Source organism: Oncorhynchus keta, chromosome 32 (assembly GCF_023373465.1).
Source record: "Oncorhynchus keta strain PuntledgeMale-10-30-2019 chromosome 32, Oket_V2, whole genome shotgun sequence".
Taxonomy (NCBI): domain Eukaryota; kingdom Metazoa; phylum Chordata; class Actinopteri; order Salmoniformes; family Salmonidae; genus Oncorhynchus; species Oncorhynchus keta.
Genome location: NC_068452.1, coordinates 2,529,770 through 2,642,269, shown reverse-complemented (window position 1 = coordinate 2,642,269; position 112,500 = coordinate 2,529,770). Strand labels below are relative to the sequence as shown.

The 112,500-nt window shown below is 42.6% G+C and overlaps 4 protein-coding genes across 10 annotated transcripts in view; 3 read left to right on the top strand and 1 right to left on the bottom strand.

Annotated features, from left to right (window-relative positions):
• The window catches only part of LOC118371627 (netrin-1), a 107,312-nt gene extending 102,966 nt beyond the window's left edge, over positions 1–4,346 (bottom strand). For both annotated transcript variants that reach the window (XM_052490324.1, XM_052490325.1), the window contains exons 1-2: positions 4,083–4,346; positions 2,745–3,799 (exon numbers count right to left, since the gene is read on the bottom strand). In XM_052490324.1, the coding sequence (XP_052346284.1) occupies positions 2,745–3,759 (1,015 nt within the window). In that variant the 5' untranslated portion in view covers positions 3,760–3,799; positions 4,083–4,346. The remainder of the gene's footprint in view (positions 1–2,744; positions 3,800–4,082) is intronic.
• A 5,489-nt stretch (positions 4,347–9,835) lies between these two features.
• On the top strand, positions 9,836–36,044 carry LOC118371628 (phosphoinositide 3-kinase regulatory subunit 5-like). Of its 2 annotated transcripts, XM_052490322.1 has the most exons (20): positions 9,836–10,071; positions 18,386–18,538; positions 18,878–18,947; positions 20,703–20,815; positions 21,745–21,860; positions 22,114–22,182; positions 22,278–22,416; positions 27,514–27,583; positions 27,933–28,107; positions 28,309–28,477; positions 28,590–28,658; positions 28,833–29,722; positions 30,237–30,362; positions 30,462–30,593; positions 30,864–30,957; positions 31,332–31,408; positions 31,545–31,638; positions 31,819–31,904; positions 33,194–33,309; positions 33,820–36,044. In XM_052490322.1, exons 3-20 carry the CDS (start codon positions 18,922–18,924, stop codon positions 33,965–33,967), a joined length of 2,709 nt encoding a protein of 902 aa, XP_052346282.1. In that variant the 5' UTR covers positions 9,836–10,071; positions 18,386–18,538; positions 18,878–18,921; the 3' UTR covers positions 33,968–36,044. The 2 variants fall into 2 exon arrangements, with proteins under 2 accessions (XP_052346282.1, XP_052346283.1); XM_052490323.1 differs by lacking the exons at positions 18,386–18,538; positions 18,878–18,947.
• A 251-nt stretch (positions 36,045–36,295) lies between these two features.
• LOC118389312 (phosphoinositide 3-kinase regulatory subunit 6-like) lies at positions 36,296–69,367 on the top strand. Of its 3 annotated transcripts, none has more exons than XM_052490315.1 (20): positions 36,296–36,414; positions 48,301–48,395; positions 48,521–48,622; positions 49,380–49,471; positions 49,989–50,057; positions 50,533–50,665; positions 52,609–52,678; positions 52,879–53,071; positions 54,228–54,378; positions 56,967–57,062; positions 57,589–58,069; positions 58,449–58,548; positions 60,563–60,685; positions 62,095–62,202; positions 62,662–62,764; positions 62,902–62,972; positions 63,363–63,453; positions 63,746–63,798; positions 64,022–64,128; positions 66,492–69,367. In XM_052490315.1, the coding sequence occupies exons 2-20, from the start codon at positions 48,335–48,337 to the stop codon at positions 66,649–66,651; spliced, it is 2,364 nt and encodes a 787-aa protein (XP_052346275.1). In that variant the 5' UTR covers positions 36,296–36,414; positions 48,301–48,334; the 3' UTR covers positions 66,652–69,367. The 3 variants fall into 3 exon arrangements, with proteins under 3 accessions (XP_052346275.1, XP_052346273.1, XP_052346274.1); XM_052490313.1 differs by having other exon boundaries at positions 62,092–62,202; XM_052490314.1 differs by lacking the exon at positions 36,296–36,414 and adding an exon at positions 46,124–46,279 and having other exon boundaries at positions 62,092–62,202.
• Positions 69,368–111,867: 42,500 nt separating this feature from the next.
• The window catches only part of LOC127914429 (uncharacterized), a 9,497-nt gene continuing 8,864 nt past the window's right edge, over positions 111,868–112,500 (top strand). For all 3 annotated transcript variants that reach the window (XM_052490319.1, XM_052490318.1, XM_052490317.1), the window contains exon 1: positions 111,868–111,940. The gene's annotated coding sequence lies outside the window, so the exon portion shown is untranslated. The remainder of the gene's footprint in view (positions 111,941–112,500) is intronic.

Genomic DNA, 112,500 nt, shown 5'->3' with positions numbered 1-112,500 from the left:
AGCTCTCTTAATTGAGGTAACATCTCACAGTTTTATACACAACTGGGGTGACCTTCTCCAAAGTGTATTCGTAGCCAGTCAGCATAGTAAAAGCGTAGATATTTCCACAAGGCTCAAGCCTGTTTATCTGCCGCAGAGAACCACTCTGTGGGAATGGAAACAAACAGCAAACAAAACCCTTTTAAACACCTGCTATGTGTCAAAACAGTCGACATGTGCCATGGATGACTGTCAAACAACACCGCACCACTTTCCCCCAACCACTGTGAAATAGAACTACCGAGACAAAAGGGAGTTTGAGTCCGTTCATTTGACTGTAGGGGCTCTCTGATGCAAACAATATGGGGTGGAATGAGGAGCCTCCTCTCACCATTCACTGTAGGGCGATATTTAAAAATCGCAAATCCAATCTAGAGTGGGTTACAGTGAGAAGTGGAGGTTCATCCACCTTCATCATCGTGGACATCTTTTCCATCAGCATTGTCTCTTGAGACACACAGGCCTATTTGTATCCACAGTGCATGCCCTACGAGATGCCTTTGCATGCTCTGAGTCTTGAACTACTAGATGTTGGGTATACAATGCCAATGAAATACTGCAAATTTGCAGAGTTGACATAGAGTACTGACACATACATTATGCAGCAACGCGGTTGATGGGTACTACGGTTAGAGAACCACCCCCCACTAGGCCTACCTCTCATGTTAACCTTGAAAGCAAGCATGCATCGGGCAGTTACTTGGCTTATAAGGGGTGAGATATTTCACAAGGAATCAATTCTCTTCGCTTACATCAACAATGCATAATCGCAACTTTTAACCACGCTCCTCATGATAAAATCGTATGCAATATTTGCTAGACAGTCAACACACAGCCAAGTCAATATCAGACTACACTTGTCCAAGAATTCATTCTCCTTTATCTAAACCAGTAGCACTCACATTCTCACCAAGCTCATGCGTGCCGTCTCTCTCCTACTCTAAGCATGAATACATATTATCTTTAAGTGGGTCTTAGGTATGTCTGACAATAAAAAGCAACTACCACATCTTTGATCCTGCTGCGGCATTGTCCCTATCTCTATAGCAGCCGATGTAGCCTCGCTGTTGGAAATAGCGTGTGGAATGAGTTCAATGAAAGCCACGATGTGATAACTTCCTCTATGTGCTTTATTAGTCTTCATGGGGGCAGACGGGGAAGCATAAATCTAAATGGGCCGGTTCATTGAGGATATGATTCCATATCTACTCCGATTACTTTTCTTCTTTGTAGGCCGAAAGTGTTCACACGAATAAACTATGTCCGATGATATAGTTGAAGACCAGCACATAATACAAAGCGGATCATATGGATACTAATAAGTAGCCTCTTAATCATATTTAGAATGATTACAATAGTAATGATAACGGGTTATGGGTGTAATTAATAATGAGTGCCTAATATTATCACATATATTTGAGTATTAGGCTTAATAGGTGGATGAACATTTTGCAGATTGTTTCCAAGGTAGGCAAATTCATATTGTAATGTTTTAAAAAATGGCAATTTAATTTGATATAATAACAACAACAATAATAATAATCACAATCATAATAGTTTCGGGATGAAATAATGCTTATTTTTTTAAATATACTTTTTTTTTACAACAGTTTTAGGATGCATAAATTAACGTAATTTAGACCTATATTTAACTTTGATTCAGACGATAATTAAATGGGCAGAGAAGTCTGTGTTCAAGTACTGTGGTGGTGCAGTTTAAATGCTCTTTAAATAAATTACGGTGCGTCGCTTTATTGCAGCCATAAAGTTGGAACTGTACATCAATTTTCCCCATGAGAAACATTTCAACGCGGTGAATGATTAGACTTTGTGATGCGGCGGTCTTTCTGAAGTGGGTGGTTGTTGTAAACCTCCATTTGAGCTATGGCGGTAATGGGCTTTTAGGTTTTCAAATTGAGAAGGCATTTGCATGTGCATTTTTATGTGCATGGACGCGCGGCATAATTTCATTTAAAAAGGTGCATTTTGTGGTGGGCCGAACGGTGGTTTAGATTTATACTTAATTCAGACTTCTTTAACAACCGTACAGACTTGTTTTTTTATAGCCTACATTTTCAAATCACATCAGTATCGTGTTTTAATGAAGGCATGTACTATTAATACAGCGTGGGCTGATCAGACTAAAATTGACATAGTGTAATAAAATGCTTACAACTATAAAAATTCATTTCGAGACTAAATAATAATAATTATTATTATTATATTATTATAATAACATTTTAATACTAATAAGGATTTTAAATTGTTTTACATAACTATATAAACTACAACAAAGGATAGGCAATTTTTCCTCGAGCCTTTGGAGTTGGAAACCTTTTGTAAAAGGTTTTGAAAAACTTGTGTGTGTGTACTTGTTGGTGCGTAATATGATGTGCTATAATCCCATTTTTAATTTTTAATAGTATTTCGACAACTTTCATCCAGAGAGAATAAAAGGCATGTCTGAATCTTTGTTTTTCATCAGAACTGACTTTAGCAATTAACTCAACCAACCAATACCAACATTACCAAATTTAAAAACAGACAAATCTCTCATGACTGTACAAACAAGAGTCACTCAATAATAACATTTATGCCAAATGTATTTTTGCTTGTGATACAGGCATTGTGTGGAGAAGAAACTTCTGCAGTCCTTAAAGATCATGTGGATGGTTTTTGGAGACAATTATAAAGTTTTGACTTACCGACACATTCGTTGGCTTCTCTCGCTGTTGCGCGTTGCCACGGCCGATCATAATGGAAAGGCTTGCACCTGTCGCACTCCGGTCCCGCGGTATGATGTTTGCACTCACAAACAAGGTTTCCATCCCTGTCTTTTACGCACCGCGAAGCGTGGCCATTGCATTTGCATCGACCGCCAACCTGCAGATCGGACACCGCATAGAAATAAGAGTCCCGGGCTAGCTCCGAGTCATCCTCGTTCTCATCACCGAAAGTGTGCAATCGGCTGAACGTCACCTTGATATCGGTGGCGGTGACCCAGTCCTGGAGCACCGGCGAGTTGTCGAAGTCGTGCGCCGACGGTCTGCCGTCCAGAGTGCTGAAGGCAATGAGACCGCCGGATAGAGGGTGCATGTCCGTGTGGGAGTCTGTGCATATCGCCTCTTGTTCGTTTTGTTTGGTAATGGTGGCCTTGCTCGGTTTGGTGTACATTTTTCTGCATTGGGTCGAATAGTATTGGAAAGGTACCCAAGATTTGCCATAGTCCATAGACTTGAAGATAGCCATAGATTCGGGTCGAGGTGAGCAGAACTGCAGGCTTACGTAGGTGACTTCGAATTTCTTGCCCAGTGACAGTGTTATGGTGACGTTTTGAGGGTATTGGATGTAATTTTCCGATTGCCAACATGTGAGATTATGGGGGTTGTTGAGATCCGTTAGATATGCCGGTGGGTGATACTTTTTGGGGTCCGAGGCATCGCACGTATGGCAGTTCCTATTTCTCTCATCGCCCTTCTCTGTTACCAAGCAGTACCTACCCGGGGTTTTACCACAGGTGCTGGAAGTGCGGACTTCCTTTCCGAAAGCAGAGTTCACAAAATCGGGGATGCATCTCCTCGGGTTACCGTTCTCGTCGTAGCAAGGGTCCGGGGGGGATGTTTGCGCGGCGAACATGCTCATCCCGTAGCCACCGAGCACCCCCTCGACCACAAAGGAAATGGTCACGACAGTGACCACGGGATCCAAAATCCTTAGCATCGTATTCCTTGTTCGTGCGCTGAAAAACGCCAGCCGTTCCCTGAAAAGAGAGATAATAAATAAGACACTTTTGCAAGATGTCCAAAAGAGCACGGCAGATGTAAAGCTATGAATTAAAATAGAAAAGCAACACCTCAATAGATAATTGAATTTACCATGCACATAGATCGAATAATATTTTCATATAGATTACATCACATGATAAGCCTACAGAAAATATCATTTGAACCGTTATTAATGTGAACACACTGTCAGGAGAAATGTATCGATTTATAACATTAGCCTTTCATAATGCACCTATTAAGTGAAATAAATGGGCTTACGAGGTTAAGAAATCTCCACATATGACACTATTCCTCGGAATAATAATTCAGCTAGGCAGAAAAGTCATACAAATATCTCTGTCGGGTGCCTTTCCTGTCACAAGCGCGATCTGTTGTGTTCTTGTTTGTTTTATTTGGAATCTCCGGGAGCAAAATATCTACACGCGTCTAGATGTAAGAGCCGCAACTCTCGCTCTGTCTGTTTCACTCCCTGTGTGCCCGTCTTTCTCATTCACTCACTCCCTTCCTCTATCCCTCTATCTCTGTCTGCCGCACTGACTGTGGAGAAAGTGAAGGACGATTGGAGCGTCTGCAGAGCTTGAGGTCATCTTGAGGAGTGACACTCCCGCGTAAAAAAGAGTGAACAACGACATCCACTGGTAGTTTATCGATAACAAGATAGATACGGCTAATTAAGTGCCAAACGAAGGAACAACAAACTAATGATCAAGTTAATCTGATTATCACGTAGATAACATAATCCAAGGCTTCCATATAATCGTAGTTTTCATATTGCTAATCGAAACGGCAGTTTATATTTCATCATGAATATTGACTTTGTCACATTAGCCTTTTATTAGCTTAATATATATATATATTGTATGTATTTATTATTATTATTACTACTACTATTGTTATTGTTACTTCCGGGGTATTATGGTGCATTTGTATTTCATGATTTAGATTGTGACCCAGTTAATTAAGAGTTATTAATCATATTTTACGCATGACTCATGTTTTTTTCCCCCATTCAGTAGACCTAACTGCACTATATAATATGCCTTTTTTGATATTTCTGACTTGACCATTTTTTAAGAAAAAATGAAGTGAATACCATGCATATTGTATCTCTGGTAATGCTTCCATATCCCATTCATTGGCTATAACATGGAGCCAAAACGCCTATAATATATGTGAAAAAAGTATGTGGACACCCCTTGTAATGAGTGGATTCGGATATTTCAGCCACACCCCTTGCTGACAGGTGTATACAATCGAGCACACCGCCATGCAATCTCCATAGACAAACATTGGCAGTAGAATGGTCTTACTGAAGAGCTCAGTGACTTTCAATGTGGCACAGTCATATGATGCCACCTTTCCTACAAGTCAGTTTCTCAAATGTCTGCCCTGTTAGAGCTGCCCAGGTCAACTGTAAGTACTGTTATTGTGAAGTAGAAACCTCTAGGAGCAACAACGGCTCAGCCGTGAAGTGGTAGGACACACAAACTCACAGAATGGGACCGCAGAGTGCTAAAACGCATAGCACGTAAAATTTTTCTTTCCTGCGTTGTAACACTCACTACCGAGTTCCAAACAGCCTCTGAAGGCAACGTCAGCATAATAACTCTTTGTGTAAGGACAGACGCTGCAGACGAGAAGCAAGTACAGGGAGTGAACATTTAATGGAAAATGGACATCAATCAAAACCAGACCAGTGTGACATTACGACAATAATGCTGACACGGGGTACAAAACTGACGAACAGACAGATATAGAGGGGGCAATCAACATCGTGAAGGAGTCCAGGTGAGTCCAATGAGCGCTGCTGCGCGTAATAATGGTGACAGGTGTGCGTAATGAAGGGCAGCCTGGTGCCCTTGAGCACCAGAGAGTGGCAGTAGGAGCAGGCATGACACATCTGGTGCTTCAAGAAATCAGTTTCCATGGCCAAGCAGCTTCACACAAGCCTAAGATAACCAAGCGTCGACTGGAGTGGTGTAAAGCTTGCTTCCTTTGGACTCTGGAGCAGTGGAAACTCGTTCTCTGGAGTGATGAATCACGCTTCACCATCTGGCAGTCTGACAGACAAATCTGGGTTTGGCAGATGCCAGGAGAATGCTATCTGCCCAAATATATCATGCCAACTGTAACGTTTGGTGGAGGAGGAACAATGGTCTGGGGCTGTTTTCATGGTTCGGGCTAGGCCCCTTAATACAAGTTTACATTTTTTTAACTAGGCAAGTCATTTAAGAACAAATTCTTATTTACAATGACAGCCTAGGAACAGTGGGTTTAACTGCCTTGTTCAACGGCATATGTTTACCTTGTCAGCTCAAGGATTCGATCTAGCAACCTTTCAGTTACTGGCCCAACGCTCTAACCACTACAGCTACAGCATACAATGACATTCTAGACGATTTTGTGCTTCCAACTTTGTGGCTTTGTCGAGATCGGTGGGGAAGGACTTCAAATAGGTCCTGCAGTGTAAGTCTGCTCTATTGCCAGAAGAGTGTGTTAAAATCAACAAAAATGATCTTTTTGTGTTGTCTATCTTTGTATATATTTTACAGATTTTTATACACTAGGCTCTAAGATGGTGGATAAATTAAGATATCCATAAAGCCTGTTAACCATTGGAAAATAATGTCCCATTTCCGGTATACTTAAAGATGCAGTCAGGGATCTTAAACAGTAACCAATTCGTAACAAATTATACAAATTGGAATTCGCAAAATATCATATGAAATGGATGACGTAGTACATATTTTCCGGGACACGTTTTGGCTGCTGAGCACTACTTTCAAAACTACTGGCTAAAATTATGCAAAATCTTTGGAGCATCTGGGTGGCTCTCCCATAAGCACTAATGCGATAACTGTGACTGTATATGAACCAGAAAAAAGGAACCTATGAAATGTTTCTCTTTCTCTTCCATCTCTGACTTGGCCATAGAGATAAATAGTGGACTTTAGGGCCCAAAATCCTGTTTTAGCAGGGGCAGCACCATTAAGAACATTCACCATTTTGGAGTAGTCATATTGGTGGGTCTTCCTATGGGTTAAGGAAGGATCACATTATTCCATCCTGGTCATCGGGAGGGATCAGCCAATGAATTATACTTGTGAGCAAACATTCCACAACTGCAGGTGGAAGTAACCTTGGTTTTATACCAGTTCAAACCACTCTTTTCCACCATTCATTTTTCCCATAGGGGAATTTAGAAACACTTAAAATAAGGGCGGTCTTTCGTGGAGGCTTACCCTGACATGACGTTTTGATAACAGTGTAAATCTCTCTACGACAAGGTGACTTTTATCAATATATTCGCCTGTATTTACCCACAAAATGAAATGCCAATTAGCTGCTAATGTGGCTATCTTAAAGAACTACAAATGCCATATTGATCTGGAAAAGACTGCCGAATCGAGGCAAAGGTAAGAATCTCTGGATTAACTGTCTAATGTTAGCTAAATTTATGAATGAATACATTGGCTACATTTCTTTAAATTGACAATTTTGGGAAGTGTCTTGTGTAAGTTTTACATTTACACACTACCTGTTAGCAAAGGTGTCAGGTAGCAGCCTGGTCTCATAGACGAGATGTAACATAGTAAATGTAGGTCTGGGATACTGAAATTAGTATGATATGTTACGTTTGCTGTGGTTACATAAGACAGATGGTTACTTAAGGCAAAACGAACGTAGGGTGGTTGGTCGGGGTGGATGGGTGGGTGTATAAATGGAGTGTCTCGGATTTACATACAGAATAATACAAATGCAATAAGATGAGGTTGTAGCGAGAGATGATGTGCAGGAGCTTCCAGGGATTTGTAGTCTACTTTGATGCTAAATAATATTTTTAAATCTGAGAGTAAATAGAGCCGAATATATTGATAAAAGTTACCTTGTCCAAGAGACATTTACATGGCAATCAAAACGTCATAATAATATATGACATTTAGCAGACACTTTTATCCAAAGCGACTTACAGTCATGTGTGCATACATTCTACGTATGGGTGGTCCCGGGGATCGAACCCACTACCCTGGCGTTACAAGCGCCATGCTCTACCAACTGAGCTACAGAAGGACCATGCCATGATTAGCCTACACGAAACCCAGCCCTTATTTTAAGTTTTTCTAAAATTCCCTACGGGAAAAAGGAATAGTGGAAAAACGATTGGAACCATTTCCCTGTTTGACTGCTAGGTTTATTGGGTATTATGACACCTTCACTGTGGTGCTCTATATCTTGGGTCATGGGTCACATGTGTGTAGGCACGCAGGTGTCCAGGAAGTGGAAATGAACAGGTATGGAGAGCATACATGTCACTGTTTACACCTTGGAACTATGATTTTGCCTATGGTAATGGGCCTTCATGTGATTATTTCAGTGTTTTTATCTTTGCTTTGCTGCTAACAAATGGGCAAAAGATTCAACCAAAGATGGTGTCTGGAAAGTGGTTTGTTTGGTACGCGTTGGATATTTGCTAAAACCTATAGTGGCTGTCAGGAACGTATAACTAGGTTGCCAGTACAATAATGTCAGCAGCATTTTATTTTAAATGGTTTATTCCATTTCTTTCTTCAGATGGCTGTGGAGTGGGAAGTTGATGTTCTGCATCGCTGGTCAAGCACCTGTACACATTGATATCCCGAGGCTGTGGAAAGAGCGCCATCTTTTGGGAACAGGATTGAACTTGGTAACAAAAAATTCCCAAATCATCAACAACAAAAATGCACCCACTGTGACCTGCAAAACAAGTCCGTCTTAAAACGTTGAGACAATGAAGTACTGTGTATCCAACATAGACCAATATTAACCTGGCACCTTTTGATGTTCTGTGCGATAGTCAAAGAACTACGGAAGTTTCGTGATAACCCACATCTATGTCCTCACCACTGCTGTAGTCTAATGACTTCATAACAGGAGGTGGCAGTGTTTCACCACTCTTGTTGAAGGTTGGCTGACTGGCCTGGCTACTGTACTTTGTGGGATCTAGTCAATCTCATTGGCATGATGGCATCTGTGCAATAGTGGCCTTCACTGGTTGAACCGCAAATAGAAGAACCATCTTTATTATTAGACTGAGCCTCTTCTCCCAATAACTCAAATGCACATTTAAAGTCAGTTTAAATGATCTAATTTTCACCTTTGACCTTTCTAGAGCTATTATAGTAATCATAGACTTCAGACTTCCAGAGTAGGGTAATATTTAAAAAAAATGATAGGAATAAAGTAATCCATCGCAAGCCCAGAGCAAAACAGGAAACACTCACGTTCCCATTCATTGTGAACCTCATGAATTGACTGTTAATTTACTGCCATTGTTTTTAGCTAATGCTTTGGGTCCTGTTCCCTCTCAGAGAGAGGGGGAGAGAGAGGGGGGATTTACCGTAACACATGTAATGCAAATCACAGTCAAAGTGGCTTCAGGGGAAGTAGGGAGACTAATAGTGCTGCCCTGAGCGAGTAGAAAACAGTGGGCAGAGAAAATTACAGAACTGCTGAATTTTAACTGGAACAGTGGCTGTCCCAATGAGCCCAGATACATTTTGAATTTCAATATCGGCCTGTTGCTATTTAGATATGAACCTTTAGGAAGTCCGTGTAAAACTACAAGTACTTGTTTTTTTAGATGAGTATCCTTTTATTATTAATCACACAATTCAGATTTCAGTTGTCATGTTAATTAACTTGAATTTGGACAAACTCTCAAGTGTATCAGGTAGAAGAGATATGTGAAAACTACCTTTGCAAAGACGGGGCAAAATACTATTGGGATTAGTAATAAATAATGGTCAATCCTATAAAAATCAATGACCCAGCCAGTCAAAACTATAGATTGAAAGATCAAAGCCCAACATTCAAAACAATGAAACACATCTTTATTCATGAAAATAGCAGGGAAACAAACAAATGATACAAATTACTTCCTTTATGGAGGCCAACAGACACCCACACTCTGCCTTCCTCATTGTGCTTACATGCACCGCTCTCATTCACTTCCTGTTTGACACATACCCTCTGCGTGTGCAGGGTCTATATCTCCACTACTACTACTGCGGCTACTGTGACTGGTGGTAATCTACAGCTGTTGTTCCTCTGGAGCCATACACAGCACTAGTGAAGGATGTGGCTCATCTGTGTTCCCCCTCTTCTCTCTTTTGAATGAATGGCAGTGGGATTGGAGTCATTGGACCTGAGGGGCTTTCACACAAACTAACACCAAAAGGCTATGGATGTTACTGAACGATAACAGCAGGTAAGCCGTGTGGAGGACTAGTGGGCTTGTCTCCTAAAGGGGATCTGGTGTGGAGGACTAGTGGGCTTGTCTCCTAAAGGGGATCTGGTGTGGAGGACTAGTGGGCTGTCTGTGGTTGTAAGCCTACCAGGCTATTGTCTTTTCACAATGGATGAGCATGCTTTTGTGGCACAGTCGATGGTGCACTGGGCTTCGGGCCAGAAGGTTGAGGGTTAAGGGGGAATTTGGTAGAGGGGATAGCCCCGACTTGGACTTAAACCCGAGTCGAGCAACTGCCAAGAGGTCCAAACTCACCCACGCTAAATTACTGGAGCCTAAATCTAGTATAATAGACAATAGAGCCGTTTCAGAAATATAACATCTGGACAATTTGTGAAGTACTCATCAAGTGTCTATGACTCCAGACATTTAAAATTATATTATATTCAAATTAAGGATATGAGTATGAGTTAGTATTGTCAATTGTCTTCATCTGTGGATGATGCCTTATTGTTGAAAATCTCTAGTTGCCATTGCGCCCACAACTGCAAACTGAGAAAATACTGGTTCCATACATCTGAGAAGGGAACATTTGTGCACTAATCCTGGGACTAGACTAGACAATCGAATAAAGATAGTCAATGCCCAAGCGTCATAGCATTGCTTCAATGCTTGTGTTTCTGAGTTTGTGCCTGGCGGGTTGGTCCAGGGGTGTAAGAAAAGGGTATTGAGGCAATATTATAGGGCTCCCGAGTGGCGCAGCGGTCGAAGGCACTGCATCTCAGTGCTAGAGGCATCCCTACAGACCCTGGTTTGATTCCAGGCTGTATCACAACAGGCCATGATTGGGAGTCCTATAAGGCGGTGCACAATTGGCCCCGTGTCGTCCGGGTTAGAGTTTGGCCGTGGTAGGCCGTCATTGTAAATAAGAATTTGTTCTTAACTGACTTGCCCAGTTAAATAAAGTTTAAATAAAATAAATAAATTGTAATAAGGATAGTTAATAAAGTTCTGGTGATGGGGTATTCTGGTTAGTTGAGGTAGTTATCCATTAAACTGATAGTAATTTTCCTTACAAATTCCACAAATGGATCAATTAAAATGTGGTGACTATCAGAAACAACACCTGCAAACCCAACTGGGCTTATGAAACTGTTTATGAGTTTGTGGTAGATGCTGTTACACTGATGGGAAAGGCTGTCAAAATGATGTCACTGACACACAAGGAAGGTAACTTGCAGACCCCCACCAAGCAGCATTTTGGGAACTTATTTTTAGACAGCCTGTGATTGTACTGTAACTTCTAATACACAATAGGTAGTATGTGTTGGTTGCATGGATACAGTATGCATGCAAACAGTTATTGTATATACACCATTTAGCAGATGCTTTTATCCAAATCGACTTAGTCGAGCACGCATACATTCTTCATGCAAATTTTTACGGTAATCGAACCTTCAATCCTGGCATTGCAAACGCCGTGATCTACCAACCAAGCCACAGAGGACAACAGTTATAATACTCTAATACCCCACCTGTCACTTACAGTAGAACTGTGTGTTGATTGACGCACCACTTACAGTAATCTGAAGGTATAGAGTGCATTCGCAAAGTATTCAGACCCCTTGACTTTTTCCATATTTTGTTACGTTACAGCCTTATTCTAAAGTTGTTTTTCCCCTCATCAATCTCCACACCAATACCCCATAATGACAAAGCAAAAACAGGTTTATATATTTTTGTGCAAATTTATGAAAATAAAAAACTGATATTACATTTCTATAAGTATTCAGACCTTTTACTCAGTACTTTGTTGAAGCACCTTTGGCAGTGATTACAGCCTTGAGTCTTCTTGGGTATGATGCTGCAAGCTTGGCACACCTGTATTTTTGGAGTTTCTCACAGTCTCCTCTGCAGATCCTCTCAAGCTCTGTCGGGTTGGATGGGGAGAGTTGCTGCACAGTAATTTTCAGGTCTCTCCAGAGATGTTCGATCGGATTCAAGTCTGGGCTCTGGCTGGGACACTCAACGACATTGAGACTTGTCCCGAAGCTACTCCTGCGTTGTCTTGGCTGTGTGCTTAGGGTCGTTGTCCTGTTGGAAGGTGAAACTTCGCCCCAGTGTGATGTCTCGAGCGCTCTGGAGCAGGTTTTCATAAAGGATCTCTGTACCTTGCTTCGTTAATTTTTTCCTCAACCCTGACTAGTCTCCCAGTCCCTGCAGCTGAAAAACATCCCCACAGCATGATGCTGCCACCACCATGCTTCACTGTATGGATGGTGCCAGGTTTCCTCCAGACGTGAAGCTTGGCATTCAGGCCAAAGAGTTTAATCTTGGTTTCGTCAGACCAGAGAATCTTGTTTCTCAAGGTCTGAGAGTCCTTTCGGTGCCTTTTGGCAAACTTCAAGCGGGCTGTAATGTGCCTTTTACTGAGGAGTGGCTTCTATCTGGTCACTCTACAATAACACCTGATTGGTGGAGGGTTGCAGAGATGGTTGTCCTTTTAGAAAGTTCTCCCGTCTCCACAGAGGAACTCTGGAGTTCGGTCGGAGTGACCGTCGGGGTCTTGGTCCCCTCTCTGACAAATTGCTGAATTTGGCCGGGAGGCCAGCTCTAGGAAGAGTCCTGGTGGTTCCAAACTTCTTCCATTTAAGAATGATGGAGGCCACCATGTTCTTGGGGACCTTCAATGCATTCTGTTTTTTATTTTTAATACATTTGCAAAATTAGAAAAACAATTTTCGCTTTGTCAATATGGGTTTTTTGTGTGTAGATTGATGAGAAAAATATGCATTTAATCAATTTTAGATTAAGGCTGTAATGTAACGGTCTGAATACTTTCCGAGTGCACTCGGTGGGTAAGTGGAATTCTGTCACAGTCAAGCATATTTCTACTCAGTGTTTTCTTCAAAGATGAGTAAAATTTTGAGAAATGGCCTCTGCAGCTGGGTGTTGCAGTTTTTCAAAGAATTATTATAATATCACACAAGGAACTACTTAATCCATATCGCAATCATCAGTGTGGATTCACAGTTTTTTTGGCAAAGGCAGAATGAAACAGAATCATTTATTTCATATCTCCAAATGCACTTTCTAATAATCTGCTCTTGATGTGCGAGTGTGTTTCCGGTTTAGGTTTCAGTCTTATTGTGAGCACTGAGGATATTTCTAACACTAGCAAACTGTTAACCAAAGTCATTTAGCAGACGCTATTACTCAGAGAACCTACAGGAGCAATTATGGTTAAGTGCCATGCTCAAGGGCACATCAACCAATTTTTTTCCCCCACCTAGTCAGTTCGGGGATTTGAACCACAAACCTTTTGGTTACTGCCTCAACACTCTTAACCGCTAGGCTACCTGGCGCTCTTCAGCATGCGATTGGAAGTCGCCTACATCCCTATATCTATCTCCAAGCACAAGTGAAAGTGGCAACACCCATTTTTAGCAGACAAGATCGTTTGGTTAGCACTCACATCAAAACGCCATGCAGTACGGTCTGCACAACCTCTCTTCCTGTTTACCTCCTTACCAGTCCTATCTATCTCCAAAATCTACGTTTTTCTACACACACTTTCTACACACAACTTTCCACAAGATGTACACCTCACTCACCCAGGGTTACGTTCAGTAGGCAAACGTGGAACGTTGCAGATAGAAATGTAGTGAATCGAGCTGACATGATTCCTTATTCTATATGTCAGAGAGGCGTGTTCGTTTGACATATTTTGTTCAACATATTTCTATCGGAATGTCACCTGAACACGCCCCCAGGTCTTCCACATTGCATATACTATATCTACATTGCACATTATACAGTAAAGCATGGATTAGAGCAGTCACATATTATACACCTGACTGATTTGCCTTATTTACATATAATGTGCTCATGATATTTTAACTGCCAGTTTAGTTATAAATGTGAATATATATATACAGTATACAACACAGTGTGGAGGTTTGGTAGTCATGTCTTATATCAAACCTGGCTCGTAGTTCATAATGCATTTCAGACCATATTTGCATAATTGTCCACTCCCTCATATAATATCTTTACTGGGGACGTGAGGATCAAAGTCTGTGTATAATGACACTGTTGTTCTAACTCTCATTCACCTTGTGGATCTGTTATCACTTGTCTAAATGTGTGCTGAATCAAATCATAAAATATGTTTAGGGTGTACACTAAGGACCTCACAGCAGACTGTAATGCGTAAAAAATATTTTTCGTCAGATTCAGTTGAAGTCGGAAGTTTACATACACCTTAACCAAATACATTTAAACTCAGTTTTTCCACAATTCCTGACATTTAATCCCAGTAAAAATTCCCTGTCTTAGGTCATTTAGAATCACCACTTTATTTTAAGAATGTGAAATGTCAGAATAATAGTAGAGAGAATGATTTATTTCAGATTGTATTTTTTTCATCACATTCCCAGTGGGTCAGAAGTTTACATACACTCAATTAGTATTTGGTAGCATTGCCTTTAAATGGTTTAACTTGGGTCAAATGTTTCAGTAGCCTCTCACAAGCTTCCCACAATAAGTTGGGTGAATTTTGGCCCATTCCTCCTGACAGAGCTGTGTAACAGTCAGGTTTGTAGGCCTCCTTGCTCTCATACACTTTTTCAGTTCTGCCCACAAATTTTTGTTAGGATTGAGGTCAGGACATTGTGATGACCACTTCAATACCTTGACTTTGTTGTCCTTAAGCCATTTTGCCACAACTTTGGAAGTATGCTTGGGATCATTGTCCATTTGAAAGACCCATTTACAATCAAGCTTTAACTTCCTGACTAATGTTGCTTCAATATATCCACATAATTTTCCTCCCTCATGAAGCCATCTATTTTGTGAAATACACAAGTCCCTCCTGCAGTAAAGCACCCCCACAACATGATGCTGCCACCCACGTGCTTCACGGTTAGGATGGTGTTCTTCGGCTTGCAAGCCTCCCCCTTTTTCTTCCAAACATAACGATGGTTATTACGGCCAAACAGTTCTATTTTTGTTTCATCAGACCAGAGGACATTTCTCCAAAAAGTACGATCTTTGTCCCCATGTGCAGTTGCAACCCGTAGTCTGGCTTTTTTATGGCGGTTTTGCAGCAGTGGCTTCTTCCTTGCTGAGCGGCCTTTCAGGTTACGTCTATATAGGACTCGTTTTACTGTGGATATAGATACTTTTTTACCTGTTTCCTCCAGCATCTTCACAAGGTCCTTTGCTGTTGTTCTCAGATTGTTTAGCACTTTTCGCACCAAAAGACGTTCATCTCCCAGAGACAGAGCGTGACTCCTTCCTGAGCGGTAGGATGGCTGCGTGTGTTTACACTTGCGTACTATTGTTTGCACAGATGAACATGGTACCTTCAGGCATTTGGAAATTGCTCCCAAGGATGAACCAGACTTGTGGAGGTCTACAATTATTTTGTAGACCTCCACATATTATTCTGAGGTCTTGGCTGATTTCTTTTGATTTTCCCATGATGTCAAGCAAAGAGGCACTGAGTTTGAAGGTTGGCCTTGAAATGCATCCACAGGTACCCCTCCAATTGACTCAAATTATGTCAATTAGCCTATCAGAAGCTTCTAAAGCCATGACATAATTTTATGGAATTTTCCAAGCTGTTTAAAGGCAGTCAACTTAGTGTATGTAAACTTCTGAGTCACTGGAATTGTGATGCAGTGAAATAATCTGGCTGTAAACAATTGTTGGAAAAATGACTTGTGTCATGCACAAAGTAGATGTCCTAACCGACTTGCCAAAACTATAGTTTGTTAACAAGAAATGTGTTGAGTGGTTGAAAAACGAGTTTAATGACTCCAACCTTTGTGTATGTAAACTTCCGACTTCAACTGTAAGTGTTCAGTAACTGCAGATGTGGCCGCTTCTATACTTCCACCATAAAGCCTAATGGACTTTACCATCATTGATACCCCGCCACTGCATCCCACTGTACCTGGTTGGGCCTGTACGTGCGAAAGACACCCGCTGGCCGGTAGTTGCATTGAACAAAAGAGGAAACAATTTACAGCAGAGCATTATCGTGTTATTGTTCAACTTTTGTTTTCGAGGCTGGTGCTCATGCAGTGGTCCGGTTGAGAGAAACAACGGAGGGTAAGGTGATACGAGGAGAGGAGGGGGCCATCAGTGTTTTAAACCCAACAGAGGAAGATTGGATGGGGATATGGGACTATCAATTAAAGTACAATGAGACCCCCATCCACCACCTCCTACCTTGTCTGTGGGAGTCTATCTGAGAGGCTGATCACACCACAACAATGGACAGGCACCTGCTTCCCTTCCAGAGCTGGGGAGCTATTTTCCTGTTTGGAAGCTGTTGGAAATGTGATCAGCCTGGGCAAAAGGAAGAGGAAAGGAAAGATGTGAAGAAGAAAGAGTCTCACACTGTGTCTCAGGGTAGAGCATTGTAGAGGCAGAGAAGAAAGCGGGCTAACCTGGTTGGCAGATCTGTTGCTCGTTGTCATGGCTATTACACTGTTTTTGAAAGGAGGGTACCATAGAATTACACATAGTCATTTAATAAGATCTCTATGGAGGGTACAGGCAGAGTGGAAGGCTACCCTGGTTGCCAGATCTGCTTGGCTAAAGCATACACAGATCTGGCAACCCGGCGAGCGGCAAGCTGAAGATCTTGTTGCTGTTGACTTGAGATTACTTGAGGGCCTTCGTCATGCCACATCTGCAGCTGTGTGCAAGGGTGCCCCACCAGGATTGAGTCCCATTCAGGCTTGACCTATACATCTGCTGACAATAAGAATAAATAGTCAGGTTATGTTCGGTCAGGCGCAGTATGACTTAGTTGTTGGCTTGATCGTGGCACTCCAATCCACAAAGTATTTTGGTTTAAACTGGGAGCCAGTTGTTCGTATTGATCAGTTGATCTAACTGATCCTAATTGATTAATTGGATGAGATTGGATGTGTCATGCCAGCACCTTGGGCTGAAATCAGGGATTAGTGGAAAACCTGCAGATGCTACACTCTTAGGAAAAAAAGGGTTCCCAAAGGCTTCTCCGGCTGTCCCCATAGGAGAACCCTTTTTGGAACCAGATAGAACCCTTTTTGGTTACATGTATGTAGGGCTCTAGATGGAACCCAAAAGGATTCTACCAGGAACCCAAAAGGGTTCTTCAAAGGGCTCTCCCATGGGGACAGCCGAAGAAACATTTTTAGGTTCTATATAGCACCTTTTATTCTAAGAGTGTATGGTACTCCAAAATGATATGTGATGTGAAGGAGAAAGGAGAGACTGGGGACATGGCACCTAGAGACAGACATGTGACTTTTAGTCAGCTTTCCTTGTTAACCTCTGTTGCAACAGCTGAAAATGAGGAAGTGACCTTGTTGACGTTTAAGGACATTCATACATCCTCTTATGAAAACCCACAGTTTCATATATGGTCAATAGTTGCCATGTAAACAGAATGATTCAATACCCGAATATAATTTTTCTAGAACAGCCTGTTAATCTATGCTATTGTTACATTGACAGTCACTGACAGTCACTGATGTTTAGAAAATGTTGGTATTACTTTGTTTGACTTAATTACACATTCATGAGCCATACTTAATGCATTCATACCACTACATAATCAGTTAAATAAATTCATAACCTACAGTCAGCCATTATATGGCAGTGGATGACTCACTCTGAATGTCCTACTGTAAATGAGATCATAAGAGTTGCTTTATTACACCCAGAGTCAACATCTGACCCGAGACTGGATACAACCATCAGAACTTATATGACTTATTAGTTCCTTCCCATTCCACCTGGCCGGTGTCCAACACAGTATAGTTCCACAATGACCGGTGGGTAATTTACCGGTTAGTATCAAACAGTAACTTTCCTACACCTGCTGACCGTGCCGCTCGTAACACGTCTTGCCTGATCTCAGACCTGTTTGTGTTGTTCTGTCAAATCCTATGGTCATTGTCAAGCCAAACAATGGCAAGACAGACCAAACAGATCTCAGACCAGGCTATAACACTTCTGGGGATACAATACACCTTTTAGCGTGGGCGACGGGGGCTGAGAACAAGGCTGTATGGGAGTGTCGTTTATGTGGCTTCTATTGTTATTGTCAGGGTTCACCATATTGTTGTTAACAGTAGTGGTGCTGGAAAATAATGGTTGAATTACTCTGACCCCCCTGGCCTTTGTTCACATGCTCTTCCTCTCGTGGTTCCTTAGGGGCCTTAAATGGCGGGGGCGCCCCGCCGGTTAGCTTCTGGAGCCGGGGGTAACCCTAGATTTCCCCATCCGTCTGACTCTCTGCTCTCTGGCCCCGCTGTGTTTGTGTGTGTCACAGGAGGCTGCTGAGGGAAGGACAGCTCATATTAATCGCCAGGATGGAGCGAATGGAATGGCATGGAAACCATGGAAACCATGTGTTTGGTGTATTTGATGCCGTGCCACTGATTCTGCTCCAGCCATTACCACGAGCCCGTCCTCCCTCACTAAGGTGCCACCAACCTCCTGTGGTATTTGTCTGTTTCTTTGTGTATGTGTGGCCACCCAGGCTCATATCTGTACACAATGACCGTTTCCTGTCCTTTGGTCAATACTGTGAAAAGTCCCCCACAAGACCTAAAAATATGGAGACTTCTCGTTGTGACCATTTATATCATTGCCTCGCTCAACAGCAGCTGAATGAGAAAGTTTGGCTTCGTCTAACCCGTGGCCCCTGTAACGTGACTTTAAAAAAGTCGGTTCCCAGGACCCAAATGAAACCTGCTCCTGGTTATAAAATGCTTTGAATGAGGTAGTGCTTGTTTTGACTTAGTCTATTTTTATGTTTCAGCTTTATCTCTGTATCAACATAAGGCCAGTGAGGAACACTCATAGATGAGCCTTGGTTGGTCAGAATCAGGGTAAGTTCCCTCAGAGCAGGTGTCTGGTGGGTTTTTCATTCACCGTACGTTGGTGAGATATTACCGCTAATCACCATGGCGATCACTCCTCTGACCTTTTGTGCATTTGTGTGAGCCACTCATAGGCACAGATTCATATGCAGCGCGGTGCTATCTGGCACACATTATCAGTCACATGTGGGATTTATAGGGGATTTCTCTGTCTCGATGGGGAGTTTTTGAGCCTGTTATTGGATACAAACACTAGTTGGTGGGAGGGATTGAAGTGTCTTGTCTTATGAAAAACGTTTGTTTCCACTCAACAAAGGAAGCTGCACTGTCCACGTCGGAAACCCCAACCCTGGGCTCTATAACCCATGGTAAAGTTCCCCAGTGGGGCAAGGGAGGACAATACGTGGTGCGGCTGCTGCCTAATTCAGTACCTTTTGGATATGTCCCTATATTGGAATCTTAGAATGTGTACAGTCAATTCATACACTAGAAGCCTGGTCCCAGATCTGTTTGTGCTCTTGCCAACTTCTGCCGCTCTCACCGTCAGGACAAAGGTATGGCAATGAGTGATACGAAGTTGGCAGGATAGCGTTAATAGATTGGCACGCGGGCTAATACAATAGCTGATTCTATTGTGAATGTCCAGTATCCTACATTACTGTAGCTGGTCAACAACACTTCAATGTCTTTGGCAGTCATTTTTACAGGACTTTCTTGAGACATCTGCAGCTTGTATCATTAAGTCTTGACCAAAAACAAAAAACGTCTGGCTGTTGATCAAATCAAATCAAATCAAATTTATTTATATAGCCCTTCGTACATCAGCTGATATCTCAAAGTGCTGTACAGAAACCCAGCCTAAAACCCCAAACAGCAAACAATGCAGGTGTAAAAGCACGGTGGCTAGGAAAAACTCCCTAGAAAGGCATTTCTGATCAATCTGCAGTCAAGATTGTTGTGAAAAGCAATTAGACATTTTAGTCAAATTACACAATTATTAACAAATTATTGCCAGTTATTATAGTATTAAACAGCAAATTCATCAGCCTGCAGTAGTTTTGAGGAGATAATGTACATTTATTAACGTGACTGTTATTGGACCTTATTACGTTGATGCAGAGACTGGATTACAGAAACATGAAACTCCTGTGATTGTGAGTGAAAGCAATGAAATTGCTTGTTATAAAACAACACCCTCACCCTGTCATGAATAACAGGAGATACAACACAATTATAACACGACTGAAACAAGGCCCAACCATAGAGCCTAACACCTGGGTCGAAACAGGCGTGAAACAGAAACATTTTGAAGCCGAAAAATGTGATGTTATTTTATAATATACCCGTTCATGTTCTCTGTTTCAAAACATGTTCAAATCGTTTGGTTTCTACTGAACATGCCCCTGTTGTGTGTCCTAATATCAGGAAGTCCCGTATCCTATTGTCTCTATGTGATTCCCAGTAACACAGATGAGGGCGATGCCTATGAAGGGCCATAGAAATATAACAAACTATAAGAAGGGAAGGAAGAGAGAATAACAGTTTGTTTTTCTTATCTCTCCATCCCCCTGAAATCTGTCTTGTGGCTTTTACACGGAACTCATGAGGGCATTCTCAAATGTCCCCTGCGAAGTATACCTAGACGCAAAACTGGACCTGTGTTTACTTCCTTGATCCGATAAGTCTAATATGCGTTTACGGAAAGAGAGGGATGAATGGAGAGAGGTGTGATGTTTATCTTCTTATCCCTCTCTTCTACTCCAGGCCGGGAGAAGACATGCAGCACACGTCGTGTACTGAGGACCGGATCCAGCATGCTCTGGACCGATGTCTGGATGGGCTCAGACCCAGCCCCACGGCGCCACAACCCTGGAACGGTAAGCCTCATCTGAGCTGAGCAGGGTCGGACATGGGCGGGTGTATTTCATCTCTTCGTTGGTGACTTAGTTTTCGTTCTCAGGGAATTTGATTCCCAGTGTATTTCATTTGAGACATACAGTCCTTTATTTCTTTAAGAAAGGCATAATATGGTTGTTCATGTGGAATGGAAATCAGGCCAGTTCACAGGCAGGCCTGTCACTGTTGCATGTAGCTCATGTCACAGTATTGATCCAAACTGCAGGAACATTTTCTAAGTGTGGTGTTACAGAAAGTCGACATGATATCAAATAGCATGAGACGTTTCAAGTGTCCAGCAACATGTTAAAACCCCTCCACAAGAAAATCATCAGTCATCAGTCAGACCACACTGGCAGTAAGTTGTTGTTCTTTCTCAACTTCTGAGCACCAGAACTGTTCGTTGTGACAGGTATATCTGAAGCCCAGTAGGTCTAGTGAGTCTGTTGTTGTTGAAAACTGTCAGAGAAGTGTTATTACGTGCTAGAGGAAGTATCAACGTTGACACTGGCTGTGGAGGAAGTTGTGCACACACACACACACACACACACACACACACACACACACACACACACACACACACACACACACACACACACAGAGACGTGGTGGCATAGACCGCAGTGCGCCTGGAAGCATGATGAGGTAGTGTGAGGGGGTAGGATCGGTTAGTATAGTAAAGCGTAGCAGCACCAACTGAGTCAGATATCATACACCTACACACTGTGGTTTTCTATATCACATTTTCAGGAGGTACCTTGTTGCCACATACTGTGTTGAAATGATGTTATTATTTTGTTTGAAGTACACTGTGTACCCTTCAGGGAAGCTATATGTTTTAGTTTCATAAACATGTTACTCAATGTGGCATGCTCCCTCTGATGTGATGTGACATGTGTGTGTGTTTCAGTCCTGATGTGCACGGCGGGCCAGTCGTTGAACCGCTGGAGTCTGGAGGAATTGGTGAAGAGAGACCCAGAGAACTTCCTCATCCTCCTGCAGCAGATCCTCAGGAAGACCCGAGAGGTGAGGGGTCACAGGTCATTACTGAAAGGGCAGAGGCTATCATAACTGCTCTACTTAGGATGCTGCTATGACCTAGATTCTTATGGTCACATGTCATGATGACCCCAAGCCTCTACAGGATGTAGGTGGGATTTTAGTCTGATCTACAGTATGTGATTAGGAGCAGTATGCCGTCTTGTGGTGGGAATTGAGAACTGAAACTGTAAAGTGTGGATACGTGAATTAACTTTTGGTTCTGGATATGTGTGTGCAGGTCCAGGATCAGTGTCAGTATGAGCTAGTGGCTCCCCTCGCTATCATGTTCTCCTCCACTCTGTTACAGGTAACGGTAATCAATCAATCAATCAATGAATTAATAAATCAAACATGAAAACCCCAACCTTAGTTACCTCTAACTAGGTGTTTTTCTGGTTGCAGACCCCCTTCTGTCCCCCTGCCACGGAGCTGCTGGAGGAGGCCTGTGAGGTGTTTGGCTGTTTCCTGACTTGGCCAGAGCCTTACTGCAGCGTGTGTAAAGGACTGCTCTCCACCTTACACCAGGAACTCAAGGCCCCAGGTAAACATGGAAAGACGTGTTGGTAGAGCTCAGTTGGTAGAGCATGGCGCTTGTAGCGCCAGGGTAGTGGGTTTGATTCCCGGGACCACCCATACGTAGAATGTATGCACACATGACTGTAAGTTGCTTTGGATAAAAGCATCTGCTAAATGGCATATATTATTATTACGTGGGCTACTCTAGGTTTTATATCTACCCCATACTTCTATGGGGGTTTTGAACTATTAATTTACTTCATTAGGTTGGCAGGGTAGCCTAGTGGTTAGAGTGTTGGACTAGTAAATGGAAGGTTGCAAGTTCAAACCCCTGAGCTGAAATCTGTCGTTCTGCCCCTGAACAGGCAGTTAACCCTCTGTTCCTAGGCTGTCATTGAAAATAAGGATTTGTTCTTAACTGACTTGCCTCGTTAAATAAATTGATGAGCATGATGTAGACTGTGAATTAATATGAGGTCAAAAATGGATATGTGTAAGACAGCCTTCCTTTTTCTGTGAGGCAACAAGTGCCTACGTCGACTTCTCTCCCAATGGTTCCACCCATAGTTGCTGAGGGCTGTAATCATTACGCCGATTCTGTTGCAAAACATTTTGCAATAAACTGTTTACTCCAAACACAGAAAACGCAAACAAGAGTTTCTATTGGACAAATTCAGATGGGTCCCTCCCCGTTTCATTTAGTTTGCTCTGATTGATTCCACTTGATTCTTAAACGTTAAACAGTTTCCATAATGAACACACCCCATGTCATGTACTGTGGCTCTGTCAACCATGATCAGTGACTGACCCCTAGTGACTCAAACAGATAATGCAGTGTAGATAAAACACAAATACAGTGAGTATCAGAAAGTATTCACACCCATTGAGTTGTCCCACATTTTTTGTATTTTTTATGAATGACACTTTGGATGGTGTATCAATACAGCCAGTCACTACAAAGATACAGGGATCCTTCCTAACACACTTTCCAGAGAGCAAGAAAACCGCTCAGGGATTTAACCACGAGGCCATTGGTGACTTTAAATCAGCTTAATGGCTGTGATAAGAGAAAACTGAGGATGGATCAACAGCATTATAGTTACTCCACCGAATTGACCGAGTGAAAAAAGGAAGCCTGTACAGAATATAAATCATACATCCTGTTTCCAGCAAGGCACTAAAGTAATACTGCAAAAATGTGGCAAAGCAATTCACTTTTTGCCCTGAATACAAAGTGTTATGTTTGGGGCAAATCCAATACAGCACATTACCAGGGTTGGGAGTAACGGATTATATATAGGTACTTGTAATCTGTTACATGTAAGGGATTACAAAAAACGGTAACTATAATCCGTGACGTTACTAGCAAAAATGTTGTAATCAGATTACAGATACTTTTAAAAAACTAGATGGTTACTTCGAGGATTACTTTTAAAATCAGAATGGATGTTTGCGGAAGAAAATATTTGACACTTCTCTGTTTGTTCAATGACATTCAAGTCAGCATTGAAAAAAGGGGCAAATTTAAGTTTGTTCAACCTGAGAAAGTCTGACCACAAGTCAGAGACACTATGATGACACACCAAATGTGTTTGATGGATCATAGGAAAAGAGCAGGAATAGGCTTTTGTAGGCTACAGTCCAACCAAACTGCTGTCGGCATCCAAAGATTATCCAACTTGAATAAAAGCTTGGAGGTCAGGATGCCAGCAGTGGTGGAGTCTACGGCGAAACGGGATATAATTCATTATTGATATCTACATAGCGCATTGATGTGAATCATGCTGCTGCTCTCATTTAGCTATTTGCGTCATACAGATTGTGGTTGTTGTGGATGGCTGTTCACAAATCTAAATGTGTATTTGAACCCAATAATGGTTGAATACAAGAAGTTTAAACTTCCTATCAATCATAGTTTTTGAAACCAGTGGACAGCCAGTGAAAAATGTGCTCTTGCAACAGCTGCATAGTGCGGATCCAAGCCTATGGAATCAAAGTGGGGATTTTATTGCTCAATCTAATTCATGCTGATAAAATAATTCCATAGGCCTAATGGACACATGCTCAAATTTGCAAAATGTTGATAGACATAGAGGCAATCTGAAGTTGCTACATCCATTTTTGGACTTAAATATAAACGTTTGGACACACCTACTCATTCAAGGGTTTTTCTTTATTTGTACTATTTTCTACTTTGTAGAATAATGGTGAAGACAGCAAAACTATGAAATAACACACAAGGAATCATGTACTAACCAAAAAAGTGATAAACCAATCAAAATATATTTTAGATTCTTCAAAGTAGCCACCCTTTGCCTTGATGACAGCTTTGCACACTCTTGGCAAAGCATGCCATTCCATGAGCGCAGCATTTATTTTTCAACTTGAATCAATGATCCCAATCAGTCCTCCATGACAACAAAATCATAAACAACAGGCTAATAAGTCTTTAGTTTTGGGGTCATAAAACTATTTGGCTAATCTGTACTTCCATATTTCTAAGTCCTATTCTTGAAGATCAAGGGGTATAACATTTATTGGAATGACTGGAATTCTGACAGGCTTTGTTTTTTAATGTAAAGATATAATTGAATCGTATTATATGTTGTAGAAAGCGATGGGGTAGAAGAAGAATCAACCCATAAAGTAACATTTAACATCCATATATTGCCAGCTATGTAAACTTTTTATTTTATTTATTTTTACCCCCTTTTTCATGGTATCCAATTGGTAGTTACAGTTTTGTCTCATCGCTGCAACTCCCGTGCGAACTCGGGAGTGGCGAAGGTCGAGAGCCATGCCTTCCTCCGAAACACAACCCAGCCAAGCCGCACTGCTTCTTGACACAGTGCCCGCTTAACCCGGAAGCCAGCCGCACCAATGTGTCGGAGGAAACACCATACACCTGGTGACCGTGTGAGCGTTGTCGTGGAAATTTCCTCTATTTACCAAATCATGGGAGCAAACCACACACACACGTCAGAGTTAGTTATAAAAGTCCATCTTTAATTATATGAACTCTATCACAATCCTGTGACTCTCAGATAAATTGTGTCTCTCAGTGAATTCTCTGACAATGCAACTTAGTTCCTTTAATAGCAAAGACACACATAGTCAGACAGCATAGACATAATTCATCGTTCAGCTTTGTCTCCTTTCCCAAACCCCAGAACCATAAACCAAATCCTCCATATCAACAGGCATATATCAAATTGTCATTTAGATACAACCCACTCTAAAAACAAACTCCTGGACAAACTCACAGAGAGGAGAATGAGGCTATAGGTTAAGATAAAAGCAACATTAGAGGGAGCATAGAATGATTCCAGACACTGCAACCCTCCTTTCCCCACTGGGAAAGGTAGGGAGTAAAAGATATGTTTACACATGATGACACTTTGACCTCTCCCCTCTCTGTGGCCCATGCAACTTAGTCCTGACATAGAACAGATAACTGCCAACCTCGCCACAGTATTATACAAAAATACCATTCTGATGAGAAGTAACTTACACACATTTGATGAATATTAAACATCTTACAAATGTTACCAACAAATTCTTATCCTTCCACGACAGCGTGCATTGCGCCTGGCCCACCACAGGAGTGGAGTGCGATGGTACAAGAACATTCTGGCCGGCCAAGCCCTCCCCTAACCCAGTCGACTCTGGGCCAATTGTGCCATGGGTCTCCCGGTCACGGCCAGCTGTGACAGAGCCTGGACCTCTAGTGGCACAGCTAGCACTGCGATGCAGTGCCTTAGACCTCTGTGCCACTTGGAAAGCCTAGCTATGTAAACTTTAACATTGACTTATCCTGTAATAGATGTTGTTCAATTGGTAACATAAATTTTTGTCTTCTTCTAATGTCTCTTAAGGGGAAAGTAATCTAAAAGTAATGGAATGTAATCAGATTACGTTACAGAGTTTGGGTAATACCAAAGTTACGTTACTGATTACAATTTTGGACGGGTAACTTGTAACGGAGTACATTTAGAAAGTAACCTACTCAACCCTGCACATTACTGAGTACTAGTCTCCATATTTTCAAGCATAGTGGTGGCTGCGTCTTGTTACGGGTATGCTTGTAATCGTTAAGGACTGGGGAGTTTTTCAGGATAAAAAGGAAACGGAATGGAGCTAAGAACAGGCAAAATCCTAGAGGAAAACCTGGTTGTCTGCTTTCCACCAGTCACTGGGAGATTAATTCACCTTTCAATAACCTAAAACACAAGGCCAAATCTACACTGGAGTTGTTTACCAAGAAGATAGTGAATGTTCCTGAGTGGCCGAGTTACAGTTATGACTTAAATCTACTTGAAAATATATGGCAAGACCTGAAAATGGTTTTCAAGCAATGATCAACAACCAATTTGACAGAGCTTGAAGAATTTTGTAAAGAATAATGGGCAAATGTTGCACAATCCAGGTGTGGAAAGTTCTTAGAGATTTACCCAGAAAGACTCACAGCTGTAACTGCTGCCAAAGGTGCTTCTACAAGTATTGACTCAGGGGTGTGAATACTTATGTAAATGAGATATTTCTGTATTTCAATTTCAATACATTAGCCAAAATAATCTGTTTTTAACTTTATCATTATGAGGTATTGTGTGTTGATGGGTAAGATTTTATTTTACAATTCAATTCCATTTTGAATTCGGCTGTAACGCCACTATATGTGGAATAAGTGAAGGCACTGTAGATATAACATAATCGGATTAACTTGATCACCTCAAATTGATCAAATTAGGTAAATTAATAATCAGGTTTAGGTAAACGTGTCTGCTCAAACATGTGCCATTGATAATGGAGAAGTGCTTGACGGTTCTGTGGTAGCCTGTGTGATACTTCAATTCACAAAAGAAAAAAAGCAGAACTATAACATCCTGTCAACTACCTGGAAGAGGATAATGACAGATCGAATAAAAAATAAGACTGAAATCTGAGAAAGTCACGTCAGGTACAGGCCAATGAATGAATGAATGAATGAATGAGCTTGCAGTGGTGTGAATGGGCATCACTATTTTGTGATGTTGTGAGATCAAATGATGATGTAATTGTGTGCAATACAATACTTTAGTGTGCAAAGAAAAATCAACTTATTCAGCATGTGTTCACTTCACAGGCATATCCTATCACAGACTGGTGAGAGAAGAGCAAGGCCTGGCCACCTCAAAACATCGCTCAAAAACAATGTAGGTTGTCAACAGTTTAACTGCTACGTTTTACGACACGCACGTCTGGAACTCCACTTCAGTTATTCGTTCTCCACACCCCTTCCCTGCCCAATATATCACTACTTCCTTTTCACTCTGTGGGGTTTTCTTCTGTTAGCGTTCCCCTTGTTCTGTTTCCCTGTAACTGGGTGTGTGTTTATATACACGACTTTGCATGTGTGCCGAGAGACAAAGGCATTTCTATCTTCCTGTTCTAGAATTCATGCAACAACGAAAAATAATAATCACTTTTTTTTTTTAGAGCGCAGACCTCCTATCACCCCTGTGTTTTCCACCATGTCAACCCTATGTCATCTCATCCCCATAGGACGGTTCTGTTGATGAACCCTAGTGAGGTGCCTCCTGAGTTCCTGTCTGTAGCAGACCAACTGAGTAGTATCCAACGGTCCCAGAGAGAGACGTATATCACCCTGATCAAACATGCCTACCAGGCTACCCTGGGCACCAAGTACACCCTGGCCAGCATCCACAAAGCCCTGCAGGTACTGGACGACGCAATATACCACTGGAGCGCTATAGAGATACCGATAGAAATTGTGATTTTAGCTAAGATTTTGTTAGTCTTGATGGATGTGTAATCTGTTAGTTTTTACCCATCATGGTCAAAATCAACGGTTAGTAGTTTGATAGTTTGTTAGTACCGATCTTCTGTACAGAAACACAACGTGACTTTCTCGCCACAGGTCAAGAGTCTAGAAGTGCTGGTGGAGATCTTCTCCGTGGTAACGGACGTCCTGGAGATGGCCGCTGCCATGGACGACCCGGCGAAAGGCCGTGATCATGTGACGCAGGGCCTGGAGGGGCTGAGGGAGAGGATGGGCGTCCCAGCGTCCGATGTCAGGAAGTCTGAGGGTGAGAGGGTGGAGCCTAACCAGTGTATTGATTTGTCATAATGAGGCAACTGGGAGAAAATGTCCATACAATGTGTGTAAATGTTGTTTCGTTGTATTTACTCTGTTTTTAGGAATGCTGCAAACGCTACCACTGCCCACAGCCAAGTGCTACATGTTTCACTGGGACAAGGACAACTTTGGTAAAGGACTTTGTTCTTCAGTCTCTCATGAAATGGCTTGTCATGGGATCCCCCTTGAGTCTGGTTCCTCTTTCCTTTCTGTTTGATGGTTTCAACTTGGATTGTGACAAATTAATTTGTTGACGGTCCTTTACAGTACATGCAACTGATAGACTGTGTCCTTGTGATTTTCAGACATCCTCAACACCATTCTGGAGAACGAGCATGACCTAACCGGCTTCCAGACCTCCAGTGGTCAGGGTGATGGTGAGGAGGGGGAGGAAGATGCAGAGTTCGACCTGGAGGAGGAAGAGGGAGAGAAGGAAGAGGGAGAGAAGGAGTTTGTGCGTAGACATGTCGGAGACAACGGCTGGAGCGTGGACCACCGAGCCTCCACCTTCTCCACCGTCTCCTCCCTCTCCACTGCCTCTAAAGACTCCATGTACTCCAACTTGTCCGAATCCTACACCCCCTCCATTCTCTCAGTCACTTCCGGCATCGACAGCGACTTCTACGAAGACCCAGAGGACGCCACCTCCAGCCCCTCCCCTTTGGAAAGGAGCCCATCATCCGGCAAGTCAACCAAAGCTTCGGCTCGTCGGAGCCAGCACTTCTCCCGTTTCTTCAAGACAAAGACACAGTCCCTGACCAGAGCCAAGAGCCTCGGCAGCCCAGATGCTACGGACTTTGTCCCTGTTCGTTCAAAGCGCTCCAACTCCCTCCCGCAGCAGGTGCACCTACGCAGCCCAGACTCTTTGTTCCAGACCCCCTGTACCCCCCAGGCCCTCAAGCATGTGTGCTTCCGCCGGAGGCCCATCCTGAGCAGTGACGAGGAGGGTAATAGTAATGCCACCACCCTGAGGGTGGTAGTGTTCGGGGCCGACCATGTGGCGGGCAAGGTGGCGAGGGCCTATAGTAATCTACGCCAGAGAGAGAACGTTTGCCCGAGCCTCAGCAGAGCCTTCCGGCTGCAGTTCTTCTTTGTGCCTGTGAAGAGGGACGGTGTTGTGAGGTGCCCCAGTCCCAGGTGCCCTAGCCCCGGAGGCCAGTCAGCTAGCCCACGGAGAGGAAGTACATCCTGTACAGTGAGTACAACTCTTATAGTATAGTGGCTCTTTTTAAGTGGCCCTATCAGGTTTATAGTATAGTGGATCTTTTTAAGTGGCCCTATCAGGTTTATAGTATAGTGGCTCTTTTTAAGTGGCCCTATCAGGTTTATAGTATAGTGGATCTTTTTAAGTGGCCCTATCAGGTTTATAGTATAGTGGATCTTTTTAAGTGGCCCTATCAGGTTTATAGCATAGTGGCTCTTTTTAAGTGGCCATATCAGGTTTATAGTATAGTGGCTCTTTTTAAGTGTCCCTATCAGGGTTGGGGTTAATTATATTTCAATTCAAGTCAATTGGGGAGATAATTGACATTTTATTTATAATATTAAGTTTTTTCAATTTATAAATTTAACTTCAATTCACTTCCTGATGAGATGGACCCAAACCATGTTAGTTTTTGGTGCACCATAAGAAACATCAGCTCTAAAGCATAACCTCAATTCTAGATAATGGGTTGATAGCTGTTTAGGCTGACATATTGTTCTTCTAGGAGCTCAACATTCTTGGCACAGAAGACAGCACTAACGACATAGCCCATTTCATTGGTATGCTGGACCCCTGGTACGAACGCAACACCTTGAGCCTGCTCAGTCTACCGGCCAACGTGGTGTGTCAAGTAAGACCACATTTTGTGTGACATATCAAATGATAAATATGATGAAAAAAATCATGTGTTGTCTCACCCACAGTCAATGGTGTTCACTGTGTCTTGCAGCAAACCTCGAAGATGGAGTCCGAGTTGTATGATAGTTCCTATGAGGATCGTCTGCCCATCCTGGCTGACCTGGTGTTGTACTACTGTCGCCATGCCACCAGGCCTGCACTGATGCAGCTCTACCAAGCTGAGGTGAGGCCTGGATTCTCTTTCTGTCTCTTTTTCTCTCTCTCTCTGTCTCTGTCTCTCTCTGTCTCTCTCTCTCTCTCTCTCTCTCTCTCTCTCTCTCTCTCTCTCTCTCTCTCTCTCTCTCTCTCTCTCTCTCTCTCTCTCTCTCTCTCTCTCTCTCTCTCTCTCTCTCTCTCTCTCTCTCACACACACACACACACCACACATCTCCTGCACTCAACCTTCCATGTTATAAATGTGTGTGTTGACTGCTTGATGTCCTTGGGGTTGTAGATGACGTTAGCTGGAGGCGAGAGGAGGACAGAGGTTTTCCTTCACTCCCTAGAGCTGGGCCACACCGCAGGGACACGAGCCATCAAGGCTATGGGTACGGACATCTGCCTCAGTCTCCTAGCAAACGGCCCATAATAAACAACAGGCAGTTCAGATGTTCCAATTAGAAAATATGCAGCCGGGAGTCCGAAGTCTGGGTGGATTATGGCTATGGGAACATCTGTTGTTTCAATCTATGATTCAGAGACTCAATTTGTCTCATTTGTTCCCCCATGTCGTTTCTTCAATGCTACATGACTGAATCTCTTCCATCGATTTTTTCTTTTTTAAAAACAAAGTGATACTAAATGTATAAATCATCATTCTTCGTATTCATCATCATCAATGATTGGTTATTCATCTTCAGCATCATGTTCAGCTCTATGGCTGTATCCTAATAGGAATGCTCTGTGTTTGTCCTTTTTGTAGGTGCCGCGAGCAAGAGGTTTGGGATCGATGGCGACCGGGAGGCAGTCCCTCTGATGTTAGAGGTGGTTTACAACAGGGTAAGATGGTGTTCAGCAGCTCTTCATCCTTCTAGAAACATACTGACCGTGTCAACTGCATAATGAATCATTATTATCTTTGCCTGATGCATCTCTGATGTATTTCTCTCTCTCTCTCCTTCTTTTTCTCTCTCAGGTGGTCATCAGTGGGAGAAGTCAATGGACGAAGAAAGACAAAGTGTGCACCTCCATCAACCTGACCAAAGCCTGCAAGAATCCAGAGGAACTAGGTGATATAACGACAGCAATAAAATAAACTACAGTAAAATAAAGTTCTGGGTTCATTCATGAATTGGACATTTTTTGGGCTCACGCTTTTTAGAAAGCAGCCAAATCAGTTGTAGGTTTGAAAGTTTGTTTCGTCAACGCAGACATCCTGTTTTGATCCCTTCCTTCCCCCACGGTTTCAGATTCAAAGATGGAGTGCTTGCAGTTGACAATGACAGAAGTACTGAAAAGGCAGAACTCAAACAAATCTAAGAAAGGCTACAATCAGGTGAGCAGGATGTTGTCAGATCGAGTCGGTGCGACTTGCGTACATCAACAACTTCACATAAACCGCCGTGCTCTTTAAAGACTCCATAAAGAGGTCTGTAGCAACATCTCTCGTACCCCGAGAACGAGATTCTTTCTAGATCAACCTGATAGGAAACCCGATGTACACTTTCACAGACACGTCGCAGTTTCTACTTTAACAGAACACGACTTTCACTTGAGGTCTTTTTGTTGTTGTTATTGTCCAACCCTTTTCCTGTTCACTGGATCTTACATTAATGTGACACACTGCATCCTGTTCACTGGATCTTACATTAATGTGACACACTGCATCCTGTTCACTGGATCTTACATTAATGTGACATACTGCATCCTGTTCACTGGATCTTACATTAATGTGACACACTGCATCCTGTTCACTGGATCTTACATTAATGTGACACACTGCATCCTGTTCACTGGATCTTACATTAATGTGACATACTGCATCCTGTTCACTGGATCTTACATTAATGTGACACACTGCATCCTGTTCACTGGATCTTACATTAATGTGACACACTGCATCCTGTTCACTGGATCTTACATTAATGTGACACACTGCATCCTGTTCACTGGATCTTACATTAATGTGACACACTGCATCCTGTTCACTGGATCTTACATTAATGTGACACACTGCATCCTGTTCACTGGATCTTACATTAATGTGACACACTGCATCCTGTTCACTGGATCTTACATTAATGTGACACACTGCATCCTGTTCACTGGATCTTACATTAATGTGACACACTGCATCCTGTTCACTGGATCTTACATTAATGTGACACACTGCATCCTGTTCACTGGATCTTACATTAATGTGACATACTGCATCCTGTTCACTGGATCTTACATTAATGTGACACACTGCATCCTGTTCACTGGATCTTACATTAATGTGACACACTGCATCCTGTTCACTGGATCTTACATTAATGTGACACACTGCATCCTGTTCACTGGATCTTACATTAATGTGACACACTGCATCCTGTTGCTCAGGCAAATACAACATTAATGTGACACACTGCATCCTGTTGCTCAGGCAAATACAGCATTAATGCCACTAATGAATGCTTTTCTACATGTCGTTAGGGCTGGTCTCACAAACACAGATTAAGCCTAGTCCTGAACGCTTTCACTGGAGATTATCCTTTGATCGTGTTTTTGATCCAGGACTGTGCTTAGTCTTGGAGTCCCATAATATACTTGTATTGCTTCTAATGGCCAGTTTCTACTTGACAGCAACTGAGTGTTACTGAGGTGAAGGTGGACAAGGTGCAGGTCAGTGGGACTGGTAACACCACCTTCGCTGTGTGTCTGGACCAGGATGAGAAGAAGATCTTCCAGGGTGTCACCAGGTACAGGAATACACACACACACACACACACACACACACACACACACACACACACACACACACACACGCACAGTCACAGTCACAGTCTTATACAACTAACCTTGTGGTCCCATTCAAAATCTATTTTCCCTAACCCCTAAACCTAACCTGTACCCTAAACCTAACCCTAGCTCCTAATCCTAAAACTAACCCTAGCTCCTAACCCTAAACCCCCTAGAAACTAGAAATAGCATTTGACCATTTTGGGGACCAACAAAATGTCCCCAGTTGGTCACATTTTTGTTTTACAATTCTTAGTTAAACACATCCACACAGTCTCCACAAGTAAAGTTAAACACACACACACACACACACACACACACACACACACACACACACACACACACACACACACACACACACACACACACACACACACACACACACACACACACACACACACACACACACACACACACACACACACACACTCTGACCACAGTGTCTCTTTCCCTCCCTCCTTCTCTCCCAGGTGTGAGGTGTCTGTATGCTACAAGCCTGACAGTTCTACAGACTGGAGGTTAGACCAGGGTCTGTCCGCCCAGATCCAGCCTCTCCACCCCACCTTCTGCTCCCTCCTCTGCCTGCCCATAGCCACCTTCAGCGGGGCACAGCCCTGAGAGGGGAAGACCAGCCTGCCCATAGCCACCTTCAGCGGGGCACAGCCCTGAGAGGGGAAGACCAGCCTGCCCATAGCCACCTTCAGCGGGGCACAGCCCTGAGAGGGGAAGACCAGCCTTAAAAATATATATATACTTTATGTATTTATGACACTTTTTTTTTACCAGACAGCTGGTAACAGAGGGGGAGTAAGTGGAGATGAAAAGCCTTGAGTCTGTGGACCAGACTAAAATTAATGGAAGTGACTATTTTTGGAGCCAAGGGATATTATGGCTGCTGGATGGTTCAGCGAACCATCCTCCTGTGATGACTAACATTGCCTGAGGCCTACAGACCTCCGTTGGGCTAACACAGTCTTGTGACATTCAGGAGACTGGGGTTCAATACCCAGTTGCTAAAATGGACACTATAGATTATGTAAATGATGTACATTTGTATACTATCTATTTCTTCCCTCAAAATAACTTCAACATTACACTGTAGCTACCCTGGTATTGGTGCAAGGTATTTGGAAGCACTGAAGTCCTCTCTTCCTGCACTGTAATGAGCAACGGTTTCCTGAAGTGGGACATTTCTGAAATATCACAGTGACTTCTTTAGACCAGCAGGGGAGTCCATTGTGTTCACTTTCCCACACGAGAGCAACGTATGTCAGGATAATGAGGTAGAAAAGGTAGCCTTTCTCAGGACTCCACAGACTCACCCAAAAGCAATTATGTTCAATGTTGTTTTTACATTTGAATGTATACATTTGACATTGTATTAAATAATCCCATTTTTGACATTCCATTGTACATAATATAAGATGTATCATACTAGTAGTAGCACACTGTAATGTTTATTTGACACTGTATTTGACAAAACATAAGATATATTTGGTTTATTTAGCTGATACCGATGACCGCAGGAAAGGACATAGATATTCCAGGATAGATTGACCTGGTGTCATAGACCAGTCTATGGTGCTACAGAATATACTCATCCAGTCCTTTTGTTAATCAGTTGTCTAATTTATTGCTGTCTACAGCTTTGCACTGGCGGAAATGGATACGGTCACAGTAATCAATCATACAGCAGAATAGAATGCACAGTAAAAATGCTTTAAAAAAAGGGTGAGGTTGGTATGTTAGACATCTTTGTGTTTAAATGGGTAGGACTCTGGGTTTATCCTGACTGTGACCTAACCAGTTTCCCTATGATGTCAGGAAAACACAGCAGACTAGTAATTACACATGCATACCGAGTGTACAAAACATTAAGAACACATTCCTGATATTGAGTTACACCCTCTTTTGCCCTCGCAACAGCCTCAGTCCATCAGGACATGGACTCTACAAGGTGTCGAAAGCCCTTCCACAGGGATGCTGGCCCACGTTGACTCCAATGCTTCCCACAGTTGTCAAGTTGGCTGGATGTCCTTGGGTGGTGGACCATTCTTGATACACACGGGAAACTGTTGAGTGTGAAAACCCCATCAGCGTTGCAGTTCTTGACACATGCAAACCGGCACCTTCTATCCTACCCTGTTCAAAGGCACTTAAATATTTTGTCTTGCCCATCGCCTGAATGGCACACAAACAAATAAAATCATTTAACCTGTCGTCTCCCCTTCCTCTACACTGATTTTGAAGTGGATTTAACAAGTGACATCAATAAGTGATCATGGCTTTCACCTGGATTCAAATCAAGTCAAACTTTATTTCTCACATGTGCCGAATACAACAAGTGTAGCCCTTACTGTGAAATGCTTACTTACAAGCCCTTAACCAACAGTGCAGTCTACAGTATGTCATGGAAAAAGCAGGTATTCCTAAAGTTTTGTACATTCAGTGTATAATTGCTATAAGGTTAACTTCAACAGACAGATGTAAAATCAACAGAAATGAAAGGTACTGTACATGTAACAAGATAAAACAAAATGGTGTTGTCTGGCACTTCTGTTCTCTCCATATGGTACCAATTTTGATGTTAGTCTTTATTTTGTGTCTTATCAATGTCAAATCAGTGTTCTATGAATTGTTTGTGTAGTATGACAAATCCTACAAGAAATAAATAATGATGATGAAATAAGATAAATTGGTAGGCTACATTTTTTTAAACTTGTGTCTCTGGGTATCTTTGAACATACAGTGAGTAACAGTAGGCTGAATGTTAAACAGAGTATCAACTGTGTTAAAGAAATCTATTCAAAGATGAGAAACCTCAACCAGCACAAAATACAGGTATATATTGTAGGCCTATTTGATTGGCTAACTCCTATCTAGATCGCCAGGGAAACAATTGAGACATTGTATTGGTTGAATAAATCCTCGGTGGGCGTTGTCATACTGTACTACCCGGCGTGCTGCTGTCACAGCTGCAACTGTAGCAGCGTGTGAAGTTGTATTTTCCCGAGCAATCGCCTTCATAGAGATCTTATGGATTTCTTTGCTGAACCTAACGGCAGGTAAATAGTGATCTTGTCAACAGAAAGAAGCTCTCTTAAATGTATGGCGTTTTCGTTTTGTTCATTTTGAATGGTTTTATAGTAAGATAATTACTCTTGGACCATTGCGTGACTCATGTTTTATGTTCAAGTTGCACGGTATTGTAACCTAAATGCTGCAATAATGTTGCGCTGTTGAACTCACTACTGAGATAATGTTGGGTGCCAGCGGAACCAGGCTTTGATGCATATTTCAAAGCTGTAGTCATCCATGCACAATCGATTGCTCTCAGAGTGTGCCTTTGCATTTTGGGGTTGAGAATTACAAAAACCCATTACAAGATTACTGCATATTTTGTTTGGTTCCACTCGTTTACTGTTGCTGTTTAAAAGTACGTTTTCCATTGAATGAGAATCAGGTTCATTCTTTTGTCGGTGTGGCAGTGTGGTACTACACTTAGATAAGGTAACTGAGAGTTCAGAATCTGCCCCACTGTAACCTAACCAGTTTGATAGTGACTCATACAGATATCCCACTCACAAACGATGCATTCAGTATTTCATTGTTTATTGATAGACAGTCGTGAATGAAAAGAATATGGATACATACAGAGTAGACATGGGAAGAGGTTGTTATATTTCGATATTTTTGTTCCATTTTTAGTCTTTATAAAAACAACTCCTTGCCACCATGCCTGTTCAAACACATGACGCCCCAACTGGAATACACAAAGGACAACAACAGTTTTTTCTCTCTCCTGAGATAACAACAGTATGATAACACAATGCCTGATTGAAGCTCTGGCTCTGTGGGCCATGTGTGTTTTGTATTGGTGAGTCTAAAGCACAGCTGTCCAGGGTGCATTTCCTCAAGTTTCCTTGTTTTAGATTCAGGTTTCCTGGTCGTTCTGGGTAGTTCTGGGATGAATGGTGGCCTGGTCCCAGATCGGTTTATGCTGTCTTGCCAACTCATATGATCAACAGTCAACAAGACAGCACAAACAGATCTGGAACCAGGCTAGATGTGTGATTGGTTGTTGGTGATGTTGTTTGGGCAGGGTTCGAATTACTCATAGATTGTTGGTGCCCATTTCCAGCTAATTTAATTACATTGTTACTAAACCGGTATATGAACAAATGAAAGATGCACTATGCAGAAATCACTCCACCATTTCCTTGTTGCTAAAATTCTGTGGGTGGGATGCATGAAACATGGATTCATTTTAATAGTTCGCCTAATTTCAGTTTATGTGACAAAACAAGCAAGTATAGTGTAGAGAATCATTGTACCATCTAAACCACTGTGAAATATATTTTCCATATAAAAAAATAATGTATTTTCAGCTGTTTGAAGCTGGTGTACAAAACCTAAAGTAAGAGATGCAAAAATTACATTTAAGAACAGGAAGCATAGAAATAGCGCACGTAGAACAGATCTACCCCTTCTTAGACTTGCTTTCAATGCGAATGACAAATCTATAACTCACATTCCTCTGTTCATTTTATCAGGTCGCCCAAAAAGTTACATATTACAGCTTAAATGTATGGGTAAAGTGTTAATTGCTGGATGTTGTATGTCAATGTTTATATTCCGTGAACTTATGTGGTATCCCAAGTTTATATTTTCAATTATTTATCGTGGTGCTCTGATTTGTCATGGGAATGCCCATAAACCCTGGCCACCCCTGAAAATGGACCCTCAATGGTATTGGCTTGGGTCTTCTGTATGGGATGCTGGTAGTGTACATAGCTGAGGAGAGCTTAGGCAGTGTCATTATAGGTAAAGCCCTCTGTCTCAATGGGTTTACAAAGTAGCAACCCAGGAGTCACTGGGTCCAAACACTCTAAGTTTATGGCATGCCTATGTTGATATAAATCAAGAGTGGCCCCAGTGGGAATATGGTAGCCTTGGTGCCAGTCTGTTCCACTGTGCCTGGTTTCCTTATGGAGAGCAGTAACACACTGGCACCCAGGCTAAGAGTCTGGAATTAGAAATTAATATTTTGCCTCCTAGTTTAACTGAAGAATTGTAAATTGAAATGCTACCTTACTCACGGTCTAAGCCTGACGCAATGAGCACACTGAGGTGACAGGCAAACCGCAGACACACTTCAGCTCAGACGCACTTCAGTTTTATTTAAACAACACACCACCCTTTTGTTTTCCTAAAGAATAATATATAAACAAAGGGCCACACCTTTGGCATCGTCGTGTGCAAAGCCTCCTGGGAGGTTGTCTCCACAATGGCTCGACATGCTCCCTGCCAAGTGTGTGTGTGTGTGTGTGTGTTGCGACCACGTCTAGTCTGATGCCCTGCGACATCCTGCCCCAGTGGCGGATAGATTGCATTACACCAAACAACCTCCCTCGATAAATGTTTACGTGGTCATTATAACATGTCTTATAATGACCACGTACAGCAGCAGTGTATGTCAAAATCTACAAAACCATTCCTTAGGCATTTAATGGAAAAATGCAATTTATGCTTACGCAATGTACAACACTACTAGCCTGGAATCCACAAGCACCCTTGTTACTGAGTTGTCACAAGGCTGTAGTTGTAGCTATGGTAACAACCTTGATTTCAAGCCTGGATTTTTGCCTGGGAAGAACAGGTTAAGCATTATATTTCCCGTTAAGGAATGACTGGGAAACCGTTAAGTGCAACGTTCTTATCACTTTGATAAGCGGGAGGCCATACACTTTCGATATCGTGCAAATGGTATCATTTCAAAACCTTGTTGTAAATGGTTGTAAAAAAGCATAGTCACGATGAACCAGCATCAAAAGTAGGTTCTGTACTGTAGGTCTTTGTGGAAGTTGAATAGTTGCCATGGCTATAAAGTGTCATATTTATTTTTGGTTCGGTTTACAGTAGTTTTTGTGCTTGTGTGCATTCATGCGTTCACATGCATGTGTGTGTACAGTACTGTACCGTACATTTGGCCCGAGCGACATCCTCAGGTGACCCTCTGTACAGCGGCTGACCCATTTCACACCTATAGACCCCCATGGGGATCCCCCTGAGGACCCCCTATACCCACCCTCTTCCTCCATCCAACCTGATGGTTTTAGCACATGGGGTATAAATGACTCCCTCCTGAATGTGTGTGTGTGTGTGTGTGTGTCTGTGTGTGTGTGTGTGTGTGCGTGCATGCGTGCGTGTGTGTGCGTGTGTGTGAGTGCGTGCGTGTGCATGCTCATGCGTGGGTCTGACGCAATGTGATAGGGGATGGAAGCTTAGCCCGGGTAGAGGGCCAGAGGGTTGCAAGAGTCCAGTAACCCTAACCCTAACCCTAACCCTTCCTCACATTGTTCCTGCTGTGAATGCAGGAAATATCCTTGATTGATATCCCCCCTCACACCAGCAGCATAGAGGGTGCATCTGAAATGCCACCCTATTCCCTGTATGTAGAATGCACTACTTTTAGGACATAGCCTATGTTTATTTTCTTACAGGCACTTCTACCACTGGTGGAGGAGAATCATTGACCAGTTTATCTTGTATGGGTTATGGTTACGTAAGGTGTTTCTGGGTCAGAGGGGTTGGATTTAGATTATTGCTTAGTTTGATGGAGAGAAATACTGTTGGTTTTCAATGGTGTCACTTTTAGATTTTTTTCTGTACATGGTGCCTTGTTTTTTATGGAAATGATCGAAGAACAACATTTGCACTATTTGTTACTGGACTGGTTTCCAACAAAAAAAACCTTTGTAGTGTTAGTTTGTGACGTGCGGTTTTCGCATTTTTCGTCATGAATCTTGTTGTGGAGGCAGCTCTGTAGAGTGGTCACAAGCTGGCACAGCCACAAGGTCATAAAATCTGTTTTTAAACTTAACCCTAACCTTAACCACACTGCTAACCCTAACCTTAACCACACTGCTAACCTTAACCTTATCCACACTGCTAACCTTAACCTTAACCACACTGCTAACCTTAACCTTATCCACACTGCTAACCCTAACCTTAACCACACTGCTAACCTTAACCTTAACCACACTGCTAACCTTAACCTTATCCACACTGCTAACCCTAACCTTAACCACACTGCTAACCCTAACCTTAACCACACTGCTAACCTTAACCTTATCCACACTGCTAACCCTAACCTTAACCACACTGCTAACCCTAACCTTAACCACACTGCTAACCTTAACCTTATCCACACTGCTAACCCTAACCTTAACCACACTGCTAACCCTAACCTTAACCACACTGCTAACCTTAACCTTATCCACACTGCTAACCTTAACCTTAACCACACTGCTAACCCTAACCTTAACCACACTGCTAACCCTAACCTTAACCACACTGCTAACCCTAACCTTAACCACACTGCTAACCCTAACCTTAACCACACTGCTAACCCTAACCTTAACCACACTGCTAACCCTAACCTTAACCACACTGCTAACCCTAACCTTAAAGCACATTTTTGTTTTCATTCATTTTTACCATGTAGCGAAGTTTGACTTTGCAGCTGGCCTGTCTAAGGGGAAATCACTCAGTTCTGCCTCCAGGACAAGGCTAATGACAATAAGCATCAACTTGCTTGTGACGTGAGGCATTGCTCAACAACATATTGTAGCAACACAATTTAAGAGTTACTTTAGTTGGGACATTTCTTGGCTTATCTCATGAAAGGAATGTTCTACCGGACTATTTTGACACTGTGCTTGCCTGGTTTTTCAACTGTGACATAATAACGACTCTACACGAGACTAGGTACTTCCCTGGGTTTTGTATAGAGGGACATGTGAGCCTACAGAATTTACATTGTTGTGATGCTCAATGTCCTTACGTGGGGATTTCAAGGCTCAAGCCACACGCCACACATTAGCTCGCTAATGAGATAACCATTTGTTTAGGCTACACCTTGTCATGTTAACGGTCTGGTCCGCAAGTAGCCGAGTTTTAGAATGGCCAGCGATATGCTTTATGAGTGTAAAATGCAGCCCGCCAATGCACCATAGAAATAAAAAAAATGTAGCACCGGTATTATGGGTCATACAGTATCTTTTGAACGGTAATCTCTCAAGTCATTTTCTCTGAGGAAAAGAGGGAGACTTGGCTCCACTGGTTACAGAAGCTGGCTTTGAAACGCATTTGTAGGGTTGATTGAGACTACAAATTCAAAGACAGCCTCCTTTTCTATACGCAAAGGAGAGAAAATCATCACGAGACATCGATCATTTCGTAAATCATAACGTTTGCCCGTAAACGGATTACAAGGACGAAGCCCAGGTCATACATTACATCTCAGCCATGGACTCTACACCTTTATAGTCCTGCACAGTACTCTTTATAGAGTGCGTGTGCGCTCGTGCGTTCATGAGTGTGTGTGTGTTTATGAAACCTTAATCATACACCTGAGTAACCCTGCACGTACTGTAGGGCGTTTATTGGTATGTGATTGTGTGAAAGGGGCGTGGCTAGCTGGGTAAACGCAGGTGTGACTGAAGTAACGGGAAAGGGTTGTAACCGGGCAGAGAGATTATCAAACTGGATGGGTCGGATTTCTGAGCCCTGAGTGACTCCACTCCTGCAGTATCTGTCAGATTTATACAACTTGCTTTGCTTTTGTCTTTGTTATGGGAAGTCATTGTGAGTGCAGTGCCCTTAAAGAGTGAATTACTGCATACAAATATTTCTGGTCTTCAAACTCTTTTCCTCCTTGAGGATCACATCTGTTTTTAGCCCTGTACCATGTACAATTATACAGTCTGATAAGGGTATGTTTGATTGTATTGTAGCACATTGTTTGTGAGTGTTCATGTCCACTTGAGGCCTGGGGTTTTGGGGTGGTAGAGCACTCCCCTCTGCAAACTTGGACTTCAGTCTTGTACTTATTTCTTGAAGTACACGCTTTTACCATTGGTTTTGGCTACTCTTATCAAAAGCTCCAAATCTCATCCACAGGCAGAGATCTAGTTGTGTGCCACTTGCAACACCCATTTCAAATCTACACGATACACAGGCCTAGAATTTTCTGCAGATCACTCATTGTTGCGACGTGTACACTTCCTCTCTCAGTCTGCGAGGACATGAATAATTAGTGCAGAAACTGACATTTTTGAATTTACCTACTTATTTTAGGCTCTTCATTTGGCACGCTTGAATGAAACCTCTTGGGCACACACACACACACACACACACACACACACACACACACACACACACACACACACACACACACACACTCCAACCTAAATATAGCCTGTCGAGTGTGGTGGAACCCTACGCATTCACACAGAGAGGAAATGTCTCAGGTCCTGTCCTCCCTCCGCACGTTAAGTGTTAAAAAAAAACATTATGTTAGTGTGTCTGTGAGAGACGGAGTGTATGGAAGAGAGAGAGTGAGGGAGGATGGAGAGAGAGAAATGGCGAGGGAGTGAAGGACAGTGGTTATGGTTACATAAGGTGTTTCTGGGTCAGAGGGGTTGGATTTAGATTATTGCTTAGTTTGATGGAGAGAAATACTGTTGGTTTTCAATGGTGTCACTTTTAGATTTTTTTCTGTACATGGTGCCTTGTTTTTTATGGAAATGATCGAAGAACAACATTTGCACTATTTGTTACTGGACTGGTTTCCAACAAAAAAAACCTTTGTAGTGTTAGTTTGTGACGTGCGGTTTTCGCATTTTTCGTCATGAATCTTGTTGTGGAGGCAGCTCTGTAGAGTGGTCACAAGCTGGCACAGCCACAAGGTCATAAAATCTGTTTTTAAACTTAACCCTAACCTTAACCACACTGCTAACCCTAACCTTAACCACACTGCTAACCTTAACCTTATCCACACTGCTAACCCTAACCTTAACCACACTGCTAACCTTAACCTTAAAGCACATTTTTGTTTTCATTCATTTTTACCATGTAGCGAAGTTTAACTTTGCAGCTGGCCTGTCTAAGGGGAAATCACTCAGTTCTGCCTCCAGGACAAGGCTAATGACAATAAGCATCAACTTGCTTGTGACGTGAGGCATTGCTCAACAACATATTGTAGCAACACAATTTAAGAGTTACTTTAGCTGGGACATTTCTTGGCTTATCTCATGAAAGGAATGTTCTACCGGACTATTTTGACACTGTGCTTGCCTGGTTTTTCAACTGTGACATAATAACGACTCTACACGAGACTAGGTACTTCCCTGGGTTTTGTATAGAGGGACATGTGAGCCTACAGTATTTACATTGTTGTGATGCTCAATGTCCTTACGTGGGATTTTCAAGGCTCAAGCCACACGCCCGCCGCCCCCCAATTACTATATTCTCTCTCTCTCTCTCTCTCTCTCTCTCTCTCTCTCTCTCTCTCTCTCTCTCTCTCTCTCTCTCTCTCTCTCTCTCTCTCTCTCTCTCTCTCTCTCTCTCGCTGGCCCTTCCTGTTTTCAGAGGAATTACCGTTGCAAACTAATTAATATGACCCAGTTCTACAGACTGAGGCACTACAGGCAGATGTTAACAGGATTCCTCCTACCTGCAGTGGAAACAGAGAGCAGGAACTGAGCTCTGTCCTGTAAATAATAGTCAGGGCTGGAAGAAGGTAGTTTACTTTACACCGCCAGGCTGTGGTATGTCTGTGTCCTTGTTGTCATCCGCAGGAGCATACCAGCCAACCCTGTTCATCCCTTTACTGGGTACTGCCACTCTACATATTTCTATCTGAGTGTTCCAAAACGTTGCATCCAGGTTGTTAGCTATAGCTCGCTAATGAGATAACCATTTGTTTAGGCTACACCTTGTCATGTTAACGGTCTGGTCCGCAAGTAGCCGAGTTTTAGAATGGCCAGCGATATGCTTTATGAGTGTAAAATGCAGCCCGCCAATGCACCATAGAAATAAAAAAAATGTAGCACCGGTATTATGGGTCATACAGTATCTTTTGAACGGTAATCTCTCAAGTCATTTTCTCTGAGGAAAAGAGGGAGACTTGGCTCCACTGGTTACAGAAGCTGGCTTTGAAACGCAGTGGGAGGGTTGATTGAGACTACAAATTCAAAGACAGCCTCCTTTTCTATACTCAAAGGAGAGAAAATCATCACGAGACATCGCTCATTTCGTAAATCATAACGTTTGCCCGTAAACGGATTACAAGGACGAAGCCCAGGTCATACATTACATCTCAGCCATGGACTCTACACCTTTATAGTCCTGCACAGTACTCTTTATAGAGTGCGTGTGCGCTCGTGCGTTCATGAGTGTGTGTGTGTTTATGAAACCTTAATCATACACCTGAGTAACCCTGCACGTACTGTAGGGCGTTTATTGGTATGTGATTGTGTGAAAGGGGCGTGGCTAGCTGGGTAAACGCAGGTGTGACTGAAGTAACGGGAAAGGGCTGTAACCGGGCAGAGAGATTATCAAACTGGATGGGTCGGATTTCTGAGCCCTGAGTGACTCCACTCCTGCAGTATCTGTCAGATTTATACAACTTGCTTTGCTTTTGTCTTTGTTATGGGAAGTCATTGTGAGTGCAGTGCCCTTAAAGAGTGAATTACTGCATACAAATATTTCTGGTCTTCAAACTCTTTTCCTCCTTGAGGATCACATCTGTTTTTAGCCCTGTACCATGTACAATTATACAGTCTGATAAGGGTATGTTTGATTGTATTGTAGCACATTGTTTGTGAGTGTTCATGTCCACTTGAGGCCTGGAGTTTTGGGGTGGTAGAGCACTCCCCTCTGCAAACTTGGACTTCAGTCTTGTACTTCTTTCTTGAAGTACACGCTTTTACCATTGGTTTTGGCTACTCTTATCAAAAGCTTCAAATCTCATCCACAGGCAGAGATCTAGTTGTGTGCCACTTGCAACACCCATTTCAAATCTATACGATATACAGGCCTAGAATTTTCTGCAGATCACTCATTGTTGCGACGTGTACACTTCCTCTCTCAGTCTGCAAGGACATGAATAATTAGTGCAGAAACTGACATTTTTGAATTTACCTACTTATTTTATGCTCTTCATTTGGCACGCTTGAATGAAACCTCTTGGGCACACACACACACGCATGCACGCACGCACGCACGCACGCACGCACGCACGCACGCACGCACGCACACACACACACACACACACACACACACACACACACACACACACACACACACACACACACACACACTCCAACCTAAATATAGCCTGTCGAGTGTGGTGGAACCCTACGCATTCACACAGAGAGGAAATGTCTCAGGTCCTGTCCTCCATCCGCACGTTAAGTGTTAAAAAAAAAACATTATGTTAGTGTGTCTGTGAGAGACGGAGGGTATGGAAGAGAGAGTGAGGGAGGATGGAGAGAGAGAAATGACGAGAGAGAGTGAGTGAGTGAGTGAGTGAGTGAGTGAGTGAGTGAGTGAGTGAGTGAGTGAGTGAGTGAGGGGTGCATCAGGAACAGGAAACGTGTGGTCACTCAGGCAGTTGCTGAGTTGCTGAGGCAGCGCTGTTGTCCCTGTTGCTGTCATTCTCTGTGTCGTGCTTTATTCCAGGTATCAAGGTTAAATCCCCTCCAACTAAACCTCCATGTTCTACTGTAGCCTCAGGAACAACCTCAGGGCAGCCTGAGGGAGAGGGAGAAAGAGAGGGGAAAAATGCAACATTAAACAGGTTGCTGCTGTTACCTTGCCCCCAAACGTCCTCCTCCCCCTCTACCTCACCCCCCCCTCTACCTCTCTCTCTCCCCCTCTCTCAGAACACTGCCACTCTCTCTGTCACCAACCCCACCAGCTCGTCACCACCTCCCAGTTTGAGGAAGTTCACTCCACTTCACTATTCTCTCTGTCAGATCCTGCAGCATCACGTTGAACACTGAGCCAGTGTGTCGGAAATTAAACGCCTCAGGGAACCTTTCGGGTATTGCTGGAAAGAGGAACTTTTCTGGCAGGGAAAAGGTAGGGAGATTTGTTTTTGGCGGTTCACCTGTTTCGGGTGCTTTGGTCGGTAGGTACTGGATGATGGATGTGTCTGGGATAGAACTGGAAGTTGCAAACTAACTGTGAACTTTCAGAGAGAGAGAGAGAGAGAGAGAGACAGACAGAGACAGAGACAGAGACAGAGAGAGAGAGAGAGAGAGAGAGAGAGACAAGGAGAGAGCGAGAGCAAGAAAGAGACATTCTGGCATGCTCTCTGCCTTCCGGCTTAGGGAACCGCGACATGGTTTGTCAGATAGTCGTTTCTTTCCAAGCTTTAACTGGATCGGAAATGTCTCAACAGAACATTTGGGTCCACTTTATAGAGTGGTATGGGGACAATACAATTCAGCTGTGTTATTTTGGGTCAGTTGATTCAAAACTCAGGAAGTAATACAGTTATTTATTTTTCACTTTTTCTAAACATCTAGGTATGCTGTTAGCTGAGGCATGTTGTGAAAGTCAAGTTGTTGGTATAGTTGTTGCAGAATCAATGCAGTATATTCTATTTGTCAATTTAATTCAAATGGAAAATGACTTGTATTTTACTCCCATATCCTCTGTCTCTAAGGCAACATACAGTAATACACCTTTTTATGCTCAATAATGTTTATACCTCCACAGCAGTTTCACTAGTTCACTGTTAGTCTACCTCAATTAACCAGTTCCCCCGCACATTGACTCTGTACCAGTACCCCCTGTATATAGCCTCGTTATTGTTATTCTATTTTTTACTTTTTATTTAATTTGTTACTGTAATTGTTGGTTAAGGGCTTAAAAGCATTTAAGTAAGTAAGCATTTCACGGCGCATGTGACAAATAACATTTGATTTGATTCTATCTTGTCTTGTGATGATGCGTCCTGCATGTATACTGTAAGTGAACTCATCACAGATCTGAATATCAAGAAGTCATCGTCTCTCAGTGTTGGGAACTTTCATTTTGACATGGTTGGTCGTTTTATACTTGACGTGTGAAGCTGTCCCATAGACCTCCATACATCCCCAGGTCATTTTAGTCTTTGTTATGGGGGATGGTGTGAAACAGGTGGGTAATATATAATAATAATAATATATAATAATATATGCCATTTAGCAGACGCTTTTATCCAAAGCGACTTACAGTCATGTGTACATACATTCTACGTATGGGTGGTCGCGGGAATCGAACCCACTACCCTGGCGTTACAAGCACCATGCTCTACCAACTGAGCTACAGAAGGACAGGGGTAGATGACTGATCTCTAACTAAAGCCAAAAAATGAAACATTTGGCGTGGGGTATAATTCTATTCGTGCGGCGATAAACTAGACTGTGAGAAAGAGAAGCTGAGAAAGAGGTTGTTTATGAGGCAATGAGAACGATCAGCCTTGTTCTATTGGAACAGTAGTGTGACTGTGACTTCGGCACCTGCTGCTGAAACTCATTATGTCCAGTGTTATAGCGCAGGGTTGTGTGTGTGTGTGTGTACGTGTGTGTGTGTGTGTGTGTGTGTGTGTGTGTGTGTGTGTGTGTGTGTGTGTGTGTGTGTGTGTGTGTGTGTGTGTGTGTGTGTGTGTGTGTGTGTGTGTGTGTGTGTGTGTGTGTGTGTGTGTGTGTGTGTGTGTGTGTGTGTGTGTGTGTGTGTGTGTGTGTGTGTGTGTGTGTGTGTGTGTGTGTGTGTGTGTGTGTGTGTGTGTGTGTGTGTACGTGTGTGTGTGTGTGTACGTGTGTGTGTGTGTGTGTGCGTGCGTGCGTGCGTGCGTGCGTGTGTGTGTGTGTGTGTGTGTGTGTGTGTGTGTGTGTGTGTGTGTGTGTGTGATGTCCGTGCTCAATTCACTGGCTCTACTCTTGTGGACTCACAAGTCCTAACACCTCTGTGCCACAAGAATGTCCAGTACATTTTTTAAGCCTATATTTTCCTGGTTAAATAAAGGATAACAGCCCTCAAGAGCCCATGTCATGCCTCCGGTGGGTACCGCTAACAGCTTAGACTTTCTCCCTCTCCCTGTCCCGTCCCTATAGACACCAGGCCGTGGCCCCACCATGCATGTGAGACATGACCAACAAGGCAGCCTGGGATAGCTCGAGCAGCCCCCCGAGCAGCATGGAGCCTATAGGTAATATATGGGGAATAGGGTGTCATTTGAACAGCGGCATGCATGTACATTTGATCCAAAATGGAACATTTGCTGTACGACTTGTATTAACATGAACTCTTATCCTCTGACCCCTGACTCTCCAGGCAGCTGCGCCCCCTTGGCCTCAGAGTCAGACATCTACCGCAGTGTCCAGGCCGTGCTCAGGGAGCTGGAGAGCCAACACCCCTCCTCTGTGCTCAATAAAGGTAAGGAGTTTCCACTAGACTCTTTATGGGGTTTACACACTGTTGAGTTGAGCAGAGCTGAGAGGTAGTGAACCGGCTTGCTTTCCAGTGAGCTTGGCTCCGTTTCAGGTCAGGCTGCTTTTGTTGCACATTTCCAGTCTGGTTTGTTCAGAGGTGTCGCTAACTGGCTATCTTCAACTGGTAGTGCTAGCTAGATGCATATAGCAAGCTTCATCAAGTAACCCCCACATTACTGACCCTAAGTTCGATAACGATAAATATGAGCTCATAAAAATGGCTGGAAGGAAGTGAATGGAATGGTATCAAGCACATGGAAATGGTGTGTTTGATACTGTTCCATTTATTCCATTACTTTGAGCCTGTCCTCCCCAATTAAAGTGCCACCAGCCACCTATCCCTTACATACAAAGCATCTAGGTTTAAAATGGACTAAAGGTCCCTGACTTGCCTCTCTGCTCCACCGTCCAGAAGGAGTTGATCCTCTTTAATGTTCCGACCAGGCCATATTAATCTGCCCAAACCACATGAGGATGACACATAACCTCTGCCTGCCAATAATCGGAAAATTGCATTGAGTCAGCTATTAGTTTTATCCACGGTTTGGGTTCGTTGTGCAATGGAACGAAGCATTCGCACTGAGTCACACCAGCTGTTTGTGTAGAGCTTTGTCAATGGAAATAACAGAGAGTGTGAGTGCTGTTTAGTGCCATGTCTGTGGAAATGTTTGCAAGTGCTGAGTGTGTGTTTCTACTCGAAGGGATGCTAAGATGGACACTGCACAAGAAGGTTCGGAACAATCCTGCCAACAGTCTCATTCTGGTGAGAGTCATCATCAAGGAGCTGGAAAGGGTATGTCATCAGTGTGCGCTATATTCCATTCCGGGGCCTTATATGGAGAAATATAAGTCTCTGGGGCCATTCATTATTAGTCTTCACTGTAGTGTCAAGAGACATAATAAGACGATCAACGATTGCTACCCAAATCAACTTGAAAAGAACACTGAGATTGTCAAGGACATTGTGCAATGATGTGATACATGAATGTTATGTCTAGTGGGAACCAGGGGTGGATTGGCCATCTGGCATTTTGGGCAAATGCCAGATGGAAGGGTTTATTTTTAGCCCTGTGGGTCTGTCAAAAACTTGTATTTTTTCTACAAAAAATTATATTTAACTTGCTAATAATTAGCCGGTGTGGAGGCCTCAAGGAAAATAATTGTCCAATGTGTTAGAAATGCCAGGGCCGATTTCTGGTCCCAGTCCGCACCTGGGGGTAACAGACAAGCTATCTTCTACAGACAAACTTTGTATTAGTGAGTAACTGACTAACACAGTAGTTTGTGTGCTTGTCTCTTGTTGTCTGCAGGCTGAGAGGGTAGACTGTCGGACACACATCATCCCCCTGCTCCACACACTCATCTATGCTGTCATCCAGGTAGGTTCCGGGAGCTTATGTTACACAAGGAAACACCTGTCAGACATGACAACAGCATCTTTACAGACCTGTCTCAGGGTTGGCTGGGGAGAAGCTTTCATTTGGGGGATTGGATCATTTCCCACCACTGTTTTGATGAGCTCCTCCGATTCGATGAAGTCTTACTTCCTGTTAATCATCTCCTACACTTCCTGGTCAGGCGAGGTCAGGACTCTGTACTGTCGTAGACCTTTATCTCTTCTTTATCTGTTGGTGTCTACTAAAAGAGACAGTTATTGTTGTTACCAGAGCCATATGATGTATATTGAGGTTTTGGGAAGTTTGTGCAAGTATTTATGGAGGGAAATGGTGCAATACTGTATTTGAGGGTTGTGTGTATGTACCATACCAATTGTGTTTGGTGGTTCAGGTAAGTCCGAGGACAGCTGTGACTGACTGACAGTGATAACTGTGCTTATATCTGTGTACGTTCCAGTCAGCCTATGTTCCTGACGACCTGTACAAGCGGGTGTACGACTTCTGTAAGAGGCTGCTTACCCTCCCCCAGCCCTACTGTACTGTAGGCCTCAGCTACACCAGACGCATGAAGACAGAACGCTACACACCAGGTACTGAAACCAACATACATCCTTCGTCCAACCGAATGATGTATTTGTCTATTATGTGTTTAGGTAAGACTTTATTGGTAGACTTGACTGTCTTCGAAAGGTGATCATCGTTTTACTGTAATACACGTTATAATGAAGAGGGATGTTTGTTTTCCACGTGTCCACTGGCCGTGGTACGAGAATGCCACGCATTTTAAACGTGTCCACTGGCCGTAGTAGGAGAATGCCACGCGTTTTAAATGTGTCCACTGGCCGTGGTATGAGAATGCCACGCGTTTTAAACGTGTCCACTGGCCGTGGTAAGAGAATGCCACGCGTTTTAAACGTGTCCACTGGCCGTGGTACGAGAATGCCACGCGTTTTAAACGTGTCCACTGGCCGTTGTATGAGAATGCCACGCGTTTTAAACGTGTCCACTGGCCGTGGTATGAGAATGCCACGCGTTTTAAACGTGTCCACTGGCCGTTGTATGAGAATGCCACGCGTTTTAAACGTGTCCACTGGCCGTGGTATGAGAATGCCACGCGTTTTAAACGTGTCCACTGGCCGTGGTACGAGAATGCCACGCGTTTTAAACGTGTCCACTGGCCGTGGTACGAGAATGACCACGCGTTTTAAACGTGTCCACTGGCCGTGGTATGAGAATGCCACGCGTTTTAAACGTGTCCACTGGCCATGGTACGAGAATGCCACACGTTTTAAACGTGTCCACTGGCCGTGGTACGAGAATGCCACACGTTTAAACGTGTCCACTGGCCGTGGTATGAGAATGCCACACGTTTTAAACGTGTCCACTGGCCGTGGTACGAGAATGCCACACGTTTTAAACGTGTCCACTGGCCGTGGTACGAGAATGCCACGCGTTTTAAACGTGTCCACTGGCCGTGGTACCAGAATGCCACGCGTTTTAAACGTGTCCACTGGCCATGGTACGAGAATGCCACGCGTTTTAAACGTGTCCACTGGCCATGGTACGAGAATGCCACACGTTTTAAACGTGTCCACTGGCCATGGTACGAGAATGCCACACGTTTTAAACGTGTCCACTGGCCGTGGTACCAGAATGCCACGTGTTTTAAACGTGTCCACTGGCCGTGGTACGAGAATGCCACACGTTTTAAACGTGTCCACTGGCCGTGGTACGAGAATGCCACACGTTTTAAACGTGTCCACTGGCCGTGGTACGAGAATGCCACACGTTTTAAACGTGTCCACTGGCCGTGGTATGAGAATGCCACGCGTTTTAAACGTGTCCACTGGCCGTGGTACGAGAATGCCACGCGTTTAAACGTGTCCACTGGCCATGGTACGAGAATGCCACACGTTTTAAACGTGTCCACTGGCCGTGGTATGAGAATGCCACGCGTTTTAAACGTGTCCACTGGCCGTGGTACGAGAATGCCACGCGTTTTAAACGTGTCCACTGGCCGTGGTACGAGAATGCCACGCGTTTTAAACGTGTCCACTGGCCGTGGTACGAGAATGCCACGCGTTTTAAACGTGTCCACTGGCCGTGGTACGAGAATGCCACGCGTTTTAAACGTGTCCACTGGCCGTGGTACGAGAATGCCACGCGTTTTAAACGTGTCCACTGGCCGTGGTACGAGAATGCCACGCGTTTTAAACGTGTCCACTGGCCGTGGTACGAGAATGCCACGCGTTTTAAACGTGTCCACTGGCCGTGGTATGAGAATGCCACGCGTTTTAAACGTGTCCACTGGCCGTGGTATGAGAATGCCACGCGTTTTAAACGTGTCCACTGGCCGTGGTACGAGAATGCCACGCGTTTTAAATGTGTCCACTGGCCGTGGAACGAGAATGCCACGCGTTTTAAACGTGTCCACTGGCCGTGGTACGAGAATGCCACGCGTTTTAAACGTGTCCACTGGCCGTGGTACGAGAATGCCACGCGTTTTAAACGTGTACATCCTTTTGACCCACAGGAGTGCTGTATCAGAGGATGGTGGTCGCAGAGCAGAGCCTGAAGAATGACTACCATCCCTTTCAGGAGAGGTGAGAGGACAACCTAACTTGCTGTTGCATACAACATGGTGATGCAGTACAGTGTAGAAGCCATTTTTCCTTATGCTATAGAAGGACATGCTGTTTGTAGATAAAGTCGTAGTAACAGCAGGTTGCATGTGAACTGCCGGGGAACTGGTTGATCAAGGATAACCAAAGGCAATAACTCAATCTCTCCTACGGTCTCCTAGGGTGTTTGTGTTCGCCGATCCGGCGGTCTTCTCCGGCCCCCATGGTGAGGCGCTGAGGGGGGACATCGAGGCCTCGGGGTCAGGGGGGTATCTGAATCCCCTTGACCACATGCGGAGCGTGGTCCAACACTCCATCCAGGCTGCTCTCGGAGAGGAGCTATGTCACAGTCCTAAACTGGCACAGGCACTGAAGGTCAGTGTGATTGCGCTGTGGTTGTGTTAACATTGAGTTTCACTATGACGTTTCTTCTTCTCTTAAGGTCTGGTGTTTCGCTATGACGTTTCTTCTTCTCTTAAGGTCTGGTGTTTCGCTATGACGTTTCTTCTTCTCTTATGGTCTGGTGTTTCGCTATGACGTTTCTTCTTCTCTTATGGTCTGGTGTTTCGCTATGCGTATGTGATGATGGGGTTCAGGCTAAAGGTTCTTGGTAAAAGCCTTCATTTAACTTAGTTTCTTTATTTCTTTTTGTCTTTATTTATTCTCCCCTCCAATCCCTCTTCGGAGAACAGAAGTAACTTAGTTTTTACCGCGTGGTTTTTTGTTACATGCACATTCCAACCACATTTTATGTACACAGCACTTTTTACACAGTAGAAAAACCTTTTGGGTTTGACTTCTGTTCTAGAGTAAAGAAACCTGTTTTATGGTCTTAGTATTTTTTTTATCTTGTTTTGACGTTTGTTTTGTTTTCGCAAATGTTGCTGTGTTTTGTTCAAAGTTATCTAAATCAATACCTCTTTGTGTTTGATACTAGTTTCTATTTCAATGTATTGCGTAAGCCCCTTTGTGGTTTATGCCGTTTCAATTTGCACCAAAGCAAAGCTCAGTAAGCTAAAGTTGTCTACTGGTGCCTCATACATGCCATCTCAGTCATATTCAGCAACACACACCAGAAATTATCTATAATGACTCAATAGCGTGTTGTTTAGTTGTGTTGTTCCATGATCTAACAGAGGTTGGCACCATTCCCATTAAAACACACACACACACACACACACACACACACACACACACACACACACACACACACACACACACACACACACACACACACACACACACACACACACACACACACACTGGTCCTAATATAACACTCATCTCAACAGGACGTGTCAAACTCAGACTTCCAGATGTGTTTGTCTGGTCGCTGGTGGCCTTTCACCTGTATTCTATTCATAGACGGTGTGTGTGTGTGTGTGTGTGTGTGTGTGTGTGTGTGTGTGTGTGTGTGTGTGTGTGTGTGTGTGTGTGTGTGTGTGTGTGTGCGTGTGTGCGTGCGTGCGTGCGTGCGTGCGTGCGTGTGTGCGTGTCTGTGTGTATGTGTGTGTGCGTGTGTGTATGGCAGGAAATTGGCCAGGACGTGGAGCCGTACTTCCAGGAAGTGGTGGCCAGTCTGGAGCAGAGTGTGGAGGAGGGCAGTAAGGGGGAAGGGGTGGTGCTGAGGGGGAGACTGGGACAACTCTACAGAGAGATCCTCACCCATACTGACACATCAGGTACAGTATCCTTATCATAGAGGGGTCATCTTTTGACTGTTTGAAACCAAAACCAAATGATCTAAACAGCATCCAGACATTATCTCCCATTTCCTTTAGACTAGCATTTGGTTTCTGTTTCCAAATGAACCTGGAAGGGTAACGTTACCGTAGACAACACTTCAAGGTATTACAGCTGGTACATGTATATAAGTAGTTATACATTTTTCACATAGGGCGTATTCAGATAAATACTGCCAATGCTGTCCATTTTTTGTGTTAGTGTGTTAATGTGTCTTCAAGCTGACACATACCGTACAGTGCAGCTGTACTGACTCAGAACCCGTTATTAATAGATCGCTGTATAGCAGTCACTCTGACTCAGGGACCGTTATTAATAGATCGCTGTATAGCAGTCACGCTGACTTTGTGCCCGTTATTAATAGATCGCTGTATAGCAGTCACTCTGACTCAGGGACCGTTATTAATAGATCGCTGTATAGCAGTCACTCTGACTTTGTGCCCGTTATTAATAGATCGCTGTATAGCAGTCACGCTGACTCAGGGACCGTTATTAATAGATCGCTGTATAGCAGTCACTCTGACTCAGGGACCGTTATTAATAGATCGCTGTATAGCAGTCACGCTGACTTTGTGACCGTTATTAATAGATCGCTGTATAGCAGTCACTCTGACTTTGGGACCATTATTAATAGATCGCTGTATAGCAGTCACGCTGACTTTGTGACCGTTATTAATAGATCACTGTATAGCAGTCACTCTGACTTTGTGACCGTTATTAATAGATCGCTGTATAGCAGTCACGCTGACTTTGGGACCGTTATTAATAGATCGCTGTATAGCAGTCACGCTGACTTTGGGACCGTTATTAATAGATCGCTGTATAGCAGTCACTCTGACTTTGGGACCGTTATTAATAGATCGCTGTATAGCAGTCACTCTGACTTTGGGACCATTATTAATAGATCACTGTATAGCAGTCACTCTGACTTTGTGACCGTTATTAATAGATCACTGTATAGCAGTCACTCTGACTTTGTGACCGTTATTAATAGATCGCTGTATAGCAGTCACGCTGACTTTGGGACCGTTATTAATAGATCGCTGTATAGCAGTCACTCTGACTTTGGGACCATTATTAATAGATCGCTGTATAGCAGTCACGCTGACTTTGGGACCATTATTAATAGATCGCTGTATAGCAGTCACTCTGACTTTGGGACCATTATTAATAGATCGCTGTATAGCAGTCACTCTGACTTTGGGACCGTTATTAATAGATCGCTGTATAGCAGTCACTCTGACTTTGGGACCATTATTAATAGATCGCTGTATAGCAGTCACTCTGACTTTGGGACCGTTATTAATAGATCGCTGTATAGCAGTCACTCTGACTTTGGGACCGTTATTAATAGATCGCTGTATAGCAGTCACTCTGACTTTGTGCCCGTTATTAATAGATCGCTGTATAGCAGTCACTCTGACTCAGGGACCGTTATTAATAGATCGCGGTATAGCAGTCACTCTGACTCAGGGACCGTTATTAATAGATCGCTGTATAGCAGTCATGCTGACTTTGTGACCGTTATTAATAGATCGCTGTATAGCAGTCACTCTGACTTTGGGACCATTATTAATAGATCGCTGTATAGCAGTCACTCTGACTTTGTGACCGTTATTAATAGATCGCTGTATAGCAGTCATGCTGACTTTGTGACCGTTATTAATAGATCGCTGTATAGCAGTCACTCTGACTTTGGGACCATTATTAATAGATCGCTGTATAGCAGTCACTCTGACTTTGGGACCGTTATTAATAGATCGCTGTATAGCAGTCACTCTGACTTTGGGACCATTATTAATAGATCGCTGTATAGCAGTCACTCTGACTTTGGGGCCATTATTAATAGATCGCTGTATAGCAGTCACTCTGACTTTGGGACCATTATTAATAGATCGCTGTATAGCAGTCACTCTGACTTTGGGACCATTATTAATAGATCGCTGTATAGCAGTCACTCTGACTTTGGGGCCATTATTAATAGATTGCTGTATAGCAGTCACTCTGACTTTGGGACCATTATTAATAGATCGCTGTATAGCAGTCACTCTGACTTTGGGACCATTATTAATAGATTGCTGTATAGCAGTCACTCTGACTTTGGGACCATTATTAATAGATCGCTGTATAGCAGTCACTCTGACTTTGGGACCATTATTAATAGATCGCTGTATAGCAGTCACTCTGACTTTGGGACCATTATTAATAGATCGCTGTATAGCAGTCACTCTGACTTTGGGACCGTTATTAATAGATCGCTGTATAGGAGCTGGTCTTTCACACTGTATTCCTCGAAGTCTAAATCTGTCGAGTCAGAGCCCCCCTCCAGGACAGATGTACACTGTATTTACCTTTCAATCCATATTTTTCTTCTCATCATAACAACTATCCTTCAAATGGACACTACACTGTCTCTCAGGCCAGCTGTGAGACCATATACTTAGTGTAGGGGATGGGGACCAGGAAGTAAGCGGGTGTTGTGTTGTTTTTGGTGTCATTGTGACAGTTTGGGCTCTTCCTGGTTTAGACACATTGTCCTCCGGTGGTGGGGGATGCCTGTGTGACATGCCGCTTCCCAACCCGGAGATGAGCTTCCACCTGTGGAGGGAGGATGAGGAGATCTGTGAGTGGTGAAATCTGTTGTTTATACACACCAATGAGAGAACTCTGTTACATGAACTCTGTTACTCGGTTTAATAACAGTAATACTTTTTTTCTCTCAAAAAGGTAGGGGTCAAAATGATTTACACCCCTAAAGATTCTTATAAATAAAGTAGTCACAAGTTTAGAATTTGATCCCATATTCCTAGTACGCAATGTGTTTCCGATTTTTTTATGGGCCCAATAGAAATGAATGGTAAATAATGTATTATGTCATTTTGGAGTCACTTTTATTGTAAATAAGAATATAATATGTTTCTGAACACTTCTCCATTAATGTGGATGCTACCATGGTTATGGATAATCCTGATAATGAGGAGTGTTATTCTAACACACTGTGTTCTCACCCGATGCAAACGTCCAATATTATAGCTCTTTCTTGTCTCGCCGCTTCCTGTTCCCATTGACCTGTATTGACATTCATGTTATAGAGATACAGTATATATGTCTTCTGATTCCTATTTCTCTGATGTCACCTCTACCACCAGGGCGCGAGCTGGCCAAGTGCGTGCGCTCCAGCTCCATGTCGTCGGAACACTTCTGCCTCAGCCAGGACCAAGAGACCGACTTTGACCTCGCCGACCTCCCTGCCGACCTCACTTCCTCCTCCGCCATGCCCCGCCACTCCGTGATGTCCAACGACAGCGGCATCGAGAGGGACCTTCCCCCTGGGGTTGAGCCTTCAGTGGTGGAACCCTCTGGTGGCTCGGAGGAGGGGGAGGCCAGGTTAACCCGACGAGGAGGCATCAAGATGAGGCCGTCAGTCACAGACAATATGGCCCTGATGCAGGACGCTCTGGAGGAGAGCGGGAGTGTGGCCGGGGGAGGCGGGACGACACTTCATAGGAAGGCGGGGTGCAGCGGGACCCCCTCATTCTCCAAGCAGCAGAGGCACTTCACGGCCCGGATCGTGGTGATGGGGGACGACAGGGTGCTGGGGAAGCTGGCTAAGGCCTTCTACTTTCTCCGGTGAGGGACCAGGATCATGGGTAGTGTAGTCTGAGAGACTGCATGTAGTTTGTAGTGGATATTGGATATTAGAATGAATACTGGATATAATAGATTTCTGTTAGATATGATCATAGTATAGTTTTTGGAGACAGTTCCACCTACAACATCTCAATTTGGTTAGCCCTATACTATGCTGTTGAAATGTTTTATTTCTTAATGTCCAAAAAATGAAATCGGAAACTAACTGTCCGTTTCTGTGGTCTAGTCAGGAAGAAGGAAGTTGAATTGAAATCATGACACATTAATAGTTAATGCTTCAGAAATATAATGGGATTATTCCTCGGGTTTCTGTGTAGCATGGTTTGAGGGTTAGTTAATCATTGGTTTCACTCTGCAGGAAAAGGGAAGCGCGTCGTCTCTTTCTGACCATGAAAGTCAACTTCCAGTTTTACTACATCCCTGTCTGTGAGGATCCCAGTCCCACCTGTCCTGTCAAAGTAAGACCACAAACTAACACTTCACTCCTATCAGTTTACAACCTGTCAAGAGACACTCATTTCAGTGTTTCAGTATGTGAACACACACCCACACACACACACACACATCCAGACAGTATGTGAAATGATCACATCAAAAGAATGATATGCGGGTTGAAATGGCAGATTTGGACACTGATAAGTGCCTGCATTGGAACGCAGTGTACAGGAATATGCTGTAAATGGCGTCAGAGCTCAGGCTCTGCACTTCACAGTGCTGAATGAGTTTTGACTGACAGCCGTTCTGAACTTGAGCACCGCACGCGACAAGAAGTTGCCCACGTGCCTCTCACTAATTGGACAACTTTTGTCATTTGTTGTTGTCTGAGTGATGGAAATGCTGTAAATTAAGAGGACTATGTATTTTGAAAGATGAGATGTCCAAATGTGCACTTCACATTTCCATATTATAAAACTCCTGTAATATAGTCAACGTTTATGATCACTATGTTTGATGGCATCAATCAATCTATCACATTGATTTATAAAGCACTTTTTACATCAGCAGATGTCACGAAATGCTATACAGAATCCTAAAACCCCAAAGAGCAAGCAATGCAAATGTAGAAGCATGGCGTCATATCCTGGGTTGTTCTGAACAGAATCTCACTTGGCAAAAACTGGTTGAATCAATGTTGTTTCCATGTAATTTCAACAACAAAAAATCTATATGATGATGTTGAATCAACGTGGAAACTGATTGGATTTGGAAAAAGTCATCAACGTAAGGAAATGTGTTTTTTTTCACCCAACTTTGAACTTAAATCCAATGAAAGTGATATTTTTGGTTGATTTCACGTTGGCAACTCAACCAAATGTAAATCAAAACTAGACGTTGAAATGACGTCTGTGCCCAGTGGGATGTTTGCGTATTATGAAGAAAATCCGCAGCGGAACAAGTACCCGAATGCACCTGAATGCACCTGAATGCACCTGAATGCACCTGAACATTCCTTTCTATGGGCACCAAAATTACAATATGTTCTCTGAATTGCCCTGTGAAAGCGTAACACTGTAAGATCGTATTTTATAACTTAGCTAGTCATGTTGGCAATAGAACAAGCTTTCAAATGATGCCCACTGTGACTTATAATGGTCCGTTTTTGGATTGTGTATACAACAACAGTAATTGTGTGATGGTGGGGATGGAGGGCAGTGTTCCAAACAAAACAACTACAAGTGTGCTTGCTGTAGTTCCTCAAAGGCACAGCTAGGAAAGCTATAAAAAACAACAACCAAGCACCTTATAGTTGAAGACTCTTCTTTTAAGTCCTAAAAATGTATTGAAATTACTTAGGAACTGTGGCCACTTGGAGAGGGGTGTGGCCACTTGGAGAGGGGTGTGGCCACTTGGAGAGGGGTGTGGCCACTTGGAGAGGGGTGTGGCCACTTGGAGACTATTGTTTTTATCTTATGTTGCACCTACCCCACATTTTCCAGGAATATTCTCATCATGTTACTTACTGAATGTATCCAGAGTATTTTCAGATTTTGTTATCAACAAATGTGGCAAAAAGCACAGTAAATATAAAATGCACATAAAATCAACAGTGTGATGTTTGGATTCAGTCTTGTGTCACGTGAACTGTGTCCCCAACTTAGGTATTATAATTTTCCCAAAATCTCCAAACTGTTCCCTTTCAATTGCTACCGTGGTTATGTAAATGTTTTCATATTTTTCCTGTAAGAAACATTTAAATGTAGCCCTATTCATATAGGCCAATTCCCACTAGTGTAAAGGCTTAATGTCGTTCTCTGGTTTCACACTGAACTTGAACCTTGTGCTTCTCCACCTGCGTTGCTGTTTGGGGTTTTAGACTGGGTTTCTGTACAGCACTTTGTGACATCAGCTGATGTAAGAAGGGCTTTATAAATACATTTGAAATGGGAAAACTTAGCTGTAGTTGAGTTACCCTAACAGTTTAGTAGAGTAATTAATGTATCTATAATAAACCATGTTGTACTTCTCTATCAGGAAAACCTCTCCCCAACCCGGGAAAACCCCTGTGCCCTGGGTTCCTACTTGGGAATGGTGGATCCATGGTACGACTGCAACATCAACAGTCTGGGTTCCATGATCCCCAAGCTGGCCAAAATGGTACAGTAACCCACTGTTTCTACGTTATGTTGAAATGGCCGCATCAAATAGTATTTCTGTTCTCTTTTGATACTTTGGATTAAGCCTGCCTGGAATGCATTGGTTTCATTAGCCTGGCAAGTGTAGCTTTCAGGATTTTAAGAGGAAACAAAATACTAGTCTGATCTGCAGCAGATAAAGGTATGTGGTTAGTTATGTGTGGTTATGTTGAATGGGGTTTATGCTCTGCCACCGGGAGAGCATAAAAAAAGTCAACAAATTATTGTTTGCATGTTTCTAGGGGTTTTGAATGATTAGCAAACAAAAGGAAATTGCACAGTACTGTACAGTAGTTGCCTGCTTACAGGAAGTGAAAAAAACATCTATGAACCTATGAACCTATGAGTACTGTATGCAAATAGCGTTGCTGTTATGAGTCATCTTAGCATTTAGCTGGATAGAGGGAAGAGAAACTGTTTGGCACAGTGTAGTGAAAGACAGGGAAGTATCGGAGGGGTAAAATATTGTGAAACGTAGCAGGGAAACAGGGTCAGGTTTTCATTGTTTAATGCTGTAGTTTCCAATAAATCATGAATGGTAATGGATTACAATGGGAGGGAAATAGAACAAACATAAGTTGATGCTGCATAGTAAAAAAGCCTTCCCGGAGTAATCAAGGCACTCATGTAGAATGAAAAGGCCTTTTTTTGCAATGCTTAGGTGGGTTTTTTATTCTTGCCGTGCATAAGCCATAAATCAATCAAGGCGTTTACTATGTTCCACTACATGAGAGTGCCTTGATTACTTCTGGATGTTTGTTTGCACAAAGGCTTTCCTTTCCTTTTCCTATTTCATCCCATGATCAAAGAGCTGTCACGTTCGTTGGAATGAATATCGGACCAAGGCGCAGCGGATGTCGAGTTCCACATTATTTATTAAAGAAGTGAAACTTAGCAAAGACAAAACACAAATAAACAATAAACTAACAAGGAACCGTGACTACAGAGAATGCTACGTGCACTAACTCAAAACAATATCCCATAAAACACAGGTGGAAAAAATGCTACTTAAATATGATCCCCAATTAGAGACAACGATAGCCAGCTGCCTCTAATTGGGAATCATACCAAACACCAACATAGAAAAACTAAACTAGAACCCCAAAAAATAATAACTAGAGAACCCCCCCAGCCACGCCCTGACCTACTATACCATAGAAAAACAAAGGCTCTCTATGGTCAGGGCGTGACAAGAGCACCTTGTGGATGAACTATAAACCACAGAAGCGCTCCTCTCCTGTGTCTCTACATGAATGAAATAGAGTTCCTTCCAAAACATGAACATTCAGTGTATTAAAAAGCTGCTTTTATGTGTACTGTCTTGGTCAACCGCAGGCTCCATACTAACATGATCCCATCTCTCTCCAGCAGTCCAACAGCAGCAAGCAGGCAGAGCCTAACCCCTTCCTGTCTGATGTCATTTCCTACTATGTGCGGACCGGACTGCAGCCTGTTTACTTCACCATCTATTCTGTCAAGGTGAGGAGACATAGGATGCATCTGAAATGGCACCCTATTCAGAGCCCTGTGGACCCTGGTCAAAAGCAGTGCACACTATAGGGACTAAGGGGCCATTTGGGACACAGACGTAACCATATGCTTCACAAACAGGTCTCGTTATCGCCTATGCACTATCGAATCTCTCTACCACTGTCTGTTGTCTATTGTGTGACATAATGACATTAAGTCTGCGGTGATGGACTGAGCATAGTTTATCATTAGCACTCTAGCATGTTCATGATTATCAGCCCTCACTCATAGACCAAAAAAACACCAAATGCCATTTTGCAGACGCTATTATCCGGTGCGACTTACAGTCATGAATGCATTAATTTTTTTATGTACGGTTGGCCCCAGCGGGAAACGAACCTCGTGGCGTTGCAAGCGCCTTGCTCTACCAACTGACCCACGATTGTCATTCTCTTGCCTATGTTCTAGATCTGCTTCCCCAACCTGACCAAGGACCCAGTGGAGGACGTGTTTCTCTCCCACTTAGAGCTGGACTTCCCCGAGTTCAAACAGTCCCCAACTACTTTGAAAGGTAACATTTAGCCTGTGTACGCCCCCGATCAACGTTCTCTACGTCTGATGTTTCGTTTCAAACTGACTGATTTGAAGTGTGTGTGTACGTGTCTTTGTCACTCGCCCGGTCTGATCACGTCTGTCCTCCCTCTTCAGCCACGACCATCAAGCAGAAGAAGAACACAGGAGACGTATGTGGTGCCGTCGTCTCTGTCAACTACAAAAAGGTCGGCGAAAGATCAACCATGTTTTTAACATGACCTCATCAATATACATCCACGTGAAAGTGCTGCATCTGGCGATAAAGCGAATGTTATGCTCTATTGTCATAGTGTTGATGCAACGTCTGTCTCTGTTTAGAGTTTTGAACTGCATCATGGGAGTAAACTTAACTGACCTGAAGAGAGATCCTATAACCTGTGTTTGACGTTTTGCTCTATTTTGATAGTGTTTGGGATTGATACTGTTGATGCAACGTCTGTTTGTCTCTGTTTAGAGTTTAGAACTGCATCATGAGAGTGGCCTGACCTGAAGAGAGGTCATATAACCTGTATTTGACGTTTAGCTGTTAGCTTCTCTCTATGACCTTTGTCCTGTGTCTCTGTCCTCCTCTCCAGGTGTCATTGAGTGGTAGAGACGTAGACAAGGGTATGTCAGTGAGGACTTCAGGTGTTCAGATTAGTGGCATTTCCTCCAATGAAACTGAAGGTATGCAACACTAAATATCACACACAATGATATTTACAACATTCATGTAATTCATTGATAGATTGATCTGTATTGTGATCAGTAGTAGCTGAGTTGTCACCCATAGGGCACATATGTCAATTCAGCGGGCAAAGTCACAATGTAAAATAGTAGTGAATGTCCATGCTGTTGCATATTGATGCAATTGTGTGAACTGTAAAAATAAGTTCTGAAATGTCTACTACTTTTCCCATATTATTCTGTATATCTGTTGAAGCCTGGCCTATGTTCTTGTTTTTGTTGTCGTCCTCAGATCTGAACTGTCTTACAGTAGCTTTCAACGAAACTAAACCCAAGAACACCATGGTGAGTTTACACCGTTTTAACACACAAATGTCTATCAGTGAAAGTTGTTATAAAATTCGGAAACATAAAACATATTTACTTCATCCTCTCGGTATTCTTGGGTCTCCGCCTTGTTCTTAACGTCACAAAGGCCTGGTTCGCTTGACCAAGCCATGGTGGCCACATCGTTTTATGATCTCATAAACCTAAAACCCAAACCTAACACACAGACTTAATTCCACAGGAGGCCAAGATCCGTACCTGTAACATTAAGATCAGGACCCTGGAGATGAAAACCTTCACTGTGACCCTGGACAAAGACTCTAGGAGGACCTTCCGAGACGTACAGAGGTGAGAGCTGTTGGTGTAGCTGTTGCCTACGCTTGGCCTAACATAAAAACTTGAAATAGATGAAAACAGGTCAGACAGTGGTTTGGTGGATAGACACATGATCTTGTTACCAGAAGGTTGCTGGTTGAAATGTATTCTGAAGCATGTTGACCTAACCTCATTTGGTTAGCCCTTGTCATACTGTATATGTTTTAGTTACATATGCACAAGTTATATATATTGTGCCATGTTACAGTATATATTATATATATTGTGCCATGTTACAGTATATATTATATATATTGTGCCATGTTACATTATATATTATATATATTGTGCCATGTTACAGTGTATATTATATATATTGTACCATGTTACAGTATATATTATATATATTGTGCCATGTTACAGTATATATTATATATATATATATTGTGCCATGTTACAGTATATATTATATATATATATATATATTGTGCCATGTTACAGTGTATATTATATATATATATATTGTGCCATGTTACAGTATATACTATATATATTGTGCCATGTTACAGTATATACTATATATATTGTGCCATGTTACAGTATATATATATATTGTGCCATGTTACAGTATATATTATATATATTGTGCCATGTTACAGTATATATTATATATATTGTGCCATGTTACATTATATATTATATATATTGTGCCATGTTACAGTATATTATATATATATATATATATATATATATATATATATATAGTGCCATGTTACAGTATATACTATATATATTATGCCATGTTACAGTATATATTATATATATTGTGCCATGTTACAGTGTATATTATATATATTGTGTCATGTTACAATATATACAGCTGAAGTCGGAAGTTTACAAACACTTAGGTTGGCGTCATTAAAACTAGTTTTTCAAACACTCCACAAATGTCTTGTTACCAAACTACAGTTTTGGCAAGTCGGTTAGGACATCTACTTTGTGCATGACACAAGTCATTTTTCCAACAATTGTTTACAAACAGATTATTTCACTTATAATTCACTGTATCACAATTCCAGTCAGAAGTTGACTGTGTCTTTAAACAACTTGGAAAATTACAGAAAATTATGTCCTGGTTTTAGAAGCTTCTGACAGACTAATTGACATCATTTGAGTCAATTGGAGGTGTACCTGTGGATGTATTTCAAGGCCTAACTTCAAACTCAGTGCCTCTTTGCTTGACATCATGGGAAAATCAAAAGGAATCATCAAAGGCCTCAGAAAGAAAATTGTAGACCTCCACAAGTCCGGTTCATCCTTGGGAGCATTTTACAAACGCCTGAAGGTACCACGTTCATCTGTACAAACAATAGTACGCAAGTATAAACACCACGGGACCACGCAGCTGTCATACCACTCAGGAAGGAGAGGTGTTCTGTCTCCTAGAGATGAACGTACTTTGGTGCGAAAAGTGCAAATCAATCCCAGAACAACAGCAAAGGACCATGAGAAGATGCTGGAGGAAACAGGTACAAAAGTATCAATATCCACAGTAAAACGAGTCCTATATCGACATAACTTGAAAGGCCGCTCAGCAAGGAAGAAGCCATTGCTCCAAAATAGCCATAAAAAAGCCAGACCACAGTTTTCAACTGCACATGGGGACAAAGATCGTACTTTTAAGAGAAATGTCATCTGGTCTGATGAAACAAAAATAGAACTGTATGGCCATAATGACCATCGTTATGTTTGGAGGGAAAAGGGGGAGGCTTGCAAGCTGAAGAACACCCTCCCAACCGTGAAGCATGGGGGTGGCAGCATCATGTTGTGGGGGTGCATTGCTACAGATGCACTTCACAAAATAGATGGCTTCATGAGGGAGGAAAATTATATGGATATATTGAAGCAACATCTCAAGACATCAGTCAGGAAGTTAAAGCTTGGTCGCAAATGGGTCTTACAAATGGACAATGACCCCAAGCATACTTCCAAAGTTGTGGCAAAATGGCTTAAAGACAACGAAGTCAAGGTATTGGGAGTGGCCATCACAAAGCCCTGACCTTAATCCCACAGAACATTTGTGGGCATAACTGAAAAAGCGTGTGCGATCAAGGAGGCTTACAAACATGACTCAGTTACACTCATATCACATTATTAAAATAAAGTGGTGATCCTAAATGACCTAAAACAAGGAATTTTTACTAGGATTAAATGTCAGGTATTGTGAAAACTGGCTAAGGTGTATGTAAACATCCGACTGTTTGTAAATAACTAAATGCACATATATGCTTTTAAAAAGTGTAATATTATAATCCTCATTCAATGTTCAATGTCACTAAAGCCTAAATAAATTTGACATAATTTGACATGTCCTCTATCAATTCATTCATTTCCAGCATAGAGATCACCCCCTGTCTTGATCCTGGATACTGTGTCCAGAAGACCATGCGGTCCAAGTTCAGTTTGGGGGAAGAGGAGAGGGACGCTGGCCTCAGCAAGTACATGAACAAAGGACTTCCTCTACCAATCAATACCTTCGCTGGTATCATCAACTGACTGATCCCACAACCATCTGGATGGACTCTACTGTAGACAGGCTGAAATGTTGAGACCATCCACATTGTATGACGATCAGGGATGTGCTCAGCACTCACAACAGCGCCTCAGTGTGCCTTGAGGGGATGTGGAAAGAGAACCTGGGTGGCAGTTAAGGGTAACCCGCGGTTATTTACCTGGTGTAACCTTGACAAGAAAACTAGTTGAGTTTGACAAATGTTAGATTTGTCAACAAACAAATTCATTTGCCATGGGTATTGGATCCCGTTCCAGTTTCTGCTTGTGACAGTTATCATATACTGTTCCCATGGGCATATCTCTGACTGACGGCATAGTCAAAGAACAATATTGCCTCTAAAATTGAGAATTTTATGAGCGTGTATGAGGCATGAGAGTGAAGCTGGGGTGGTATTAGCTCCTAAATAGGCTTTAGCTCAGAGGACTAACATAAACATGACAACCTGGGTTCAAAATCTGGTCCGTCAGAAGAGTTGCCAACCCTCCCAATCATCTAATCTAAGGGATGATTCATCCATCCCTTGACGTCAGGGTTGGGGCAAATTCCATTTCAATTCAGTAAAGTTACGGAATAAACTGAAATTCCCATAGGAATTGACTGAATTTAAATGGAATTGACCCCAACCCTGCTTGCCATGTAAACACACTACCTGCTGCTCTTTGAGTTCTGACACTGAATCACCCTGGTAGGGTCATTTTCATTACTAAGCTTGGCAGAAGAACAACTTTAAGATAGTTTGATGTCTTGGTGAGCTAACAACAGAAGCTCTTTGAAGCAGTCACTTCATTTTATTAGCTACTTCTTTAAACAACAGGTTCCATTTAAAGGTGTATATGGCTCTCTGAGCTCATCTAAGTTCTTGCGAGTTAGCAATAAAGGTTTGAATGCACTGTGCACAAGCCTTCAGTAAAAACATGACACAAAAGAGCAGGCACCTATTTTAAGATCCCTAAAGAACCTGTTGCATGACAGGAAAACGACTGGCGGGGTGGTGGGGGGTAATTATCTGGTGGCTTACTGCTTATGACTTTGTTCTGTATGCTATACTAACAAGTGGTGCAAAACCCAGTGTGGTTGACTATGACCATGCTAGGAGGCCTATTATGCTAAAAATGAAAGTTAAACTCTGAGCCCTTCGCTTGTTTCAAACGAATTTATCACGCCTCACTTGAAGGTGATGGAACACAGTCACCGCTATAAGGTATTGGCTGGTTTACAATAAATCATGAGGTGATGGGGACCAGTTATCATATATGCACCCATAAAAAGTATGTAGATGACAAAAAAAGGACAGACATACAGACAGAGAGAGAAAGACACTGACTGACTGAATGACTGAGAGGCCACATCTATAAAAGCCCCTGTCGTAATACCATTGAAAGAATCGAGGGTCTTAAAGAGTTCTGATCGCCAGCTGGTATGTTTGTAATGCATCATCAATCACCAATAGACCTTTTTGCACACTTGTCTATTTTTTTTAATGTTATGTATGTAAGACTAATCATTGGAGTAAGGTATCATTGCAATTACTTGTTTAATAGTAGTGTAAATACTAATGTATTTTATTTAATTACTGTATATTTTATATAAAAAAAGTTTGACTTTTTCCAAAATGAAGTATAAATGAGCTGATTATTTGATTCTTAAAGGGATAGTTCACCCAAATTACAAAATGACATATTGGTTTCTGTAAGCAAGAAGTCTATGGACAAAGTACGACAGAAATACATGGACAAGGTATGACAGAAATACATGCTTTGGTTTAGTTTCCCTGGCACTGTTCCACTGCTAACGTTTTAGCATTTATGGCACAAGTATATACATATATACTGATATTAGCATTTTTCCCCATCATTTTCAAATCCTCTAGAAGGGACTTTGTTGAGCTTCACAATACATTTGAGATACTTTTAGATGATTTGGACTTGATGCGTGAAAAATCCTAGTAATGGTACCATGACTTGAATGGGATTTGTGACACACATGTTAAAACGGTGCCAGGGGAATAAAACATGGAAAAGCATGGATTGCTGTCCTACCTTGTCCATAGACTGTTTATGCTGCATTCCAGACAACTCATAAACTCCAAACCTCAAAGTTAGAATTTGCGTACGTTTTTTTGTGTCGACCTTCCTATTGGTTGATTCTAATACTTTCCAATTGGGAAACTGTGACCTTTCTACAATGAGTTTCCAAGTTGGACATTTCAGAGTTTCCTAGTTCTGAGTTTTCTTGAACACGGCATTACAGTTTAAGGAAACCAATTTGTGGTTTTATAATTTGGGTGAACTATCCCTTTAAGTACAGTGCTGTTGAATAAGAGGGATACTGTGTGTAGTACCACCGATTTACGTTAGGTGGCGGAATGGTCTAATAGAAAAGTATATCTTCGAGTTTACAGTACAATAGATGTTGAAAACATCAGCCTTGGCTTGAACACCGCAAGCTGAAACAACGGAAAGAGCGTGACAACACCAGCACGTTGTGGAAGCGTTTATACCCAGTTCTCTGCCATGCAGCTTGGTACTTAATGAAAGACTGTGCGCATAGACTGCTCCAGTTGCCTTTTCTTGTCAGTTTTCCTTCGGTTTCCAAGACACAGCATTGTACTTGTTTGACAGTGCATCCTTGACCAGTTTGGAATCGAACCCAGGGTTGAGAAATGGAAAAGGAAAATAAACACGGATCATCACATCAGTACGGCTCTCTGGAATGCACTACATGGAATACAGACAATTCCAAAACAGGTAAATTCGTGGAACTGTTTGTGTGTGCATAATTGACCTGAGAAAGTGAAGACAATAGTATTTATTACAGGGAAATGCTTGCAGTTGCATGCAGGTGTTGATGTTTGTTTCAAAATGTACGTCTACAGGTGGCAGTCAACAGCTGTAACTAGAGAGCTTACTGTTTATTTTAGTTCGTTAGGATCCCATCAACAACTGCACATGCAGCAGCTAACTCTTCCTGTGGTCCACATAAAACGTACAAATACATGACAAAGTACAAAACAGATATAAACAAGGACTTGACATTCAAAATTAAAAATAATATACGAGTTCTATATTGGAAAGACACCAAGAAACAACAAAAATTATATTGACACACTATTCATATACATATACAGTACAGTTAAATTCGATCTTTAGAAAGAGGGGAGGTGCTGTGATACAATATGTTTTTTTTAAATCCGTTTTTAAAGCTAAATTAGCTTTTTGCCTTAGTCCACTCTGGTAGCAGAGCATTCAATGATGACATGGCTCTATACATGCAGTGCCTTTGGGAAGTATTCAGACCCCTTGATTATTTCTACATTTTGTTAGGTTACAGCCTTATTCTAAAATTGATTAAATAATTTCCGCCCCTCATCAATCTACACAAAATACCCATATGACAAAGCAAAAACTGTTTTTTATAAATATTTGCTAATAATTTTTAAAATAAAAATATTAAAATGAAATAAGTGTTCAGAACCTTTAATCAGTATTTTGTTAAAGAACCTCTGGCAGCGATTACAGCCTTGAGTCTTCTTGGGTATGACGCTACAAGTTTGGCACACCTGTATTTGGGGAGTTTTTCTCTCATTCTTCTCTGCAGATCTTCTCACACTCTGTCAGGTTGGATGGGGAGCATTGGTGCACAGCTCTTTTCAAGTCTCTCCAGAGATGTTCGATCAGGTTCAAGTCCGGGCTCTGGCTGTGCCACTCAAGGACATTCAGAGACTTGTCCCGAAGCCACTCCTGCGTTGTCTTGGTTGTGTGCTTAGGATCGTTGTCCTGTTGGAAGGTGAACCTTCGCCCCAGTCCTGAGCGCTCTGGAGCAGGTTTTCATCAAGGATCTCTCTGCACTTTGCTCCATTCATCTTTGCCTCGATCCTGACTAGTCTCACAGTCCCTACGGCTGAAAAACATCCCCACAGCATGATGCTGCCACCACCATGCTTCACCGTAGGGATGGTGCCAGATTTCCTCCAGACGTGACGCTTGGCATTCAGGCCAAAGTGTACAATCTTGGTTTCATCAGACCAGAGAATCTTGTTTCTCATGGTCTGAGAGTCTTTAGGTGCCTTTTGGCAAACTCCAAGCAGGCTGTCATGTGACTTTTACTGAGGAGTGGATTCCACCTGGCCACTCTACCATAAAGGCCCGATTGGTGGAGTGCTGCAGAGATAGTTGTCCTTCTAGAAGGTTCTCCCATCTCCACAAAGGAACTCTATAGCTCGGTCAGAGGGCCCTTCTCCCCCGATTGCTCAGTTTGGCCAGATCTAGGAATAGTCTTGGTGGTTTCAAACTTCTTCCATTTAAGAATGATGGAAGCCACTGTGTTCTTAGGGACCTTCAATGCTGCAGACATCTTGTTGTACCTTTCCCCAGATCTGTGCCTCAACATACAGTGGGGCAAAAAAGTATTTAGTCAGCCACCAATTGTGCAGGTTCTCCCACTTAAAAAGATGAGAGAGGCCTGTAATTTTCATCATAGGTACACCAACTATGACAAATAAATTCATTAAAAATCCTACAATGTGATTTTCTGGATTTAAAAAAAAAATTGTCTGTCATAGTTGAAGTGTACCTATGATGGAAATTACAGGCCTCTCTGATCTTTTTAAGTGGGAGAACCTGCACAATTGGTGGCTGACTAAATACTTTTTTGCCCCACTGTAATCCTGTCTCGAGGCTCTATGGACAATTCCTTCGACCTCATGGCTGTGAGGGGAACGGCACCTCAGTACCTCCAGGCTCTGATCAGGCCCTACACCCAAACAAGGGCACTGCGTTCATCCACCTCTGGCCTGCTCGCCTCCCTACCACTGAGGAAGTACAGTTCCCGCTCAGCCCAGTCAAAACTGTTCGCTGCTCTGGCCCCCCAATGGTGGAACAAACTCCCTCACGACGCCAGGACAGCGGAGTCAATCACCACCTTCCGGAGACACCTGAAACCCCACCTCTTCAAGGAATACCTAGGATAGGGTAAGTAATCCTTCTCACCCCCCTAAAAGATTTAGATGCACTATTGTAAAGTGGCTGTTCCACTGGATGTCATAAGGTGTATGCACCAATTTGTAAGTCGCTCTGGATAAGAGCGTCTGCTAAATGACTTAAATGTAAATGTAATGGCTTGGTTTTTACTCTGACATGCACTGTCAATTGTGGGACCTTATATAGACAGGTGTGTGCCTTTCCAAGTCATGTCCAATCAATTGAATTTCCCACTGGTGGACTCCAATCAAGTTGTAGAAACATCTCAAGAATGATCAATGGAAACAGGAAGCGCCTGAGCTCAATTTCGAGTCTCATAGCAAAGGGTCTGAATACTTATGTAAATAAGGTATTTCTGTTTTTTTATTCTTAATACATTTGCAAAACATTAGAAAAAACAGTTTTCGCTTTGTCATTATGGGGTATTGTGTGTAGATTACTGAGGATATTGTTTTATTTAATACATTTTAGAATAAGGCTGTAACGTAACAATATGTGGAAAAAGTCTGAATACTTTCCGAAGACACTGTAACTGAGTGACGCATTAAATGTGTTTTTGGTTTGGGTACAGTGAAGAAACCCATAGCGGTGTGTCTGCTGCGGTATGTACAGTGAAGAAACCCATAGCGGTGTGTCTGCTGCGGTATGTACAGTGAAGAAACCCATAGCGGTGTGTCTGCTGCGGTATGTACAGTGAAGAAACCCATAGCGGTGTGTCTGCTGCGGTATGTACAGTGAAGAAACCCATAGCGGTGTGTCTGCTGCGGTATGTACAGTGAAGAAACCCATAGCGGTGTGTCTGCTGCGGTATGTACAGTGAAGAAACCCATAGCGGTGTGTCTGCTGCGGTATGTACAGTGAAGAAACCCATAGCGGTGTGTCTGCTGCGGTATGTACAGTGAAGAAACCCATAGCGGTGTGTCTGCTGCGGTATGTACAGTGAAGAAACCCATAGCGGTGTGTCTGCTGCGGTATGTACAGTGAAGAAACCCATAGCGGTGTGTCTGCTGGGGTATGTACAGTGAAGAAACCCATAGCGGTGTGTCTGCTGCGGTATGTACAGTGAAGAAACCCATAGCGGTGTGTCTGCTGCGGTGTGTACAGTGAAGAAACCCATAGCTGTGTGTCTGCTGCGGTATGTACAGTGTATGTCTGTTTGAAGTGTATGCAAATAGATTATTCAAATGGTTAGGCGTTTTCAAACACACAAAAGAAGTAGTCAATTTCTCCTAAACCCTCAAACATGAAATACTATGATGCATGTTGATGATGTCAGTTCTGTGTGTGCAGTTAAGGGCAAGGCATGCTGCTTTGTTTTGAGCCTGCTGCAGCTTTAATAGGTTTTTATTTGCTCCACCTGGCCATATTACCAGACAGTGATCAAGCCCGAACAGTTGTGGTACACTTGTGTCAAAAACGCAGAACATATTTTTGTATCAGACATACCTCTCCTCATCTTTACAACAACTTTGTTCAATATGACTTGACCATGATAACTGACCATCCAATGTCACTCCTAGGAGTTCAGCTTCTTCAACTTGTTCAATGGTCACCCCCTTTATGCACAACTCCATTTGAGGTTTGATTTTTAGATATATTTAAGGCCAGATTAATGTTAATGACTCATTCTGACACTGACTGTAACTCCTTGCTAAGAGTCTCAGTGAGCTCACTGGCAGTAGGTGCAGATGTGTTGAGTGTGCAATCAACAGAATACATAGTAATTTTAGCATCTTGTAAGACAAGTGGCAAATCATTTTTTTAAATAGAGAAGAGTAAGACCCAAGGCAACTGCCCTGAGGGATACCACACTGTACATATCTGATGTTAGAGAAACTTCCATTGAAGAATAGTCTCTGGGTTCTATTGGATAAGTAACTCTCCAACCATGTGATGGCAGGTGATGTAAAGCCATAAGTGAGTTTTTTTAAATAACGTGTTTTAGAATAATGTGTACAGTCACAGGGTGTACGCCATTATAGTGAGTAAATTGCACCTCAAATTATAGATGATGAGACTTAACAAGACATTAAGAATGGAAGAGAACATTGCGAGTGTCCGTTTTGCAAGGCTGTGGACACACTGTTCCCACACTATTCATATCATTACATTAACAATTCTCCTTTTGATTTCATGTTTCAACAACAAAAGGAATAGGAAAGTGTTTGTTTGTTGAGAATAATTTATATAATTTATTTGTAACTTAAACACTTTATTGTTTTAGTCATTATCTTCTATTTCCCTTCAATCAAAGTCCATGTAGGCTATTACTGCACTTCCTTCCTTCTTTCTTTCGTTCTCTCTTTCTATATCTCTCTCTCCCTCTATATATATCTTTTTTTCTCTATCTCTCTCTCTTTTTCTCACCCTGTCTTTCTCTATCTTTCCCCTCTACCCCTCTCTCTCTTAATTTCCGGTCTTCTCACGCCCTCATCTCTCCCTCCTTCTACCCTTCCTCCTTCCTTCCCTCCCTCTTCTCTCCCTCCCATCCTCCCTGTCCGTTAGTCCGTCACTGTGTGATATCTACCTCATTAAGAAGAAAACCACCGAGGCTGATGGAGGGGGAAAAAAATAACGGACAGAGGGAGGAGAAGAAAGACAGTAATTTGAGGCCTAGTTTCAATCCAACTGTGGTAACGGTCGGCTAACAGATGCAGCAGTGTCCTCCAGTGACAGTGTGCTAGACATTCTCTTAGGGAGGGTGAGAGACATGGACTTAGAGCGACCCACAGTCAAACTTTTAAAGTTAGTTCCACAGAGCGAGGTTGAAAGACAGGTAGTAGTGTACTTTTTTAATTGAGTTTGGAACACAGAAATTGTCTCAACATGAGAAGCTTTGCAGAGGAATTGGATGACTGTTCTTCCAGTATCTCTATTATCCATTTCTTCCTCTCTACACACACACACACATACACACACACACACACACACACACACACACACACACACACACACACACACACACACACACACACACACTATTACACACACGCTTTCGCTATGCAGTCTCACAGTGACCCTGGCTCTAACTCCAGGAATGACCCCCCTCCAGCCCTGATCTCTTTCCCTTAGTGAATGGGTGTGAACATGCCACCAAGTAACACCAGACCCGACCAACCTCTCAGCCCCAGACGTGGTGATGGCTGTCAAGGAAATGGGCGCCGGAGGCTGGGTACACAGTGAACCTCTCACTGATGGCTTTTGGGAAGCCTGTTGTGGCATTTTGAAATCCCAACGTGCCACGTGTATTGTCCTTGCCAGGGGGGAAGTGTAGGTCAGAGGAGGGATGGGAATGGGACGCTAAAGACAATAGAGTTACAGAGAGAGAGGTTTGAACTTTAGGGGATGTTGGGAGTGTTGTCGGGCTTACTTGAATGAAGTTTGAAGTTTTTAAGATTCAGAGTCAACTAATCAGTCTTTATGATGAGACTACCCCTCCCTCCGGAGTAAAAGTGCCATGGCTGTCTTGACGTAAGTGCTGTCGTAGCGGGTCACATCAGGAAGTGTGTCATAGTAACACAGCTGAGCGTCTCTGTGAAGATTCATATAGCTAAGTATTCATCCTTTGTGCCTGGCTGAGAAAGCTGAGTGCTTTGGCTCTTTGGGAGTCTCAGGCTTGTACACAATACAATGCTGACAGATGCCAAAGGGATATGAGTGGATATACACTGCTGATAGTCATCAAGTCTCTTTTCTTCAGCTTTTTAACTCTCTCAGTACAAGCCAAAGGTCACAGAGCCTAGTCAGCAGTGGCATGTAAGCAAGACTTCCCCAAAAAATAGAAGAAAACAAATAACATACAATAATTTATCTTTAGTCTCTCTGTGTTTCATAATTTTCCTTCAATTCGCAAGAGGCTGAATGTATCTCACAGGAGAAAGGATCCGAGCAAGCGAAACAGCGCCCCTCTGTCTCTCTACGTGTAGGCAATCTATCTGAAGCTGTCTGGTCCAAACGAGTACGATATTGTTGCCACCCGTAGCATTGAATGCAAAAAGGAAGCCAGCGAGCATCTGGTCTCCCAATCAGCATTGAGCTAAACTGAGCGAGCTCAACTGTGAATGGTCCTGGTGCACCAAAACAAAGTATGCTCTCAAATCCCATTGAGAGCATACGTCATTGATAGAAAAACTTGAATTGCTGCATCTCGTTGTGTTGTTGTCCTCCTTTGGCTAATTAGCCAGCTAGCTAAAATTGGCCCTTTCCTAAATTAGCCATGGATAGAGATAGGGATTTGTACTTGTGCTTTTACTTTTTTCTCCGAACTGGCCAATGATTATAATGGCAATTCTGATCCCAACCATTAATTCATACATTGTTGTGCCCCTGACCTGAGACGGGTTGCATAACTCCCGGATGTAGAAGGCTAATGTTAACGAGCCAACGTTTCCCATGAAAAGAAGTTAGGCTAGCGAGCAAGCATTTTAGCCAGGTAGCATAAGACAACAAAAAAAATAAAAGCATGTACTGCATGACAGAGTGATAGACCGTTTTGTCAACATGAAAGAGAGGAGGATGGCATTGGATTTGCTCTACAAGTAGGGTGAGTCAACATGTTTCTCTACTTACCCGAATGTGCGCACACACAGAAATCAGAACCATGGACAGCCACATCGTATTTAGCTTACGTTGATTGGAGTAAATTGTTTTTGGTGTCTTTTAGGCGTCACTGTATTACACTAAGCAGAGGTGATTTTATGATGTTGAAATGCTGCAATAGTGGAGGCAGCTCCTGTTTTCTCTGTGACTTGCGGTAACTCTCTGTGGTTCTAAATCAATAGTTGTTTAGTGGTCCGAAAAATTAACTAGCTTGACCATTCTATAGGCCAGGTAACTGTCTGTTACTGCACATGCTATATATGTTGTATTATGGCTTTTTTTGTGGATGGGGGGACAGGGGGCTTGGCTTTTTACCCTTTTTTCTCCCCAATTGGTAGTCTTGTCTCATCACTACAACTCCCGTACGGACTCGGGAGAGGCGAAGGTCAAGAGTCGTGCGTCCTCCGAAACACAACCCAACCAAGCCACACTGCTTCTTGACACAATGCCCATTTAACCCAGAAGCCAGCCGCACCAATGTGTCGGAGAAGAAACCGTACACCTGGCAACCATGTAGGTGTGCACTGCTCCCGACCCACCACAGGAGTCGATAGTGCGCGATGGGACAAGGACATCCCTACCGGCCAAACCCTCTCCTAACCCAGACGACGCTGGGCCAATTGTGCACCGCCCCATGGGTCTCCTGGACAGAGCCTGGACTCGAACCCAGAATATCTAGTGGCACAGCTAGCACTGCAATGCAGTGCCTTAGACCACTGCGCCACTTGGGAGGCCTTTCCCCAGTGATTTTTCCCACGCACCGCTAGTACTAGTTAGAATACACCTCTTCTCTTCCTTTCAGCTCCCTCAAAGGATGTTATATCTGATTCTGCACATCAAGCCCAGTCCAGACTGCCATCCCTGGGGCTAACCTATGTGTGACGAGGTGAAAAGGATATCCCTCCTTATTTCTCTCTCTCTCTCTCTCTCTCTTGCGCTCTTCCCCTCTCCTTCTCTCTCAGCTTTATTGTCAATTGACTTCCAGACATAACACACATCTTGTATGTATTTGTCATTGCAAAGGGTATCAAAGTAGACCGTCTCCCTCTTCCTCCTGAGGGATGAGACTATCAGATTCTCTGTTCAGTCAGTGGTGGTGGTGTGAGGTTTCTCAATCCCCAGTCCAGCTGGTGTCTCAGTTAGTCGGGCTCAACACAGAGCAGCTCAACAGCGGGGGAGAGTTAGTTAGCAGAGCCGCTAGGGAACCAAGACACCAGCAGACGAGACTCAGAAGAGACTCGGAGGAAGAGAAGGCAGACTGACTGAACTGTTGAACCTCTGACTTCCTTTAGCTCAGCAAGCTAACACAGTATTTTGGCACGCAGGACACTCAGCAGCATACCTCAATACACCTTTTTCAAGGAATTACTGATCTTTCTGACAGGTCTAGGATCAGTAAATAAAGTTAAATCCATGTATAATCTGTTTTTTTTCTGTGACTTGTAGGTGTAAATCTGTGAAAGAAATAGGTAGTTGTGGATGCAGTTGAATGTTTGATCAAGAAATACTGATCTGGGATCAGATGGTAAATACATGTATAATCCTCATTTGTGCAACGAGTAGGCATAAATCTGCGAAAGCAATAGGGAGTCGGGGAGCTGGAAGCAGTGGAGTGTTTGGCTCGATTTGAAATTCTGCAGTGGGTCTGAAGCTGAAACGTTTTGAACTGGCTCCATCCCACACTAGTTGTTGGGACTCTGAGGGAAAACAAAGCTTGATGTTAACAGCTCGGGGCAGACAGACAAACGGGTTAGATATAGCGGCTGAGATGTGGCGAAGCTTATAATACATGATCTATGATCACAATGTGTAACAGCAGGTTAGATGGAATAGTGGTAAAGGATGGTAAACTACCCGTAGTAATTACACTCTGGTTACCAAAGTGGTAAAAAGCTAAGTAAATGTTATAAAGCAACTTAAAGAAATGGCCTGGCAAGATGTGCCCTGCATAAATTCAAGAAATGCACATTGATATACACATAAGTACTTATTGTAATGTCATTCTGTCAGGTATTTCCTTTTGCTGATGTCTGGCCGCCGTTGTAAAACCCCATAAGTAGCTGTTCATACTTGGATCTATTTTTCTTGGTGATTTATATTCTGCTCAAAGCCCACTGGGGGTGAGGGAGGTAGGACACAGAGGCAGACTCGCTTGTGCGCAAACTTTCTCTCTCGTTCGCTCGCTCTCACGCTCTCATTTACTCACTGTGAGCTAGAGCACTGTCTGCACCAGAGCACTCAGACAGTCAACTCTTTTCTCAAATGGTTCTCCAGAGTCTCTGTGGGTTCAGACCATCAACAGTAATTACAAGGAACACAGTTCTTCTACCTCTACTTCTCAAACGCTGGGGAATTGCTAAAAAGTCTTTGTAATCAAAGGCTGAAAAGTTTTTACCTCTAACATTTCTCATAACAATGACTGAGGAAGAAGCCTCCAACTTGCTGCTAAAGCGTAGATTTTGTAACTTTTAATTGTTTTCATCACAGCAAAAGCGTTAGGCCCTGGCTAGATTTTTTAAGAAGCATATCTCTCTGTTTTTCAGTTTTTGCTATGTGTGTATTTGATTAAGCCTGGAACAAACCCTAATTGAATTCCTTAGCCTGCATTGAACCAGACAAAATCAACGTTTTGCTTGGCAGCATACAAAGATGATGATCTGGTCCCAAGCTACCTTATCCATGATGCTACAGTAGGACATGTTGTGTCATACCGCCATCTTTATGCGTATGCCAGCTTTATCCTGTCACAATGTTGCTATGTGTGTGTGTGTGTGTGTGTGTGTGTGTGTGTGTGTGTGTGTGTGTGTGTGTGTGTGTGTGTGTGTGTGTGTGTGTGTGTGTGTGTGTGTGTGTGTGTGTGTGTGTGTGTGTGTGTGTGTGTGTGTGTGTGTGTGTGTGTGTGTGTGTGTGTGTGTGTGTGTGTGTGTGTGTGTGTGTGCACCCATTTGCCTACCTGTTCTACCATATCATTCCGAAATGTAGATCTGGAAAGAAGTTGAATAGAAAAACTGAACTTTTGTCTGTCCTCCTCTCTGATCAGAAGAGGACATCGTCTCCATGGCAGACTCCACCATCACCATAGATGACATCGAGGGAGAGCTTTTCAAGATTGACAGGATTCGAGATGTGCTGGTCAGAAGGGAGTCAGAACTCAGATACATGTGAGTGTCTTGTATGTCAGTTATCTCTTTTTATTTATTTTATTTCACCTTTATTTAACCAGGTAGGCAATTTGAGAACAAGTTCTCATTTACAATTGCGACCTCTAATCTGGATAGCTCTACTCTGGATATCTCTAATCTAGATAATTCTACTGTATTGTCACGTATTATTCTGAATAGCAGGGTGGTGTGCTTGTGTGTGTGTGTAACTAGTGTCCAAAATGTATTTTTTGGCTCACCTGCCAAGGGGACTGGTAAAAAAACATATTTTTTCACCGGCTAAAAAAATAAATAAATTTGTGGGTCAAATATACATTCATTTAGCCACTGTGCTTCTACACCTGCATTGCTTGCTGTTTGGGGTTTTAGGCTGGGTTTCTGTACAGCTGATGTACGAAGGGCTATATAAATACATTTGATTTGATTTGATTTCAGTACATTTCATTGAGATAAGGTATTATGTTGAATACAAACTTAAAGAGGCCAGAGCAGAATTTGAAACAAAATTATTTTAATATATTGATCAACAGTTAATCAAATCAAGTGTATTTGTAGAGCACATTTAAAAACAACTGTAGTTGACCAAAAGTGCTGTCCAGAGTGCAAAAATGATACAATTATGAGAAGTGCAGTGGACATAGAACTGGTGTTCTCCTGATACAAAGGGGAAACACATCTACAAATCCTTTACTTTGAGTAGAAATACCCTGATAAAATACAGGTCAAATAGAGACTTATCAGATGGTGGTTAATTTTGGCTGTGGCTCGATTTAATTTCCCAGCCTGAATACAACTGAAGAACTCTTGAACTCAAAATTCTACTGAAGTATTGGCTATTAAATGTACGTAAGGATCAAACATAAAAGTACATTTGAAGGTTTTGTAAACCTATCAGATGCTTAATCATTGTAATAAACTTAAACCTCCTCATCAGACTCCTCACTCTCTACTGCAATCAGCCTCTTTGCACGGTCCATGAAGTCTGGCCTCCTGCTCCCGGTGCCACAGAATCACAGCTTTTATCGGACCATACTCCCTGATCTCTGGAGAGGACAGCTGGACCATAAGGAAATCTGACAGTGTATCAGACTTTAGGTTGGACCGCCAATCGGTTTTCACCTGTTTCATGGTATTAAAACCTCTTTCACATTCAGTTGTGGAGAAAGGGAAGGACAGGAGCAGGTCAACCAATGCTAGCAAATCAGGGCAGGAATGCTGATGGCTGCTGTTGACACGGAACCAGGACATCTTCTGCAGGTACTGGGGCCCTTGGTACATCGGCACCTTCAGGACAGTCCACTGGTCAGGGATCTTTTCAACATGGATGCCAGAGGTCTCCAGGACAGTCCACTGGTCAGGGATCCTTTCAACATGGATGCCAGGGGTCTCCAGGACAGTCCACTGGTCAGGGATCCTTTCAACATGGATGCTAGAGGTCTCCAGGACAGTCCACTGGTCAGGGATCCTTTCAACATGGATGCCAGAGGTCTCCAGGGCAGTCCACTGGTCAGGGATCCTTTCAACATGGATTCCAGAGGTCTCCAGGGCAGTCCACTGGTCAGGGATCCTTTCAACATGGATGCCAGAGGTCTCCAGGACAGTCCACTGGTCAGGGATCTTTTCAACATGGATGCCAGAGGTCTCCAGGACAGTCCACTGGTCAGGGATCCTTTCAACATGGATGCCAGGGGTCTCCAGGGCAGTCCACTGGTCAGGGATCCTTTCAACATGGATGCCAGGGGTCTCCAGGGCAGTCCACTGGTCAGGGATCCTTTCCACATGGATGCCAGAGGTCTCCAGGGCAGTCCACTGGTCAGGGATCCTTTCAACATGGATGCCAGAGGTCTCCAGGGCAGTCCACTGGTCAGGGATCCTTTCAACATGGATGCCAGAGGTCTCCAGGGCAGTCCACTGGTCAGGGATCCTTTCAACGTGGATGCCAGAGGTCTCCAGGACAGTCCACTGGTCAGGGATCCTTTCAACATGGATGCCAGAGGTCTCCAGGACAGGCTTGAAATGGTCCACCAGGGTTTCCAGTTCAGTGTCTCCAAAATCTAGAATAATTGTATACATTACAACAAGCATCATGCAGTTTAAATTCTCAAACTATAAAAATATGATCCTGAATCTAACCTGACTGCCCTGTAATATAAAACAGAGTTACCTGCTGCTGCATGTCCTGACTCTGGCCAGTTGGTGAAGCTGACCAGCTTGGTGGCACACAGAACCCCTATACTGGCATCCTGGAACCTGTCAGTCATACTCTCCACTCGCCTGTCAAGCATTTTGTCCTGTGAGGTGACGAGCGTCTTGCTGTCACCTCTGGTCAGTGAAATTCCCTCATATCTGTTGGCCATTGTGGCCTTTCATCATGGGCCCTTCTCTGATGACAACAGGCTCATTTTACCATCCTTTCAGAATGTTCCTTTACAATACACTCTCTCTCCCTCTCATTGACATAATCCTTTCTCTTAATTCACTTCAGGGAAGTATATCTTATTGCATCTTAAATAAACATACCTGGTTTTGTACTTCTTAAGTACAGCCTGTGTTGAGCACAAGGAGCTGTGGGCTTCTGCTATGGTGATGGTGGACCTCTGCAGACAGGCGGACAGGATGCTCAAGTGTGTTAGTGTGTCATGCAGGAGGCCACAGAAGCGGATAACAACAACCTCCCTCGCAGTAGTATTTCCTGTCCTTGGCCTGCTGGACACGTCAGACATTTTGGGCATCAGCAGATTGAATCTGAAATGGATAAAGAATAAAGACATACAAATAGACAATTAATTGCCGTCCACAAAAAAAATGATATTAGATATGACACATTTTATCAGTGCATAAAGCATTGAAACATGATGTTACTAATTGTAACCGTGTTTGTTGTTATTACTGGACATTACATATTGATGATGACATTTGGAGTAATTAGCATAGCAATCTAGAGCCACTACCTGTTCCAGGTGCTGAACAAGCCCCTGGTAACCTCACAGGAAGTGGTCCAGTGCACGCAATAGGTGTCCTACCCATCGGGTCCCGCCAATTCTGATGGGCGCCAGTGGTGTGGGCCCAAGAGCCTGGAAGCTGTTTACCAGGTTTGCCCTGTTCAGTGGACTGCTGTGGTAGAAGGTGTAGAGCCCACTGAGGAGGTCTTCTACTTTCTGAAACATCAAGTTGGACCGGATGGCATCAGAAAAGGTCAGTTCAAGGCGATGTGCCATACAGTGGATGCCGATGATGTAAGGCCCTGTCCCCCTTCAGCCGGCTGACCGCACCATTCTTGGCTCCGGTCATCACAGCTGCTCCATCTGTTCCAAGAGCGACCAACTTGCTCCCCCTCTCCCTCCATGATGGCACTGATGGCGTTGCTTATGTGTGCCGCGTCTGTCTTCTCCACCGACTTGATGCCAACAAACTTCGACTCGATCTTGCCCTTGTGACAGAATCTGACAAACTAACTCCTCGTCTTTCACAGAACTGTCTGTGGTGCCATCTGATATGATGGAGAGAGTTTTTCAGATTCTCTCTGATGTTGTTTCTCTCCACCTCTGCAGTATGGTGCCTAAACTCTTTGGTCTGCTTCTCATTTCTATATGTTGAGCGAACAGCAAACTGCAAAAATCAAACATCAAATGAATTCAGTTTTAACATATATAGATAGCTCTGAATCCATGATATGGCAGTGGTTGAAAAGCAATTTTCTGTCCATTCAAAAATAACTTTTCTGAACAACAGGTTATGGTCAATAATATCAAATTCTGCACTGAAGTCTAAAAGTACAGCTCCCACAATATTCTTATTATTAATTTATTTCAACCAATCATCTATCATGACACAAGGCGAGACCCAGATGCAGACACAGGAGGCAGATGGTTGGAGTCTTACAATATTTATTAATCCAATAGGGGAAGGCAAGAGAATGGGTGTGGACAGTCAAAAAGGTCAAAACCAGTTCAGAGTCCAAAAGGTACCGAAGGGCAGGCAGAATGAAAGTCAGGCCAGGAAGGATGATCAGGCAGGCGGGAAAGAAGTCCAGAGTCACGCAGGGGTCAAAACCAGGAGGACTACCACAAAGAGAATAGAAAAAAAGAGTATGGGAAAAACACGCTGGTTGACTTGACTAACATACCAGACGAACTGGCACAGAGAGACAGGAAACAGGGATAAATACATTGGGGAAAACAAGCCACACCTGGAGGGGGGTGAGACAATAATGAGGACAGGTGAAACTGATCAGGGTGTGACATCATCAGTCATTTGTGTCAGTGCAGTACATGTTGAGTGCCCTTCTCTATAAGTATGCTGAAAGTATGTTGTCAGTTTGTTTACAGAGAAATAGCATTGTATTGTAACAGTTTGCAAAGAGCTGGCAACAAGCAGATAGGTCTGCTTTTAGAACCAGTAAAGGCCGCTTTACCACTCATGGGTAGCCGACTGACTTTGGCTTCCCTCCAGGCCTGAGGACAAACACTTCCCTCTGCACTCAGATTAAATATATGACAGATAGGAGTGGCTATAGTGTCAGCTACCATCCTCACTAGTTGTCAATGCCAGGATGTTTGTCATTATTGATCAATAACAATCATTTTTGCACCTTGCCCGCATTAACTAAAAATAAATATGACAATGCTTTTCTTTCATTATATGTTTTTTTATGCATGAATACAATGGCTCACTGTTCGTTGTTGGCATTTCTTGTCTAAGTTTGCCCACTTTACTAATGACGTAATCATTAAAATAATTGGCACATCAAATGGTTTTGTGATGAATAAGCCATCTGATTCAATGAAAGACGGAGATGAATTTGTCTTTCTGCCCATAAATTCATTTAAAGTACTCCAATTATTTTTCCATCATTCTTTATATCATTGATCTTGGCTTCATAATACAGTTTCTTCTTCTTTTTGTTGAGTTTAGTCACATCAATTCTCAATTTGCAGTAAGTCAGTAAGTCAGATGTGCAGCCAGACTTATTAGCCACTCCTTTTACCCCATCTCTTTTAACTATACAGTGCCTTGCATTACAACCTGTAATTTAAATAGATTTTTATTTGGATTTCATGTAATAGACATACACAAAATAGTCCAAATTGGTGAAGTGAAATGAAAAAAAAAGCAAGCGGCAAAATTGAGACCAAGGAGCTCTCCAAACAAGTCAGGGACAAAGTTGTGGAGAAGTACAGATCAGGGATCTGAAACTTTGAACATCCCACAGAGCACCATTAAATCCATTGTTAAAAAATGGAAAGAATATGGCACCACAACAATCCTGCCAAGAGAGGGCCGCCCACCAAAACTCATGGTCCAGGCAAGGAAGGCATTAATCAAAGAGGCAACAAAGAGACCAAAGAAAACCCGGAAGGAGCTGCAAAGCTTCACAGCGGAGATTAGAGTATCTGTCCATAGGACCACTTTAAGCCGTACACTCCACAGAGCTGGCCTTTATGGAAGAGGGGCCAGGAAAAAAACATTGCTTAAAGAAAAAAATATGCAAACACGTTTGTTGTTCCCCAAAAGGCATGTGGGAGACTCCCCAAACATATGGAAGAAGGTACTCTGGTCAGATGAGACTCAAATGTAGCTTTTTGGCCATCAAGGAAAACACTATGTCTGGCTCAAACCCAACACCTCTCATCACCCCGAGAACACCATTGTCACAAGAATTTTCGATCCCAATGATAATAACTAACAATCAATAGCTTTGACCAATCCCAGAGGTTTGTAAGACCCTGGGTTTAATAATAATTGGGCAAAGACCCAGCTTATGCAAAAGGCTCGTACAGTTTATTCACGAGAATGTTCTGAAGTCCATAATACAAAGACATCCATTTTATAACTCACTCCCTACTTACGCACATACCTCCACACAAACAGTAGATATCCTAAGCACATACATACACACGAATAGTAGGTGAGTTGTATCCACTGTTTATCACTACCAAGCTGACAGTTCAATTCCCCCGAGATTAGAGGAATTAGAGGACTCTTTGTCCTATTGTAAGTTTCTCAGAGTTCTAGTATGGTGAGGTCATACACAGTTGAATTGTTCTTGGTATCTTCTTAGTCACACAAACACATTTCTATCCCTCCCATGTCTCTACCAAACCTTATTGGACTTATGTTTAGTACTTTAATTATTCATTATACATGCTACATAAACTAATAATCACTAATAGTTACATTTCAGGGTGGAATTCTTTAATCATTACCTTTAAGCATATAAATTCCCTTATCAACCATCCCCACAGTGAAACATGGTGGTGGCAGCATAATGCAGTGGGGATGTTATTACATTGGCAGGGAAAACTGGTCGGAATTGAAGGAATGATGGATGGCGGTAAATACAGGGAGATTCTTGATGGAAACCTGTTTCAGTCTTCCAGAGATTTGAGACTGGGACGGAGGTTCACCATCCAGCAGGACAATTACCCGAAGCATACTTCTAAAGCAACACTTGAGTGGTTTAAAAGGAAACATTTAAAAGCCATGAAATGGCCTAGTCAAAGCCCAGACCTCAATCCAATAGAGAATCTGTGGTATGACTTAAAGATAGCTGTACATCAGCAGGAAAAGATTGCTGTACACCAGCAGGAACCCATCCAATTTGAAGAAGCTGGAGCAGTTTTGCCTTGAAGAATGGGCAAAAATCCCAGTGGCTAGATGTGCCAATCTTATAGAGACATATCCAAAGAGACTTGCAGCTGTAATTGCTGCAAAAGTTGTCTCTACATAGTATTGACTTTGGGGGGTTGGGGTTGAATAGTTATACACGCTCATGTTTTCAGTTTTTTTGTCTTAATTTTTGTTTGTTTCACAATAAAAAATATGTTGCATCCTCAAAGTGGTAGGCATGCTGTGTAAATCAAATTATACAACCCCCAGCTTTTGGAACTTTGGCTTTCCTGGATATAGCCACTATATTGTGATCAACACATCCAATGGGTACGGATACAGCTTTAGAACAAGGTTCTACAGTATTAGTAAAAATGTGATCAATACATGTGGATGATCTTGTTCCTCTAGTGTTTGTAAACAACCTGGTAGGTTGATTAATAACCTGAACCATTTACAGACACTGGTTACAGCTAGACGCTTCCTGTTGAGCGGACATTTTCATGAAAACCAGTCAATATTCAGGTCTCCAAGGAAGTATATCTCTATATTTACATCACATACACTATCAGGCATTTCACACAAATTATTTAGAAACTAAGTGTTAGCACTTGGTGGCCTATAGCAACAACACAAAATAATAAACTTTAGATGTGGCAGGTGAACCTGCAATCACAGCACTTCAGTGACACTTGACATGAGATCGTCTTGACATGAGATCTTCTCTAAGCATTACAGGGATATGGCTTTGAATATATATATATATACATATATATATATATAGAGAGAGAGAGAGAGAGTAGAAGTGGGAAGTTTACATACACCTTAGCCAAATACATTTAAACTCACTTTTTCACAATTCCTGACATTTAATATCAGTAAAAACTCCCTGTCTTAGGTCACTTAGGATCAGCACTTTATTTTAAGAATGTGAAATGTCAGAATAATAGTAGAGAGAATTTATTTCCTTCATCGCATTCCCAGTGAATTAGTATTTGGTAGCATTGGTAGCATTGCCTTTAAATTGTTTAACTTGGGTCAAATGTTTTGGGTAGCCACAATACGTTGGGTGAATTTTGACCCATTCCTCCTGATAGAGCTGGTGTAACTGAGTCATTTTTGTAGACCTCCTTGCTCGCACAAGGTTTTTCAGTTCTGCACACAAATCTTCTATAGGATTGCGGTCAGGGCTTTGTGATGGCCTCTCCAATACCTTGACTTAGTTGTCCTTAAGCCATTTTGCTACAACTGTGGAAGTATGCTTGGGGTCATTGTCCACTTGGAAAACCCATATGCGACCACGCTTTAACTTCCTGACTGACGTCTTTAGATGTTGTTTCTATATATCCACATAATATTCTTTCCTCATGATGCCATCCATTTTGTGAAGTGCACCAGTCCCCCCTGCAGCAAAGCACCCCCAGAACATGATTCTGCCACCCCCGTGCTCCACGGTTGGGATGGTGTTCTTCGGCTTGCAAGCCTCCCCCTTTTCCCTCCAAACATAACAATGGTCATTATGGCCAAACAGTTTCATTAGACCAGAGGACGTTTCTCCAAAAAGTCCCCATGTGCAGTTGCAAACCGTAGTCCGTTTTTTTATGGCAGTTTTGGAGCAGTGGCTTCTTCCTTGCTGAGCGGCCTTTCAGGTTATGTCGATATAGGACTAGTTTTACTGTGGATATTGATACTTTTGTACCTGTTTCCTACAGCATCTTCACAAGGTCCTTTGCTGTTGTTCTGGGTTTGATTTTCACTTTTCGCACCAAAGTACGTCCATCTCTAGGAGACAGAACACGTCTCCTTCCTGAGCGGTATGACGGCTGCATGTTCCCATGCTGTTTATACTTGTGTACTATTGTTTGTACAGATGAACATGGTACCTTCAGGCGTTTGTAAATTGCTTCCAAGGATGAACCAGACTTGTGGAGGTCTACAATTTGTTTTCTGAGGTCTTGGCTGATTCGTTTTGATTTTCCTATGATGTCAAGCAAAGAGGCACTGAGTTTGAAGGTAGGCCTTGAAATACTTCCACAGGTACACCTCCAACGGACTCAAATTATGTCAATTAGCCTACCAGAAGCTTCTAAAGCCATGACATAATTTTCTGGAATTTTCCAAGCTGTTTAAAGAAATGACTTGTGTCATGCATGAAGTTAGTCAGTTAGGACAAGAAATTTGTGGAGTGATTGAAAAATGAGTTTTAATGACTCCAACCAAAGTATATGCAAACTTCCAACTTCAACTGTATATATCAGCTACCCAATATATATATAAAACAACACCTCCCCCATAAGCATTTCTGTCTATTCTATCGATGTTATATCCTTGTATTGCTATTGCTGTATCATCAAAATACTTATTTAAGTGAGTTTCAGAAACGGCTAATATATGAATGTTATCTGATGTTATCAAGTGATTGATTTCATGAACATTATTTCTAAGGCTACCTATATTAATATGGGATATTTTCAGCCCTTTCCTGTGTAGCTTCTCAGAGAAAGACATAACATGGAGAATAACAAACAAAGCAAGAGAACAAAGAATAAAACATTAATCCGTCCATTAACCAGTTGGTGTGTGTAAGTGTGTGTGTGTGTGTGTGCTGCGGGGTTGAAGCTATGAACCCATAGGCTTGGCTCTCTCATCCCTTCTAGGCTTTTGGGTCAGGGTTAAGCTCAACACAGGGACACATCTGTGTGTGCGTGAATGCATGCTCACAGTTACGTACACGGTTAGAAGAGACAGGGTGATCTAATAGAGAGGAATGAAAGGAGGAATCCAGGAATGTCTATACTCAGGCATGATTATACTGCATATTTACTGGTGCTACACCATCATAACCCTATAGAATGCACTATAGTGACATCTCCTCCCTTCCTTACTGTGACACAGAGACAGGGAATGAGCTGTGATTCATTTAGAGCCAAGACTTTGAAACACAGTAATCTAATCAGACTTTAATTAGAATAGCTGAGCATATAAAGTGCAAGTAGTTAATGTAACGATCCCTGTATGTTGCCAATTCAGGAATATGGGTAGCATCCGTGATCAAATGAAGTTTATAGAAAACCCATTCAACTCACCACTCATAACATTGATAACAAAGATAAGAAGCAAAGCTGCTTCAACAATTTCATTATAATTGAATAGAAGGGAGTATAATCTGTTTAAGTAGAATACAGTGGTTCCCTTCGGGCCATACATCATCTGTATTCTGCACCTTGCCCACCGCAGGTCCCTATTCATCCCGTCTGACAGGTAGAGAGGTGAGGCTCTCAGTTAGCTGACAGTGATGGATGTCTGTAGGCTCAGCTACCCAACTCGGCCCTTCCTTTTACTCAATACATTTCAAGCTTAATTGCCTCCACCATATACATTCCTCCTACAGAGAACCATTCACTTCTGGTGTTGGGCCTAGACTGTAGCACTCAATACTTCAATAGGAAACGTGATAATTAACACTATTTCAAGTTTAGGAGTCAGAACCCCGAATCCATCACCAGAGGGCTACAGTTGGCCTACGGACAGGGGGAACCATAAGAACAGTGCCCTGCCATTCTCTTTATTGTCTTAGATAAAGAATAGAGTAGCATGGGTTCAAACTACAGTATAAACTGTAAAAGTCAAGGTTCAGCTTCATCTAGGCAACCTGTAAACCAACAATGAACTATTTACTGTATTTAATGCAACTATAAATAATATATGCCGGTCTTATAAAAAGAAGAAGGGATGCAGTCAGTCTCTCTTCAGCTCATCTTTATAACCATTGAATCCAAATCAACTTACAACAGTGAGTGAATGTATAAACCTTAGGGCAGTGTCCCTCTTAGCTGTAGTGAAAAACAACTTTCCCTGTAATCCTCCCTATTGATAATGCTACTAAACTGACCCTCTCCCTCAGTAGCTAGTGATGTCCCTTCTTACGGATGTCATTAGGCTGACCTCTCACTCAGTTGCTAGTGAGGTCACTAGGCTGGGTACTGGGACCTCGGAAATCTCTGACTTCCGACATCAGTGCGTTCAAGACAACCAGGAACTCTGAAAAAAACGAGATCCGACTTGATCCATCTTTCTAGAACTCCCACTTTCTGGCCTGAAGATCACGGACGTCATGATTTGACCTTGTTTTTTTCAGCGTTCCCAGTTGTCTTGAAAGCACCATTATTCAGTAGCTAGTGCTGTCCCTTCTTAATGATGGCACTGGGCTGACCCCTCACTCAGTAGCCATGTCCACAACATTCTAATTATAGCACTGCCACTGAGCCCTGAATTAACAATGATGTAGCTTACTAATGATGATACTGTAGCTGACCCCCTCACTCAGCAGTGATGTTCTGCTCTATCTACACTACAGAATGAATAATGTTCTGCTCTACAGTATGTCACTACACTGACCTATGAGTCATCACTGATGTTCCTCAGAAGGGAAATGTGTCATGTGGCAGGAGACCAGAACTAACCCATGGTCTGATGTCTCATCCTCCTAGTCAGGGATGATGTACCCTGTCAGTTTGACACCACTCTCCAGCATCTAGAGCCGCCTTTCTTAAAGTCGGGGTCGCGACCCACGGGACCTGTTAATGGTGGGTCGCGACGTGTCAGTGTACATTTATAATTGTTTGATTAATTACTGGAATTGATTTGGCGTACGTGTACGTGCGCTCTCTGTTCAATGCGCTTTCTGCTTAATTTAAGCAGCGGCGTCTGCTCAGTTTGGCTGCTGCGCGAGTGTGAGAGGGAGATGCCCGTGTGCTTTGTGGTTTACCGGATCTTGTTTTCTGTAGTTTTCTTGAAGATCACTTCACGACACACGATGCAGCGCTGTCGTTCAGGCAGCTGATGATGCGCTGTCGTTGAGGCAGCAGATGACTTTTTAAATGTTTGATTATTATTTTTATTTTATTTGTTATTGTCAATCAATCTTTTTTTTAAATATTTTTTTATTAACAACAAATCAATACATAAAGCACATGAGTGAACACTGTCATGCATAGGTGTAATAGGTGGCAGGGAAGTCAGGCGCAGGAGAGTAAAATGGAGTCTTTTCATAAAGTCCACGGAGTGTGCTCCATAACACTAAACGTACATAAACAAACAAACATGGGTACGAGGACCCGACGCGCACCTATACAACAAACACACTCTACACTGACAATAAAACAATCTCTGACAAAGACATGAGGGGAAACAGAGGGGTAAATACACAACAGGTAATGAATGGGATAGAAAACAGGTGTGTGGGAAGACAAGACAAAACCAATGGAAAATGAAAAAAGGATCAATGATGGCTAGAAGACCGGTGACGTCGACCGCCGAGCAACGCCCGAACAAGGAGAGGCAACGACTTCGGTAGAAGTCGTGACAAACACAAGCATACATAGATTACAAACAATGGACAATCGAGCTAGGGGGTACAATATCACATTACAATTACACAAGGACCTTAAGGGACATGCATATACTTACAATTCTAACAGCTTTTTTGTTTAACCGTCTTAAAATACAGTTCAATTTATTTTTGCAGGGTACGAAAATTTGGTTTTCTGTTTGGAAATGTACATTTGTGTATATGAAATTTGGCCAAAAGAATTATGAAATTAATTACATAAAAATGTTTCAGCTTATTTCTATTGTATGTAAAGAATCTCTCCACAATAGTGTAAAATCTTCATAAATGTGTTCAATTATAAACCTACTGATGTCTCAGCTACTGACTTGTCATTCCCACTCGCCATCACTCACCACTGTCATCAAACGGACTCATGCTAGCCACAAGTTCTGACTGAGCTCGATTGTCATGAAACGCATATACAGCGATGAGTTTCTCTCTCTTTCATACAAACGTATAACGAGGAGCGCCCACAATGTGTTTTGTGTGTGGAAGTGCTTAGTAATGAGACTCGCATAACAAACAAATGAACAAAACGACACGTCCTGACCAAACATCCACAACATGAACGTAAACCCAGGGAGTTCTTTCAGAACAGAGCAGAATGCTTCAGGAAACAGTGCTTCGACAGTGGAAAAGTAACGTTAAGTCAGCTAGCAAGGCATTGTTGTCATTTTATAACAGGCGATAAGCAGTAATAAGGGAGTACTAACTAACATTAACTCTCATAGTAGTAGATGTGAGTTTCTCTTTCAAACAATCCCCTGGCCTTGTACACAGCTAATAGCTAACATTCGCCAAAGCAAGCTAGCTACTGATAGTGCAACCCTAAGAAACAGTACAGATGAAGATTAAAAATGATCAGGCCTACTGTACATTTTACTGTAGAAATTATTGTTGAAACCTAGTCTAGGTTGGAACTGTTGCTGTTAAAATACAATAATAATTGTAATTCTTAACTGGAATAAACTGATTGAAGCAAGATGTTTTTTGAGGCAAACACACTCACACAGTTCGGTCTCCTGGTTGGCTGAGAAAGCAGTAGATGTTCTGGTCCAGTTTGGCAACACATACCTATGCGAGTCAGGGTTCTCAACTCTTAAAATAAAAATAAAAACAAGTAGAGAAACACACTCAATGCTGAGCATGACCTTAGGGTTGCACTGTCAAAAACTGAGCCCAGAATAGAGACTTGTTGAAAACCTCAACCAGCCACACACCTCTCATTAGGACTGTGTGTGTGTGTGTGTGTGTGTGTGTGTGTGTGTGTGTGTGTGTGTGTGTGTGTGTGTGTGTGTGTGTGTGTGTGTGTGTGTGTGTGTGTGTGTGTGTGTGTGTGTGTGTGTGTGTGTTTGTTTGTTTTCTGGTCTACATCTGTGTGATGTGATCAATCAGTTTATTCCAGTTCAGAATGAAGATAATTGATTGTATTTTAACAGCAACTGTTCCAATCAAGACAGATATGTACAAGTGTTTTTAATGGGGAATAATAAACATGAATGGCAATTTATATGGGTACTTAATTTCATTGTCATTTGTTTTTGTCTGTATTGCGTTTGTTTTAGGCATAAGGGCAATTAAATGTACAGATATTTACATATAGTTGCATGTTTTCATCAGCTTGAGTCCCAGAAAAACACAGAATTTCTCATTTGGGTCCCAGGCTGAAAAAGTTGAACCACATGGAGCAGAGCACCTAGTCCTACTCCCTGTATTGCACTGTATTGCAATAGTTGGAAAGTGTTACATGGAGGGAGGGAGGTAATCCTTTCCTCATCCATTGGAGAAGAAAGGTTTTGGCACAGGCACCGTGTAAGGTTCTGGGTGTAGCTGGTGTAGAGGAGTCAGGCGCAGGACAGCAGAGATGAGTAACACAATGAACTTTACTCAAAATATCCAAATACATGAAGTAATACCAAGCCCACAAACATTGGACCAAACTTACTATAAAACAATCGCTCACAAAAACCATGGGGAAAACAGAGGGTTAAATAATGAACATGTAATTGGGAAATTGAAACCAGGCGTGAAAACAAAGACAAAACAAATGGAAAATGAAAAGTGGATCGGCAATGGCTAGAAGGCCGGTGACGTCGAACTCCGCCCGAACAAGAAGAGGGACCGACTTCGGTGGAAGTCGTGACACACTGTAAGGAAGCCCGACACTGTTTTTAATAATTGGATTTTGTTTTTAGCCTTTGATGACACTGTTTCGAATCTGAAATATCTAATAAGTCAGGCATTCTGTTGAAAGCTGTTGCCTACCGCAGGTTCATCTAGTCTGACAGGTAGAAAGGTAGAGGAGGTGAGGCTCTCAGTTAGCTGACAGAAATGAATGTCTGTAGGCTCTGTGATGCTGTGATACTGGGTTAACGGTATCAAAAATGTATACACTCACTATTGTAAGTCACTCTGGATAAGAGCTTCTGCTAAATGACAAGAAAAAATAAGAAAATACATGTAAACTTAGATTGGACCATTTGCTGAATAGCCTAGTGGTTAGTGCGTTGGACTAGTAACCGGAAGGTTGCAAGATCGAATCCCTGAGCTGACAAGGTAAAAAAAATCAGTCGTTCTGCCCCTGACCCACTGTTTCTAGGCCGTTATTGAAAATACGAATTTGTTCTTAAATGACTTGCCTAGTTAAATAAAAGGTCAAATACATTTTGAATAATGCAGGGTTTTTAAATAATTACGTGTTTATGTCTTTAGGATGGATGACATTCAGCTGTGTAAGGAAATCACTCGCCTCAAGAAGGAGCTCCAGAAACTGGTGTCCGTACCAGGTATAATTCATGTTGACATTGTGTGCCCAACTATTATTTATTTATTATTATTATTATTATTTTTCTTCGCTTTAGTTAGGGCAATGAGTATGATAATAGTGTTTTCTAGACATACTGTAAAACTAGCCTTCAATGGCAGTAAAGATTGCCTCTGATTGGACAGACAATCTCTTCCTGACCTTTGTCCAACACCACACCCTCTACAGGTTCAGAGTACACGGAAACAAAAAGTGGCGTTGTGCCATAAGCATAAACACTTCTCGACAAACGATACCTATCTTTCATAGTCAGCTGGGACCATGTGGGGCCTTTCTCACGCAGAGTAAATTCATTTGTGCTTAATGAAACTGACATTGTCTTTGTATCCTGTGATATGGGTAAATTGTTGTGTATTTTCTGATTTCAGATTTTTCATGGGTTATAACAGTTATATAAAGGCCAGAGGGGGTGTGATATATGGCCAATATACCATGGCTAAGGGCTGTTCTTATGCACGACGCAACATGTGGTATATTGGCCACATATCACAAACCCCAGAGGTTCCTTATTGCTATTATAAACTGGTAACCAACATAATTAGAGCAGTAAAAATACATGTTTTGTCATACCCATGGTTTTCAGCCAATCATCATTCATGGCTCGAACCACCCAGTTTATTATGTCTGATATACCACGGCTTTCAGCCAATCAGGGTCCAAACTACCCAGTTTATAAAACACATTATAACATTTGTAATAAGCTGTCATAACTAGGTTTAATGAATCATGATTCACTGCATAAGATGTTATAAAACTGGTTATAATTGGTTTTAAAAATGACTGTTCATCCTGTCATGTATTGAGTTTGTTCTACCACTGATTTAACCCCTGTTGACAGTGTATATATTTTGGTAGATATTAGGGAAACATTGTTTAAAGAATGGTTTGAGTTTGTCACTTCTGTCATGATAATGTATACAGTATCTCTTCACAGGACTATGTTATTATATACAAGTTATGCAACTATTACATTTTGTGCATGGTGAAGGGACTACTGACCTCACTTAATAATTATTTGGTAAAACTTTACTGTAGGTGTCCTTATGCATGCACACACAAAGCCCTTATAACTTTTGTCATAAGTTGTCAAAGGTTGTTGTAATTAGTTAAGAGTCACTGCATGAGATGTTATACAACTGATTATAATGGGTTCTGAAAATGACTGTTCATCCTGTTGTCATGTGCTCTGTCAAGGGTTAATAACAACTACTATTTTACAGTCTGCCTGACAACTTGTGTCATATGTTATTACATGCTGCATAAGAGTCTGCATACCAGATGTTTTAACAGGATGTAATGTAATTTACTCATCTCTGTGTCACATTATTACACTGAACGGAATGATGGTTGTCATAACCATGTCATATGCCCATATAGAGTGTGCACAGACACCTTAGTAAAGTGACATTAATTTTAGGTGTTATAAAAGTTATTAATCTGCTTATACCATGTGATGAGTTGAGAGTATCACACAATGTTACCATTCAAAGGATCTCCAAGAAATATAGGCAAATGGGAGCACAGATGTACTTTTTTATTTTTAATTAAAAAATTACACTTAACGTCAACAACTTGCCAAAAAAACACAAGCAAATATAATTTTACAACAAAAATTTAAATTGCTGGGGTACATTTTTAAATTCACATAATTTAGCATATGCTCTTATACAGAGTGACTTACAGTAGGGAGTGCATTCATTTCCTACTTTTTTTAATCCGGCCCCTGGGCCCAGATTCACAAAACACTCTTAAGAAGAAATGTCTTCTTTTCTGCCATTTTTCCTTATCTATAGACTTATGAAGAAAGTTAAGCAAAGTTCATATTCCTCAAAAAGGTTATTGGAAATGTTATTGCGTTATTTCTTATGTTTCTCCTTAAGCCAAAGGTTAAGAAGAAATTAGATTCTTGAACATAAAGCTCTTGGATTTGTTCTTGGAAATGTTCTTACTTCCCATATAGCCAAGCCCTTGTCTTGGGGCAGTGAGAAAATAAGCTAATGATAGCAGTATTTATTATTTTAAACTCAAGAACAGGTTTTAGAACAGTAATCTCAGTACGAAATATGCTAACATGATTGTTTGCTAGCTACAGGAGTAATTCCTTACTTTGCAGAACATCCCACAATATATTATTTCACATACTTTCACGTATCCAATTAAATGTTATTGAGAGCTCTTGTGCCAGCGAGATCATACCCCAACCAGAAGCCATGGATTACAGGCAACATTCGCACTGAGCTAAAGGGTAGAGCTGCCGCTTTCAAGGTGCGGGACTCTAACCCAGAAGCTTACAAGAAATCCTACTATGCCCTCCGACGAACCATCAAACAAGCAAAGCGTCAATACAGGGCTAAAATTGAATCATACTACACCGGCTCCGATGCTCGTCTTATGTGGCAGGGCTTGCAAACTATTTGATAGGAATTTTATGAATAATGACTAAACAATATCTACATTTAAATAGAACTATAACTAATTAAACTATACCCTGTTTTATTATATCTGATTAATAATGTTAATTCATAAGGAAGAGATTATGTAGCATGAACAATGAGTAATTAAACATAATAAACACCATTCCAACTTAGTTGGAGAGGTATGTGTTGTATGTGTTTGGAGTAAGCAGAGAGGGTCATTAACCTATGGTTGAACCGACTCAACATTAACTCTGGGGCGTTTAAATAAGGCAGCAAGAGTCGACCTAGGTTTTCCATTATCTGTAACTGTCTGCTAAATAGTGATAGATGATGGTGACACTTCAGAGGTTAATCTTGATATAGTGGGTGTCTGGAGTGCGATAGTGGGTTGGAATAAACTTTTGAACCTGCTTTGTTTTGGTTTGAGTGGAGGAGATTCATTCTATAACCAATGACGTCATATTTTGTATATAAACTGTTGTTCGTGGTTCAATGGGAGCGCTCTCACGAGAATAAATGCTATTGGCTGATTCTGAGACTGGTCTGTCTATTTTATGCAAATAAGGCTCATACAAATTCTTAGAAACAGACAGAGTGATTGAACAATAGACGCATATAGGAATTATTAAATTCTGTTGACACCATTACGGAATACAAAGGGAAGCACAGCCGCGAGCTGCCCAGTGACACGAGCCTACCAGATGAGCTAAATCACTTCTATGCTCGCTTTGAGGCAAGCAACACTGAGGCATGCATGAGAGCATCAGCTGTTTCGGATGACTGTGTGATCACGCTCTCCATAGCCGACATGAGTAAGACCTTTAAACAGGTCAACATCCACAAGGCTGCGGGACCAGGCGGATTACCAGGACGTGTGCTCCGGGCATGTGCTGACCTACTGGCAGGTGTCTTCACTGACATTTTCAACATGTCCCTGATTGAGACTGTAATACCAACATGTTTAAAGCAGACCACCATAGTCCCTGTGCCCAAGAACATAAAGGCAACCTGCCTATATGACTACAGACTCGTAGCACTCACGTCCGTAGCCATGAAGTGCTTTGAAAGGTTGGTAATGGCTCACATCAACACCATTATCCCAGAAACCCTAGACCAACTCCAATTTCCATACCGCCCAAACAGATCCACAGATGATGCAATCTCTATTGCACTCCACACTGCCCTTTCCCACCTGGACAAAAGGAACACTTATGTGAGAATGCTATTCGTTGACTACAGCTCAGCATTCAACACCATAGTACCCTCAAAGCTCATCACTAAGCTAAGGATCCTGGGACTAAACACCTCCCTCTGCAACTGGATCGTGGACTTCCTGATGCCCCAGGTGGTGAGGGTAGGTAGCAACACATCTGCCATGCTGATCCTCAACACTGGGGCTCCCCAGGGGTGCGTGCTCAGTCCCCTCCTGTACTCCCTGTTCACCCACGACTGCATGGCTAGGCACGACTCCAACACCATCATTAAGTTTGCAGACGACACAACAGTGGTAGGCCTGATCACTGACAAAGACAAGACAGCCTATAGGGAGGAAGTCAGAGACCTGGCCGGGTGGTGCCAGAATAACAACCTATCCCTCAACGTAACCAAGACTAAGAAGATTATTGTGGACTACAGAAAAAGTAGGACTGAGCACGCCCCCATTCTCATCGAAGGGGCTGTAGTAGAGCAGGTTGAGAGCTTCAAGTTTCTTGGTGTCCACATCAACAACAAACTAGAATGGTCCAAACACACCAAGACAGTCGTGAAGAGGGCACAACAAAGCCTATTCCCCCTCAGGAAACTAAAAAGATTTGGTATGGGTCCTGAGATCCTCAAAAGGTGCTACAGCTGCAACATCGAGAGCACTGGTTGCATCACTGCCTGGTACTGCAATTGCTCGGCCTCTGACCGCAAGGCACTACAGAGGGTAGTGCGTTCGGCCCAGTACATCACTGGGGCTAAACTGCCTGCCATCCAGGACCTTTTTTAAATTAATAAAAATCATAAGTACATCTGTGCTCCCATTTTCCCATGTTTCTTGGAGATCCTTTGGTTGCTAAAGTTTTGTCATACTCTCAAACCATCCTGTTGTGTAAGCACATTCATAGCTATTTAATAACATCTCAAATTATTGTCACTTTACTTAAGGTGTCTGTGCACATTCTATAAGGGCATATGACATAGTTATGACAACCATCATTCCGTTCAATGTAATAATGTGACACAAAGGTTGGTAAATTACATAACACCCTGTTATAACATCTGGTATGTAGACTCTTATGCAGTGGTGTAAAGTACTTAAGTAAAATACTTGAAAGCACTACTTAAGTCGTTTTGTGGGGTGTCTGTACTTTACAATTTATATTTTTGACTACTTTTACTTTTACTTCACTACATTCCTAAAGAAAATTATATACTTTTTACTCCATACATCTTCCCTTACACCCAAAAGTTACATTTTTAATGCTTAGCAAGGCAGGAAAATTGTCTAATTCACACACTTATCAACAGATCATCCCTGGTCATCCCTACTGCCTCTGTTCTGGTGGATTCACTAAACACATGTTTCAGTTGTAAATGATGTCTTAGTGTTGGAGCATGCCCCTGGCAATCCGTACATTTAAAAATACATGCAAATTATGCCGTCTAGATTGCTTAATATAAGGAAGTTGACATTTTAAATGATTTAGACTTTTACTTTGACTTTTTGACACTGAAGTATATTTTAAACCAAATTCTTTTAGACTTTTTACTCAAGTAATATTTTACTGGGTGACTTTTTCTGGGTCATTTTCTATTCCGGTATATTTACGTATACTCAAGTATGACAATTGGGTACTTTCTCCACCACTGCTCTTATGCAGCATGTAATAACTGTCATGATGTTGGCCTGGGGGTAGGTTTATGACAGTCATAAATACCTCTCCCCCCTTTTTCCTCTCTTGACCCTACTGATGTGACATTTGAAAATCCTTTGGTTAACATAGAGATTCTGGGAACAGCAGAAGGTAGGGTGAAAATTGTAACGGCGTTCGTCTGTCGAAAGAGGAGCGGACCTGTAAGGGTTTTCTTCTGGTGAAAGAGAGGCGGACCAAAATGCAGCGTGGTGGTTATTCATGTTTTTAATAAAGACGAACAGACTATACAAAACAAGACAAGAAAAGTGAAAACCTAAACAGTCCTATCTGGTGCAAAACACAGAGACAGGAACAATCACCCACAAAACCCAACACAAAACAGGCTACCTAAATATGGTTCCCAATCAGAGACAATGACTAACACCTGCCTCTGATTGAGAACCATATCAGGCCAAACATAGAAATAGACAAACCAGACACACAACATAGAATGCCCACCCAGCTCACGTCCTGACCAACACTAAAACATGGAAAACACATACGAACGATGGACAGAACGTGACAGGACCAAAATGCAGCGTGGTGGTTGCTCATGTTCTTTAATGGAAATATACGATACATGAAATAACAATAATATATACAAAACAACAAACGAAACGCGGAAACCTATACAGCCTATCTTGTGACTGCAAACACAGAGACAGGAACAATCACCCACAAAACACACAGTGAAACCTAGGCTACCTAAATATGGTTCCCAATCAGAGACAACGAGAATCACCTGACTCTGATTGAGAACCGCCTCAGGCAGCCAAGCCTATGCTAGACACCCCTACTCAGCCGCAATCCCAATGCCTACAAAACCCCAATACGAAACACAACAAAATAAACCCATGTCACACCCTGGCCTGACCAAATATATAACGAAAACACAAAATACTAAGACATAGGCGTGATAGAACCCCCCCCTAAGGTGCGGACTCCCGGACGCACCTCAAAACCATAGGGAGGGTCCGGGTGGGCGTCTGTCCATGGTGGCGGCTCCGGCTCGGGACGTGGACCCCACTCCATAAATGTCATAGTTCCTCCCCCTCGCGTCCTGGGATAATCCACCCTCGCCGCCGACCATGGCCTAATAGTCCTCACCCAGAACCCCACTGGACTGAGGGGCAGCTCGTGACTGAGGGGCAGCTCGGGACTGAGGGGAAGCTCGGGACTGAGGGGAAACTCGGGACTGAGGGGCAGCTCAGCACTGAGGGGAAGCCCAGCACTGAGGGAAAGCCCAGCACTGAGAGGAAGCTCAGCACTGAGAGGAAGCTCAGTACTGAAAAGAAGCTCAGGCAGGTAGTTGGCTCTGGCAGATCCTGGCTGGCTGGCGGATCTGGAAGAGTCTGGTTGACTGGCAGATCTGGAAGAGTCTGGTTGACTGGCAGATCTGGAAGAGTCTGGTTGACTGGCAGATCTGGAAGAGTCTGATTGACTGGCAGATCTGGAAGAGTCTGGTTGACTGGCAGATCTGGAAGAGTCTGGCTGACTGGCAGATCTGGAAGAGTCTGGCTGACTGGCGGATCTAGCTGCTCTGGCTGCTCCATGCAGACTGGCAGCTCTGGCTGCTCCATGCAGACTGGCAGCTCCATGCAGACTGGCAGCTCTGGCTGCTCTATGCAGACTTGCAGCTCTATGCAGACTGGCAGCTCTGGCTGCTCCATGCAACCTGGCAGCTCTGGCTGCTCCATGCAGACTGACAGCTCTGGCTGCTCCATGCAGTCTGACAGCTCAGGCTGCTCCATGCAGTCTGACAGCTCAGGCTGTGATGAACAGGCAGGAGACTCCGGCAGCGCTGGAGAGAAGGAAGGCTCTGGCTGCGCTAAACAGGCGGGAGACTCAGGCAGCGCAGGAGAGGAGAAAGGCTCTGACAGCGATGAACAGGCGGGAGACTCCGGGAGCGCTGGAGAGGCGAGACACACTGTAGGCCTGATGCGTGGTGCTGGTACTGGTGGAACTGGATAGAGAACACGCACAGGAAGCCTGGTGCGGGGAGCTGCCACCGGAGGACTGGTGTGTGGAGGTGGCTCTGGATAGACCGGACCGTGCAGGCGCACTGGAGCTCTTGAGCACCGAGCCTGCCCAACCTTACCTGGCTCGATGCCCACTCTAGCCCGGCCAATACGAAGAGCTGGTATGAACCGCACCGGGCTATGCACCCGCACTGGAAGCACCGTGCGCTCCATAGCATAACACGGTGCCTGCCCGGTCTCTCTAGCCCCCCGGTAAGTACAGGGAGTTTGCGCAGGTCTCCTACCTGGCATAGCCATACTCCCTGTGAGCCTCCCCCAATACATTTTTGGGGCTGACTCTCAGGCTTCCATCCGCGTCACCGTGCTGCCTCCTCATACCAGCGCCTCTCCGCTTTAACCGCCTCCAGTTCTTCCTTGGGGCGGCGATATTCTCCAGGCTGAGCCCAAGGTTCTTCACCGTCCAGTTCGTCCTCCCATGTCCAGTCCCTCTCTTGCTGCACCTTGGTGCGGCTACACTCCCCTGGTTTAGCCCAGGGTCCTCTCCCGTCGAGGATTTCCTCCCAAGTCCAGAAATTCTTGTCGCACTGATCCTGCTGCCGCTGTTGCCTGTTACCACGTTGCTTGGTCCATTTGTGGTGGGTGATTCTGTAACGGCTCTCTTCTATCTCTTCCTCTGACGAAGACAGGAACAATCACCCACAAAACACACAGTGAAACCTAGGCTACCTAAATATGGTTCCCAATCAGAGACAACGAGAATCACCTGACTCTGATTGAGAACCGCCTCAAGCAGCCAAGCCTATGCTAGACACCCCTACTCAGCCACAATCCCAATGCCTACAAAACCCCAATACGAAACACAACAAAATAAACCCATGTCACACCCTGGCCTGACCAAATATATAACGAAAACACAAAATACTAAGACCAAGGCGTGACAAAAATGAAATATATTCTGGTAATCTGACCAATTGAACATATGCGGTGGTACTTATTGAATATGATGTTAGTTCGGTTGTCGTCTGAGACATTCTCATCAATGATAGGATGACATAAACTCTACAGTGGAAAGTCTGCACATAGTAGTTATCGGATTCACACGGAATTGTTGTTCAATTTAAATGTTTGAATATAAAATTATTGGTGAAGAGATTAAATGTAATTTTAGCTTCCAAATGAGAGATTTGGGTTTTCATAAGGTTAGGGCTCTGCTCAATCAGTGGCCCGCCCCTGTGAAGAGACATGGTTTAAAAAACCTTTCAGACACACCCTTCTCGCTCCACTATATAAAGTCTTGACGAAAATGTAACCTCCTGTTCCGAGGATGTGAGGACGACGGTCCATACGTTAAAATGACTAACATGTCAACTACAGAACTAAGCCAACCTCAGCGTGAGCTTTGAACTCTTATTCACTACAGAAGTGATACCTCCTAGCCGTTGAGTTAGCAACAGCAGCTGCAAACGTGGGCTAGGAAAGAACAGACAGAGAATCCCGTCTACCACACAAGGACGTTACTAAAATTTATCCAATTTACCACCAGAGACATTCTTCAAAGGACAAAGGACTCGGTTGGGCAACACGGCCTCCCATCTACCACGAACCTACCAAAGCGCAGCTCAGTGTAAATATTTTTGCATTTTTCTTTTCCAAATTGGCGGTAATTTAGAATGCATAAGATACTGTATTTACGATAGAGACATCACTTCTCCCTTTGTTCCTCAGTCTTCCCACTCTTTCACTCAAACCCAACACCCCTTTTCTTTGTGTTAGCAGCTGTCATATCTGTTCTGTCTGCTAGGGACGTTTTCCTTTATGACGTAATTTGTAATCAAGGTATGATTCATTCTGTGTTTATGTAATTACATTTACATTTACATTTAAGTCATTTAGCAGACGCTCTTATCCAGAGCGACTTACAAATTGGTGCATTCACCTTATGACATCCAGTGGAACAGCCACTTTACAATAGTGCATCTAAATCTTTTAAGGGGGGGTGAGAAGGATTACTTTATCCTATCCTAGGTATTCCTTAAAGAGGTGGGGTTTCAGGTGTCTCCGGAAGGTGGTGATTGACTCCGCTGTCCTGGCGTCGTGAGGGAGTTTGTTCCACCATTGGGGAGCCAGAGCAGCGAACAGTTTTGACTGGGCTGAGTGGGAACTGTACTTCCTCAGTGGTAGGGAGGCGAGCAGGCCAGAGGTGGATGAACGCAGTGCCATTGTTTGGGTGTAGGGCCTGATCAGAGCCTGGAGGTACTGAGGTGCCGTTCCCCTCACAGCTCCGTAGGCAAGCACCATGGTCTTGTAGCGGATGCGAGCTTCAACTGGAAGCCAGTGGAGAGAGCGGAGGAGCGGGGTGACGTGAGAGAACTTGGGAAGGTTGAACACCAGACGGGCTGCGGCGTTCTGGATGAGTTGTAGGGGTTTAATGGCACAGGCAGGGAGCCCAGCCAACAGCGAGTTGCAGTAATCCAGACGGGAGATGACAAGTGCCTGGATTAGGACCTGCGCCGCTTCCTGTGTGAGGCAGGGTCGTACTCTGCGGATGTTGTAGAGCATGAACCTACAGGAACGGGCCACCGCCTTGATATTAGTTGAGAACGACAGGGTGTTGTCCAGGATCACGCCAAGGTTCTTAGCGCTCTGGGAGGAGGACACAATGGAGTTGTCAACCGTGATGGCGAGATCATGGAACGGGCAGTCCTTCCCCGGGAGGAAGAGCAGCTCCGTCTTGCCGAGGTTCAGCTTGAGGTGGTGATCCGACATCCACACTGATATGTCTGCCAGACATGCAGAGATGCGATTCGCCACCTGGTCATCAGAAGGGGGAAAGGAGAAGATTAATTGTGTGTCGTCTGCATAGCAATGATAGGAGAGACCATGTGAGGTTATGACAGAGCCAAGTGACTTGGTGTATAGCGAGAATAGGAGAGGGCCTAGAACAGAGCCCTGGGGAACACCAGTGGTGAGAGCGCGTGGTGGTAATTCTGTGTGATTAGTTAGGTATTTAGTAAATACATAATTAAACCCAATTTTGCATTGCTGATTCAACTTGTTAGCCAGGGTTCGTGAAGATAACCAAGAATTTACAACTTTCAGATGAGACTGAAATAAGGTGACAATTAATATTGACTGCTATTGATGTAAAATATGACTAGGTCTTTTTAAAAGTTTATTCGGAAGATAACTGCTCTATAAATATTATTTTGTGGTGCCCCGACTTTCTAGTTAATTACATTTACATGATTAGCTCAATCAGGTAATATTAATGACCGAGAAATGATTTTATAGAATAGCATGTCATATCACTTAATCCGGCATAGCCAAAGACAGGACATAACATATGACATAAGTTGTCATTCAGACTGTGTAGTAACAGTTGTTATTAACAGTTGACATTAGAGTGTATGAAAACAGGATGAACAGTCGTTTTTAACACCCATTATAACTGGTTTGATAACATCTCATGCCATGACTCATAATAAATGCCAAGTACTTTTGACAGCTTATGGCAAACATTATATGATACATAGATTTCATAAAGTCGTTTTGAATGCATGCATAAGGACACTTACAGTAAAGTGTTACAAAATAATGTTTATAATTTGTACATAATTATAAAAATGATGCTTCAGCACAGCAGAGTCCTGTGAAGAGATGCTGTATACATTATCATTATAGAAGTGATCAAACTAAAACCCCCCTTTAAACAATGTTTCCCTATTAACATGGAATACTCAAACAAAACATATCCACTTTCAACGGGTTAAATTGGTGGTAGAACAAACTCCTATCCAGTGTCAACAATAACTATGACGAAAATACTCAACAAACAATTGCTCCTGACTAAACCTATGAGGATAATGAGACGACATTCCATGGCCAAAAATACGATAACTATTACAAATTACTTTTCATTTTAGTCAAAGAAATAGTGACGAGCCAAGATTTCGATATGCGTACCACGGCGCAAGAAAGAGTAGAGCGAGTAAACATTATTGTTTCTAGTTGCGGCACCTGGCTTCGCATCAGTTCAAAATATTGACGAGTGACTGAAGTGACCCCCTAGGAACTGTGTGGGAGAGCCGGGCAGATCAGCTGAGTCAGACTGCGCAACTGAAAGATGTCAATTCTGCCATTGAGAGGATTACAGAAAAGATTCTGCATGCATGCATATGTTTAGGATTGGACTAAACAGATGAAATTGCAAACCTCACATTGGCTAAATGTATTTCAGTTGCCGGGCTCTCCCACACAGCTCCCAGGTGGTGACTTCAGTCACTCGTCAAACTTTTGAACTGATGCGAGGTACCAAGGTAAAGTTGGTTTTATATTCACACATTCGGACATTGAGCAGACAATAACTAATTCACCATTTGTCACAGAAACATCAAACTAGGTATGATTTATTTTATTTAATTCTATTATGTGACTAAAATGGCTGTGATTAAAACTAGACAAAAATTGTCCAGAGTTTTAGTTGACTGATAATAATTAAAACTAACAAAGGATGAAATGGCTAAAATGTGACCAAGACTAAAAGGTATTTTAAGACTTGAACTTAACTAAATCCAAAATGAACACGGCTCCTATCACAATATGATGGAACTGGATATCCAGAGCTTTTTGACTCATCTAATAGAATATATGTCTGATTTTGATGCTTACATCATCATGAAAAAGCCCCTGAATGCCAATAGTGTTTTGGATGGGGAGGTCAACTACTGCGAGGTCTTGAACTGCAGACTAAGGTACAGTGGAGTGTAGATAGTAAAATGGCAGACATACTGTAAAAATGTCACTAAATGGCAATGAAGTTTGTCTGTCCAATCAGAGGCGATCTCTTCCTGACCTCTGTCCAACACCACACCCTATACAGGTTAAGAGTACTCACAGAACCAGGATGTGGCATTGTGTCATAAGCACAAACATTTCTCGAGAAACGATACCTATCTTTCATACTCTGCTGCTCAGTCTGTTCGTCGGGGCAGCAAAATGGCGACAGCCAGGGACTCAATCAGTTGTTCAATCTGTCTGGATCTACTAAAGGACCCAGTGACTACTTCCTGTGGACACAGCTACTGTATTGGGCTGTATTGATGGCAGCTGGGATCCGGATGACCACAAGGGTTTTTACAGTTGCCCCCTGTGTGTGGAAATATTTATTCTAAGGCCTGTTCTGAAGAAAAACACTCTGTTGTCTGATTTAGTGGAGAATCTGAAAACAGGACTCCAACCTGCTCCTCCATCTCACTGTTATGCTGAACCTGGAGTTGTGGAGTGTGATTTTTGCTCTGGGGAGAAAACTCAAAGCTGTCATGTCCTGTCTGGTGTGTCTGGCCTCTTACTGCGAGACTCACCTCAAGCCTCATTATGAATCTCCTACCTTTAAGGAGCACCAGTTGGTTCCAGCCACCACACAGCTACAGGAGAAAATCTGCTCTCATCATTACAAACTACTAGCGGTTTACTGCCGCTCAGATCAGCATTTTATCTGTGATCAGTGTTTGTTAGATGAACATAAAGGCCATGAAACAGTATCAGTTGCAGCAGAAAGGATTGCGAAACAGAGAGAATTGGGGGAGAAATCCCAGCAGACAATATAGCCGTCTCATATAAAGGGATCAGCAGAAAAGACAGATACAGTTTGTTTGGGAAGAATGATCAATCCTGGTGTTTAATCTGCTCTGACAAAAGCTCCACCTTCTACCACAATGATGAACCGACTGATATCCCTGTCCCCTGCTCTTCCAGAGTAGGAGTGTATGTGGACCACAAGGAAGGAACTCTGTCCTTCTATGGCGTCTCTGACACAATGACCCTCCTCCATAGAGTCCAGACCACATTCACTCAGCCCCTTTATCCTGGGTTTGGGTTTAGGCCTGATAATTTTATTTGCAAAAAAGCAGATTTGGAGATACTGGCATCCACACAGATATGCACTTTGATAATAACATAGACCTGCTTCAAGCAATTGCATCTTGTGATCTGGGAGTTTTATCTAACAAAAATTGTTTATCCATCTATTTCTCTTGTCTAATTGTATCCACTGCATGTGTGACCTTTCTCACTCTGGGTAAATTCCTTTGAAACGGATGTTGTCTTTGTATCCTGTGATTTGTGTAATTTGTTGTTGATCTTCTGATTTCTGATTTTTTTCATGGGTTGTTGGGCTGTAAAATAATTATTAAGTGAGGTCAGTAGTCCTTTCACCAAGAACAAAACGTAACAGCTGTATAATTTGTAAATAATTACAATGATGCTTCAGCAAAACAGAGTCATGTGTTAGTATCAACTTGAGGGAGAGATACTATCATAGAATAAGGAATTAGAGTACTAGAATAGACATTAACTTTCTTATCAGCCATTTTGGTCAGGGAGTTGGTCAATCATGGTTTGCCAGTGCTGTGATAAGATATCAGCTTAATTCACTAACAGGTACTGAGAAAATCGATTCTGTTACTTTTTTACTTGTTATTTTTGTTCAATATTTCCATCCTGGGATAGTTGTTCAATTAATTGCTAGCACTAGTTGCTCGCGCTGCTACATTGGCTACAATGTAAACAGACATAGCTAGCTAACATAAAAGCTAACTTTGTCGACGCTGCAGTTTACAGTTTAGGTTAGAGGTCACGTCAAAGTACATTTTAAATGGATTTTAAGTGCTCTGCATTCTCAGGTGTTCTTGGAAGATCACCCTAGAACGAACGGGAGAACGCTGACCATAAATGCGGATTTTGGAACACAACATTGTGTAAAATAAAGACATTTAAGAGTTGCTCTGCACTGTAGCCTATGTTTGTTAGCTAGCCAGTTTTAGAGGAACGATTCCATAAATGTAGCTAATTAACTGCCAATATGCCAACATTCCATTCAAACAATGCAGTCAATCCACAGCCATACATTGGCTCATATCAGTTGATGATAGGATTTATCAGCACTTGTTGTAAATGCAACATGTATTGATATGGTATCATATAAAAGCTCTCACAGCTTTCCAAGAAAACAAAAATGGAGACATTTATGATCTGTTTACATGTATTTTAGAGGCTATTTATACAGACAATTGGTATAAAATCCATAGAAACTCCATTTATAATTATATGACAATATTTTAGATTGACAATAATTATATTACACAATTTCTGATATATCACATGCCTTACTTCTATTTTCCTGCTTAAGTAAGATTAGGATTATGCCTCTACTGCCAATTAGACTGGTTTGGAGTTATCCCTGATGGGGCTGACATTTTCTTTCCCATTCTGGAATTTTGAGGGTTTATGACATCGCCCCTATAGCAATTTAATCATATCTATCTCTATGGATACTACAGTATATACAGTGCCTTCATAAAGTATTCATACACCTTGACTTATTCCACATTTTGTTGTGTTACAGCCTGAATTCAAAATGGATTAAATAGATTGTTTTCTCTCACCCATATACACACAATACCCCATAATGACAAAGTGAAAACATGTTTTGCAAATTTACTGCAAATGAAAAACAGAAATATCTCATTTAGATAAGTATTCAAACCCCTGAGTCAATACTATGTAGAAGCACTTTTGTCAGTGATTACAGCTGTGAGTCATTCTGGTTAAGTGTCTAAGAGCTTTCCACACCTGGATTGTGTGACATTTGCCCATTATTCTTTTCAGAATTCTTCAAGCTTTGTCAAGTTTGTTGTTGATCAGTGCTAGATTTAAGACAAAACTGTAACTCGAACATTCATTGTCTTCTTGGTAAGCAACTCCCGTGTAGATTTGGCCTTGTGTTTTAGGTTATTGTCCTATTGAAAGGTGAATTCCTCTCCCAGTGTCTGGTGGAAAGCAGACTGAACCAGGTTTTCCTCTAGGATTTTGCCTGTTTTTAGCTACATTCCATTTCTTTTTTATCCTGAAAAACTCCCCAGTCCTTAATGATTACAAGCATACCCATTAGGGTTGGTCAATAATTTGGAAGACGGTATGCTACTCCAAATATCGCGATATCCGATATAATCGCTTTGTGCCGTTAATGACTAAATCATTCCAGACTGTGCAATTGTTGTACTTATTAACAATATTATGGTTACATTCTCATGAATGAATCCTCATAAGGCATAGTTCATTCATTTAGACTTCATTTTCAACATATTGATACAGCTTAACTGATAAAACTGCACAGTTTTGATTAGAGCATAGTCTTGCACATCACGATATATCATCAATGTCAAATATCACGATATTCGATTCAATCCTATATCGCCCAACCCTAATACTCTGAGATGACGGAGCTGATCAGAGCCCGGGAGAGGGCGAAAGGAATTCTGGCTGAAGAGCAATTGGAGCAACTGAAGCAGGAGGTGGCTGAGCTGAGGAGGAGAGATACTGAGCTGGAGGAAACTGAAGATCATGTCCATATCCTCCAGAATGTCCAGTGTCTCTGTGTCCCTCCTGGATCTGAAGCCTTAACCAGCATCCCTGTCAACCAACATGTCTCCTTTGAGGATGCAAAGAAATCAGTCTCCGGACTAAAACAACGACTGGAGAATGTGTTGGAGGAGGAAATTGCCCATATATCTGGATATGATCAGCTCACAATATATCTTAACACAACAAACTGTATCTGTCTGTGGGGAACAGAGATGTGACATGGAGATGTGACAATATCCTGACCATCCAGACAGATTGACATTCTACCCCCAGGTGCTGTGTAAGGAGGGCCTGCTACTGGGAGGTAAACTGGGACATGGATGGGGTGGTCTCAAATAAAGGGATCGGCAGAAAAGACTGAGACTTTTTGGGGGGAAGAATGATCTCATCCTGCTGTTTAATCTGCTCTCGCTACGGATGCTCTTTCTACCACAATGATAACCAGACTGTCTCTTCCAGAGAAGGAGTGTACCTGGACCACAAGGCAGGAACTCTGTCCTTCTACAGTCTCTCTATAACCCTCCTCCGTAGAATCCAGACCACATTCCCTCAGCCCCTCTATCCTGGGTTTGGGGTTGATTTTAGTGGGTTCTGTGAAGATAATGCCATTGCACATGTGAACTTTGATAAGAATGTAAGCAGAAAATTGCATCTGGTGATCTGTTTCTTTTGTCAAAATGTATCCACTGCATGTGGGACCTAAAATCATTTGTGCTTCATAAAACATATGTTGTCTTTGTATCCTATGATGTGTAAATTGTTGTGGATTCTCTGATTTCTGATTTTGTATGGGTTGTGAGGGCTGTAACATAATGATTAAGGGCTGAAATCAATCCCTATCGCTGAAGTTCAGCGCTCTAGCGCAATTTAAAGGTAATGATCATTTCCTATTGAGCCGAAGTATGCAGCGCTTACCGTGAATGCAGTCTCGTCTAACACGAGAAAATTACCTTTACATTTCTATCACCCTGTAGCACTACATCACCCTTCACCCTACAGACTAAATCCAGTGCTAAGTGAGATAATTAAATTCTTCACCGTACACAAAATGTATGTCATGTGTCAATAATGATTACAATTTTGCTTCAGCACAGCAGAGTCGTGTTATATCAACGTGAGGAATCAGACACTGTGTAATCATACATTATCATGACCAAAGTGATCAAACTCAATCCACCCTGTAAACAAATGTTTCCCTAAAAATGAAATACATAAATATATGTATATATCTCCATTGTCAACAGTGATTAATCTGGTGGGAGAACAAACTCCTATCACCTTAAGATGCGTTAGGGTTTAAAGTTAGGGGTCTTGATCTCCAATAAATATCTGATTTTATTGATCAAATCATCATGAAAAAGACCCTGAATGTTGCAGCAGTTTGAAATCCACCACTGACAAAATCCCACTTTAACCACTGATCGTCATAACATATTTTCTGTTACAGACAATGACAAGTCCAACGAGGACAGACAGAAAGAGGAGGATCTTCTCCAGCAGATTCACAAGCTGGTGGAGACCAGAGATTTCCTTGTTGACGATGTGGAGTTTGAGAGGCTAAGGCAAGTGTGACCGACTGGGGTTCGAAACCAGGTGTCATGCTCACCAGAACACTTTTATCCCTTAATGCCTAGGCATTACCTTGGGGTGCCAATGTACAGTAAGTCGTCAGGTCTCAGACCAAGTCATCACGGGAGTGTGGTTCTGAACCACCTATGTTACAGAACTCTGTTCCAAAGCCATTCTGGGTAGTGAGAAGCAGGAAGTGACGAGGTAATATTTTATTGTTTTTGAGGAATGTGAAGACACCTAGGCAGAAGACAGGGCGTGAGGATATGGAGTCTGAGTCATTGCTAGTAGGAACAGACAGAAATGTAGAGTTTGGAGTTCCACTCATCCATCTTTCTCTCCTCCTCTACAGGGAAAGGGAGGAGGACAAAGAAATGGCGGATTTCCTCCAGTCCAAGTTCCCCAGAAACTCCAAGAAGAAAGGTGTGTGTAGTCATAGTGAGTTATTATTTTCCATTCAAATGCTCAATTGTATGTCTCAATGTTTTCAGGTATTCGCTTTGATACACTAATAGTCAGTGACCTTGATTTGATGGCGATGTCTTTGGACAGTTAGACGCCTCTTTCTTGTTCAAGTCTTTCTTCACGACAGAAGCATTTAGTTATGAAATTATGGATTTCACCCACAAAAATGAATACATACAGTTGAAGTCGGAAGTTTACATATACTTAGGTTGGACTCATTAAAACTCGTTTTTCAACCACTCCACAAATTTCTTGTTAACTAACTATAGTTTTGGCAAGTCGGTTAGGACATCTACTTTGTGCATGACACAAGTCATTATTCCAAGAATTGTTTACAGACCGTACTTTGGTGCGAAAAGTGCAAATCAATCCCAGAACAACAGCAAAGGACCTTGTGAAGATGCTGGAGGAAACCGGTACAAAAGTATCTATATCCACAGTAAAACGAGTCCTATATCGACATAACCTGAAAGGCCGCTCAGCAAGGAAGAAGCAACTGCTCCAAAACCGCCATAAAA

Excerpts from the sequence above, each read along its gene's own strand:
- LOC118371628 (XM_052490322.1), top strand. The coding sequence starts at position 18,922 with ATGAGCCTTGGTTGGTCAGAATCAGG. Across the intron at positions 31,409-31,544 it reads TAGAGGTGGTTTACAACAGG|GTGGTCATCAGTGGGAGAAG; the intron begins GTAAGATGGTGT and ends TTTCTCTCTCAG. Across the intron at positions 31,905-33,193 it reads CTAAGAAAGGCTACAATCAG|CAACTGAGTGTTACTGAGGT; the intron begins GTGAGCAGGATG and ends TCTACTTGACAG.
- LOC118389312 (XM_052490313.1), top strand. The coding sequence starts at position 48,335 with ATGACCAACAAGGCAGCCTGGGATAGCTCGAGCAGCCCCCCGAGCAGC. Across the intron at positions 48,396-48,520 it reads GAGCAGCATGGAGCCTATAG|GCAGCTGCGCCCCCTTGGCC; the intron begins GTAATATATGGG and ends CTGACTCTCCAG. Across the intron at positions 62,203-62,661 it reads TCACCATCTATTCTGTCAAG|ATCTGCTTCCCCAACCTGAC; the intron begins GTGAGGAGACAT and ends CCTATGTTCTAG.